Here is a 144179-nt window from a genome sequence, read left to right on the forward strand (position 1 = left end):
GCTTCCCATCTCTGGCGCAAACCGCCATTTCGGGCTCTCTGCATCGCGCGGGACCTCATCACCTATAGTCGCCATTTTTACTTTTTCTCTGCAATCGCACATGGTGCTCCTATGCTGGGCAGTCGCCATTTTGATGCAATAAAGTATGCTAGTGCACATCGACATGTATCGCAAGTGTGTCTTACTCAGTTGTGTTGCACTACCTCAGGCTAGGCTAAACTCTTTCTTGTGTATGCTGCACATGATATCAGTCCAGTATACGTGCTCTGTGGTTAGTACTGTAGTCTGGTTACTGGCTAGAAGTACCTTGGGCTTCTCCATGCAGTACTTAGGGCATCACCTACTGTTGGCTACACCTAGCGCAGATCCTCCCAGGAGTTCCTGACCCATGTTAACCAGGCTACCCCCTTAGGCATCCTACCACTAGCTGCCTCAAGGTGACTAGAACAGCAATAGCCCTGTCTCCAGATCTACTTCACACCATACCAGGGCATCTAGGGTGTGCTTTGCGAGCAGACATTCTACCCCTGACTACCCCTAGGCTCCCTTCTCTCCGCAGCACTTTCCTGGTAGCATACATGTTCCTACATCAGTTCGCCTAGCTACAAGCCTGTCCTGATGATCTCAGCAGCGCCTCCAAAAATGTAACAGTGTTTCCTCCCCCCAATCTCACATTGGCCCCTTACGTGAGGAAACTGCTCCATGTAATGTAGTGTGGTGCACCTGCTGGCTTGCAGAACTCCTGAGTGTTCCGCGGTGATATGGGGAAATACATCAGGACTGGCTCATGAGGTAATGCTGAGAACTACTCACTTCTGGTTCAGCGCCTCCATCTCTTCCAGGTCCCCACGACAGCAGGGAGGAGTCTCTGAAAGAGAACCTCTTGGTGCCGCTTATCCCTGAATGACTCCACTCTCAGGCAAGAAGGTTCTTTCATGTTGGACATTCTTTATTAACATCATTAGTGTCAGACTGCCCATCATTGTGGCCGGTCTCTAGCCGCTCATCATTAAGGTGGCCCACCTCAAGGAAGTCCCTGGACACCACTCCTAGTCAGGGCCCTAGAAGCTGTCCTTGCTCTTCCCTTACTCCCTAATAGATTAAGGGGAATAGTCTGCCCACCTCTCTCCTAGGGGAGGGCCACAATTCTTACCAGAGCCCTGGCAGTGTGTTGGGTCAGACAGTCTCATTCAGGTGGGATGAGACACTGACTAAATTCAGGAAGGGTCGCATACTATATAGCTTCAGTAGGCACCACCCCTGTGTCACTGTAAGTGGACACAGAGCATGCTGTCACTTCCTTCACTACACAATACACATCACAGGGGATGAGGGAAAACCTCATGATTACTCCTGGCAAACCTGCCCTTATCAGGGATTACTGCACAGGAGGAGAAAGACATATAACCCATAAACTACACAGGGTTACACTTATATACGCTTTAAAAAAAAATGTAATTAAAGGAACAAACTTAAATACAAAACGCACAAAAACAACCATGGTGAACAACGGAGGTTGGGCTTGGGCCACGAGGTTAGTGCCCCTCTCCTCTTCCTTCCTAGTCCTATCTTCCCCTCACAGCACACTCCCCTCCCCCCCCACCCTCATCCCTACCCCTGACCTAACACCTCTGCCCATGGGGATTAACCAATGCAGGTGCAAAAAGCAGGTGTCGGCCCACCTCATCATGTTACATAGTTGCCCCAGCCTTGTGTAGATTAGTGTGGTAATTTAAGCCTTTCAGTAATAAGAAGAAACAGGGGGGAAAAGTGAAATGTGGCTTTTCTTAACAAGTACAACAGTTAGTCACACTGGGTGTTGCTGTATATTCAGTCAGCTCCACCACCACCACCAGCAGCAGAGTGACTGGTATCAAAACGAGTAGCCAAGTCTGTTTCTCTTTTACGCAGCTGACCTATTATTTTCTGGGAGTATTGTAAGAAGCGTGAGTGTTCTACTGTTCAGAGTTCTAGATCACACGCAGGGCAAAGGCACAAAACGAACACACCATAAAACTCGGCTCATTTTATTTTCCTCAGAGTAATTTTAGGGACTGATTTTCTGTTCGTGACCTCAAGCTGCTAAATTTGAGAACGCTGCTAGCGTATTCGCATGAATTGTGCTGAACGCACAGATGATTCATATTAACTTTTCCCCTGCACCTGTGATCATATCCATGTGCTCTTTGAGGACTGGGGAATGAAGAAGTGATTGGAAACACATGCCACGGTTCACATAGACGTCAGGGGAGGTCAGCTAAGGTTTGGTTTTGTACCAGTTCTGTCTATTCTGCACACAAGTGGCATTAATAAGTGTGCACACAAAACACAGATACAAAAGCTAAGTGCTGGGGGGGAGGGAGGAATTAATGTTCATGTCTAAAAATAAAAAGTACATTTTCCAATGATTCTTGAGTGTGTAGTGGTTTAACCCTTTTGTGTTCCAAAGGGACCACGTCACGAGAGTGCCACGGCACTTGGTGATCACGGCGCCATTGATTACTTCCTGCCAATCAGATCGCTCTGTAGGAGTGCAGAGCGCTATTTCCACTAGAAACACAAGCTTAAAAGCCGTGATGTCACCACACTTGAAGTACCAGAGCCCATGGCATGTTGGTTACATTATGAGGCACTCAAGGGGTTACGATGCATAAACGTTCCCCTATTGATTTTTCTGGGAGAAAGTTTTGGGCTTTGAGGAATTCAATTTGCAGCACTTCAAAAATGGATTCCATTTGTGTAGATTTATTTTAATAAAAACAATGAATGTGCATATAATGGTGTACGTCAGCGGTGCGCAATCTTTCCAGCGTGCGCCCTTCCTGCTTCCCTCCCTGCTCGCACCCCCCCCTCCTCTCTTACCTCCTCTCCTACCTCCTCTCCAGCGTCAAATGACGCCGCGGGATTACGTTACGTGCCATGCCAACGTGATGTCACATGACCCCGCGGCGTCATTTGACGATGCGTCGCTGAAGAGGCCTCACACGATCCCCCGGCATTAATTTAAATGCCTTGGGGGAAGAGCGAGGGGCCTCAGCAACCGCCGCGCCCCCCCCCCTGAACAATCTTGCGCCCCTCAGTTTGCACACCGCTGGTATACGTATCCGCCAACGTGGAAAAAGAACAGGCACTCCAGGGGGGGGGGGAGGGGGGGGGAATGTGGTTTTATTCCACAAGCGTATACTTTTTTTGTTCAGATAAAGGCTAGTGTTGGTGACAAAAAAGATTAAAATCGCATTTTTTCCCCGAAAGGTCCCTGGAGTGCCGGCTCTGTCTCCAAGTTGAAGGATACACATATTCATCTCCCCGCTGTGGGCTGATTACTTCTGATTCCTTCTCCCCCTTACATGTGCTCCAGCCCACAAAGTGCCTTATAAAATAACACAGATGTGTAAATATGTCCCACTGGAGCACAGTAGATAAAAAAAAAAAGATATAATTATTCTTTATTTTGTTATAATTTAAAACTGATATTTTATTTGGGTCCTTTAAAGAATAACTGGAGAGTGAATTAATACCAAGGTCTATAGGCAGTGGCAGATTTCCCGTTAGGCCCGGGTCTAGGACGGTAAAATTTTGGGGCGGCTAAAAATGTCCGCCCCCATATACATTTGCCGCGCTCAGGTCTGATGGGACGGCACTTACTTATGCCGGGCGCCTCCTCGCTGTCACCTTTGTGCCGCCCTCCTCCTCCTTCCGGGTTCGCAGAGTCAAATGACATCACCACCGTGGCGTCACACGGTGTCTCATTGCCATGGCAAGGTGACTTCACGGCGGCGCATGATGCCGCGTTACCATGGCAACGAGACGTCTAGTGACGTCCGCGGCGTCATTTGACGCTGCGAATCGGAAGGAGGAGGAGGGCGGCAGAAAGGAGGCGGCCGGCATATGTAAGTGACAAGGGGCGGCGGATTTTGAAATCCGCTGCTGTGTATAGGATCATTTTCTGACTCTTGCAACATTGACTGTGTTAGTGGAAGGCACCAACCCTAAGTCTACGGCACCAGTCAGTGCGTACGCGCGCACATTGAAGTGCCTGACGGCGCGTCCGCCCGTTTCTGAAGCGATCAGTGGACTTCTGATTTGCTCATGGTGGGGTGGGGGCCATGATGTCACGTGGCTTGTTCGCCCTCATTGGCTGAACTGCCGCTGTGACGTAGACAAATTTCTTGTCTTTTGGCAATGCGGTCGTGCCATCGCGCTTTGAGCATGCACACGCACGGACTGACTGGGGCCGGTCCCATAGAGGGCTGTCTCTTGTTCGCGCTGTGCACGCCATCGCCCGCGCGTTCGCGATCACTGGGACCGAGGCCTAAGAAGTTGAAGCTTGAGTGCCAACCAGTAGCCAGAAAGAGGCAACAGGTGAGAGAGGCACCAATTAGAATCTTCAGCTCAGCCAATAACATTACTGCCTTCTATTTCATCTCCAGTCATTCCATAAATGAAGCCCCAGCCACTGTCCTTTTCTGAAATGCTGCGATATCATACACCAACATTATCACACTGAAAGGCCGCCATATATAGTTACACTGGCATACGTTTTTAACGTACAATTCCTACTTGGATTAAAATGAACTAAGGAGTGATGTTTATGGGGTTAAAAGTGTAGTAACGCTATCTCTCTGTGAGTTTCCTGCCGGCTCTGGGGATCCTTATCTCCTCTCTCACATTTACTGTGGGTTCTGGTGCCCGTGCTGTGGGACCTACTAGCTGTGGACACAGCTTTTTGGTGAGCCCGGAGTAGTGTCGCTGTGGAAATAATCCGCCAACCAGCAGAAGCATCATGCCTCAGAGATTACAGATTCTCGCTACAACGTCTGTCTTGTCTTCTAAAATGGATGATACGCGCACGCAGACCCGGGAGGGTGCAACAGGAAGCAACAACTACAATTGATGTTCCTTATTTACAACTGATAACCAGACGGGTGGTACCAGATATTAAACAAATTATTAATGAAAGCTTTGATACGCTGACAAGAGAACTTGTTGAAATAATGGGCACCTCCATTCAACAAGTGACCATGCCTGCAAAACATGGCCAAGAACAGCCCCTACCCAGAGTCCAACTCTCGTATGATTACCCCAGCATGGTAATGCCTACAAAACATGGCCAAAAACAGACACTGCCCAACTAACCCCTGAATACCCGAGGGTAGCAATGCTGCAGAAAGGAGACGTCAATGCACAGCCTCAGGACAAAGTCTTAGAGACAGGTCCTAGCAGCATGCGTATCCCGGGCTTACCTGATCGGTCAGCCAGCCATTGCTTAAAGGCCTGGCGGAAGAACTCCCTTACCGGCCACATCTGATCAATAAATTTACCTTACCGGCAGCGGGCTCAGACTACGACTTCCATCTTGAGCCACCACATATTGCTGCCGTATCACCGCACACCCAGCGCAGCCCTGGTCCAGTCATGACAAAGTAGGAACAATTGAAGAGGTTGGCAGAGCACTGCAGGATATATAAATGAAGAATTCGCTAGGTGAGTTTTCTTTTTTACTATGCTGGGGTCTGTCATGATCCAATAAAGAATTGATTTTTTTTTACATGTGAGCCCCCTCTGGATCTCTTCACTGCAGTCCTCTGCCAACCTCTTTAATTGTCCCTGCTGCTACTCTACTAGGCAGAATTTGCACGCTAACTGGAGACCAAGGACAGACAAGCTGCAACTAAGATCTACAAAGTGAGTTTCTCAAGTTTTTGTTATATCCTTTATATATTTTTAGCAGGCTTCCCCCTAGCCCCCTTACCACCGCGGTAGCCATTACAGGATCACGCGTGCGCAGTAAAGATAGTGCACGCGGTCCCAATGCTATTCCCAGAAGCCTCTGGGGATTGCCCTTTCACCCACATCACGTGCAGCCCGCCAGCAAATAAGGTTTTGCAGCTTCTCCTGTGGAGGAAGGATACAATGTTGTGGGGACCACGTTTGGCAGTTGGAGCTGGAAGCAGGAAGGGGGAGGCAGGGTGTAGGGAGCAAGTGGCTCCTACACCAGGTTAGGTATCCCCAGGTCCCAGGCAGGCTCCAATCCCTGTTAGGGTAGTGGGTAGGTACTGAGGGATGGCCCCTAAGGTAGGGACCCTGCCCTTAGGTGTGAGTGAGTGTGCAGTCTTGTCAGTGTCACGGCTAGCAGTGCTGTGAGCGCTGACAAGTAGGCACAGTGTGTGAGTGATTCAGTGAAAATTGCCTACTTTAAGCACAAAAAGGAGCGCTTCATTCACCATGTGGTGGACCGCGGGAAAGGTCAAGATCTCCTGGTCTACTGCATCCACACCGGGTAAAGGTCTGGCCAAGAGACACTGTGCGATTCCTTCCACCAGGGGGAGGAAGCAGTATGGAACCAGTGACTGTTGCACCTGACCCTGAGTTTGCGGAGGCTCGCAAAAGTCAAAGTGAGGTACTCCCACATTATCAGTTAGGGGCACCCCACAAAAGGTCTCAGCAAGCAGCTAACACTCAGCTGGCCTCGGTTATCTTATGTGAACTGAACTGTACGCTATTGTTTAGAGTCAAGTGTGATAAGTTGTACATATCATGCCCTGCATTTTTATTGTATAAACGTATGCTGAGTGACGTCATTCCCCAAGCGGGGACGTTGGATTTTTCACCAGGGGGAGAGTGTAGCAGCATCCCCCTAGCCCCCTTACCACCGCGGTATCCATTACAGGATCGCGCGTGCGCAGTAAAGATAGCGCACGCGGTCCCAATGCTACAGAGGTCCTGAGTGGACTACAATTCCCAGCAGCCTCTGGGGATTGCCCTTTCACCCACATCACGTGCAGCCAGCCAGCAAATAGGGTTTTGCAGCTTCTCCTGTGGAGGAAGGATACAATGTTGCGGGGACCACGTTTGGCAGTTGGAGCTGGAAGCAGGAAGGGGGAGGCAGGGTGTAGGGAGCAAGTGGCTCCTACACCAGGTAAGGTATCCCCAGGTCCCAGGCAGGCCCCAATCCCTGTTAGGGTAGTGGGTAGGTACTGAGGGACCTCCCCTAAAATAGGGACCCTGCCCTTAGGTGTGAGTGAGTGTGCAGTCTTGTCAGTGTCACGACTGGCAGTGCTGTGAGCGCTGACAAGAAGCCACAGTGTGTGAGTGCAGTGCGGTTGCTGCAGGTACCGGTTGAGTGCAGTGCGGTTGCTGCAGGTACTGTGTGAGTGCAGTGGGTTACTGCAGGTATTAGGGAGAAGTTAGTGAGAGGGGATCCGGGAGGTGAAGGGAGAGGTAGTGTGGGTGCAGGGGGTCAGGGACCCGCCCTGCATATGACAGTTCTTCCCCGCAGGCACATAGGAGAATCCCTGAAGTCACCGTAGGTTGCTGTGCTGCAGGGATGCCCTATAGTGGTAGCGAGCATCACCCTTACTGAGTACCAGATAGGGACAAAGCACAGAGTTGCGGTTGTGTGCGAGTCGTTTGGGACCAGACGGCTGGACTTTGAGACCCAGGAGGCAGGCCGCTGATTCGTCTGACCCTTTGCGAAGTTGTTGCCGGTCACCGCCGTGACTGGAAGGTATTATTACATCAAGTGCACCAACACCGGTCAACAGGCGCAGAACCCGCATTAGGCATAACTCTTTGGGGACACTAGCTAAGTGGCCAAAGGACTGAGCCTATACCAATATAGTACTATACATGGACACGGTGTGTGGGGCACGCGGTGAGGGGACGGAGACGTTATGTTCAGTAAAGCCTGTTGCTATTTCACATCCAGTGTATGTGTTCATTTGTATGTGTCCTGCGAGGAACAACTCCCGCTCTGCTGGAAGCCATCGCAGGTGGAGGCGCTGCACCATATAGTAGTAATAAGAGTAATTCACCCCAGGTTCCCCGTGGCGGAACCTCAGCCCTCCTGGTTGCCAAACAGGTACAGCACCACACTGATAAGTAGTCAGATACACCTACCCATCCCAATCTCACTTGGGGGTGGGGGGGAAAGAGGGCTACTGTACATATTACTTATTGGATGGTTATCTATAATTCTGGGGAGATGCTGTTTATGCCAATCTGTCTTTTTGTGTGATTGCCATAGGCTACACTCAGCACTAGTCTCCCCTGCATACATTGAACTGATACTACAATCAGCACTTAGGGAGGTCATATTTATGAACTTTCTCATATTATATGGATGACATTTTTTGGATGCACCGGATTCACCCTGTTACAGTCATGACAAAATCACTGAACCGGCAAATGACCACTTCAAAATCCTACAAGAGAAAGATTTCTTTCTTCCTCCTCGACCAGAAACGCTTACTTTTCAAAATGCCCCAGTGTTGCCCCCTGAGAGAGGATGCGCTGTACCCCCTATTACCGCCGGCAGCGTGGAAATGGCGACACATGAATGGCTGATTCCTGTATACAGAAAGGAGCAGCTCTTCAATGTGGATCTGCTCACTATGTACGCTCCTCTTTCCTTCAGGAATAATCTCCTGTATTATAGACAATCATTTAATCCCCCGCTGCTAAAGGGTTAAAGTTTAACTCTGCGTGAGCTGTCTGTATGTGGATATAACACATTTTTCCTTTGCAGGGTCCGAGACACAGTTGTGTTTGTTGTTTGCCTGCTCTATGCTGGTTTATGAAGTTATATTGATTCTGTTATAATATGTTTTTTTGATGACTCTCTCTGCTTGGCTGCTCACCTTCTTGTTGAAACATACAGTATGACTCTGGAAGAAGTTCCCTTGATCTGTTTATTGTTCTGTTAAATGAGCTATTAAGCCGCACTACATCCTACCGCTCTGGAAACTATTTAACTGTAAAGAATATTCTGAGCTATAAATACTGCGGATTTAATATGAGCTTTTATTGTCCTGACAGATCAGCTAACTCAGTATATGGGGCCTTTAAACATCTGGAAGCTTGTGAATCGTCTCACAAAATCTTTACAACTTCAGCTTGCAGTTATCCAATGCTGCCTCCAGTCTCCCTAACAATGGGATCCAGTCTTCCTAACGTGGGATCCAGTCTCCCTAATGATGGAATCCAGTCTCGCTAATGATGGGATCCAGTCATCCTAACGATGGGATCCAGTCACCCTAACGATGGGATTCAGTCTTCCTAACGATGGGATCCAGTCTCTGCTCAGATTATTATTATTATTATTATGAGGCTCGGGCTTGCTGGTGTTATAGTAGAAATCCCCCACACAATATTCTAATTCCAGCAGCGGCTAAAATTCAAGTTCTTCTCTTCTGTAGGTCATTTAGAACATTAATAATAAGTTGAAATAACTAGAGGGGGAAAGAAAGGTCTTTCTAGTTTACCTGATGTATGCACACGATAATATATACTGTACACCTAATATGCGCAGGGCCCAGGACTAGAGTTACTTCCGCCCCCCCACCTCCCCTCGTCGGCGGTATTGCGACCCCCCCCCCAATTTCACACCTTACAAGCCCCCTCTATTTCCCCCCCTCTTCCCATGTTTTCTCCCCCTTTCCATATTAAAAATACCCCCACTCCCCCCCCATTCCATATTAAAAAGACCCCCACTGCCCCCAACACATGTTAAAAGACCCCCACACCCCCCAATACATATAACGAGACCCCACTCCCCAATACATATAAAAAGACCCCCCCTCCCCCAATACATATAAAAAATAGGCTTACCTTGGGAATGGTCAGGCTGGGCCCGGTGGCTGCGGGTGTCCAGCGGATGGCGCTGCAAGTTGGAGCCGACCTCTGGTCAGGCCAGGCCCATGCCGAGCTTCCAAAGTCAGTGCGCACCGGAAGCTGATGCCCAGCTTACTTCCGCTGCGCTGACATCAGAGGATCCTGTCACGCGCCGCCAGAGGTTGGAAGCTCGGCCTTGGACACATAGTGAGGAAGAGGCCTGCATCTGATGGAGAGCCGGGGCCCGGCCACGACCAGCAGCCGGGCCTGGCCAGAGGTCAGGGCCAATTTGCAGCGCCGCTGCTGGGCCCCCGCAGTCACCGGGCCCGGGCCCCTATCCCTTCTGTCGCCTCCTTGTAGGCGGCCCTGGATATGCGCACATGATATGCATGTTATATTTGTATGTGGCTATCTTGCACTGCTCTGTTAATCGTGTATACAGTCTGTGAAAATGTGTCACCTTGTATTGTTATGCAACGGGTTTTCTGGACTAGCCTGACCCACCCAATCTCATATTGGCCCCTGTGGTCTAACCAGTCCCCATTACAGTGTGATGTCTGGTGGTGCACCTGTTGGCAACAGGACTCCTGAGTCTCCCGCATGATGTTGTGTGGGGATTGCCAACCCAGACAGGCAGCTGAGGTAGTGTGCTTGAGTCCTACCTATATCCAGTGCAGCGCCTCCACTTCATCAGGATCCCAGCTTGAGCTTGTGGATGGTCCTGGTGAGGAACTCCTCTGTGGTGCAGCCCCCTGCGTAATCACTCCACACTTACACACGGGGGTATCTTTCAACAGGAACATCTTTATTAGCACGGTGGGCCAGCTGCCCTCCACAATGGGTGAATTTAGCCCTCCATTGTTCACCGTACTTCCCTTTGAAAGGTATAGTCCTCCTAATGTAGGGATTCCCTATCCCCGCAGGGATATCTCCCTGTGACCAGGTCCCTGGTCACAGTTCCAAACACTGTCCTTCTAACAGCTTCTTAACTCCTCCTCCATAACTCAGCAAAACACACTCTTACTCTCTACTTCCAACTCGCTCCTTCCCTAACTTTTGATCAGTGCTGTGCCTTATGTATCCTCTGGGGGCTGACACAACTCTGACATCACTAACCGTGGAGTCAGGGCCTGTGACCACTCCCATCCATACATAGGGCACCTCACCAGGGTGTGAGGGCAAACCTCCATGATTACTGCTGGCATGCCCATAACTTACCAGGCCTTACTGTCAGCAAGAGAGATGACTGCAGCCATTTTACAGCATGGCTACAGTTACAAAGCCTGCTAATAAATAAAGGTTAAAACAAATAAAAAAGTGTAGTAACTATTTTTTGTGCTTGTTTGTAAACTAGGTTGTCTGAGATATGAAAGAGTTTTGATGTCTTCTAGCTACTCTTTTGTGTGATGTTACTGTACAGTATGTTGGGGGTGATGATTGAAGAGAAAAAAGTTACCTGTGCCTTCCCCTCGATCACTGACAGCGCAGGAGTATTCAGACAGTAGAAGAAACATTATACTGACATGTATCCCATTAAAAATAAATAAATAAGCATTTCTTTCATTTCCAAAGAGATTTGCTTTACCATCCAACACAGTGAAAAAAAGATAACCCGACTAGCACAGTGCTTAGCACTAATTACATGAAGAAACATTACACGTGTCAATGCTCCTGGCAGCAAAAATATCATGTGGTTTATTTATTTTTGAGTCATATTTTTGGTTTAATCAACAGCTAAAGTATTTGTGGAGCATGTTGAATATTTTATCAGATGTTTGACTCACCACTGTGGATATATATTGGTTTAAAGGGGCAGTCTCTCTTAGGAGGAAAATTAACTGAAGGGTAAAGCGCATGTTTAATAGGTTTCATTTAGCTCATTGCTACCTTAAGTATAAATATTTTTATTTCCTTGGTAAACAAAAAGCATTGACGGGTTTTAATCTTTACCTAATATATTTTGGTGATATGACTGTGTATAATTATGATGCCAACATGCCAGAGAGGCCACTCACAACCAACTGGCCTAGGAATGGGACAGCCCACACCCAAATATACACAGGGTCATAAAACCCATACACATACATGTGCATCAGATACATGCAAGGTATATACACCATGCACACACACAGCATATATCTCCTATTACGCTGCTATGGTGTTTCTTTTAGCTAAGAAGTGCTGCCCCTTTTAAATCAGCAGTTTATGTTTATTGGAAGTCCTTTTAATACATCCTCTAACAATTAAAAAAATATAGTGTCTATTGACGCTCGGTAACCCTCAATACTTCAACTCAATCGAATGTAACAAACTCTACACACCTTTGCAATAACTGCATTTATTTTTTTAAGAAAAAAAGGTCTGAGTCCATTCCTGGCCAGGCCCAATCACATCCCGAGAAGTGTAATGCACACTTCTAAGCAATATTATTGTTTATATGATGACGAGACATTTAAACAAGACGATCGCTGGTTCTTCGGTCCCAAGTGACACCTGTTTCAATTGGGGTCTTCTAGTTGTACGTGTGTATTTTTATTATGGTATTGTGATAAATGGTGTATTTCCATGGGGGATCCCTTTCTTTGTGCTTTGTCATTTGTTTAGGCCGAGCTTATAGTGCCAGTGACACGACCGGTGACGTCACCCGTCGCTGCTAGCGAAAGTTGTAGTTCGCTTTCCGGTGACGTCGCGGGCGACCAGGTCTTTGATTGGTTCAGAGGCATGTGGCAACAGCCTCTGAAAAATCAAATTTGACCGGCTTCAAAAATTTGCGCCGCCAGCAGCGCTCCGTCGCGTCGCGCTTACTATAAGCGCTTGTGATGGCGACAATGCGTTTGTTTTCGAGCAACGTCGCGTTGCCGGCACTATAAGCGCAGCCTTAGGCGTGCAATTTTTCCCATGCCAAGAATGGCTAACCCTCAGCTTCAATGGCTTACCGCCTCAAAATTGTTGAGCCTGTGTAATTACTGGGACAACATTTTTTTCAGATTACATTTCTCTAAATAGAAGTTTTAGACATCGGATGCCTACACATCACTATTGTTTTATCCTTCAGCCTGTTCATTTATGCTGGGAGAACTGCAAAGGAAATGCAGCTTGAAACAAAAAGACACGTTTCCTTTTGTTTTTACCAGTGCAAAGTTCTTCTGTTGCTGTAGCAAGCAAACCCACCTTTTCATTACATTGTGCAGTTGCATTCTGAAGATAACATTTGCTGGAAATTCGACTCCCAGGGAAGTTAAAATGGCTGCTGCCAATCACACTTGTAGCCCATTATCCCCACCCTCCCCCCCCCCCCAGACACAGATCGTGCCTCTAAGGTGTATTGAGGGCTGGCTACATGTGTATGGTGGTGCATACCTGCTTGTAACAGGAGGGCCTGAGTCTCCCGCGTTGGTGTGGGGGATAACAGGGCCAGGCTTCTGGGGTATATGCCTCCATTCTTTAGTGGTTGTGGTGCAGCGCCTCCATCTCCATAAGTCCCAGGGATGTGGGATAGGACCCTTACAGAGAAAACCCTGGTCCCAGGGCAAATGATCCAGCTCTCACACAGTCTCTTTGTGTAAAACAGCAATGTCTTTATTGTCTCTTAGCTCATACACAGCAGCAGTTCATTAGCAGCAGTACTTCCACATATGAACAAGGTCTCTTCCTCCCTCCTTCTCCTCCAGACTGTATCCCGGCAGGATGGTCAGGATGGGGCCTCAATACCCCTGCCTCCACCCCCAGGGTAGGCCCTATGGGTGAGGCTAGATATCCCCCCTCACCCCCTGCAGGGTGAGGGGCATTGGTCCACTTGTAGCTGTATCAGCTCTACTCAGATGGGGCTCTGAGCATCTCTTCCACGCATCGTTCTCACTCTACACGTGGTCTCTCAGTTCAGCCATTAGCTCTGCTGGGTCCTACTCCACTTCAGACCAGCACGTCACTCCTCAGCTCCCAGGACATAACTCCACAGACTCCCTCCAGACTCTTCCCAGACTGACAAGCTGAACGCTCAGCTCTCACAGGATCATCTCTCTCTGTCTCTGCTCCAACAGCACTCTCAGGCTGACGGTTCTCTCACTGCACAGAACAGACACACTGCTCTCCAGATTCTGACTGTCCAGCCAGACACTCCAACTCCACAGACCGAACTCTCACCGAACTCCTCAGACTCAACACCTTCCAGAACTGACACACACACAGGACAGCCCACTAAATAGATACAGCCCTGCCCCTTATGATGTCAGCAGGACCCCCCCCCCCCCCCCTGTGTCTATGTCTTCCACACAGTCAGGGGCCTACCTCTATCACTCAAAGCAGGGCATGGTGAGGGGGGGAAACCCATGGTTACTACTGGCGCCTGCCCTTACCAGGGCTTACTCCAGTAGGAGAAGGATAAGTAGCCCGCTCTTTCTTACAGGGGCTACACACTCATAAAGGCAAGAGAGATTGCCATGGTAACAGTGGATTTCAGACTGGTGAAAACTAATTACAAAAAGAATACAGATTAGAAAAAAAAGGAAAAGCATGCATTGGATTAGAACAATAGGAACTGTCAGGTTATTTATAAGACGAAATGTTGCTCTTTTGGGAGAGCGTGGCTTTAAACATTTATACAAAAAAAAATCTTCTTGCTGTACATATGACATTGTTCATCACACAGGAATAATTGAAGTTGAAAGCTGTAATGTTTGCACTTTCTCTTCTATGAATATTGCTCAACCTTTCCAGTTCTGGAGTGTTCCTAAACTAGGTATGCCTTTAGAATTGGTTTAACCCATTAACATATGAGACCAAAAATGTATTATTGTATTGACTCTAGACACTTAAGAGCTAATCTACATCCAGTGAAGGACGCCGTAAAGTTGTCTGTGCGCTGCACTAGATGTCACCAAATAGTTGGACTGACTAGGTGGGTCATGTAGTTACAGTTAGGTTCGGAAATAATTGCACACTGATACAAGTTTTGGTATTTTGGCTGTGTACCAAAATAAAGGAGTTACAGTTAAATAATGAATATGGGCTTAAAGTGCAGTCTATCAACTTTAATTTGAGGGTATTCATATCCAAATTGGAGGAAGGGTTTAGGAATTACATCACTTTTTCAAGGGACCAAAAGTAATTGGACAATTGACTCAAAAGCTGTTTCATGGACAGGTGTGGGCTATTTCTTCGTTATTTCATCATCAATTAAGCAGGTAAAAGGTCTGGAGTTGATTTCAGGTATGGCATTCGCATTTGGAAGCTGTTGCTGTGAACCCACAACATGCGGTCAAAGGAGCTCTCAATGCAAGTGAAACAGGGCATCCTTAGGCTGCAAAAAAAAAAAGAAAATCCATCAGAGAGATAGCAGGAACATTAGGAGTGGCCAAATCAACAGTTTGGTACATTTTTTTTTTTTTGTAACTTAAATTTTATTGGGTATTACAGTCATATAGTACAATATATATTGCATTTCGTTGTATAAATAATAAACTTTTTAACAAGTGAAGCAAACGACGTGAAATTGCGCAGCTTTTCGGGCCCTAATCGGCTGGGCGAGATTCCGTGTATCGCTTAATCTACATTTTCAAACCGATACATAGGAAAAATAATAATATAGTAACAACAACAACAAAAAAAAGGGCGGGGGTTGGGACGGCGGGGGGTAAGACTGTCGGCGTTGCTTCCAACTCAACGCGTGAGCCATTCGAGAGCTATCTCCTACTGTCTCCTCTCATCCTCATATTGTTGACTCTACAGTACTGCTGTACCGCGATGTGTTTATATGAAATAACGCAAACTGTCAGTTCCCAAAGAGAACGCACCTACATCTACCATAGCCAAATTGAGTTCCTCTCAATCCCCGGGATATCGGTCTGCGACAGCCAGGGCGTCCAGACTTTTAGAAAGTTGGTGCCAGTATCGTTAACTAAGCTCGTCAACTTTTCCATCTGGCATATAAACCAAATGCGTTTCCGAATCTTTGAGATGCTTGGAATATTGGGACGTTTCCATAATGCTGCGATCTCGCATCGCTTTGCTATTGCCAAATGTGCAATTAGTTTATTGTTTGCTTTGGTAAGGCCCGATAATGGTCTGTTCAGAAGGAACAGCCATGGGTCTGGAGGTATTGTAAGGTCAAAAATCCTCTGGATCCTATGTCTGATTTCTTCCCATATTGGGGAGATCCGCGGGCAGGACCACAGCATATGTAACAGGTCTGCCGATCCCCCGCACTGTCTAGGGCACAGCGGGGAGGATCCCGGCACGAACCTAGATAATTTCAGCGGGGTGAGGTACCATCTCATGAGGACTTTATATGCGTTCTCCTTGAGAGTGGTGCATATAGAGCTCTTTGCTGTTGCTAAGAATATAGCGTTCCACAACTCATCTTCAAGTGTCTCTCCTAAATCTGATTCCCAGTGGAATCTGAAAGAGGGAACATGCTACACCTGTTCAACTGAACCGATCACCTCTCCATATAACTGTGATGTAAGTCCCTTCGTGTCGGTCTCTGCCAGACAGAGCTTTTCAAAGGGGAGTAAGGGGCAAATTTGTTGTAAAATGCTCTGATCTGGAGGTATCTAAAAAATTCTGAGTGGGGTATATCTTTTTCTAACCTGATGTGGTCGAATGTTTTGACCTTTCTATTGTAACCCTCCAGATCTTTAATCCGTTTATATCCTTTCTGCTTCCAAATTGTAATATTACTGCCCGGTAGGCCTGGTGCGAACTCAGGATTATTCCATAGGGGTGTCATCACAGTATGTCTTGTCCAAGAGAGAGTGTCTCATTCTAGCAGCCTCCCAGATTGATAGCGAGTTGGTCATTGAGGAAAGCGGTATGTCAACATTATTTCGCGCTGTTTTAGGTAACCAAATCAAGCTGCTGAGTTCTAATGGAGAACAGGCCGCGCTTTCTAGCTCCACCCATCTTTTCACATGCGGGTTAGATTGCCATTGAACAATTTGACTTTATTGTGCCGCTTTGTAATATGATACCAGGCAGGGTACCGCTAGGCCTCCAGCCAGTACAGGTTGTCTCATATTCAATTTATTAACTCTCGGTTTTCTTCCTCCCCATATAAAATTAGAGATTTCAGACTGGAGTGAGAGCAAGTCCGTCATTCTGAGTGGCACTGGTAACGTCTGGAAAAGGTACAGGATATGGGGGAGTAAATTCATTTTGACGCTATGCCTTCCTATCCAGGTTATCCTCTGGGATGCCCACCTCTGCAGATCAGATTTCAGAATCCGAATCAGGTTGTGGTAATTTGCTTTATATATATCTTTGGCCTTTTTGGTAATGTGGACACCCAAGTATTTTATGTATTTCTGTTGCCAATTAAATTTGAAATTTAGTTTATGTAACTACTCGGTATTTCTGGGAAGATTGATATTGAGGGCCTCAGATTTGGACTGGTTTATTTTAAATCCCGAGATTCTCGAGAATCTGTCCGAAAGATCAAATATGTTTGGTAAGGAGGTGAGGGGCTTTGTGATAATCAAGAGGATGTCATCTGCGTACAGGGCCGCTTTATGAGATTGGGAATATGCGTTTAACCCAGGGATGTCTGGGTTGCCTCTGATTTGCGCCGTCAGTGGTTCGATACACAGGGCAAAGAGGAAAGGCGATAATGGGCACCCCTGTCTCGTGCCACTTTTTATTTGGAATGGTAGCGAAGGGTAGCCCTGATGTATAACCCTGGCGGTAGGGCCTGAGTACAGCGAGAGAATCGCCCCACTCATCCGATCTCCAAAGCCGAATGCCGCAAGCGTCTCCTTTAAGTAGGGCCAGTCTATCCTATCAAAAGCTTTTTCTGCGTCCAGACTTAACAACATACTTTGAGTATTATTTGTATTAGCCAATTCTACAGTAACAGATCAATGAATCGTCGGGTATTATCCGCTGCCTGCCTCCCCTTAATAAATCCGACTTGATCTGGGTGTATAAGTCTGGGTAGGATGAGACAAAGTCTATTGGCCAGTAATTTAGCGTATATTTTAATATCGGTGTTAATTAACGATATAGGTGTGTAACTTTTGCAGTCCAGCGGGTCCTTAGCAGGCTTGTGAATTAGGGATATAGACGCCTGCAGCATCTCTCTGGGGATGGGAGCTCCCGCTAAAATTGTGTTGAACATTTGGAGCAACCTCGGGGCGAGTGATTTGGCGAATTTCTTATAATATAGCCCCGAAAAGCCATCTGGCCCTGGGGCCTTTGATGGTTTAAGTTCCATGATGGCCTGTGACACCTCCTCGACAGAGAAGTCTGCGCCTAAGACCTCTCTATCTGTTTCGGCCAATCTCTCCAGCTTTGAGCTGGTTAAGAAATCTCTCAACGCCCCACTTGTTTTGGTATTATGTGCCACCTTCTCTCCATTGTACAGTGATTCATAAAATGAACCGAATTCTTCTACTATTTTCTTGGGGTTGGCTGTGGGGGTACTGGATTTTAAGCGTATAGCTTGGATGTTATACTTGGACTGTCTCTCGTAGCAGGCAAGCCAGCATTGTATCCGGCCTGTTCGCTTTCTCGTAAAACTTCCTCTTTGACCAACTCAATGAATTATCAGTCCTGGAGGTTAGCAACATGTTTAATTCAATTTTGGTGTCTTTTACCTCCTGTAGGGATTGAGGGTCTAGACTCGTTTTATGTTTTGAGGAGAGGGAATGTAATTTAGTTTGGAGTGTGACAATTTTGGCCTCTCTCTCCCTTTTCCTTCTAGCTGTGATACCAATTAATGTGCCCCGTAATGTCGCTTCATAAGCTTCCCATAGAACTAACTGTGATTCGACAGTACTGGAGTTTATATTAAAAAACTGGTCTATTTCATAACCAATAGCATCACAAATCTCAGGGATTTTTAGAATTGATTCATTAAGTTTCCAGTTCGCCCCTGGTCTATCGGCTCGAATATTATTGCACCTGAGCTCTATCGGTGCATGGTCAGACCATGAAATATCATGGATACTAGATCGGGTGACAATCGGAACCAGTTGACAGGAGACAAAGAAGTAATCGATTCTGCTGTAGGAGCCATGTGGATGGGAGAAGAACATATAGTCTCTATCAGCTGGGTGTAATTCTCTCCATATATCTGTAATTTGGTTGGCTTTGAGGCCCTTGCGTAGGGAGATTCCCGCTCCTTTGTTATCTGAACCTACTCCTCCTGATCTATCAAGGTGCGGCTTCATGACCATATTGATGTCCCCCGCAAGCACAACGCACCCCCTAGTCAGAGAACTCAGGATCCTGAAAAAATTATCTAAGAAGGCGGCGTCCTGCTCGCAAGGGGCATATACAGAGGCCAGCGTAATCCACTGCCCACGAATTGTGCCCACTATAATGATATAACGACCAACCATATCCCGTCTGGTTGTCTGAACGTCATATTGGATTTTATTTCTGAACAGAATGGCCACTACGCGTTTTTTAACAGCTACTGAAGACAGGAAAACCTGAGAGAAGTCTTTATCAAAGTATTTAGGGATGCTACTCTTGCTAAAATGTGTTTCTTGTAATAGTAAGACGTCTGCTTGTTTTCTTTTATAATCAGAGAAAGCTAACTTTCGTTTGACTGGGCTATTAAAGCCCTTCACATTGTGTGATATAAGCGTTAACGCCATCATTTGTTGTATGTATGGAGTAGCAACTTGATATTATTCAGCTTACCAGCGTCGTCTCTCGTCAATTTTGGCTGATCCATTCCAGTGATGTGCTCTTGCTCAACAGCTCCCAAGCCCCGCCAGGACCAGTATCTCTCCCTTTGTGGGAAGAAGGGGGAGGAGGAGGGACGGCAGGGGAAATCAGGAGGGGAAGACAAAACGTGGGAAAATACATGAGGAATAAAACTTAAAACAAAAAATAAAATATACCCAAACGCAAAATTGACCAAAAATAACAAAAAAAACAAGAGCCCGTCTCGGGAACACCCGAGTATGGCTCGTATGGCTCTTGCGCCCATGTGATTGGTCTCCTGGCCCAGTCTTAGGCCTTCACCCCGCAGCCTACTACAGCGTCCGCCATGGCGGACGCTGCAGGGACGAGAGCCCTCTCCTCAATGGCGAGGGGGGGCCGCAGCGCTGGGGCGAGAGCTGCTCCTGCTCTCAATAGAATTGAGAGCAGGACTCGCGTCGAGCGATACGGCACGCCCCTCGTCGGTTCAGCCAATGAGGGCGAACCTGCCGGGTGACATCATGGCCACGCCCCTGTCACTCCCCCGCCATGCCCCCCCCGGTCTCTCTTCCTGCAGTGAGCTGCAGACCAGGTAATCGGCTGCACGCGCCGCCAATCTCGCGGGCGCGCGTTGCAGCGGAGATACCGGGGCCTTAGCCTAATGAAGGGACCGCTCCCTCCTGCAGGGACCTGACTTCCCTGGGACTTGTCTGCGATCCCTTCTTTTTAGGGACCGAAATGTATTACGCATGCTCGCCGCCGTGGGTAATCCCACCGGCGCGCTTCTGTTAAGCACCTTGTATATTTACAGCAGAACTTATAGAACTTTTCAGCACTGCAAAACTGTAACAAAAACTACATATTTTAACCTTAATAGCACTCTCAACATTGCAGAGAGTCACCTCTTGATATTAGATAACAGAATTCGTAGTAATCAAACTTGACATGAGAGCTAACATTAATACGTGTAAGGCCTTATATATGTCCAGCGTTAATTTATGACGCAACGTTATATATGCGAACCCATCTGTCTAATGACGGAGGGCTATATATATCCCCACGTTCCTTCCCCTTACTATATACAATACTAATGATGATGAGGGGGGTATCAGCGGCTATCCACACCCCAGGTCGTGTGTCGCTCCGTATTGGCTACCCGTCGGTGTAGCCGCTCAGGTCTGTTTTGTTCAATGAATGTATGGCCAAATCAGTTAAGCCCTTGAATATATATATACCCTGAGGATATTACCACTCTGTTAGGAGTCCCCATTACCTATTTGACTGTTGAATCTATTAACTACTGATAAGCCACTAAGGACATTATATACCCCTATACTTTATATGATTGCATAAAATTCATATGACACATATAATTCATATAATATATGTTATAAATACAAATTCACAAATATTTCCCCCTCATTCATATATCACAAGATCTATACAAATATATAATTAACAATTATCCACCTATCAAAAGGAACTTTGGCTTCTCCTAGTTCATCCTTGTTAGTGAATGATTAACTAGCTACTAATTTGCCTTAGCTAAGCAAATGATTGATCAATTCATCATGTCAATACTTATCTCTTACTACCATTACTATTCCTTTGTACCATATTGGAATATACAGTACAATTCTCCACTTATTCTTTATATAGCCGAGACCCCTTACCTCCGACGAGGAGAGGGGGAGGCTACTGCCGAGCTGCGGGCGGACCCGGCGGGAGGTAGAGAGGCTGCGGCCAGTAGTGAGAGAACTCCGGAGCTCTGTGGCGTACCCGTAAAGCAATTAGCCGCGCATGCGCAATGTTTGCTTTACGCATGCACAGTGCACTCTTAGTTGCGGTGGCCATTACAGGGCTCTGCACGGGACTACATGTCCCAGCAGACCCAGGGGCTGATTACATGGTGCAGCACAGCCAATAGGACCGCGCGCTCAGTCAGCAGAGGGACACCAATGGAGCAGGTAGTGTCCAGGGAGCAGTGCTCCCCTGGACTAGGCCAGATTGCCCCGTAGGCCCAAGATAGGCCCCAGTCCCCTCAGATTGTGGCTGCTATAGGGAAGGCCTCTAGATAGGGACGCTTGCTTGCCCCAGTAGCTGAACACAGTGATAGAGTGCTGCATCCGTGACAGGACGCCACGCGGTGCCTGCGGTCTGGGACTAGACCTCAGGCACCTTACTAAAGACACTTACAGGGACACACTCCAGCGGGAGACCCCTCCACAGGCAGACGAAGAGGGTCCGGTAGACCGTGTCGTGGGATCACTCTGCAGTCCGGCGGATCATCATCTTCAGGTTATCCTGGTCTGGACCGGAGACCAGGAAAAGTATCTAACGTGCACCAACGGCTACACACACACACACACACGGAGGTAGCGCTACTCCTCACATTTGGGTGGGCCTGCTCTCGTGGACATCGGGTTACAGGTGCCATGGGCACCCTCAGTACTTTGGGGGACTCACTCTTGTGGTGTTGGGTTATTGTATTGTGGGGGATGTTGTGTTGCGGGTGTTAGTATATTATTCTGTCAGTAAACCAATTGTTATATACCTGTGTGTGCGTATTTCTAAATACTATATTGGTTCCTGTGAGGGGTTATCCTGCAGTGCGAGGATCCCTCCCAGGTGGAGGCGCTGTCACCAGGCCTCCTGTACGCCAGACAGGTATCCAGCAAACGTAGTTCCCTTTGTCACGGGGAAAGGGGACTACATTTAGATGAAAAGAATCAACATTTTTTATTTTAGCCAGAAATTAAATATTAGCCCATAACTAGCACCTAATAAAAATGATATGTAAATTAATATATAAAATGTAATATATATTTCGTATTTTACCTTTCTTATATTTTCAATATGTTTTCATAAATCGCAAGCCAAATTGAAAAGTAAATGGTCAGTCCCAAAATTAGTCGGTATACATGAACGGACATGTATACAGTAGATGTAGCAGACGTCAATGCCCCCTTTAACGCAGAATAACACACACACAAAAAATGGTTAAATATTGCATTAGTGTGAATGCAAAGCCTCATGGTAACAGCTGCAATAATCTGAATATCAATGCCGGGGGGATAATACTTTACGTGACACAATAAATAAATAATTGTAATAATAATGATGACCTATTTAACAGTGTTTACAAAATGAAATGGGAATAGGTGATGTTTTCTTAGTTCATACTCGAGATAGACGTTAGATCTTTTCTGGGATTCTCTACTTCAGGGCTTGGTATCTCAGACATGCAAAGGCAGCACAAAGATATAGAAAGCAGGATTCAAGAGCGTGGAAACAGCAGTTAAAGCAGCAATACTGCACCCCCTCCCCCCCCCCTTTTTTTTTTTTTTACTTATTTGTACATGTAAATCATGTGACAATGTATAACTATATTCTTACCCAAGATGGCATTCGTTTGGTGCTCCGGTTATAAATCTGTAAAAATCCTGATTGTGTGTCTAATGAAATGGTCGCCTTCTGACTTTGTGCTGCAGTCTGTGAAATGCTGCAGCTAATATGTAACATTATATTACTAAGTGCAACACATTACTGTTACAGCTTTCAGAGTAATGGGCAGTCTGCTTTTTGGAACACAGCAACAGATTAGTTTGTGATACTTTGTTGCCGAAGGGCCGAGCTCACAAAGGTCTGCGTGAGAGAGCCTGTTTCAAAAGAGGAAGTAGATGTGATTTTCTAAATGGTTGCAGTAACAACAAAAGAATGATCAGTACATTAAAAAAAAATAATTAAAAAAAAAATTGGGAGTTAAAAAAAAAAATGCAGACAGTACTATCCAATACTACAGAACTGATTAAAACAAAAACAAAAAACATATAGGATTGCTCACATTTTGCTGCTTTAATGCAGCCCTGTCAAGTCTCTCACATTAGGGCTCTGTCTCACGGACACACTCGTGGCGTAAATCTCACGCTGGTGGAAGACTCAGAAAAAAAGGACCTAACTCCGCCCCCATGTGTCATAACTAGGCCTGCTCATGTCATAACCCTGTTCCTGCACGTCCCACCCCACCCCTGGCAGACGCTGGGTCCCCTGCTCCAGAGGTGAGGGAGGGTCTTACGCAAATCGTACGCGCGTGAGGCCCCAGATATCACGCTCCAGAGGGGGGAATCTCGTGACTACTCTGATCATGGCCCTTATTCACTATGCTGTGAAGTTGCTTCCCTGTGCTGGGGAAGATTTGAATCTCCTTCATTTGAATGGAGTTGATCTCTTCTTTAAATCGGGGAAGTGTGACAGGGCAACCTCGCGGAGGGGTCAGTAAGTCGCTAGACATGATATGAAACTTTAAACTGTAGTGGTTTATTAGCCACAACCAAATAAAGTTCGGGTGCACTGTCCCTTTAAGAAAACCAAATCATAGAAAATAAATTCCTATTTCCGTTAGGGAAACTAACTCAACTTCTTGCTCCCTTTCTAACAGGGCAGCCAGCTAAGCTGGTTGTCACCCCAAAACATGCCCTGGTATATGGAACAAAGTAACAGTCCCTTACTTGGCGGCGTGGTGCGGCGGTGTCTCCCGGCATCCTGCTGCAACTCCCCCTTCAACTACAGTGAACATGGCTGCGCGGCAGCAAATGATGCCGCGTTGCCATGGCAACGGGACGCTAAGTGACGTCATGATGGGAAGAAAAGAGAGAGACATGAGGGGGAGAAAAGAGATACATGAGGGGGAGAAAAGAGAGAGACATGAGGGGGAGCAAAGAGAGAGACAGAGGGAAAGAAAAGAGAGAGAGAAACAAAGGGGAAAAGAGAGACAAGAGTGGGGGAAAAAGAAAGAGAGACATGAAGGGAAAAGAGACAGACATGAGGGGAGAAAAGAGAGAGAGACATGAGGGGAGAAAAGAGAAATATGAGGGAGAGAACAGAGACACAAGGGGGAAAGAGACAGACATGAATGGGAGAAGAGAGATGAAAGGGAGAAAAGAGAGAGATACATGGAGGGGAAACGAGGCATGAGGGAAGAAAAGAGACAGAGACATGCATGAGTGGGAGAAAAGAGAGAGAAAGACATGAGGGGGGGGGGGGGAGAGAGAGACATGAGTGGGAGAAAATAGAGAGACAATAGGGGGCCCTGATTTTTTTTTTACTTGGGGGCCCACACATCTTCAGCTACGCCATTGGGTTTGTTCCCCCACTGTCAGCCTTATGTTTTGCAAATAATCTTTACTGTCATTGGAAGATTCATAATGAATTTGGTCAGGCTGCTTCCTGAATAATACAAATATTAGTTGAGTGAAAGGCAAAGATGAGCTGGAGTAACCTCACTTATGGAATATTACAAGGATGTATATTATGGTTAGTGCTCCCAATAGCTTTTTCGTGGAGATATAGAAAAGAACGTTTAGAGGGGAAGGTTTGCTTCTCTGTCGATGGCACAAAGTTATGCGACAAGGTTGATTTGCCAAAGGAAGAGAAAAGGTAACGGAGATGAGTAGGTAAGAGCGTGGGAATTGCAATGAAACACTGCTATTACAGAAATATAAAAGAATGCATGTTGGTGAGATAACTGGGGGTGAAAGAGTTGGCTGTTGTGATGCGAAATTACCTAAAAGATGCCCCACAATGTAACGAGGCTGTTTGCACATGATGTGGGTGTTTGAGTGTGGAAGATGGGGGACCTTCATGTTATTTTACTCATCGTTGAATACCTGCCCCCCATCAGCAGCGCCGTGTCCTATTTCCTTTGGTAAATGCCAATATCTGATTAACCTAAATTTGCAGTGACTTTTGAATTATAGCCACAGGTTAGGCATTAAGTGAAGTCCATTAAGTGAAGGAACCGGACGCATCTCCAGCCCTAACCACAGTAAAACCAGAGTAAAGGAGTTATGCTTTAAAGTTCTATGTCACAACAGGAAAAATAGATATGAGGCTGCACAATGACTGAAATTGCAATAGTTCCTTTGAACGGTGCAATATAGTGCAATATTATGTCATTTCAGTGTGTGGTAATAACATTTTGAGAAACCGCCGTCTGTAGTGGCAATAGGGCACGGAGGGCCAGATCCACCGAGCTCTGTTAAATCAGGGCTCCTAATGGTCCGTCAAAATTGATAAAGGACAGTAGTTGCCTTGACCCTAACGGCGATCCACAGAGATAATTATATGGAGAAACAATGGCCTTTAGGATCCCCATTCGAATAGGGCTAATGCAGCAGGGTAGGCCACCGTGGCACGTTAGCCATATTCTAATGAAGATGCCAGGTATATATTGCAGTGTAATACAGTACATACCTAGCATCTGCCTTCAACATTTTTTTGTTTGCCCCCCTTGGAAGCCATAGTCTTAGATGCCTTCATGGTCCCACTCCCGGGGGAAACTGCCCCCATAACCATAGGTATGAAAGGTAGAAAGGCCATCCCTTTCTACCTGTTTCTAACTACAAATCACTACTACACACCACCCACAAGTGCTTGTATTTACTGCTGCTTTTCCAATAAAGTGAAAGAAATATTATAGGACTTGGAGTGATTTGGAAAGGGAGCTGAGTTAATGCTATCTGGGGCAATTCACACGTCACACGTGACCCTGGCTTCAGAATATTAACTATGTCTAAACCTTACTCCCATCAAGACCCAGAAAAAAGAACTGTGGGGGTGAGGAAGGAGGAGAACAACCACTTCCATTTTTCTGGGACTGGGAGGGAGTAACGCCAAGTTTAGGCATGACCACCAACCCAACGTTAACCTTAGCAGCCTTTAGTGGATATGCGATGTTAGGTGGCGTGCCTCTTTCACATTTAATTATCAATAAAAGCCATTTTACTGTAGTTAACGTAATGCTCTTTCCTGGAGGAAACATGACAACGTTATGTTATTAGCCTTTGAAGATATGCAGTAAGGCTTAATGTTAAATCACTTAATGGAGCTTTGTGGATTAGATGATCCCTTCCATGCAGGGACTGTACATAAAAAAAAAATATACAGCACCTCAAGCATAAAATAGTTACAGTTAACCATAAAGGAGTTAAAACAAATGTATTAACAACTGTACTACAAGAAAGCCGATTCCTCTTTGACACTCCATCTCACTATGTTTGCACCACTAATAAACCTCAGGACGCCAACAATATTAAATTTGCATTTTTTGAGTTGATCATGTAACCCCCCATTAATGGAGTTACCAATTTTTTCTGCAATGGGGTTAATAGCAGAACAGCATATGCTAGACCCTACCCTGTGTTGCCACAGGAATACTGATGTCACAGGGGAGGAAGCCCTGGAAGGCTAGGTTACTGGAGGACAAGAGGAGAGGAGCATTGTGGAGTAGAGATAGGGATTATGTTAGTGAAGTAATAGGAGAAATCAGACCCCCCCTTGTTTAAGTTACAGATAGGGACAGTACCCTTATAGTAGGAACCAAATTAGATAGCCAACGGAAACACGCAGGTATCAAAGTGGAGGGGAGACTGACATGCCACAGCGGGTCATATGCAGAGGGCTCCGGGTGTCAGAGGATCAGCTCTACAGGCGGATCCACCTATGTATTCTCCTCAACCAGTAGGAAAGTGGCAGTTCCCAATGAAGAATGGGGTATAGTCGTTACCTGCACAGAACCAGCCAGAATCCCAATAAGGGCCCAATATACTGTAGACTGGTTATAACGGATGAGACTCCAAATGGTGGCCTGGTCCAATACAAGTAACACAGCCAAGTATATGTACTTCGCTTTGAGTGTTAAGATCAAACACCTAGGGAAGCACCGTGTCAATGGATAACAAAAAGTATGTAAAGCAACATACACCTGTCAAGTATGTGAGTGAGGTGTCCCCGAGACTGGGGACCGGACTAAAGATTGACTTGTATTACAAAAGTTCCTGGCTCCCATCATTTTCATCATTGCTACCTCATCATCCAGCACCCTGAATTGAGGTAAACTATGCTGAGTCGCTAAATACTACACACGGATGTAAACTCCCTAGGAGCTGAGCAGGGAGTCTTACATACACATACACAGACAGGGGGAGCCAGAATAAGTGTTCCGGGTTTAGTAGCTCTGGGGGCACCAGTTCCCCTCCGTCACGGGGCCCTTCCTGACCGGAGGCCTCCCCCCAGGTAAGGAAAGAGTGAGGGGGGAGACTGAGAAGTAGGGAGTGAGAGAGAGTGGTGTGGTGGGGGAGGCAGGAGAGTGGCTGAAATACATAGGAGAGGGAATTGGGGGGGGGGGGAAATAATGGGAGGGAGAAATAACGAGGGGGAGGGGTAAGAAATATTTGGGCGAAGAGTAACTGTGGGGTAGAAATAATGGAGGGGGAAGAAATACAGGGGGGAGAGTGACTGGTAGGAGAAATATGGGGGGGGAGGGGAATACAGGGGAAGAGTGACTGGAGAGAAATACTGGAGGCGGGGAGAAATACTTGAAGGTAGAGCATCTGAGGGAGAAATACTGGAGGGAGAGTGAATGGGGCGAGAAATACAGGGGGAACAAATGACTGAGGGGGAGAAATATAGGGGGAAGAGTGACTAGGAGGGAAGGAGAAATACATGGGGAGAGTGACGGGGCAGAAATGCAGAGAGGGGAAAAATACAGGCGAGAGAGAGGGGGGACTCGCAGGGCCGTCGACAGGGGGGGCCCTGGTGGAGCCTCTAGTCCTGGGCCCACAGGAAAGCGGTCCCTGTACACACTGCGTATGTATATATATATATCAGTCCTTCCGTCTGTCACGTTCTGTCTCCTCGTTGCTAGCCTGTGATGTTTTACGTGATGGAAAGGTCTTCATGATCACTTTCAAGGTAAATTGTCAGATTAAAAATTACTTCAAAGCTTAAACTTTAAAACAGGTACTTCTAATAACTAATGAATGCTACAAACTGCAGGTCGTTTCTCTACCATTTAAACATGGCTTGCGATTCACTTGCATACACTAGTTACAGTAAACCTGTAAAGGAAATAAAACAAATGTTTTAGCAACTGCACTGCAAGACAGGGGATCCCTTTTTGACACATAGGGGCCTATGCAGAGAGCAGCGCTATTTCGAAATTCGCCATTTTTTGGAGAAAATCGCGCAGAAAGCAGCAGAAAATGGCGAGTTCCGAAAAACGCGCCAATTTTTCTTTTCTATTTGTAAAACTCGCCTCGCGGCTGGCGAGAACCTCAATCTCGCCAGTTTTAAAAATATCCGTATGCAGAGAGGCGCGAACGGCATCTAGCGGCTGTTCGCGCCAATAAAATGGCGCGGTTGTCTCCTTTTTGCCTCGCCAGAAAAAACTGGCAAGAAGCTGCCGCTCGCGGCCATTGCAAAGGGAAAAAAAAGGCGCGAATTTGTTTTTACACGTTTCTGAAGCGCGCATCTCGCCAATTTAAACTCGCCACACGCATCCATGTTAAACATAGCAGAATTCGCACTTTTCTGCATATGGAGAATAAAACTCTCCAAAAAAGCTACTTTTTAATAAATTCGCCAATTTTAAAATTCGCTGCTCTCTGCATAGGCCCCTTTATCTCTGTTTACACATACAGTAATTGGTCATGCCTTGATGTGGCTCGCAGGCTTATAACACTTTGGACAAAGCGTTTAACTAAATTACCCTTTTCAAGAGAATATATAGGTATTTCACTGTGTATTTTTGTCATGTTGGATGTAGCATTGGGCTTTTCTGACTTCTGTTGTATACATTTGGTCACGCCCAGCAGCACTCCTTTTGACACTTCTATACATATTTATATATATTATGTGGTATGTTTTGGGGTTTCTTGAGCTTGCTGGGGTTCTGTGTGTTTATTAACACCTCAGTAATGCAGGACTCCAGAACAATATTCAATTTGCATTTTTTTGTAGTTGTACAGTACACATACACACCCTGGGCCGCCGACAGGGGAAGGAGCCGGGATAGGTGTCCCGGCCTGGCTGGCCGATGCTGGGAGTTTGGCCCGACCACAAATCTGGCCCAACTTCCACATCAGGCTCCACATCAGGCCGCCGGGAGCCTCTGTGTCAAACGGGGCGACAGGCTCCTCAGCTGTGGGCCCTCTCTTGCCAATTCCCTCTCCCCAGGTGCATCCAACCAATGCTGGAAGTTCGTCCCACCAGGAAGTCGAGCCCAACTTCTGCATCCGGTCGCAGAGAGTCAGTTCTCCTCCATCATAGGGCTCTTCCTGATGGAGGCCTCCCCCCCCCCCCCAGGTAAGGAAAGAGTGAGGGGGAGAAAAAACAGGAGGGGAGTGAGAGACAAATGGGGAGACTGAGAAAGAGAGGGAGTGAGAGAGAGGAGGGGGAGGGAGTGAGACACAGAGAGAAGAGGGAGATAGGCAAGAGAGTGACTGAGAAATACAAGGAGAGAGTAACTGGGGGGTAGAGTGACTGGTGTGAGAAATACAGAGGAGAGTGATTGGGGGAAAAAATACTAGGGGGCTGGAAGAAATGCTGGTGGCGGGCGGAGAAATACTTGGAGGGGGAGCAACTGAGGGGGAAGTGACTGGGGGGAGAAATACAGGAGGGAGAGTGACTGGTGGGGGGGGGGGGGAACAGGGGAAAGGGGGACTGAGGGGGAGAGTGACAAGGAGGGGGAAATACAGAGGGAGAGAGTGAGCGAGAGAGGAAAGGGGGAGTGAGAGGGAGGCGGGAGAGAAAGGGGGGTGAAAGAACGGGTGGAGTGTGAGAGGGAGAGAGAGTGTGAGAGTGAGAGAGAGGTGGGAGAATGAGAGAGAGGGGTGGAAGTGGCAGGATGAGTGAAAGAGACGGGGGGAGGTGGGAGTGTGTGAGGAAGAGAGAGGGGGACTCGCAGGGCCGCTAACAGGGGGGACCAAAGTGGAGACTCCACACACACACACGTATATATAAATCTGTCCTTCCGTCTGTCACGTTCTGTCTCCTCGTTGCAAGCCGGTGATGTTTTACGTGATGGAAAGGTCTTCATGATCACTTTGAAGGAAAATTGTCAGATTAAAAATGACTTTAAAGCTTAAACTTTAAAACATGTACTTCTAGTAACAAATTAATGCTACAAACTACAGGTCGTTTGTCTGCCATTTTCCTGGGGAATAAAAAAAAATTAAATAATTGCATTTTTCTGGTTGCAGTCCTTTTATATCTAATTCCTCTTACAGATCTGCAAGAACTAATGGAATGTATGGGGTTAATGCGAAAAACGATTTCTATCATTTCTACTGTAGGGAAAGCAATGGAATTATTTAACATAAATCTGGTATTGTTTTTTTTTTTTTTGCTTTTGATTGTTCTACTATTGTCCCATTTATGCAGCAAAGAGGCTTCGATCAAAATGTCCCAGCTGCAAAATTGGAAAAACTCTAGTGTAAAACAAAAAATAACAAACAAACAAGATGTATTAAGGACAAATGATCCCCGTGATAACAATGGATTTTTTTGCTGCAGAATATTAGCTCCGGTTGTGAAGCCTGGAGATGTTGATAAACAGAAACCTATTTTGGGTATTTACCAAACCAGTGCAAAAAGCAGCACCAGATTTATCAAAAGTAATATCTATTGAAAGACAAATATTAGCTACCCTCTCCCCTTCACGTGCCAGGGGGTAGCGAGAGACCCAAAATTGGAATTCCTGGTGAGGCGACGGGGGATTTAAAGAGTCATAGGTAATGTGCAGGGAATTAACGATGATTCTGCCCAGGGGACCTGGATCATGAGTTAGCCTGCCCACTGCAGACAGAGGGGCTATCAGATTCATGTGACCTGTGCATGAGTGGCAGCTACATAGATTGAATAATTCAGTGCATACTTTAACAGTAAGGGAGGTGGTAAGGCGCTTTATGACAGGACCAATGGCAATAACAATAAAGTTCAAAGTATCAGAGGACAGTGGGTGAGACCCTACTCCCTTCGTTTTTGTTGTGCTCTGCCTCCCTTCTACATCTACTTCATTCTTTAACTATATATATATATATATATATATATATATATATATATATATATATATATATATATATATATAGTTAAAGAATGAAGTAGATGTAGAAGGGAGGCAGAGCACAACAAAATATATATATATATATCTCTTCTAACAGTAACCCATGGCAGAATTAGTGACCCAGGTTAGTGTGATAATAATTTGTGTTCTTCATCGTCTCAGCAGGCCAGTGACCTTACCAAAGAGTGCAATATACTGCACCCCACGACTTCTCAGCGAAGGGACGGCACAAGGCTGCAGTGTAATGAGACAAAGAAGGAGGTACTGGAGATGGGGCCTCAGACAGGGAGTAGCAAAAATTGTGACATTTTCTCAATGCGCGCTACATGACAGCTAGTTGTGCGTTTCTCCCCTTCCCAAAGTTGTCAAATATGTTGGTGTGGCTACAGATGAATTTTATGGCCTTGTTAAGGTCATCTATGCCAGGTCATAATAAAATATATTCAATAAATATAGCCAATTGTAAACCCATCATCGGTGTGGAGTAAGTTATTTTACCCGGGGGTGCATGAAGGGAAAACTAAGGATGGATGCTAAGGCCAGGGGGACAAGGCAAATGTTTGGTCACCTAGCTTAAGTAATTCAATGTCTTCCTTTGATAAATCTGGTGCAATTCTTTTGCAGCCAGGAGAATTTAGTAAATAACCCCCCTAAATGTTTAACTTGCTTAACTCAGGGCTTGACTATATAAGCTCCAAAAGTGATTTTTATCAGAATATTTTTTGGGTGGAGGATGTGTCACTGTTAATCTCTTCTCCCTCTAACACTTGCTTTCTTAACCCCATTCCCTCCCATCTCCTAAAACCTCTTGCTACTACTATAATCCCTACGCTCACACAGATTTTTAACTCCTCCCTCTACTCGGGTACCTTTCCCTCCTTCAAACATGCAACAGTTATACCATTACTCAAAAACAGCAAGCTTGACCCTACCTGTCTTTCTTACTATCGACCTGTCTCCCTCCTGCCTTTTGCCTCTAAACTCCTTGAACGCCTTATATTCTCTCGCCTGCTCCATTTTATCACCACCTATTCTCTCCTAGACCCTCTATAATCTGGCTTCTGCACTGCCCACTCCACTGAAACAGACCTCACTAAAATAACTAATGACCTCCATGCTGCCAAAGACATGGGTCATTACACTCGCCTCATATTACTTGACCTCTCTGCAGCATTTGATACCGTGGACCACCCTCTCTTCCTTCACATTTTCCATACTCTTGGTATTCGTAACAAAGCTCTATCCTGGATCTCCTCTTACCTCTCCCATCGTACTTTCAGTGTCTCCTGTTAACACCTCCTCTACCTCTATCGATCTCTCTGTGGGGGTACCCCAGGGCTCTGTCCTGGGACCTCTCCTCTTTTCTCTGTACACACTGTTTGTAGGTGATCTAATCACATCTCTTGGGTTCAAATATTACCTCTATGCTGATAACACACAAATTTACTTTACCCATGCTGTACAGACCAAAGTTTCTGAATGTCTCTGCAATATCATTCTGGATGGCCCTCCGCCGACTTAAACTCAACATGTCAATAACAGAGCTCCTCATATTTCATCCCAAACCTGGCCCCAATACTGTACCTCCTTCCACATTACTGTTGAAAGTTCTGTCATATAACCAGTAACGAAAGCACGCTGCCTAGGGGTCACACTCGACTCCTCTCTCAAATTCTCCTCCTACATTCGTATCTAAACGTATCTAAAACCTGTCTCTTTTTCCTCCGCAATATTACAAAGATACGCCCTTTCCTCTGTTGCTCGACTGCTACAACTCTGACACAGGCCCTCATTGTCTCCCATCTTGATTACTGTAACCTCCTGCTGTCCGGCCTTCCTGCCTGTCACATGTCTCCCCTACAAATCTATCCTAAACGCTGCTGCCAGAATCACTCTACTCTTTCCCAAATCTGTCTCAGCGTCTCCCCTGCTGAAATCACTCTCCTGGCTTCCTATCAAATCACACATTTCACACTCAATTCTCCTCCTCACTTTTAAAGCTTTACACTCTTCTGCCCCTCCTTACATCTCAGCCCTAATTTTTAGCTATGCACCATCCCGACTCTTCCATTCCACTCAAGGATGCCTTCTCTCTACCCCCTTTGTATCTAAAGCCCTCTCCCGCCTTAAACCTTTCTCACTTGCTGCCTCACACCTCTGGAATGCCTCAACATCCGACTAGCACCCTCTCTATCCACCTTTAAGACCCACCTTAAAACACACCTGCTTAACGAAGCATACGAGTATGTCTGTGGCTAATACTATACACATTTAACGGGTATTCCCTGTGAATACAGACGCTACTACCTGCTGTGTAACCTGTGTGGCTCTCAGGAGCCTAAGCCTCCACTGGGGGAGCCTGGGGAACATGCATATAATTCGATCTCGTGGTGCAACGCCTACGCCTGGGAGGAATCCCGACGGAGTGGGAGGAGGCCCTCACAGGAAAACAATCACATCGAGCAAACAGTGGCAAAACAGAACTGGCTTTACTGCATAGCATATGTTATAATAAATCAACAGGTGTCCCTCACTAGAGGAGACACTGACTAATGCGTCTCGCAGGACACTCCCACCTGCACCGGGTGATCCCACATCGTGTCCAAGAACCCCACACAATATGTCCACACCCTTAAGGGAGAAGATATGTGTGACTGTGCAGCCACTAGTCCCATAACAATAATAAGTAGGATCGTTGGTGCACTTGTTGATAAGAGTTACCTGCCGAGCACTCCAGTGCTCGGGCCTGCAACGGAGCTTCACAAAGGATCCGATGACAGAAGAACACCGGAACCACCATCCCGGGCGATCCCACCCGGAAGGCCTATGCAGCGGCAGCGGAGGTCTGAGCCAAACCTCTGGATGGACACACAGCGTCCGCGGTGTCTCTAACTGACTCTGTGTATTAAGGGGCGGTGTCCCTACCTGGGGCCTGTCCCTACAATACTCAGCTACTGGTAACTCAGGGCTATCTGGGGCCTAGGGGGGCTGCTGGCCTAGTGCAGGGAGTCACTGACTCCTGCACCCTACCTCCTTCCCCTAGCTGCTCCTGGCGCCGACTGACCAACATGCTCAGAGCCCGCGAAATGTATCAATCCCTCTGTGCAGGGAGATACTCCAGCCCTATTGGCTCCCTGGAGTCACATGGGGTGCGCAGAGTCCCTTCCAAGAGCCTTCCCTAGTAGGCTAGGGTTCGCGCGCTCCTTTCTGCGCATGCGCAACTCTTCCGGGCAATATGGCGGCGCCCTGCACTATGAGCCGCCGGGACCTTCACATCGCGACCCCGGCCTTAGCAACGGCCCACAAGCGTCCCCTGCAACCGGCCACATCCCTGCGATGGCGCGCTGTTAACTCACATGCCTCCCCCACCTCTCCGTGAACGGCAGTGAGTACAAGGAGTGGGGTCCACACAGAAGGGGGGGAACCTGGCTACATCCTCCCCCTGGTGAAAACATCAACGTTCCCGCTTGAACCAAAACATACATAACCATATTATATAATAAAAATGCAGTTCTCGAGTACAACTTAACGATTGCTCTACACGAGATTGTACAAACATATTTATAACTGAGGCTAGCTTGGCTTTAGCTTGCTGCTGAGATTCATAGTGAGGTGCCCCTAATGAATCATAAGCCACTCTAGTGAGAGGGCGTCTTACTCGCTGACTTTTGCGAGTTTCGGTCTCAACTTCTTCCTCTTGAGAGATATCATCGTAGGCTTGAGGCCTAGACTCTCTGGTAGCAGGTGAACCAGTTTGGAGAAAGTCTCTTTCTAACTGAACATTGTCTCTTTGCGGCACAAAACTCGGGGTGTTAGGATCTAACGATTGATTACGTGATGAACTCTCTGAAGATGGTGTTTGAAGCGCAGGCCCATTACCCATTGCTCCTTCGGGAGGTGCCCACCAATCTCTGTTGGATATTCCCTCCAAAGGGTCTTGAATTATTTCCTCTGTGGTCTCTGAATTCCCAGTAGACTCTTCAGGCTCCCTGTCATCTACTACTGTTTCTGGCTCACCTTCTCCCAGTTGCGGGATAGATAACAGATGATTTCGGTGCCAGACCTTGATCCTGCCATTTGCGTCACGTATGCGATAGACAGGAAGACCCGGCATTTGGGATTCTACGTGGAAGGGTCCCTCTCTCCAGCGATCGGCTAATTTGTGCTTGCCAGGGATCCCTAAGTTGCGTAACAGAACTGCGTCTCCCGGTTGAAGTTCTCTGTACCGAACTTTGTGATCGTACCTCCTTTTGTTACTGGCGTTCAGTCTGGCGGTAGCTCTTTCTGCTAACTGATAAGCATGGTGTAGACTGTCCTGAAGTCTTTGTACATATTTATAGTGAGCCATATTTGGTACCCCATCGGTAGATATCCGCATGCAAATGTCAATTGGCAATCAGGCTTCTCGTCCAAACATCATAAAGTATGGTGTGTAGCCGGTGGATTCGTGCTGAGTGCAATTGTAGGCATGTACCAAAGCCTCTACATGCTTGCTCCACTCCCCCTTTTGGGAATCCTTCAGTGTGCCCAGCATATCTAGCAATGTCCGATTAAATCTTTCCAGGAGTGCATCTCCCTCAGGATGATAAGGAGTCGTCCTTGATTTCTGAATGTTCAACAGTGCCAACAATACTTTGATCAACTTGCTCTCAAAGTCTCGTCCCTGATCCGAATGCATCCTGTTGGGCAGGCCATAATGCACAAAATATTTCTCCCACAGCACTTTAGCCACCGTGGTAGCTTTCTGATCTTTGGTGGGAAAAGCTTGCGCGTATCGCGTGTAATGATCTGTCACTACTAGTACATTCCCTATACCCTTTGAATCAGGCTCTATACACAGAAAGTCCATACATACTACATCCATAGGCCCGGAGCTCTTGAGATGGCCCATTGGGGCAGCACGGGTGGGCAGGGTCTTCCTATGAATGCATCGTAAACATTTCCGGCAATGTTGTTCAATGGACTCCCTCATTCTTGGCCAGAAAAACCTGTCTCTCACTAAACCCAGAGTCTTATCCACCCCCAAATGTCCATGATCATCATGTAGTGATCTTAAAACTAGGCCTTGCAATCGCCGGGGTAGGAAGAGTTGTCGACGATCAGGGTGATTGTGGAACTGAACAACCCGGTAGAGTAGCCCGTTATCAATCTCGAATTTGTCCCATTTTCGCATGAGGAGGCCTACCTCATTGGAAGGAGCTTGTTTCACTAAGGAGGGATCATTGTGGCGTAGCGCGTCTCGGACAGCCATAGCCGCAGGATCACAGGTCTGTGCTTTTACCAATTCCTGCCAAGTGAGGATAACGTTTTTGAGTTAGACCCATGCCATCAGGATGACAATAAGCTTTTGGAAGGCCTTGCGGTCGACACCCTAAAGAATCCACGACCCTTAGCTCTGAGATTGCCACTCGATCATTTACAATAGCCGCAGTGGAACACATGGCTCTCATTCCTGGTCCCGGGATTTCTTCCCAAGGCCCGTCATCCGAAATCTCGCCCAATCCCGATCTTCTAGAGAGAGCATCGGCACCTATATTGAGAGGTCCAGGTTTGTATCTTAGAGAAAAACGGTAATTGGCGAGGGTGGCCATCCATCTATGACCGGTCACATCTAATTTGGCGGTTGTTTGTACATAGGTCAGCGGGTTGTTATCCGTTCTGACTTCGAAGGTAACTCCGTAGAGATAGTCATATAGCTTTTCAGATATAGCCCATTTGAGGGCAAGAAACTCCAACTTGTGGACAGGATAGCTCTTTTCACTGGGGGTCAGACTTCTACTTGCATAGGCCACCAGTCACAGCCCAGTAGGATACTTCTGATGTAGTACCGCTCCCAATCCGTTAAGGCTGGCATCTACGTGCAGGATGTAAGGCTTCTCAGGGTCAGTATAAGCAAGGACTAGAGCTTCCGTTAAACTCTTTTTAAGCCTGTTAAACGCTTCTTCACATGCTGGTGTCCACCGATCCCCGAAAGGTGTTCTCGGAGTATTCTTCTTCTGTTTGGGTTCTTCTGGATATACTTTCAGCAAGTTGTTCTGCACGGCCGCTTGCTTTGAATATCCCTCTACAAACCGCCGATAGTACCCGCAAAACCCGAGAAAGGACCTCAGCTCCATCACATTCTCGGGCCTCGTCCAATTCACCACCGTCTCTACCTTGGCCGGGTCAGTAGCCACTCCCTCTGCCGATACAATATGACCCACATAAGTGACGAGGTCCGGCAGAAACGACACTTGTCTAGGGAGAGTTTCAATCCTTCTTGATCCAGTCGATCCAACACCTTCATCAACCGAGTCTCATGTTCTTCGAGAGTTGCCCCAAACACAATTATGTCGTCTAAGTATACCAAACACTCCCGGGGACACGTCGCCAATCGTCTTCTCCATAAGCCGTTGAAAGGTGGCGGGGGCACCACAAATACCTTGGGGCATCCGGGTGAACTGATAGAAGCCCAACGGACAGACGAATGCCGTCTTTTCTTGATCAGCCGTGCTCATGGGAACCTGGTAATATCCCGATCGAAGGTCCAACACGCTAAACCACTGGCTTCCGGACAATGCACTGAGGATCTCTTCGAAGGCGTGGTAGCGTGTATTGGTCAAGCACCGTACGTTTATTCAGAGTTCTATAGTCCACGCACAAGCGCACGGACCCATTCTTCTTACGGACCACCACAATCGGCGAGGCATAAGGGCTTTGAGATTCGGTCACTGTAACAGGGGAGTTATCCCTGTTCAGGTAATGTACCTCTAATCCAGCAGTGTGGTGATTAACTGCTGGTAGTCAATTAACAAACACCACCTGCCTGATTAGATGGCTTAGAAAAGCCTGTCTTTTGAGACAGGAAGTGAGACTCCTTAGCTCACACCTGAGCTGAACTTGGAGACACTTGTCTTGAGCCCTGCCAGAAGAAACAGCAGAGCTGCTTTCAAGACACAGGGGAAACTTCTAAACCTGAATGCTGACAAACCCTGAAGAAAAGGTAGCAACCAGGGACAGAGAAGATTTTCCCTCCAAACCACAAGGAACAGATAAGACTTTCATTTATGAGACTTTCTATATCTGCTTATTTCATGCTATATGTTTGGGGCTGGGAAACATGCTTATCTAAGGGAGTTGTGAACTGCATAGTATTTCACTAGAAATACTCCCAAGTGAATAGAAGCTTTGTTTACCCCTTGTTTGGATGGTTTCCTTGATGTTAAGGAAAAGGCGCAATAAAAGGCTTATTTAATTTCACTATAATCAGTCTCCCTTGCATACCTCTGTGAGCGTCCGCCTACAGTCACTATGCCAGCGGTTTCCATTTCTTTCAAGACACCTGGCACATCGTCTACGTCTCGAGGTGCTATATGCCGAGACCTTTCTCTAAACCAGGGTTTCCCAAACTTTTTTTTCCGTGACCCGGTTATTTTTGAACTTCTCCTTCGTGACCCACTAAAAAATTTATCGCCTATAGGGCCTGCACAGACACACACACAGCCACTGATATACACACACACACACACACACACACACACACAGCCACTGATACACACACACAGCCACTGATAAACACACACACACACAGCCACTGACAGACACGCAGCCACTGACACACACACTGATACATACACACAGCTTCTGATACACACACACACACAGCTTCTGATACACACACACACGCAGCCACTGACACACACGCAGCCACACAGAGACACTGGTACACACACACACACTGATACAGATACACACACACTCGCTCTCCCCTATACGCACACAGACACAAACAGTGAATTACAGGCAACGACGGATGTGAGTGACTGGAGAGGGGGCCAGGGACACTTGGGTGGGAGAGGGGGGGCCAGGGGCACTTGGGTGGGAGGGAGGGAGGGGGCCAGGGGCACTTGGGCGGGAGGGAGGGAGGGGGCCAGGGGCACTTGGGTGGGAGGGAGGGAGGGGGCCAGGGGCACTTGGGTGGGAGGGAGGGAGGGGGCCAGGGGCACTTGGGTGGGAGGGAGGGAGGGGGCAGGGGCACTTGGGAGGGAGGGAGGGGGCCAGGGGCACTTGGGTGGGAGGGAGGGGGCCAGGGGCACTTGGGTGGGAGGGAGGGAGGGGGCCAGCGGCACTTGGGTGGGAGGGAGGGGGCCAGGGGCACTTGGGTGGGAGGGAGGGGGCCAGGGGCACTTGGGTGGGAGGGAGGGAGGGTGCCAGAGGCACTTGGGTGGGAGGGAGGGAGGGGGCCAGGGGCACTTGGGTGGGAGGGAGGGGGCCAGGGGCACTTGAGTGGGAGGGAGGGAGGGGGCCAGGGGCACTTGGGTGGGAGGGAGGGGGCCAGGGGCACTTGGGTGGGAGGGAGGGGGCCAGGGGCACTTGGGTGGGAGGGAGGGAGCCAGGGGCACTTGGGTGGGAGGGAGGGGGCCAGGGGCACTTGGGTGGGAGGGAGGGTGCCAGGGGCACTTGGGTGGGAGGGAGGGGGCCAGGGGCACTTGGGTGGGAGGGAGGGGGGCAGGGGCACTTGGGTGGGAGGGAGGGGGCCAGTGGCACTTGGGTGGGAGGGAGGGGGCGGCAGGGGCACTTGGGTGGGAGGGATGGGGGGGGCAGGGGCACTTGGGTGGGAGGGAGGGGGGGCAGGGGCACTTGGGTGGGAGGGAGGGGGGGGCAGGGGCACGTGGGAGGGAGGGGGGGTGCAGGGGCACTTGGGTGGGAGGGAGGGGGGGGGGCAGGGGCACTTGGGTTTCCAGGGGCACTTGGGTGGGAGGCAGTGACTGGGTGGGGTGACTTACCTTGCCGCCGGACGCTTTCCCCTGCTGCCCCCGATATCCCCTGCTGCCCGGGACAGGAGGTGGGCTTGGGGGCACGGGAGGTGGGCTCGGGAGGGGGTGCCACGGGAAGCTGGCCGCGGGGGGGAAGCAGGCCGCAGTAGGAGCTGGTACTTCCTCCTCCATCCCACGTTGGGAGCGGGGGGAGGAAGGGAGCGGGCCCTGCTTGCCCTGCACAAGCGCGCGGGGCCGCGGGGGGAATCGGCGCCATTTTTTTTAAATTGAGCAGGGGGGACGGGAGACACCGCGCGGCCAGCCTCGCTGCGACCCGGCAATTTTGGTGCCGTGGCCCGGTGCCGGGTCGCGACCCACCATTTGGGAAACGCTGCTCTAAACGGAGTCTCGTCATTCAGACGGATGGTGTGCTGAGTGCTTCTACTGCATCCCACATCCATTTAGCTCGTAGAAAACACTCCTCGTCTCTCTCTCAACTGATCACGTAGCCTCTCCTTCCATTCCTCTTCCAGGGGAGACTCTCCGAAGTCAAATTGTAGGTCCTCAGTCTCCTTCCCCACGCAGACGGCATGGACGGTGGCTGTATCGTCTACAGGATCCACCGGGTACACTCTACCCAGCCGTTGTCCTCGTTCCAGTGACACCGTATGAAGCGACATGTTTTGGATAGTCACCTTAACCTTCCTGGGGACTTTAGATGACCACTCTCGAAATTCAGGTATCATACGATATCCCCAATGGAGTTCAGACTCGGGAAGGGTCTCTAACGAAAAGTATCGGTCCTGTTCATACCGTTGGGGGTACGCAATCAGTGCCGTCACACACTGTACTCCCCCTGGCGGAATCTTCAGTAACCCTGGTTCTAGATTAGAGATATCACCATACTCTTCTTCATATGCCACTCGATAACACTCTTCCCGTAGGCCAGGGGCTATGTCCAGGGATGCCAATGGTAGCTCACCGGCTTCTTGCAGGAAGGAGCGAATCACCGACCTCACTATATCTGCATGTGTGCCTAGTATGATGGGGGCACAGGGGTGTTCTCGAGCCTCCGGGCCGACCAGGGCTTCCACCAACATGGGATGTGACTTATTAGTGTTCAGCTGGAGGATGTCTAGCTTGACCGCCACTATTCCGTCGATGGGGTAATCATCTTTCCTCAGTCCCCACAGGGTCATCTTTTCGGCGGACAGCAAGGGCAGGTGGCTGAGGTGCTGATCATAAAATGGGCGATAGATAATGGTCACCTGTGACCCAGTATCCATCAATGCTGAAGAATAGATTCCCTCCACAACGATTCTGATTATGGAGGTGGGCCCTACTCGGCAGTAAACATTGGGTTGTGGAATTTTTGTTGCGACAGCTTCCCTTGAGTCTTGTTCGGTCCCGTCGGGTAATGCTGGGAAGGACGTGAGAGCTTGCTGTGCCCGTACCGTGTATGACTTGGCGACCGTATGGGGTTTGGGGATTGGAGCAGAACCTTGAGATATGTCCGTCTTCCCCACAGTTGTAACAGCGTACGTCCGGACACGATCTTGCCCGGCCTGAGGACCGAGGGGGCGATCGGGACACTTCTGTATCCTCCACATCTTTCTTGGTCCCCTTTTCTTTAGGTACTGGTGCTTCCTTGGTATCCTCCTTGCGGCTGTCCTTGCCTTTCTTACGGGTGTGAAAATGCAGTTGTACTTCATGCCTCCGGATATTCCACATTAACTCCACATAGTTGGGGGGGGGGTGGTAGTAACGGGAGCACCTCGCATCAATATAGCTGTAGGGTCCAGCGGCAGCGAACCTTTCAGTAGTTGCTTGTATCGATGTCGGTCCACTTCCGCAGCCACCACAATCTTTTTGGACAGGAGATTCCCTACGGACAGCTGGAGCTTGCAGGCGAATGCGGACAAGTCTTCTCCTTTCCCCTGCCGAAGAGCTTTAAATTTTGCCATCAGCTCATCTTCATCGTCTTCGCACGGAAAGGACTGGGTGAGCATTTCTACCAACTCAGAAGCCGTCACCTCTCCTTCTACTTCCCAATGCGTTCTGACCAGTAGTGCAGCTGGGGGTCAGAGGCTCTCCACTAGTCGCTGCCGCTTGACGGCCTCGGAACACGACCATTCAACTAACATATGGAGGGTATGTTCGTACCATGTTTCAAACCTCCGGTGGGTGTCGGCAGGGTTCCAGAAAAGAGCTTTAATTTCCTGCAATGCTGAGGTTGAGAGGCGAGAGTCACTGTTTCAATGAGTTGAGGCACATTCATGTTCAGGGAAAATCCTGCAGGGATGGGGCCACTGTCAACCCCGAAATTGCCAGTAGAGGGGGCCTGAGCATTAGTTGAGACAGGGACAGGGGACGACAGTGATTGTCTCTGAGCCCAGCTAGTGGCTCCCTCAAATGCACTTGGGGAAAAGGTCACTCGGAGTGGGCGAGAGGTACGGGCAGGGGTACTTGAGAGGGGTGCTGTCGTCTGCCAGTCCCTGGTAAAGGGTTCATCCGCAACCAGTTCAGTGGGTGGAAAGCGGGAAGAGGTGAATACCTCTCTGGTGTCGGGTAGAGCTGCAAATACTATCAAATAGCCTCCGGGCGGGGCCTCGGGGCCTTGTAAAGTCTGTGGCACATTATCCCGGCCTATCTCACGCCCTGCGTAAATAATATTGTGCTCCATTCAAAGTTGCAGTCATATTCCCGCGGCCCTGCGCGCTCCAAACTGTCAATACCCAGCAGTATACCTAGTGAGTCTCGTATTTTGCTCGCGGATGCTGTGACCGGAACGTTCCCTACAGCTACTACATGACTGGGGGGTTCGCTGACCTTGAAGGCCCACGCATAGACTTCCGGGCTGGATGGGGAGAACATGATGAGCAATTTGGGTAATTATACACAATTTTACTAGGCACCCCAGGTCTGAATCTCAGCAGCGCCTCCAAATGTAATGGGTATTCCCTGTGAATACAGACGCTACTACCGTGCTGTGTAACCTGTGTGGCTCTCAGGAGCCTAAGCCTCCGCTGGGGGAGCCTGGGGAACATGCATATAATTCGATCTCGTGGTGCAACGCCTCCACCTGGGAGGAATCCCGATGGAGCGGGAGGAGGCCCTCACAGGAAAACAATCACATCGAGCAAACAGTGGCAAAACAGAACTGGCTTTACTGCATAGCATATGTTATAATAAATCAACAGGTGTCCCTCACTAGAGGAGACACTGACTAATGCGTCTCGCAGGACGCTCCCACCTGCACCGGGTGATCCCACCCCGTGTCCAAGAACCCCACACAATATGTCCACACCCTTAAGGGAGAAGATATGTGTGACTGCGCAGCCACTAGTCCCATAACAATAATAAGTAGGATCGTTGGTGCACTTGTTGATAAGAGTTACCTGCCGAGCACTCCAGTGCTCGGGCCTGCAACGGAGCTTCACAAAGGATCTGATGACAGAAGAACACCGGAACCACTATCCGGGGCGATCCCACCCGGAAGGCCTATGCAGCGGCAGCGGAGGTCTGAACCAAACCTCTGGATGGACACACAGCATCCGTTGTGTCTCTAACTGACTCTGTGTATTAAGGGGCGGTGTCCCTACCTGGGGCCTGTCCCTACAATACTCAGCTACTGGTAACTCAGGGCTATCTGGGGCCTAGGGGGGCTGCTGGCCTAGTGCAGGGAGTCACTGACTCCTGCACCCTACCTCCTTCCCCTAGCTGCTCCTGGCGCCGACTGGCCAACGTGCTCAGAGCCCGCGAAATGTATCAATCCCTCTGTGCAGGGAGATACTCCAGCCCTATTGGCTCCCTGGCATCACATGGGGTGCGCAGAGGCTCATGGGACTTGTAGTCCCTTCCAAGAGCCTTCCCTGGTAGGCTAGGGTTCACGTGCTCCTTTCTGCGCATGCACAACTCTTCCGGGCAAGATGGCGGCGCCCTGCACTGCGAGTTGCCGGGACCTTCACAACGCGACCCCGGCCTTAGCAACGCTCCGCACGCGTCCCCGGCAACCGGCCGCATCCCTGCGATGGCGCGCTGTTCACTCACAAACCTCCCACACCTCTCCGTGAACGGCAGTGAGTACAAGGAGGGGGGTCCACACAGAAGGGGGGGAACCTGGCTACACACATGATACATAAAGCTTGGACCCTTGTAGAAGCACTTACCAGAATGCCTTCCTACTGTCTCTGTATGTCCTTCCTACCTACCAATTAGATTGTAAGTTCTTCTGAGCAGGGACTCCACTTCCGAAATGTTACTTTTATGTCTAAAGCACTTCTTCCCATGACCTGTTATTTGTATTATCTGTTATTTATATGATTGTCACGTGTATTACTACTGTGAAGCGCTATGTACATTAGTGGTGCTATATCAATAAAGACATACATACTAAAATCCACCTCTACTCCCCCTCTCCTTCACTCACAAATACTCCTATGTGCATTTCACCACCACTCCTCCACTTGACCACCTCTCTTTCATATGAACACTCCACTTCCTTTCCTCCACTCTACCAACATTCCAACACCCTTTGTTCCACTCCAGTTCACTTCTTGTCTCCACCCTAGCACTCATTTTCATCTGCTCCACTTTAGAACCATTTCTCCTCCACTCGACCGATCATCTGTTCCTCCATATTTTGACTCTCTCTTTCCCCTTGTGTACTCAAGGGCAGTTGTTTTGCAGGCAGCTCTCTGGAACTGAATTTATATATTGGTGTTTGTATTTCTTTTTATTGATACAATATATATATTATTTATTTATTTTTATTTATAAAATGTTTTACCAGGAAGTAATACATTGAGAGTTACCTCTCGTTTTCAAGTATGTCCTGGGCATAGTTAATATGACAAATAATACATGGTTACAAATACAGTTACATAAATGAACAGGGTATACATTATATACAATACATTGCATGCACAGTTAGAGAAGATGTATATTATAGGCTTATGTAACAGTTACAGACCAGATTAAAATGTGAGACAGCCTTAGTTTCGAAAGAACTTAAACCGGTGGTGGATGTGGGAGTCTCCGGTAGGTTGTTCCAGTTTTGGGGTGCATGGTAAGAGAAGGAGGAGCGGCCGGATACTTTGTTGAGCCTTGGGACCATGAACAGTCTTTTGGAGTCAGATCTCAGATGATAAGTGCTGCATGTGGTAGGGGTGAGGAGCTTTTTCAGGTAGCTGGGTAGTTTGCCCAGAAAGTATTTGAAGGCAAGACAGGAAAGGTGAACTTTGCGCCTAGACTCAAATGGTGACCAATCTAGTTCTTTGAGCATTTAGCAGTGATGTGTGTTGTATATAATATATAATAATTAAGTAGTTTTGTGGAACCGTGAAAGGTGGAAACCTATATATTGACTAGCTGCAGAAATAAATTTTTCTAGTTTGGTTTTTAGGCAGCATTTGAAGAAAAGATATATATATATATATATATATATATATTTATTTTTTTCCCTTCAAATGCTGCCTAAAAACCAAGCTAGAAAAATTTATTTCTGCAGCTAGTCAATATATAGGTTTCCACCTTTCACGGTTCCACAAAACTACTTAATTATTCACCAAATAACAGGCAGGACACCTTCACCATTATTCCCAAGGAGAGGTACTGTAGGAGGAAAACATAGCACTATTTGGCACTTTAAACAATTTATTTACATCTTCTTACATTCATCTCAATGTATCCATCCCTTTCTATCCGAGTCCTGTGACTAACTCCCTTTAAACTGACACTTCCAGCTTTAAATGTCTGGGTAGGGGGGCGCAAACTGGTGGGGGGTGCAACATTTTCTGGGGAGGGCACGGCGCTTACAGAGGCCCTGTGCTCTTCCCCAAAACATATGTCACTTACATTGTCTCCGACGGCTTCTGGCGACGCGGCATCAAACGACGGGGATCACATCGCCATGGCAACACGATGTCACAGACGAAAAAGTTTGCGCACCCCTGTTTAGGGCATTACAAATACCTTTATCTACATTACATTGGTAACATATGCATTAACATTCTATTTTCATCAGGAGAACCATCTTCAGTTTACTTGCTTTAAGTTTGCAATGAGTGACAATGTGGTGATGTAGTTGCATCACGTTGTGACAGATGGCTATTGGGGGAAACATGAAGGGAAAACAGCCACCATTGACAGGAAGCAATAGATTGGTAGTCAGGCATACTACACCAAACCACAAAGTACACATAACATGTCAGTGGCTCAAAACCTCTGAAACTTTCACAAATAGAAAGTGCTTATCAGTACTGCTCAGAGCTCTTTTTAATTTACTTCCTTCTCCATCCTGATTGCACGGTTCAATTTGAATTTGCCCAGCAATTTTCCATTGTGTACAAACAATGGTGATAGTATTGTTGGTTCTGTCTAATAATATACTGGAATAATGCATAATTATATATTGTATGTAGCCCCCACTCTCGGGGCTACTGTTATTGCAACCTATAAACATAATTGTGTGTTACGGTTATTAGGAGGATATAGGACCTGAGATAGAATTCATGGGAAAGAATGTATGTCTCTATTAATTCTCCCTGGCACAAGAGCTAATCATGGGTTTAGCTTAATATGTTATTTATTATTATTAATATAAGGTAGTGGAGCTCCCAACTGTGGGCTACAAAGGGTTAGCATGTGTCAACGATTGTCACTGTAAACAAGACTTTTACAGGGATTGCAAACACCAAGCAGAACCAGAGAGTTAAATAAACTGAGGTTATTCTGACCAAAGACAACAGGGAACTCAATGTACAAACACGGCAATTGCTCACCAGAACACAAGATTACGGTAGACTACTAGCTTGCTAGTTGCAGGGCGCTGCCGAAGCAAGCTTATCGTGGAAACCTCCTCGTTCCATCCGTTCCAGAGTATCCCAGTACCAGGGATCACCTGCTCCCGAACCAGATTACACTTTTCCAGTTGGCCTCTAGTCACAGAGACCAACCATGAACAACTGTAGATTCCTGATCAGCATGCATTTGTTGTAAGGAATCCGCTCCTCGGTTTACTGTTTGCCTTACCTTGCAGACTTGTGCAGTCCTGGAACACTTCCCCTGATATTTACTGCAGCCTGGATTCACTCACCAAAGCAATACTGCCACACGCCCCTTCTGCCATTGGTTCTCTGACCTTTAAGTACTGCTTTCCCACAATGCTCCCTGCCGAGCATAGTCCTTCCTGGATGTCTCTGTGTTCTGCCATAAGCCTTGTCTTGTCTGTCTCCTTGGTTCCTGAGACCGGCTGCTAGTGTCACGCAGCGGTCTGTTCCTGTGCTGAAGCAGAGTACTCTCCTTGTTGTCTTCAGCTCCCTGGTTCCTGTGACCGGCTGCTAGTCTCATGCAGCGGTCAGTTCCTGTTTCCTGTGCTGAAGCTGAGTACTCTCCTTGTTACTTCAGCTCCTTGTTTCCTGTGACCGGCTGCTATATTCACGCAGCGGTCTGTTCCTGTCACCTGTGCTGAAGCGGAGGTTTCCCCTGCGTCTTCAGCCTCCTGGTTTCCTGCACTGAAGCGGAGGTTTCCCCTGCGTCTTCAGCCTCCTGGTTTCCTGCACTGAAGCGGAGGTTTCTCTGTGTATCTTCAGCTTCCTGGTTCCTACTCTTTCCCTAATCTAGAGAGGCCGTGTCCTGGCTCCTGCGCTGAAACGGAGGATTCCCCAGCCCGCTCAGGACTCTTGCGCTGAAGCACTGGTTTACCAGTGCAGCTAGGCGGTGTGCTACTCTGGTCTGTCTACCACCTCCTGAGACCAGTACCATGGGCCATGGTCGCCGAACGCGCAGAAGCCCCTCCCGCGCTCCTAAGCTGAAGCGGGGCTCTACTGACTACCTGTTGCCGAACTCCTGCTTGAACAACATTTACCCTGATGTCTCCAGTCCTGACCCTGGCGTGTCCACCGACGATGCTGTCTTCTCCTATCCTGATCCTGCTACGTACGACTACGAACTGCGCAATCCAGATCCGCCTGCGCGGTCTAAGGTCGGTGCTTTTACAACCCCACCTCAGCCACGCGGTCCGACCCAGGTTTGTGGCGAGCACAGCCGTGACACTTGTATAGTTTCCCAGCCCGCCGTCTGAAAACATGGAGAACTAAGTGCCGATCAATCAGCGGAGACCTTTCTTCTGCGGAAACAATCAGGAGCAGGGGGCTTGACAGGACAGACCAACCGGGCCATGTGTGGTGACAGTGCCGAAAGACAGCCCATAGAGATGGTTACTTTGCGAGCGGGGAAGAGCTCAAAAAGGGTTGTACCAGAGCCTGTTTCAGAAGATGAAGGGGATGTGACTTTGTAAATGGTTGCTATAGAAACAGGCTCGGGCACACCCCATTTTGAGCCCTGCCCTCTCTCTAGCAGTGCACCAATTGTATCTAGTGACAACCTGGTTTACATGATCTTCCCCACAGAACTTTGCATATTTGGTCCTCTTCTGATGCACTTCTTCTGACAGCAATTTAGTGAACCACCGAGCTGAATCTTCACAGATCGATCACAGGAGAACGGATCGATCAGCAACTTTGCCAATTACTTATCATTGTGTGGATTGTATCGATGCACATATTAAAGGGGGGGGAATGTAAATTAAAAAAACAGTAGCTTGAGATGCTGCTTTAAATGTCTGAAAGCTTGGGGACAGTCTGATGGTGTTTGGTAGGGAATTCCAGAGAGAGTGTGCAGCACGGGAGAGAAGAGTAGAGGAGGAAGGTGGATGTCATGGGCAGAGCGTATTGGGCATTTAAGAATATATTAGGGGATGAGGGGGCAGAATTGTTGAGAGCTTTTCAAGTCAGAACTAGTTTTACATTTGATTGTAAAGGATATGAGAAGCCAATGAGACCATCCATCTGAGAAGAATGACATCTCTCTCTAATGGACTGATATGGCCTCACTGTCACCCACTTTTAGCAGTGGGACTTCCCTGAGTAAACTCTTGTGAACCCAGAGGGTGCCTGGTGATAAAGCAATTTGTTTCCACAGGACTTCCCCAATTCAGGTATTATAAAGGAAAAATATGTCTAATTGGGTGGACCACTGTTTTAAACAGCTGTAATATTTTAAAGCCTGTAGCTTCAGCGTCTCTATCCATAATTAAAAAAAAAAATAATAATCTCTGGATAACAGTCAGCAACAAAATACAAAAGATGATGGACAAGGATCCTAAATTGGATTGAGTGGATGCACATTAAAAAAGACAAATTGCAGTGCATCAAAGCAAAGCCGTTTCCTACTTTTAGTCTGGTCTAGAAGGGAACAAAGTCATGAAGGCAACTACCACAATTTTCTTTTCTTGCTTATATACAGTACAGTGCTTGACAAATCACCCAAAAATCTACTCGCCGAACCAAAAAATCTACTTGCCACCTAGTCCCGCCCACAACCCCGTCCCTAGTCCCGCCCTCAGCCCCGCTTTAAAAAAAATACATAAATAAAATAAATTGAATAAATTCCTAGTAAGAACATTAGTTTTTGACATAAGTTTATTTATTGTTTATTTATTGTATTAAATTATACTACAATTAGTCCTTGTTACGTGTGTGTGTGTGTTTGTATGTTGGATCTTGAAAAAAAAGCCAGGTGTGAATGACAAGTTTCCTGCACCCCTTAACCAGTGCCTGGATACCCCTGCTCCACAATATCTAAAGCAGCAATCCCGCCTGGGATCTTACCTGATCCACAGTCCCTCAATGTCCAGGTACCCTCATTCCAGCAATGTTATACATTGAAGGGGAGGTGTTCCCTACCTGTCTTCTGGGTTAGGGGGGATTCAATTGTCTCCCGTGTGAAGCTTGAGTCAGATCTTAAAGAAAGTGTGGATCATCAGGAAGCGAAAACATGTAAAAACAAGAACATAATCTGATGGTGCAGTATTGTAAAAATAACGTGAATAATGTGTTAGCAAAGTCTGTGATCAGAATACTCACAAACGTGAGATGAATAAAGACACGTAAGGGTATCTTTAGGTGGTGTGCTGCAAACGGTATCAGTCTGGTATACACACCGTCCTCGAACAGGTAGGTCACTCCAATGGGCCTTTAGTATAAAATAAAACCGGACATAGTGCAGACTGTACAAGGTAATTTATAAAAGTAGAAAAACTCCAATAAACTCACATGGTACAAGGTTTAAACAAGCATTTAGATCTCACGCAGTGGATCTCTGCAACCGGATGAGTGGTATCTCAGCTGTTCCTCTGTGCTGGCATGCATGTCACGGATGCGTCTCACCGAAGACCGGAAGTGACGACATCCGCTTCCAGAGGTTCCGGTTGGTTCAACAACATCACTCTACTCGTTTCACCTTCTCGGTTTCTCGATTTTTTGACTGGGTGATTGGGTGTTGTGATGGGGTGATTGGGTGGTGGGGTGATGTGGGTGTTGTGACGGGGTGATTGGGTGGTGGGGTGATGTGGGTGGGGTGACGGGGTGATGTAGGTGGGGTGTGACTGATTGGGGGGTACTTCTGGTGTCACACACACACACACACACACACTCTCTTACACACTCACACACACAGATCGATACACACACACACACACACACACATACACTCTCTCATACACTCATACACACACACACACACACTCATACACACACACTCTCTGTGGGGGGAGGGAGCTGAGAGGGGTGAAAAGCAGAGACAGCCACGGGGACTGGGGGGAACACCCCCGCTGCCACCTCCCACCCCACGTGAGCAGCCAAGGGGACCGGGGGAAGCGGGGACCGGACAGGAAGCGGAGACCGGGGGTGGACACCCCCACTGCCATCTCCCGCCCGAGCAGCCACGGAGACCGGAGGGGACCGGAGACCAGGGGGAACACCCCCGCTGCCACCTCCCGCCCTGCGCGAGCAGCCATGGGGAGGGGGGGGGGGGAAACGGAGACCAGGGGGGGAAAGCGAGGGCACCCAAGGGAGTGGACTGGGGGCAGGAGACGGGGACACCGCGTGAGCAGCAGCCGCCGCCATTACTTACCCCTGCAGAGAAGGAAGGGCTCCATTCCGCGTCACGCGCAATTGGCCAATCAGCCGGGGGATTTTTTATTTATTTTTTGCGCAGAGCAGGGAAAAAAAGTAGCTGGCCACCGGCCAATTTCCGTTCGCGCCTGGCGAGTGGGCGACCGGGTTTGTTGAGCACTGCTTATATATGTATGTGTATTTTTACTTATAGTATGTACTGCCAACAATGTATGCAAAATAAACATTAGAATACAAAGAATTACAATTCAATAGGAGCCTTAAACATACAGTACAAGCACATGTTAATAATAAATTTATTTCATATAGCGCTTTTCTCCCAATGGCACTCAAAGTGCTTCTCAATTACAATGTAGTGCGCAGTAAGCAGCATTGTACTTAGGATTTTTACAGACACAGTCCCTGCCCAGATAAACTTACACTCCTATGTTTTTGGTGCGGGGAGATAAAGTGACTTGCCAAGGAGCTGACCTGGGGGTTTGAACTAGGCTCCCCTAGTGCTTTCAGAGTTCGTGCCTTGACTTACTGAGCCATTCCTTCATGCCAGAACATTCCTGCCCTAGAAAGCTTATAGCTAAGTGATATGTTGGGACACATACAGGGGCAATTATTTTTTATGGAAAAAAAACTTGTATGCAGGATAGAAATTACCTGTTTCCTACATATGTTAAATATATTTCAAACATGACTAAACTACCTATCAGATCGTCATTTTAGCTTTAGGACATATGTTTCCTCTGCATAGACATATCTGAATTTTACTGAGGTAATTAGATTACCCTCTGGCTCACAAAAGTTGCTGAGAGCCAATATAGGACCCAAAACTCCCCCCCTTTAGTGGAGAAGGGCCCTATGACGCATGTATTAAAATGTGCTAATTGAAAAAATGTGTCCTATTCAAACATGTTACTATTTTAGTACAGTACATACACAATGAATTGCGCATGAAAACAAATCTTCACTACTTCAATCATTTGGGGCTAAAATTCCCTAAAGAGGTAACACATTTTGGAACGTGCAGGGGCATGAAACGTCCATAAACACATTATTTTTAGATTCTTGCTATTAGTATCATGACTATGCTAGTATTTACATAGTTACATAGTAGATGAGGTTGAAAAAAGACATAGGTCCATCAAGTTCAACCTATGCTAAATTTAGACAACAGATACTTTATCCTATATCTATACTTACTTATTGATCCAGAGGAAGGCAAACAAAAAACCCCATTAAGGGGAAAAATTAATTCCTTCCTGACTCCAAAAATTGGCAATCGGATGAATCCCTGGATCAACATCCTTCCCATGTATACTTATTTGGTATATCCCTGTATACCTTTCCCATCTAAAAAGATGTCCAACCTTTTTTTGAACAAATCTATTGTATCTGCCATCACAGTCTCAATGGGTAATGAATTCCACATTTTAACTGCCCTTACTGTAAAGAACCTTTTCCTTTGTTGCTGGTGAAATCTCCTTTCCTCCAACCTTAAGGGATGGCCCCGAGTCCTTTGTACTACCCGTGGGATGAATAGTTCTTTTGAAAGCTCCTTGTATTGTCCCTGAATATATTTGTATATAGTTATCATATCCCCTCTTAGACGCCTCTTTTCTAATGTAAATAAATCTAATTTAACTAGCCTCTCCTCATAAGTTAGATTGTCCATCCCCTTTATTAATTTTGTGGCTCTTCTCTGCACTCTCTCTAGTTCCATAATGTCTTTTCTTAGGATTGGTGCCCAAAATTGTACTCCATATTCAAGGTGTGGTCTTACTAATGCTTTGTAAAGGGGCATAATTATATTTACTTCCCTTCCATCCATTGCCCGTTTGATGCAAGATAAGATCTTGTTTGCCTTTGCAGCTACTGCATGACATTGGGCACTATTGCTAAGCCTGCTGTCTACAAGCACTCCTAAATCCTTCTCCATCAAGGATTCCCCCAATATATCTCCATTTAATTTGTAAGTCGCCTTTTTATTCTTGTATCCCAAATGCATAACCTTACATTTATCTGTATTAAACCTCATCTGCCATTTACCTGTCCACGTTTCCAGACTCTCCAAGTCCTTCTGAAGAGAAATTACATCCTGCTCTGATTCTATTACCTTACACAATTTAGTATCATCAGCAAAGATGGAGACTTTGCTCTCGATCCCAACCTCAAGGTCCTTAGTTAAAAAGCAGGGGTCCCAGTACCGATCCCTGAGGTACTCCACTCACGACTTTAGCCCAACCGGAAAAAGTTCAATTTATGACAACCCTCTGTTGTCTGTCCTTTAACTAGTTTTCAATCCAGGTGCATATATTATTACTGAGTCCAACTTTCTTTATTTTGTACTCCAACCTCTTGTATGAAACCGTATCAAAAGCTTTTGCAAAATCTAAGTAGACCACATCAACTGCATTACCCTGGTCTAAATCCCTACTTACCTCCTCAAAGAAACAAATAAGGTTAGTTTGGCAAGATCTATCCTTCATAAATCCATGCTGACTATTACTGATAATTTTGTTTTCCATTAGGTATTCCTGAATATTATCCCATATTAAACCTTCAAGTAGTTTCCCTACTATTGAAGTCAGGCTTACAGGTCTGTAATTTCCCGGTTGTGATCTAGCTCCCTTTTTAAATATAGGCACCACATCTGCTTTACGCCAATCTTGTGGTACTGAGCCTGTGGAAATTGAGTCATTGAATATTAAATATAATGGTTTTGCTATTTACTGAGCTTAACTCCTTGAGAACTCTTGGATGTATGCCATCGGGGCCAGGGGCCTTATTTACTTTAATTTGTTCATGTCGCTTATGAACTTCTTCCTCAGTTAACCAATTGTTCATTAATATGGAGGTTGTGGCTTCCTCCTGCGGCACTACTATTGAACTTGATTCTTCCCTGGTAAACACAGAGGCTAAGAATTTGTTTAATACCTCAGCTTTTTCCTTATCTCCAATAATCTGCCTGCCCATCTCACACTGAAAGGCTCCTATATTTTCTTTTCTCATTTTTTTGTTATTAAGGTACTTAAAGAACTTTTTAGGGTTGACCTTACTTTCTATTGCAATCCTTTTTTCATTATCCATTTTTGCTAATTTGATTGCCCTTCTCCAATTTTTGTTACATTCCTTATAATTCTGATACGATGTCTCTGTCCCTTCTGACTTAAAGAATCTAAACGCCTTCCTCTTCTTGTCCATTTCCTCCCCTACCTGTTTATTTAGCCACATTGGTTTTGACTTATTTCTTTTATACTTATTACCCATGGGTATACACTGATAAGTGTGCTTTTCTAACAATGTTTTAAATACTGCCCATTTATCTTCTACATTTTTCCCTGCAAAAACATCATCCCATTGTATTACTACTAGATTATACCTCAGTTTATTAAAATCTGCCTTTCTAAAGTTTAAAGTCTTTGTTGTACCCAAATAATCTGTTTTTTTGATAATTTATTTCAAATGAGACCATGTTATGATCACTGTTACCCAAATGTTCCAGGACTTGAATATTTGTTATTACTTCTACATTGTTTGATATGACCAAATCCAGAACTGCCCCTCTCCTGGTTGGTTCCTCAATAATTTGGGTCATATAATTGTCTTTAAGCACCCCCAAAAACCTGTTCCCTTTTGTTGTAACGCTAATCTCATTGCCCCAGTCTATGTCTGGTTAATTAAAATCCCCCATTATGCAAACATGACCCAGTTTTGATGCCTTCTACATTTTCAAAAGTATTTTAGCTTCCTCAATCTCACAGATATTTGGTGGTTTATAGCATATTCCCACAAACATTTTTTTTATACTCTCAATGAACCCCAGTGATTTTGCCCCTGCTTCCACTTCTAACTGTCACCCAGCTACCTACCTGCTCCTCACTAACAGAAACCAAGCTACCTACCTGCTCCTCACTAACAGCGCCACCATCTGCCTCACTAGTCGAAGCAAGGGCCTGCTCAGTGAGCTCTAATTCCCTTTCAAGATTGTCAATGTCCCTCAATATTGCAAGTTGCCTCTTCAGATCAGCAATCTCTGATTCTAAAGAGACCACCCGCTCACACCTCTCACAGCGGTATGCTCCTTGGAACAGCTGCTCCAAGTGCACATACATGTGGCAAGATGTGCATTGAGTGGCATTTTCAATCCTGCTCATTCTAGCAACTATGAAGTTTAGAAGTACTAACAGTAAACTGTACTTCAATAAACTATACCTTGTTTAACTGCTTCCTTGTTCAACCTGCTTATGGTTCTAACTGCACACACTTAAACAACCAGCACTTGAAATCAACCACACAGATCAGTCAGTACACGCAAGCTCAGGATTCGTTAGAAGCCTCTGTTTAAATAGGGACACCCACCAGGTGTGTTAGGTTATCAATTAACTAACCCCACCCACTGCAGGTGTGTTAGGCCAGTCAATTAACCAACCACACCCACTCTGCCTCAGGCAGGAGAAAGGGGAAAAAAAGTTACAGGCTTCAAATTACAGCACACTTTGAAAATAGATTAACCCACTGCACACTCCCCAAAAACAGCAACCCCTGCTAGTATACCCAGTACTTCTCTTTCCTTCTGGTTCTAACTGCACACACTTAAACAACCAGCACTTGAAATCAACCACACAGATCAGTCAGTACACGCAAGCTCTTGGCCTGACCATATTTTGCAAGCTCTTGGCCTTCCCATATTTTGCACCAGGGGTGGCCAACTACAGTCCTCAAGGGCCATCAACAGGTAAGGTTTTCAGGGTATCCCTATGTCATGGTTGCTAGTGATAGGTTATAATATACACAAAATATCTGGGTTGAATTGAACACGACTTAGATATAATAAATATAGTTTATTCCTTAAAGAAGGTGAACACACAAGATGGTACAAATAACAGACAAAATATAGCACTTACTTAGGGGTTGGACAATGAAGCAATCAGGTACAGGATTGGCAATTCATTCAGCAATACCAGATACAAATGAAGACATCACAAAAACAATGGGTATAGGGTTTACACTGGTTTGTATGGGATTCCAGCCCTATACATTCACAGAGGGTGTCAGGCATTGGACATCAATTACCTCCACCCAATGACCCTTTGCCAGCTAACGTGGGAAGCATTGTTAGATCATGCCCCCAGTTAGTTGGTACATGCGCACATCTGGCCCTTGGGGTCTCATTTCTTTAGCTCCACACAAAAGTCAGGGCGCCTAAAAGTCTACCAGACTTGGATCTGGTCAGGAAATCCTTTGTCTGTAAGTGTGAATTACAGCACTTACAGACCACTCAAGTCCTGCGTTTCTCCGCCCTAATGTATACAACCAGAGTGGTTGAGCCTTTGATCATGGGGTCTGTTGTAGACAATGGGTCACCCCCTGAGCATTAACATTAAACAAAGCCAGTGACTTTCGCGGGCTTTTATCCCCGCTTTGAAACACAGTACATTTCTTAATATCTATATATATTAAAATAATCCGTTCGGCTCGACCGAGCGGGCCGAAACTTGCCAGACCCTCATGCCGGAGGGGACTCTCCATGGTGGGCAAGTTTCAGCCCGCTGCGACCCACCGGACCGGAGTTACACAATTACAGTTTAAAAGCACTTTTGGAACACGAGGCTTTTTTTCGCCATGCAAGTCAATGGCAGAAACCCAAATTTTGCAATTACCTTGACTCCGTTCTGTTGCCCCGAGAGGGTCGGTATTTGCCATGCAATCCTGCCGGAACTAGGACTACATGGTGGCCGAATCTCAGCCCTCTCAGTTGAACAGAACCGGAGTTATGGGTTCTAGGTTTCTGCTCATTCCGACCTAGCCGTTTTTCCTCGCGGCTTTTACCTCCGCCATTAGAGTCAATGGCGCGACCCTCGTGGTGAGCGCGACCCTTTAATGGGGTCATTAACTCTCGGACCCGGTGGTGGTCAAGTGTGGGGGTTCCTAGGGTCTAGGGGCAACAAGAATTTTATTCCGGGGTGCCCTAGGACCTAAGTTTCCCAAACCAATTGAATGTGAACTTGACCTGGAGTGATCAAAGCTCTCTTTCAGATAATGTATCCGCTTTTGCGGTCTGCGATTTGGATGGCTGCCAACCCGTTCCTGGAGGTCGGCTTCGAGGAATCCCCATTGAAATGAATGGCTCCATTGACTTACAATGGGGAACCGCCGCTCCTCCTCTCGGGCGCCACCTGCAGGTCTTCTATGATATCGGGCCCAAATCGCCGGAATCTCCATAGGGTTATATGGAGCCCCAATGGCGACCTATGGAGACACTGCAAAATGGAGCCTGCAAATGCGGGAAAAGGGACAAAGGGCCATAAACACAAAATTAACATTAACCCTTTCCCTCCCACCTGGATCCCAGTGTATGTGGTTGCTGCATACACTGCAAAGGTACAAACACCATAATTGTACCAATATAAACACTTAGAAAATAAAACGGTTTGCCATGAGGCAGGGGAATAAAAATACATCAATTCCCTCTAAATTTGGGAATAGGATAACCAAGGGACATACATTTTGGTTATGAAGCAGGGGAACATATGTATTATACGTACATTTCGGGTTAACCCCGCACTTCCCAGACGGTGGAAGGGGGCGCCTAATGGGGGCAACCCCTTTATTACTCGCTTGGCACCCCTCCCCCCGTCACACCCTGCATCAGCACAGGTGGCTCAATCAGTGGCTCAGTCGAAGACTGCATCACCTGTGCTTAGTGGTGGATTTAAAATGTTGCTGCCCGACAGCCTTCTCCGGCAGCACCGTCCCCTCCTTCTGCAGAGGCCCATGACAACGTGACGCCATGTTGTCATGGAAATGCGTTACCATGTGATATCGCAGCGTCGTTGGACACCACAATGCTACAGAAGGAGGAGCCTCTCCAGCTCAGGCCCGGCCTCTTACCTTCTCCTGCGCGATCTCTTCCTGTCAGTGCGCTGCCTCATTATGTCGCGAGGTCACGTGGTGCTAGTGACTAGATCATGGTTTTGTTTCCTCTTTTTCCATGCAGTGGCGGAAATACAAAGGACACAGTATAACATTGGTAGTGTAGGTAACTGCTGAAACGCTCGACCTTCATATGCTTTGCCAAAAGATTGAACTGAATGACCCATACTTCTGAGAAGAAAAAACATACAGAAATGATTTGATGTGATCCATTTGATGTGATTTTGGGCTTCTTTGTTTACTGTTGTGTATTTGAGGTCACTTTCCCAATAGCACCTCAATTGTAGATATATCAATTATATATCTCCCTCTGAATCTATTCCTGAACCTAGATTGACATATCTGTGTATCTATATTGTAACTTTCTCTCGTCTCTTATTTCCACATACATTTGATACTATTATTCTAATAATCTGTTACATTTAATGGCTCTCTTTAATATGAGTATTCTATTTGTATTAATTACAATGTTGCTCTCCCTCTGAGATCGCTATACTGTGCTGTATTGTATATTATAAGCTGATCTTGGTTAAGAACTATATCTCTGTGCCATGTTATCATCTGTTAGATCTATTCATATAACTACAGTACTGTATGACATTGTGTTTGAAGTAACGATTGTTTACATAGTGAATTGCTATCCGTGCCATGCAATCAACCTATTACTGCACTTGATCACCTATATAGGGAGAAAGAGGGTCTTTGCCCCTGATTAAGCTTTTTGAAGCGAAACGCGTAGGTTTATGTGGGTTCCCTGCTGAGTGATCGCATAACTCATATCCCTATACCAAAGTGATTGAGTATCCAGCCGAAAGCTGCCAGCAAAAATACAGCTACGAGTTTAATTACGGACATTTCAACATTGTCACGTCCTCTGACATCATCTACCCGAGATGGATCGACGCGGGTCGACACAAGTCGGCAGATCGTGCTGCATACCTCTCACCCTTTGTCGGAGAGGTGTCTACCGAGCCTATGGATTATTCGGTGGTTTCTCGCAATGCTATCCTGCTAAATTGTAAGTGGTATTTTATTTTTTGCGTAGTAAACTCGTTTTTTTACAGTACTTCACCATATTGTGCCTCTTTTTAATCTTTTAGGACTTTCTACATTCACCACCCACTATTGGATTATTTCCTCCACCGATATCATTGCACTACTGTGTTTTCTTGTTTGTTAGTATTTGGTCACTATATATTTAGTTAGTATTCTCACTATAAGCTTGTTTCCTCATTGTTTGCGCCATTGTCCACTTTTCTCTATATTTCTCCGTGAGGATCTTGTGGGGGCCTTAGACAATTTAGCAGCATCTTCCAGGAACCATACCATCTATTTAGATATTTTTCGTTTATAGAGGCGATTTATTAGAGCGCTCTAATTTTCTAGTATATATATATATATATATATATATATATATATATATATATATATATATATATATATATATATATATATACATACATACACACACACAGTGTTCGACAAACCTATACATTTGCTCGCCCCGTGCAAGTGGATTTAACCCCCGGGCGAGTAAATATTGGCCCAAGCAGCACATGTTTGGTACTAGGTGGCGAGTAGATTTTTTTGTGTGGCGAGTAGATTTTTTGGTGATTTGTCAACCACTATATATATATATATATATATATATATATATATATATAGCTCAACCCCATTACAACGCGAATCCGCTTATAACGCGATGCAAGCGCGGCTCCCAATTTTCATATTTATGAATACTTTACAACACAATTATTGGTATCTTAAATACTTTATTGTACAATGCATACAATTGTACATTATTTCTAATACGATCCGCTTATAGCGCAATGTGATTCTTTGGACATTATAAGGGGAATGATATATATAAAGCAACTGTAAATATTCCTGTATATTCATTTGCATGTCTTAGACAGGTCTGCAACCCTGTCTTTCACCATTATCACCCAGCACTTCCACTACAGCAAGGGATTCTGGGAAATGACATGCAAATGAGCACACAGTGCCACCTTTTATCTCATGCTCACATTACATGAGCAACCCTTAGCCAATGCATGCTGCTTTAGACACAGCTTTTAAGCAAGGGCTTGGGAGATGCAAAGTCAGTAAACCCACTCACAGGCATGTTTCAACCTTGATGGGTATCATCAGTGTGAGGTTGGTTGCTGACATTTGCTCAGATGAGATTAAAGAGTAGGTAATCACCACATTTATTAAGGTTATGGTGGGTAAAAAAAAGTGACCAAAACCCTCCACAGTAAAGCATAAAGCAACTGTAAATATTCCTGTATATTCATTTGCATGTCTTAGACAGGTCTGCAACCCTGTCTTTCACCATTATCACCCAGCACACAGCACTTCCACTGCAGCAATGGATTCTGGGAAATGACATGCAAATGAGCACACAGTGCCACCTTTTATCTCATGCTCACATTACATGAGCAACCCTTAGCCAATGCATGCTGCTTTAGACACAGCTTTTAAGTAAGGGCTTGGGAGATGCAAAGTCAGTAAACCCACTATATATATATATATATATATATATATATATATATATATATACACACACATACAATGTGGGTCTGGGTTTTGAGCTTGCTAAGATTGTGTATGCCTATGAGTTATGAGGGCTGCCTCTCTTATCTGTTTTCTAATGCAATGTTAAAGAGTTTAAGTTATATATTTTTGTTAAAACATGATACCACGCCAAGGCAATTCCCAGGTGGCCAAGATCTACTCTATACAGTTGTAATTCTTACCATATGCTGTGGGCTGAATCAGTCCTGCTTCTCTATGCCATTATTATGGAAGGACCATTGGCTCACTGGAGACGTTCCCACGAACATGTCAAAACTTTGTCAGGGAGATGTGGGAGGAACACAGGGGGGGGTTGTTTCATTTTCCACTGACTCGCACTCGGGCAAGGGACATTATATGAGGGAGAACGTAGGATAATGAATACTTTTTTCAGTTAAATATCTGTTACATATTTTATAAATACAAAAGGTAGGGCAGTTTTCCCATAATATTGCATTTCCAAACTTTTGGCATGTTTCATTAGCCAACTCTCACTGATTTGGAGACCATCTAAATGATTTTTAGTATGACCAGTCTGATAGCCTTCAAGAGTCTATCTTAAAAAAAAAAAAAAAAAAGTGGGAGTATAGTACATATATTTGTTTTATTTATTTATTTTTTAAACATACATACACATATGACATACATACATATATATATATTTATACACACACACACACACACACACACACAAAGAAGATACAGTAGCGCCACTTGTGAAACAAGGTGATATAAACAATATTTAACTAAAAAAAAAAAACTATAAAGAACAATATATATATAAATGACAATATATTAATCTAAAAAACTATATTACGTGCCAACAATAGTGATAACATATAACAAACAAGAAAAAAGAAAAACAAAAACGTAGAAAGTCCAACCCTTAGTGCAAGTCCAGAAAATTTCAAAATGAGGAACAAGATGATTGCCAGGGATCCAAGGCTGCTCTCAGAAGGAATAACCAATTCCAACAGAAATCTATAGAAACAGAAGAACAGAGAGCGCACATCCCATAGTGTAAAAAAGTACATTTAATATTAAAAAGAGGACAAGGGGATTAAGGACACTCACAAAAGTAAAAGAATTATAAGCAGTTTGTGATATAATCACCACCAACAGGGGAACACCGTCCTGGAACACATCGTGGATCGATTGCCAATCAAGTTCACCTTCAGCAGTTTCTGATGAATGAGAACACCGTGTCTCTGCTTGGAATGCAATTTCAAGTTGTCAGCCTCAGATCAGCTCAATGCGCTCTCCGGCCGTTAAGTGTGCACTTGCGTGATGACGTACCCTGATGCGTTTCGTCACTGAAGTGACTTTTTCAAGTTAAAAAAAAATAGAAATATATATCTATCAAGCCTGTGAGGATCCCTAGAGTAGAGATCCAATATACTGGCACAGCACAAGAGATAATCACATAAAAGTGGTTTATTGGTTCCAACACATATGGCCGATGTGTCGTACCACCCGAAGAAGGTCCCCCTGGGGACTAAAACGTCTGGCATATGTGTGCATTTTTGAACCAATAAACCACTTTTATGTGATTATCTCTTATGCTGTGCCAGTATATTGGATCTCTAGGGATCACCATAGACTTCAACTATTACATGTGAGTATTTGTGTGTGTGTGTGTGTGTGTGTGTGTGTGTGTGTATATAGCCTGGGTCCTCCCTGGTCCTCCACCTCTGGCTGCAGTTGCATCATGAAACAGAGGTTGGGGGAGCAGGGGGAGGTTGCGGCAGGTGACACGTCGCCGGAGGCTACCGGTGGCTCCCCTTGCAGGGAATTGCCATTTTGGCTGCGATCGCGCATGCGCGAGATGCGGCACATGCGCCATGTACGTGCGCGAGGCGGCCATAGCAGGCATAGGTTCCGCAAGGACTACAGCCCCCAGTAGGCTATGGGGCTGCTTCATCACATGGGCCAGCCTAGCCAATAGGACTGTGATAAAATGGGGGGAAAACAAGCGCAAAAATACTGTGAGTTAAAAAGGATACTTATAGTTCCAATGTTGAAAATATATATAATTTCCCTCGATGGGTGCCGCACCGGATTGCAAGTGGGTTCGTTCTAAACCACTTGAATATTAGAAGGGAAGGATTCCAATGAATATAATCCGGATTGGAAATATATAAAGAGAAGAAAGAACGCAATAGTGTGATATTGTATAAATCAATGTAAGCAAAGAAGGTATTACACTCACATTTAGGGAAATCAAACGGGCATTTCGGTTACTGAGTTTAACCACACTGATGTTGCAGGCTGTCCGTTACCAGGACAACTCCGATGATGTATACTGTCTCCAGCAGCAGGACTCGCGATGTCGTGCAGGCTCACCGGTAGCAGGATATTCAAAAAAAGTTGCACTGAAACAGCTGTTTCCCCACTCTCAATAAACCCCAGTGATGGCCATACACCAGGGGATATCACATGGAGGGGGTACAGAGCTCCAGACAGCTCCAAGGGGTCTAATGCAGTCCTTGCAAGAGAGAAATAAGAGTCCCAACGCGTTTCGTCTAATAAGACTTCTTCCAGGGGTTTCCCCCTCCATATATATATCTCTTTATATATTTCCAATCTGGATGAGACTGTGCGCATTGGAATCCTTCCCTTCTAGCCAATAGGACTGCCAGGATTCCCTGCTTCCACAATAGATACATTGCGCGTGCTAGGAGCATGCCAGTCGGAGCTGCGACAAGGAAGGGGTAGGGTGTGTGGATGCAGGGCATCTGTGACCCCTGCACTAGGCCAGAGACCCCCTTAGGCCCCAACTCCTCTCAGTTTGTGGTCGCTGCAGGGACAGGCCCAGTAGTTCGGGACATTGTCCCTGTAGCACCAGTGTGAGGGACACCGCCAGGACACGGCTGCGAACTGGCGATACAGTGCTCTGGGACCAGATCACTCTACAAATCAGACACACAGGAGGTCACCCCACGTGGAGGCGGACGTTATCGTTGACAACAACCATCGCTGAATCAGAGGATCCTATCCTTCCGTTGTGGCGCTACCGAGGGCCGGAGTAACCGGCACGTATCAACAAGTGCACCAACTTTACACACGGTAGTTGGGGGCAGCGCTGTCTCACACATTTAGGTGGGTTGCTGCTTGTGGACACCAGGGTGGTTGGGTGCCCAAGGGCCTTCAGTACTTTGGGGGATAATCACATCTTTTGGGTTTAAATATCACCACACAAATTTACCTTTCAACCCCTGACCTTACACCTGCTATACTGACCAAAGTTTCTGAATGCCTCTCTGGAATATCATCCTGGATGGCCATCCGCCGACTGAAACTTAACATGACAAAAACAGAGCTCCTTATACTTCCTCCCAAACATGGCCCTACTACCTCCTTCCACATTGCTATTGGAAATACGATCATTCACCCAGTAGCCCACGCACGCTGCCTAGGGGTTACACTTGATTCCTCTCTCTCATTCTCCTCTCATATTCAAAACGTTTCTAAAACTTGTTGCTTTTTCCTCCGCAATATCACAAAGATACGCCCTTTCCTCTGTTACTCGACTGCTAAAACTCTGACTCAGGCCCTCATTCTCTCACGTCTCGATTACTGCAACCTCCTGCTTTCCGGCCTTCCTACCTCTCACCTGTCTCCCCTACAATCTATCCTAAACGCTGCTGCCAGAATCACTCTACTCTTTCCTAAATCTGTCTCCGCATCTCCCCTCCTGAAATCCCTCTCCTGGCTTCCGATTAAATCACGTATCTCACACTCAATTCTCCTGCTCACTTTTAAAGCTTGACATTCTTCTGCCCCTCCTTACATCTCAGCCCTAATTTCTCGCTATGCACCATCCCGACTCTTGCGTTCTGCTCAAGGATGTCTTCTTTCTACCCCCTTTTTATCTAAAGCCCTCTCCCGCCTTAAACCTTTTTCACTGACTGCCCCACACCTCTGGAATGCCCTTCCCCTCAATACCCGACTAGCCCCCTCGCTATCCACCTTTAAGACTCACCTTAAGACACATCTGCTTAAAGAAGCATATGAGTAGCACTGGATAATCATGGACACATGACATCTAAAGCTTGGCCCCCTGCAGACGCACTTACTAGTATTCCCTCCTACTGTCTCTGTATGTTCTCCCTACCTACCAATTAGATTGTAAGCTCCTCGGAGCAGGGACTCCTTCCTTAATGTTACTTTTACAGTATGTCTGAAGCACTTATTCCCATGATCTGTTATTTATATTATTTGTTATTTATATATGTATTACTACTGTGAAGCGCTATGTACATTTATGGCGCTATATAAATAAAGACATACAATACAATAGGTGGGAACATTTGAGTTGGAGGACACTGTGAGGGTATGGGCATGCGAGGCCTAGTTGGCGGGACGGTATATGGTTATTATTCTTATGCATACAGTAAACGGTTATTTTATTCAGTGGGTATCATTGTATGGGATCCAGTCACGGGGTTATCCAACATAGGATCCCGCGCAGGTGGAGGCGCTGTCACCAGATGGATCAGACACACCCCAGGCTCCCAGCAGCGGAGGCTCAGCTCTCCTGTGAGCCATAGGTAATGCACCACATACACCGTAGCTGCCATATTTCCCAGGGGGTGGGGGAAAGTGATATATATATATATATATATATATATATATATAAATATATATATATATATATATATATATATATATACACGTGTATATATATATATATATATATATATATATATTATATATACACATATATACACATATATACATACAGGTAGTCTTCGCTGTTCCGACACAATGCGTTCCGCAAACTCACGTTGGAGTCGGGACAGTCGGAAAGCGGGACCCATGTTAACTTGCGGCAGATAAGGAGTTTAGACGGACTGCATGATGCGACGTCGGAAAACACATCCGACGGAAAGCGAAACATCGTAAAGCGAGGACTACCTGTATATATTGTATTGTATGTCTTTATTTATATAGCGCCATTAATGTACATAGCGCTTCACAGTAGTAATACATGTGGTAATCAAATAAATAACAGATAATATAAATAACAGATCATGGGAATAAGTGCTTCAGACATAAAAGTAACATTAAGGAAAAGGAGTCCCTGCTCTGAGGAGCTTACAGTCTAATTGGTAGGTAGGGAGAACGTACAGAGACAGTAGGAGGGAGTTCTGGTAAGTGCGTCTGCAGGGGGCCAAGCTTTATGTATCATGTGTTCAGAATATATAAATGTGCACATGTTGTGTCTATATACATATGTAGCGGGTATTCTCCCCCTACCCAATCACATATAGTGTGTGTGTGCGGGGAACCTAATGTTACCTGGTGTGGTGCGTTATACCTGTCAGGCTCACAGGACGCCTAAGCCTCCGCTAGTGAGAGCCTGGGGTGAATCTCTGGAACGTTCTCGTCGGTCAGCGCCTCCACCTATGTAGGATTCTATAGGAATGTAGAATGGGCCTAGCATAGGAACCCACCCAGAAACCACATACATCAGGGTTATGGCTAAAAGGTTTACTGAACGAGCAAATAACACAATAACATCACATCACATTGTATAGCAACACAACACAGAGTATCATACTTTCACAGTGCAACATCATCAGTATGCACAACGATATATATGCCACCCTCTGCAACTAGCTGGCAGCTATAACCTTGCCCCTAACTGGGCTATAACCTCCTTACACAGTATCCCCAAAGTCCTTGTACCCAAAGTCCCAAGAGTCCCACAACCCAACCCACGTGTGGAACAGCGCTGCCCATTAAGATGAAGTGTATAGGTGGTGCACTTGGTGACTTGGATAATACCTGCCTGGTGCTCCTGCTACCGGGTGCACAGATGACCTTTGCTTGGAATCCCTTGCTCCAGGAGATGATCCAAGATGCCTCCGCCTCAACGGTGGGTGGCTCCCGCATGGAGTGATCCACCTTTATAATGTCTCTTATCTCTGCTAACGCAGAGGATGTATTACCTTCACAGCAATTTCCAGGATAGTCACGGTTCCTGGCTGGACCCTCACTTGTCTAGGTTCTACAGGACCCTGTCCCTAGTCTAAGTGGAGTCCCTGTAGTAACCACAAGCTGAGGTGAGTAGGGCCTAGCTGGGGGCTAAGGGCAGACTTCTGGCCTAGTGCAGGTGGCTACTTTCCTCACTGCACAAAAACACCCTCCCCTCTCTGTGTCCCAGCTCCTAACTGACAATCCCTGTCTTCACACAACATTGTTGCAACTTTGCAGCATGAGAATCTGTCAGCCTTATTGGCTGTCTGGCTGCCTGTGACCAGGGTGAAAGTGCAGTCCCCAGAGGCTGCTGAGAATTGTAGTCCTTTATGGCTCTCTTTAACATTGCGGCCTCGTGCGTGCTGTGTAATGGACTACCGCCGCTGCTAACTGCGTATGTGCGAACTGGGGGATGCCCCTGACTATGGAGCGCCTCTTCTCACACCCTGTAATGGCTGCCATATCGCATCGGAGGCTATACTGCACGCTCGCGAACTTCCGCGTAGGCGCAAACGCACAAAAGATGGCGGCGCCCTGTAGCTGATGTCGCCGGGAGCCCCCGGTGACACGATCACCCCTGCAACTGCCCTCACGCTGTCGCAGGTGAGAGCGAGAGAAACGAATGTCTGGGGAGCTAGAGGGGACCTGGCTACACATGTGTTTGCTATATATATCCCTTTTAACGCTTTTGAACTCGTCTCGCGCTTTTTCTCCGGTCCCTAACCGGTTTGTGTTCCCTTATTTTTTTTTTTTTTATTTTTTTTTTCCTCCCCTTAACTTTTCTCTTCCTCACAGCAACGTCAAGTTCAACGGCGCCCATTGGCCGCAGTGTCCGTGCTCATCAGCCACTGTCATAGGGAGGGCGGGGGGAGGAGGAGGAACACTTTACATTTATCCCCCCCCCTGGCCAATCCTCATCGGGCCCTCTACTTAACATGCACAAAACCGACCAATCCGCGGTCGAGGGGGCGTGGCCACGCGCACTGTTGCTAGGCTTCAGCATCTCAATCTTTGCCATCCCCTATCTTGCTGGTAAAGTTGATTGGGGATCTGTCAACATTCTCTCGGACCTCCCCCCCCCCCCACTTCCCCGCCCATCACACCGCACCGATTGGGCTGCGATTGGCTGGGGAAACAGCGTACGTCCCGCCTCTCCCCACATGCCGCCTTCCCATTGGCCGGCTACGGCCGTCCATCAGCCGTGCCTATTGAGGCTGCGCTGCCGTTTACATGGACTGAGAAGTCCCTGCAGCGCCTGAACTCCCTGTACTTCGGGTCCCACTTCAGCTTGTTTTGTTTTTTTTTTTTTCCTTCCTCCACACCAAAGGGGGACGAAGTTATCAGCTAGTTATTTTAATTTTACCAATATTCCGTGACATACAGAGAAAAAGCTGTGTATATTTGTATATAGAAGTATGGAGTTGAACTCTCTGTTAATCCTCCTGGAAGCAGCTGAATATTTGGAGAGAAGAGACCGAGGTATTTGTCCCTCATACCCCACCCCCCCTCCCAGCACAGATCTACCCCGAAACCCACTGCTCAGAGGGGATCATATACTCCCTAGGGGGGCATTTACACCCCCTTCCCCCCTTGTAAAGGTTGCCAAGAGAAGGGGGTTATAATAATAATGACAGCGCACGGCCAGGACGGACTATAAAACATATCCAGTTATGTCCTATAATTACTTCCAAAGTGTTTATAATCACAATTGCGTGCGTGTATATATAGATATATATTTATATACACACACACACTCACACACACACACTTGTCAGATTCTGCCTCACAGACTTGGGACACCTTCGTTGGCTGTTGGTGTGTGTTATAAATCAGAGGGGGGCGATCACCCTAAACAAGAACACACAGGGATCCCACACACATTTCTTCACGTAAACATGGCACTCTGACTTGGGAAGAGAGAGCCCCTGCAAACAGAGTTGGGATCAAATAACTACATGCTGCAGGGGAGATATATATATACTGTACATACATATATACACCTCTTCAGGTGCATGCACTGATTGTTGTTATCAGGGAGTATTTGTGTAACCCCTCCCCTCTATCTCTCTTGGCAGAAGCAGAACATGGCTATGCATCAGTTTTACCTTTCGACAGCGATTACTCCAGGAAGAAAAGCAAAGTAGCCTCACTATCTAGAAAATCCCAGAACAACAGGTAAGCAGAGGACCCCGGTGTGAGAAGGTCGGGGGCTGCTCCTGCTCCCCCTCATATACAGATATATTAGGGGGTGGGGCTGTGTGCAGTCGCCATTTTTTTCTGCCTGGGCTTGGCTCTGTTTTGATCTCATATAAACAGTGCCACGCGTACACCATGCACTCCCTGTGCATGCTGCAGCGCTGCTGTTACAGCCTCTTGCACTGTCTCCTGCACTCTGCCTCCGGGTGCATTACTGTTTCTGTATATTATACCCCTATGCAATGAGTTATTCCATCCATGCTGCATCTTATTTGTATTTCCTGCAGTGATCATGCACTTATCTAGTGATTTCTTTTTGATGTATTTATAATGTGCATTGACAAATTCGTTGCTGATGGGTTAACCCATTCCTGCACATGTTGCAGGGGTATTTATCACGTGTGCATTACATATTGATTCCCCCCCCCCCCCCTTTTTTTCTTCACCCTGTCCACATGCCCCCAGGTCTTATTCATTTCTCCCTTCTGCTGACTGTACATCTTATTGATTTTTTTTCTGGTGATGACCGTACACTGCTTGTTGTAAAGGTTCTCCCTGGGTCTTATTGCATAGTGACATTTCCTGGTGCTGGGATAGTAACAGATACCTTGGATTATCCTGTTCGGTGTCTGCAGCTCGTTTTGAGAATATGTCATGCTAAACAGAACTTAATCTGTGTTGCTTTATAGTGTCACCGATACCAAGTGGGCACATAATGAGTTAATCGTCAACATCGACAGACTCATTCTTTTCTTTGATTTTGTTTCGCAACATATTCCCTAGCGCAGTTCAATGTGGGAGGGGGCACAATAACACTGGATGACAACATTGCACCGCAAATGTCATACCACTTATTTTGGCCAAAAAAGGTATTGTTACATAGAATCAGCAATATAATATAATCATCAATCAGTACACGCATTCAAACGGTTACACGTGGGATTGCAAACCATTTGTTTACCATTACTAGAGACGGCTTTTGCTCGGTGCAATTATCATTGAGTTGGCGTTGACAATATATTGGGTTACATTACAACCACTTACATTTATTTTTTAAATTTTTATTACAACCACTTATATAATCATTGCTGCAAATATCTAATGCTTTGTGTACTCACACAGCCGGCAAGGTTAGGGTTAATGAGATCTGATCTGTGCATTTAAACCATGTTAACTTTTTGCTTCCTGGGGGTATTTAATGCTCTGTAGGATCACCAATCACTAACTAGCACTGAAGGGTTAAAATAAAATAGCATTTTTTATGGATGCTGATTATTATTTTTTTTTAGTAATACCCGTAAACTCTATAAAACTGCTGCTAAAGGAAATCTGCGAGACTCAGAAAATCAGCGAGAGTTTTACATAGTAGATGAGGTCGGGTGGGGGAAAAAAAGACATGTCCATGAAGTTCAAATGTAGTGGACTAAGATTTGTATTTTGATTGATCCAGAAGACAGCTGACATGTGTAGGGATTGCTGACTGTCGGTGTGACTTGTAGCTGTGCAGAGGAGATCACACTCGCCCATTGCAATGAGCTCAGGGCTCTCGGCGCAGGCTCTCTGCAGCTTGTTTGGCTGTCCAAGCTACTGCCCCGAGTGCTGTGTGTACGTGCAACAGCAGCCCTTAAAGAGACAGCACGTCTTGGTCGCCCTGTAGCCTCCATGGGGAGTTCCTATTACACCCACACTAGCAACTGCAGGCTTAACCAACCACAAGACCTGGAGAAAGGCAAACAATACGTAGACTGAACAGAGATGGACACTGTTTGACATGTTCTTTGACATCAGCCTTTTTCCTGATGATCCCTAAGTGACAGAACTAAATTGTTTCAGTGTTTATTAAATGGGCAACAATGCTTTTAGACAAGCAGCGTGTCAGTGTTTAAAAAAAAAAAAAAAACAATTCCCTTCAGAAATGATAGAACAAGGATTTACGAGTTAAACATGATTATGTTTTGTGGCAGATTTTTTTTCCTCCTGAAAAATGTAAAAAGTTGAATATATATCCAATGGATTCCACCAATCCCTATTTTATATTAAATATCAGGGATATATTTTGAATTTTATTTTTTCTTCACAATAATATAGGCATGCAAATGTGAAACACAAAAAAACAGTTGAGAAATAGTCGTTTGAAAATAAAGCTCCATAGATTATCTTGGGAGGAATTATTCTCTGAAAGCTCACTACTTAATAAAGGACAGCGTTTTTTTAATGCAACCAGCATGCAAATTATTGGTTCATATTGTACAGGATCTGTTGAAGCCATACAAGTAGAGGAATCGGGTTATGCCACCATTTGCTAAACCTGGTCACATTTTATTTCCATAACAATGTATCAAAATGCAGTTTCTTTAAACTGCGCTAAATAACTCCACGTTTGTATTGCAAACATTCTCCTCGGTCACATTTCAACAAACAATTTTATACTATGTAATATAAACAAGTTGCTAATATATGTATTTTAATACATGATTATATTTAATAATGTAGCACTCTGCCTGTATTTTTGTTGCTGTTAGGATAGCAAAAAAATACTTTGCTTTGTTATATATTTCTCAAACACATTTTGGGAGTGTGCACCTTTTTAACTGTACCGTGCATAATAATATCTGTCATGAGATATATTGCAGACTGCTTTTGTCAGGTGCTATGATTTTTACAGAGGAGCAAATATAGCGACACATATGGTTGCAGTGATCAGGGCTGACTGATAAGCCATTTTAAAATAAAATCACATAGCCGGTGTCCATTTTGAACCAGGGGGTTTGCAATGTGTTACTGGCTTCTCTGGTGGTTAAGAGTCTCCTAAAAAAAAATCTGTTTTTTTTTTATTTGATATATTTCTTTGAAATAGAACCGTATTGGAGGATTTCACATGATCTGATTAAGAGGCATATAGAAATTTGGATCAGGGCCTTCGATGTCAGGGCCCCCGTCATGAACTCCCAGAAAGCAAGTTTACTTCAGTGCGATTACTGTGTGTTGAAAATGTAAATAAGCACAAAGTTAGTCAAAAATAAATATAACTACAACAGTGCGTTTGTGAGTGCTTGAGGGCAGTGGTTCCCAACCTTTTTTACATTGTATACCCCAGCTAGAAAATATTTGTTGCACAAACCCCTGATTAAAAAAATCTTATTGCCCACTCCTCACTCTATTTTTAAAACAAAACTGTGTGACCCAATCCCAGGCAGTATAGTGGTAGTCCAAACTGCACCCCAGTGTGTACAGACAGAATGGGGGGAGCTGTCCATCACTGCTGGAGCTCCCAAAGTCACACCCCACTATGCCTTGCTGCTCTGTATGCAAAGCATTGTGGGGAGCTCCTAGTGTAATTGACAGCTCCTGTATACCACCCATGTTAAGGTGCAGTTTAAGGCCTTGCCGAGGGCAGTCTGCACAACTACTGCCTGAGATCTGCCATTACATTTTTTTTTTTTAAAAATTTCTGAACCCTTTTGGAGACACCTAACGTACCCTTAGGCGTTCCAGACCCCCTCTTGGGAACCACTGCTCTAAGGGTTTGCCCAAACCCTAAAAAATGCCTGTAAAGTAAAAAAAGAAAACCCAGTAAATCTGTGATCAAATTGATTATATTTGTTTTTGTATTTTTATTTGTACAGCTCCAGTCAGTGTACGCAGCGCTTTACAGACTTGTTTTACAAGACATAATGTGGGGAAGAAAAATACAATAAGTGTATAATACATAAAAGGAAAAATTGGGGGGGAATGGAGTCCCTGTCCCAAAGCGCTTACAATGTAACGGGTGTATTGAGAGACATTCAGAGATTAAAGGAGTACATGGAAGTGCAAATGTCATAGGGAAAGTAAAGCTGGTAAGTGCATATGCAGTGGCTCATATTATAAACATAGATATTACTTTGTTACGTTGGGGTTGAAACGGTGGTGGTAATTATTCCCCCGAACAAAACGCTGTATTAGCTATGTTTGTTACAACATCATTTTTATCCATGAGAGGGGGACATTCGCTATGTGCCAATGGGGAGGTATCACACCCCGATCCCACGTTAACTGCCATTCAAGTCGCTGGCATCAGCATTTGATGGATCCTGGCCCAAGAATCCTAATGACTTTACAGGCATACCCCGGTTTAAGGACAATCACTTTAAGTACACTCGCGAGTAAGGACATAATCACCCAATAGGCAAACGGCAGCTCACGAATGTGCCTGGCAGCACGTCCTGAACAGCAATATCGGCTCCCTACCTGTACCGAAGCTGTGCGCAAGCGGGGAGACTATAGAGCCTGTTACACATGCGTTATTTACATCAGTTATGCACGTATATGACGATTGCAGTACAGTACATGCATCGATAAGAGGAAAAAAGGGAGTGCTTCACTTTAAGTACATTTTCACTTTACATACATGCTCTGGTCCCATTGTGTACGTTAATGCGGGGTATGCCTGTATAACAAAATTCCTAAGAGTGCATTTCATTGCTAGACTAGCTCCTGGCTTCTGATCTGCTTTGTTTGTGACTTTTATTTGCAGCAAACATGAAATGATTGTTTGCATTTTAGGACAATCACACTGTTTTTAAATTGGGCAGTTGAACCTACTTTTATTTAATTAAAAGAATAGAAACATGTAGGTAAAAAAATCAAAAAAACATTTACCTGATCTTCCTTCTAGGTAATCTTCCCAGTAATCCCGGTTAAATTATGCTTTCTCCGTTCCGTGAAACCCCCGACAGAGAGACCCCCTTCCCCTGGGGACATCACATCCACTCAGACTGTAACTTCCTGGTTGCACTGCAATGCGAGGGGTTTCAGTGTCCCTGACGGAACGGAGAATAGCAGCGTTTACCAGAACTATCAGGACCAACAGAGGAATTCAGTTAAGTAGGTTTTTAAAAATATATATATATTTAAATTTACTGCTGTTCGTATTCTTTACATGAAATAAATGTGTTAAAAATAAAATAAAAAATTAAAATGCCCCTTTAACCACACCATCATCACATGACTGCTCACCGGAGCCATCATACGATTTGGGGCGTCACTGTTGACGCGAACGGCCAGAAAAATACCCATGCAGTTTCCACCAGTCATGGAGCTCCTGGAGGGCCAGAGCCCAGGACGTCGTGGCTAAAGGCTCCTGGTTAAAGATTTATTTCTAATATCGCTTCCTTGAATCCCTGGCTGTGTGTTAAAGCCGGCACTGTAGAAATAGTAACTTTGATGCCACCAAATTCAGATACTTAAAGAATATTTTTTTTATTTTGCAAATTGACTTTTTTTTCCTTTTCTTTTTTGTGTTTCTTTCTTATCACATAACTCGTTGCAGTAAAGCCTTTCGGGACTTTTATATTTCAGAGCCGCGTTGATGAACACTACTAACATTTGCAGGGAATGGTAAAAACTGCCGTAGTTGAGAGCTTTTTATTATTTGCTGAATAATTTGCTTACTGTAGATCCCTGTAATCTTGAAATCATGACAGTATTCTTTATTCAGTAAACTAGCCCCTACTGGGGAAAAAAGCATTCACATTCTGTGATAGTTAATACTGTTGAAAGTCTTAGGCCTAAATTTGAAAACCTATTAAACCTCAATTGTCCAAAATCAGGGATGGCCATCTCCAGTCATCAAGGGCCACCAATAGGTCAGATTTTCAGGGTATCCCTGCTTCAGCACAGGCGGCTCAATTGGTGCCTGAGTCAGAATGTGGAGAACTGACGTTGGCCACTCCTTTCCTAACTGCCGAAACAAACATTGAAAACAGGTATCTCTTGGATGAGTGCTTTTTCATATTTTTGCAATCCTAATCCATACACCTTTTTAAATGACCCATTTGGCCAAGGCAAGAAAAATCCACTCATCAAGTAATGAGTAGAAACTTGGAAGTGGTGAGGGGCGCTGAGGAGCTGTCAGTCACCACTCCGTTTCCAGAGCAAAAATAGTTGGGGATACTTCAGGAAGCAGAGCGGTGAGTGTTTCCTGCATTGGCCCCATGGAAATGGGTGTGTACCACAGGAAAATGAAGATGTTTTGGGTGCCAGTGACCAACTGAACAAGCTGCTGCCATTAGTTCACTTTGGTACTAGGAGGGACTGCCGCTTTCTTAAATAGATGACATGATTGTCTGTATCGATGGCTCTGGCAAAATCAAGACAATAGTAATAAGAAAATCCCTTGAGCCGTGTGATTGCTGTAATAAGCTTGTATTAAAGCAGCAATACCTCTCCCAAGAAAATGATATTTTAAATGCATGTGCCTGAAATGAGGAGTCCCTCGGAGCGGACTTCTGCTTTACTACCAAGTTCTTTCAAACTAACACTGGCTATCCACACCAGTTGTCTTGCGTTGGGTTTGATCTGCAGATTGCTTTTTGTTTTTTTCCACCAGCGAAAGTAAAACTATTGCTTAACTACATCTGTATCACTATTAGCTTGTTGTCCAGTTTGGGTTTATTAGGAAAAAGGGACTACACCTGGGCACAGTGCGCTGCTTCTTGTATAAATGCGGACACAAAAGTTGTTGCCTATTCTATATTTCTGTGGGAAGTAAATTGTATTCTGCCTTCCTACAGAATGAACACGGTGCTGCAGTAAACTGATACTGAGTGTTGCTACATAAGGCTGAGTCCATGCTCCCTGCTTGCTCGTTGAGGCTCAGGGAAAGCGGGTGCTTTCCCTGGCCTTGCGGTTGCTTACCGCACGCGCCGTCAGGGGGCGGGCTGGGGGCGGACGCGTCACTGGCCGGGGGCGGGCCAGTGATGTCACGGAGCTGGTTCACCCTCATTGGGCGAACCGCTCACGTGACCGGCCTGTCGCGCCGGCAAGCGGGGGAATTTTAAATTCCCCTAAGACCTGTGCTTCCGCAAGCGCGCGGAAGCGCAGGTGAGCCCCTACTAAAGCCGCTCTAATTGCGGCTGTAGGGGCTCAGTGCTGAGCGGGAGCGCGCGTCAGCACGCTTCCGCCAGCAAGCAGTAAACATGGCAGAGGCCTAAGAGGCACCTCCCCAGGGGCTGCGGCAGCAAGAGCACAATTGCAGAAATTAGAGGGGTGCTATAAAGCATTTATTAGAAAATTCACAATGGGGTCGATTTTTAAGAGCTTTGGAAAAAAATTCAAAGGAATTTCAATATAAAATATGTAACTGCGATGAAAATGCATAGGCTGTGACCCTTTATAAAATGATATATAAACCATTGGAAGTAGCAGTTCCAGCTCTAATTTTGCTTTAGTGCGTATGACAAAAGCACCTTATCCAACTGCTTTCTTCCTGGAAACGGAAAACAATGTATAACCTTTTATCTTGATTTTTGTTTAAATTTTTTTTTTATTAATTATTTTCCAACCGTGTAATTAGACTTTGAAGGTGCAGACTTCTATAGACTGACACCAATTTGCTTTCTCTTTCCACGTCCTCCTCCTTTTATTCCACCATACGGTAAATCCTTTAGTAACTTTCAGCATTGTGCAGCCTTTCCTCACGGCATAAGCTGCTGTGTGTTCCCCCCTAACAAATGCAGCCGTTAGCAATGCTTTTAGGTCTACATTGCAGGCTTTTAAGAGCATCTAGTATCACTAAAATGTTGATTTAATGTGGCTGAATTGTTTTTCACGTTATTAAACGTAAGGTATATGTTCTTATTCACCATATTTTTCCTAAACAATGTATTATTTTTAATGAAAGTACAAAGGGATATTACCACTCGAATCACACAAACTTAAAATGCAACAGTTACATGCTTTCTTGAACTAAATAAATATTACAAGTAGCGTGCATATTACTATTTATCAATTACAATGAATCTCGATTTGTCACCGGCTTTCCACACACAGTGCCACAGAGACACGAGTCGTCATGATACTGGCTATAATTGGTCTGTTTGCCTTCAGCCTCGTCCATGTTAAAGTTGTGTGCAGAACATCACCCTGCATTGGGTTTCTCAGTAGAGTGCAGTGCAGTATAACAAATCTCTAATACGGTACCTCTAACCTAAAAAGGAGCGGGGGGGGGGGGAAGAAAAAGAAAATAAGGAAAACCCGTGAATTTTACGTAAAAAAGGAACTGAAGCTGATATCTGAAAAAGAGGAGAAAAAATGTCTCTGTGAAAGGGGCAGGTTCTTGCAGATATAATCTTAAATTATTGTCATGAAAGAAGCCACTGTAGTGTGTCGTAGTATAACAAGCCCATGGTGTGATTCCAACCTTTCTCTTCTGTGGCCCCCACTGTTATTCGGGATTGTGCCCAGTTCTTTCTCAATAGGGTTCTTAATTATTTTTCCTATTTATGGCCATCAGCGCTGCCTCTGCTGAGCGGGATTTTTTTTTTTGTTTTTGTTTTTTAATTAAAGCCTCCATACTACATTTTTAGTGGTCAGGCCTGTATACCATTTGAAAAAGAAAAATTAGGAAATGTTTTAGAAAAGAAAACCACATCCAGAAATCTGTTATGTTTGAAAAGTGTCCTCATTTAAATCCCTTTAAAACAGATTGAATCAAGAGGCTGCAAACTAAATGCTCAGCATAAACTTATTTAGGAGTGAAACTGCAGGGTGTATTTTCGCACTCTTGACAATACTAAGAAAAACAGATATCTGAGTACTCCACAATATCAGTATAGGAGACACAATAACCTATATCACAAATCGCACCTGAACACCTCAAATGAATCCTGATTTAATTTTTTTCCCCTTTTTAGGTTTGTAGTTTAGTTGATTTATATCCCAATAAATGGTTTAGTTGTGTAGAATTTTGTGGCACATATACTGAGGTCCTATTGAGACCACTTGTTTAAAGATGACTGATTAGAAGTACTGTATATGTCATGATAAACTATTGGAAACTAGTATAGCTTTAAAATCCCCTCCAATTTCAAAGGGTTTCTTGAAGTACACCCAATCATTACCCCTAAACGATATAGTGCAAATTTACATTTATTATTATGAATAGACAATACATATTTTAATAACTGTGTGTGTGTGTGTGTGTATGTATATATGTGTATGAGTGTGTGTATATATATATATATATATATATATATATATATATATATATATATATATATATATTATTATTATTATTATTATTATTATTCTTTAAAACAACAATTATATATATTTTAAAGAATAATAACTATATACATACATACACAGATATGTATGTATGTGTGTATATATATATATATATATATATAAATTTAATTTATCGTACTGGCTTAAAGATAGCTATCAAACCATGTTTTGTATCGAGGGATGTTGATATTTCATTGTTTTCTGTACTGATTCAAGTAGGCAAAGATTTTGAACTGATGGATCCTTGAACTGTGACTAGTGCAGTTTAGATTTAGGGAGATTTGTTTACCCCTCTTTTTCCTTAGATAAGATTAGACTTAAAGCACAGCACATATTTCCTTGCATAAATAAAACTGTTCCCAAGTGAAGTCAGTAAGTGCATTCGTTAATTCTCCTGTCTAATTCTTTACAGGTTTGTTGAGCAGTGTTAAAATCCATTGTGTATGACACAAACAGGGACATTTTGTTCAACTTCTTTGTTGTGGAAATATTTAAAGCAGCACTGCATTCAAATGTTGCTTTCGCTTTTTCACAACAGCGGGTGGTACATACACGGTTTGTGACATTTCCAAGACTTTTGAACAAGCAAAGTTATTCTGGACTTGCTGAATTTAGCATGGTATTTGTAATCTGGGGGGGAAGTCATTTATGAAAGCACATCACAAAATGCATCTCAAAAGAACGTGTACAACATTGGTTATGTGCAAGCAAAGACAAACCGTCTCCTAACATTCATACATCAAATTAACATTTCTCAAGGGCCTGAACAAATACTAAAAACATGTGGTAGTACCTGAAAAAACTGTTCTTTTGTTTGTTACTGAAGCATTTTTTTTTTTTTTTAAATGTTTAAGTTGTATAATTTCTAACTAAAATAATAGCTCCTTAATATTCTTGTATTTTCTTTGGATACAAAGTATTAAAGCAGCAAAACGTGAAATCTTATATTTTTTTAATCATTACTATATTATTAATAGTAAAATACTTACAGCGTTAAAAAAATATTATTCAACTCTTATTGCAATTTTTAAGGAGTTTTAAAGCATCTTTTGATTTCTAAATTTGCCCACATCCCATGCAGTGCAAGGTTTTTGCAACACTCTCCGGTTTGGGATCATTTGTTGCCAATGTTCCCAGCAGTTTGAGCTCTAAGGCCCGGGCCATAGAGGTGTGGGGAGAGCGGAGGCGCGCTAACGCTGAGGCTCGCCTGCTTCAGTCAGTGCGATTGCATGGACTTGCAGGCAAGCCAGCGTGCGCGGGGGGAGCCGGGGGGAGGTGGTTGGAGGCGGGGCAGTGACGTCGCTGGGCAAATCGCCCGCGACGCACTGACGTCAATGTCACGGCGCCGTGACGTTGACGCTGCTGTGCTGTGATTGGAGGTTTTCAGCCGACAGCGCGCTGAAAAACAGCTTGGCGCTCGGCTGAAAACTCCAACTCGTCAGCACGCCTGCGGACGCTCGCGTGAGCCCCCTCTCAAGGCATCCTCATTGAGGATGCAGGGGCTCAGCGTGGAGCGTCCGCACGCCTCAGCACGGCTGGTCCATCTATGGACGCAGCCTAAACCATAACAATAGGTAAGCAGCCACTATGTTGATAACACCATTAAGGATTTTGACAGATTTATAACAGGACCACCAAATAATTGTCAGCTTAGGTAAGAATGTAGCATTATACAATGGCACATGCTTCACATATACAAATATGAAAACATTGGGAATGTAGTATTGCTGCTTTAAAGGAGCAGTTCGTACTTGTTTGTTTTTTTAAATAAATCCGTTCTGTAGTATTAGATAATACTTAATACTTTTTTTTTTATTATTCAACTCTTAATGCCGTTTTTAGTACACTGAGCATCCTATAGCAGGTTTTAGCACACCTCCCAAGCAGTGCAAGATCTTTGCAACACTTTCCTGTTTGTGATAATTTGTTGCCAATGTTTCCATCAGTTTCGGCTGCAAACTAACAATAGATAATGTTACCGTAGTAATATAAGGATACATTGTACCTGCTGAGTTACACTGACTGAGGGATTGATTTGAAACCGAAAGGCAGCAATTTAGTATACCCTGGGAAGCAGGGTCTTTGCTGATCGATCACGGAAGAACGAATCGATCGGCAGCTTAGGTAATCAGTTTTCAATAAAGGAAATCAAAGGACGCATATATTAAAACAAATACATATATATTTTTAAAAGTAACATTGATTTTTGCTTTTTTTACACAGGATTGAAGCAGTGGGTCCCCCAGAGCTGAACCTCGTTCATTTCAGCTCCGGGGACCCTCTGCTTCTGGAGATAATTACCTCTGTAGTAGGTGCCGGAAGCTGCATGGCTCAGCTAGCAGGGATCATGTAATGGCCGATTTTCAAAGCCCCGGAGCACTGCAGGCCAAGAGGAAGTCGTGACATCATCAGGTTGTTTTTTAAACTAGCTGGGATTCTCAAAATATAATGAATTTGAAGCCATGCATCTTGAAGCATAATTTATGCAAATCTGAACACGTTTTTAAATACAGCACTGATACCTACAGTATGTTCTGAGCCGCATCAATAGCACATAGCAGGTTATATCTCATCTGTTTTTATGCATCCAAAATACTGAACAAAGATACAATGCTACAGTAATGCAGAAATGAGGGACAAATCGCATAGCTGGCAACTAATCTATAAATATTATTTGACACCAATATATGTTGAAATTAAAAAGCTCTGAGCGCGAGTGTGTGTGTGTGTGTGTGTGTGTGGCTGCGGGGGTGGGGGGTGTCGCTGCAAGTTGGCCCCGACATCTGGCCAGGCCCGGCTGCTGATCGTGACCGGGCCCCGGCTCTCCATCAGCTGCATGCCTCTTCCTCACTCACACCGAGCTTCCAACGCTTGCGGTGCGCGACGGGCCTCTCTGGCATCAGTGCGCCGGAAGGAAGCTGGGACTCCGCTTCTGTTGCGCACTGACTTTGGAAGCTCGGTGTAGGACAGAGTGAGGAAGAGGCCTGCAGCTAGTGGAGAGCCGGGGCCTGGCTAGAGGTCGGGGGCCGGGCCCCCCGCAGCCCCCGGGCCCAGCCTGGCCATCCCCAAGGTAAGTCTATTTTTTTATATGCATTGGGGGGGAGTGGGGGACTTTTTATTTATATGTATTGGTGGGGTGTGGGCATCTTTTTAATATGTATTGGGGGTGTTTTGTTTGGTATGTATTTTGTGGGGGGGGGATTGAGTGAGAGTGGGGTAATTGACGGAAGATAGGGGCGAGAGAGGAGGTGAGGGAGGGAGTAAGAATGAGACGCAGGGGAGATAAATACATGGGATGGGGGTGAGTGAGGAAGAGGGAGGGAGTGAGATGGAGGGGAGAGAAATACATGGGAAGAGGGGGGGGGAAATAGCGGGGGCTCGTGAGGTGTGAAATGGGGGAGAGGGGTGCTCGGAATACCGCCAATGGGGGGAGGTGGTGGATGTAAATCTAGTCCTGGGCCCTGGGAAATCTGTGTGTGTGTGTATATACATATACAGTGTGTATATGTGTACAGTTTATGTGTATTCTTAGTTATTAGGCTAGATGGAGAGCCATGCTTTAAAAGCGGTGTAATTGTAGTGATTAGTTTATTCAGTAACAATCCTAACAATTACTGGTACCCTTAAGCCATTTTCTAACTTGGTTGTTTAAAGTTACAGTACGGTGAAAATTCTTGAGCATGTAATATTTATCATCTGTAATGTTTGTCTCATAGTTTAAATGGTTTTCTGACCTAAATTTGAAGTGCAAATTCCAAAGCCGCAAATAACCGCTTCCGCTTTATATTTAGTGGAGGAAACCATATTAAAAGATATTTCACAGAAGTAGCGATGGGTGCTAATTAAGCAGCTCTGAGAGCTCATAATTGTGGTCATTTGCAACTGACCCCTCTCTACATATATCCCAATATTTACAAGGAATAGAGAACAGTACTGGGGAATTTTACAGGGAACTGTATTCTCAAGTTGGTAAAAGGAAAGTAGCGTTAACTGCTTCAGTGCCCAATAGACGATCCGAGTAGGCCAGGGGTTCAACTCCAATCCTCAAGAACCCCCCAAAAAAGTCAGTTTTTGTTTTTTGTTTTTTAGGATATCCCTGCTTCAGCACAGTTTGCTCAATCAGTCATTTGACTGAGCCACTGTTCAAGGCACCTGTGCTGAAGCTGGAATATCCTTAAAACCTGACCTGTTGGGGGTCTTGAGGACTGGAATTGGGAAATCCCTGAAGTACTCCAAGAATGGTGGCATCCCAGAGGCCCATATTACGTATGCTGTATGTCATTGGGGTTTGCTTGTTTTCTAGCGGGCGTTCGCAATCTGGAGCGCTGACAGCAATCTAAGCAGACGTGGTGGGCACTCCATTTCTGTTTACATCACCAGAAAGAGGAAGCGATTAACGTGAGCGCTCAGGAGAGGGAGTGTGTGATCACAAATGCCGGAAGGGGCGTAATCACTGAGGTAGCTGGACCTTCCGGCATTGCAGGGGTTAAACGAAATAAAATATATCTGTTACGTTTTATTTTTGTACAAAGTTAGGGGGTCACAAGCTTTTAAATACAAGTCACTTACATGACAAGTCTGGCAAAGTGACTACTTAAGAAGCAGACGACGAACCGTCTGCTTCGTAGATAAGAGGTTGAGTGAATGTGCCGCCGTGCAGATAGAGAATGAAGTCCAGAGACGGCATCAGTGGTGCATTGATGTGTGAGCCCGATCACATCTCAAAGTGAAGCATGTACCAGAGCGATAATGATGCGTCCAATGACATTATCTGGACGGCTGAAGAGTGTACAGAGCTGTGCACAACCATGTATGGGATAAGACCTGACATTCCATATTTTGTAATGTATTGCAGGAATCAAATATTGCAAATCTTTAAGCCTTTCTGCTTCACGGGAAGTTTCTGTCCTCCCTAAATCGCCTGAGAATGACACATGTTACAGTTTGACATACAGTGGCGAGAAAAAGTTTGTGAACCCCAATGATAATTACGGGAATTCCATCATTTTTTCCATGATAACTTTCTTGAATGAAAACCAGGCTTTTCTTAAATATCCAAAAGGGTTTATATTAACCAATTCCATGTCTTTTGAAAACAAAATGATGTAGGAATTAGACAAACAATGAGTAATTAAGAGTCGGGGTATGTGCAAATTAAAGTGCAAACCTGGTTTTATCAGCTAAATTAAAGGGGATAATTAGAATCAGGTGTTTAAATAATTAGGTAGATCTTCAGGGATAAGTTTGGGAGGCCCCACCCTATATAAAGATCAGAAACTTTGTGAGTTTAGTCTTCACCATACAGGTGTGTGGAAACACGTCATGCCATGATCAAAATAAATCGCTGAGGACCTCAGAAAAGCAGATCTTGATCCTTGTCAGTCTAGAAAGGGTTACAAAACCATGTCTTAAGGATTTAGGGCTCCACCAATCCACTGTCCGAGCGAGAGTCTACAAATGGAGAAAGTTCAAGATCACAGTCACTCTACCCAGGAGTGGTCGTCCTACCACAATCTTTCCAAGAACAAACCGGCAAATCATCTAGGAAGTCACAAAGAATCCCAGAGTAACATCCAAGGATCTGCAGGCCACTTTCACCTTGGCTAATGTGAGTGTTCATGACTCAACTATCAGATAAAGACTGAACAAGAATGGGGTTCATGAAAGGATAGCCAGGAGGAAGCCACTGCTCTTTAAAACAGAACATTTCTGCCCGTCTGAAGTTCGACAAAAAGCACTTAGATAATCCACAAGACTTCTGGAATAATGTTCTCTGGACAGACGAGTCAAAGGTAGAACTTTTTGGGCTCAATGAGAAACGTTATGTTTGGCGAAAACCAAAACTGTATTCGAACAGAAGAACCTCATCCCAACCGTCAAGCATTGTGGTGGGAGTGTGATGGTTTGGGGCTGCTTTGCTGCCTCCAGGATCTGGACGGCTTGCCATTATTGACACAACCATGAAGTCTGCATTGTATCAGAAGATTCTAAAGGAAAATGTCAGGCCATCCGTCTGTGAGCTGAAACGAAGTGGGATATGCAGCAAGACAATTATCCTAAACATACAAGCAAATGAAAAAAGAATGGCCGCAGAAGAAGAAATTTCGCGTTTTATAATGGCCTAGTCAAAGTCCGGACCTAAACCCCATTGAAATGTTGTCGCAGGACATGAAACACGCTGGCCATGCAAGGAAGCCCTCAAATGTCACTGAGGAAGCAGTTCTGTAAGAAGGAATGGGCCAAAATTCCTCAAAACCGATGTGAGAGACTGACAGCAGTTACAGGAAACGCTTACTTGAAGTTATTACTGCTCAAGGGGGTGCCACCAGGTACTGAATCTAAAGGTTCACATATTTTTTCACACATGCATTTTGTAGATATTCATTTGTGGATAACAAATGTTGAAAAAGTATAATGTTTTTGTGTAATTTGTTTGATCAGGTTATCTTTATCTATTATTAGGACTTAGATTAAGACCTAATAAAATTTTAGGTTTGAATTATGTGAAAATCCTAAGTGGTTCACAAACTTTTTTTCTCGCCACTGTCTCTCCAAAGGGGATATTTCATTAAATTCGGTAGTGCCAATTGGTGTAGTATCGTACGGAAACTCCCATTAACTTCAAGTGCCCCAATCTGCACTATTGCAGTTCTAATGAGTAACGCTCACTGTTCATACCCTTAAAACTTTCGTGGAGAAAGGAATAAAAGTATTGATATTGCCAGCGATATGTCATACCAACATATCATCAACCTCGGCATCCATTTACAATAGGTCTATGTTATTATACCATATTTCAAACGCTATGTTAAAGCAGTTCTACTGTCTCTCTGGTCCCGTGTCTCTATAAGTCATATGGAAGCTTATCATGCTGCACTACCGACGAGAGACAGATATATGTGTATATATGTGTGTGTGTGTGTGTGTGTGTGTGTGTGTGTGTGTGTGTGTGTGTGTGTGTGTGTGTGTGTGTGTGTGTGTGTGTGTGTGTGTGTGTGTGTGTGTGTGTGTGTGTGTGTGTGTGTATATATATATATATATATATATATATATATATACACACACATATACTTGCCAATCTCAGTAAAGCGAGTGCATATGCACTGATGTATATGCATATGCACCCCCCCCCACACACACACACACCCCCCCCCCCCCCCCACACACACACACCTATACATCAGTGCATATGCACTCGCTTTACTGAGATTGGCAAGTATGTAAGAGAGCAATGGTATTGTCTACCAATATGCTCCTTAATCTATGCGCTTAATAGGACATATGGCTAATGATATTGTAATGATAAATACATGATAATAAATAAGTACAGTACATTAGTACTGCCCAGATCAGTGAGCTGGCACTTCATCCTTTCTAAGACTAAAGGCAGTGCAAGCAATAGATGCAATGAATTATGTGATGTATTTGACAGTCTGTATCCTATGCCTACTTGCGTTTATATCATTATACTAGTGTCATGAGAGACCAGAACTTAACTCAGGTATCAAGGCACCAGACAGGACAAAGCAGTTCAATAAAGAATTATTATTCCAGCTGGTGCGAGCAAGTACAGCACAAAAAACACAATCGGAGCTATACTCACAAAAAACGGTGCATACGAGGGGAATCCTAGCTGGCGAGATGCTCCGTGCAACATCTAAGGCCGCGGGCATGGTCAGTGCTTAGCCGCTGACCCGCGCTGAGGCAGCGGACTTACACCCGGCATCCTTTGAAGGCAGCTTTAGGGGGCTCTAGGAGGCGGAGGAGATATTTCAAATTAAGTTTTGGCGCTGAGGGGAGCGGAGGGCCAGTCACGTGAGCGGTTCCTCAGCCAAAGGCTTACCCAGGACTTGCCTCCACTATCCAATGCGGTAGCGTCCACCCAGACCTCTCTGATACAATTCTCGGAAAAGTCGTGCTCTCCACTTCTCCCGCTCATCCACAGTTCCTTAGCATAGAGCACTTTTGAATTTCCCACTGGCCTGACTCTCGGCCTCATTTTTGGGCGTCTCTGGCAAAGCCTTGGAGCACAACGCTTAAATCACCTACACGTTCGGATCCGAATGTGCTGTGCAGTGCTGATCGGGTTCCCCTTATCTTCCTCGCTACCTTAGGAAAGCATGGTAAAGGGGCTGGCGACCAATCAGGAGCTGAGGGCTCACCTGCAATAGCCAACCAGTGTTGTGGACTTGATTACCGTTTTGTTAAAGCACTTATGGAGGGAAGTTTAAACGGGCCAATGGGAGCAGCGCCTACCGGAGGCACTCTGCAATGGCTTCCCCTGGGCCAACAGGATATCTTCGGCTGGGCTGTCTCCGCTGTGGCTGGGGAGGCAACCAAATGCTCTGCTTTTCGGATACATGGCACCCTGACCCGATTTGCGCCCCGGGGCTCACTCTCTTTTTGTCCCTGCACCTATCCTCCCCCTCCAGACCCAGCAGATGCAATTTTCTCTGGACATGCGTGCGGCACAAAGGGTTTCTGAGCCCTGCATGTCCAGAGACATTGGATCAGCTTTATTGTAACACAAATCACATGTTTATACACACAGGGAGAAAGCGTACATTCTTACAAAAGATGCAAGGGGCTACCAGGCATGTAAGAGCAGGGTAGCCTAGGGGTTTGGTGGCCAGATCAGCCTCCGGGAAGTACAGCAGGTGCCAGGGACCGGGCTTAACCTTTATTTTACTGGTCCCTGGGCCCCTTGCTGTCACATCTAGTATCTGTATCATTGCAAGAGTAGTGGCACTGTGCACTTGGATATCTAGTGATGTACAGTAAGATATTCCATATACTCTGCACCAGATGTCCATGTATATGAGTTTCTGTACGAGGTTATTCAGTTTATTTGTGATGAATTACTAATGGTGTACCTACAATACCGATAGAAAAAATAACGGTGAAAACACTTAATATCTGAGCATAAAAAGCTTAAAGGCCAATTTTATTTAGCTTGGGGGGCTTGTCTAAAAAAAGTGTGGCAACAGTTAAGATAACAACAACAAAATAAAGGAACAGATAGCACACCGAGTGATACATGTACATGATGAAAGGCCACCTTTAGGCCTGCAACATATTTTGGATGTCTTGTTCTTTTAAATTTAAAAGGCATTTGAACTTCACCATAAGATGCCACAGCTGGAGTTAATGTTGTATCAAAACAGTGATGCTGTAAGCGTGAGTGCTCTTGGGTGTGCGTTTTTTCCCTCTGTTTTGTTGTACCTTCAATACCGAAACAACAAAAGTGTAAGACAGCCTGCTTTCACTAGATCCCTATCTTGTTGCACTTGTGGTATATAGTGTATCAACATGACTAGAATAGTCCGGGAATATCATAATTCCCATAGGTAGGGTAATTAATGAATCCCCTCAATATGACACTATAGGTACTGGGCAATCAACAAAAATAATAAAATGTTAAGGAATAATTGGAAACCGCGACGAGAGTGAAAAATACACATATACAGTGATATTAAAATCCCCAGAGCGGACGACTCAATAAGTTTAGTAGCTAAGTAGGTAGGATCTATGATAATCATATAGCATCCAAATTGGCCTACTTAATAAGCTATAGGATACGGTTTAATACAGGAGTCACAACACTGAGATTGTATATCATCAATTACTAGTAGACTGTATATCGTCACATGTAATAGAGTTGGCTTAAAAATACTAGTAAGGTCTAATAGTGCTCTTTGTTTTGGAAAGGAGCTAAATGAAAAAGAGGCTTAGATAGTTCCAATGCTCTTTGCAAGCGATGGGACTTTAAGACATTGTAAACTGGTATAGCAGCCTCTCGAATTAACCCAATCGGACTCATATGTCAGTGTTCATGGAGTCTATTGTATGTTCATAAAAAGATGACCTATAGGTGTAGTGAGTATGCATCTAACTTAAATATCTATCAGTCAACATAGTAGTTGTTTGCATGATCTTGATGTTGGTACACAGAACACCCACATAATACAGTCAGTCTTTGATTTGTCACGGGGTGCTGATCTGTGATCCAGCAAAAAGATGGTATCATTTAGCAGCCAATGAATGCATGTATAGGTGCCCGTGATTAGATTAAGATAAGTCCTTACTTAAACAAAGTATGACTCCATTACATATAGCTAAAGCAATGGTGTACATAAATCGCTATATGAGTTTAGTAAAGCGTTCAACGAGTACCCCCGGTTCACACAAGGTACAGCAAAAATGCACATCCACAATGGCAGACATAAAGTGAAGCTGTATGCACGCGTAGAAACGCTATACAACCGTATCTGTTGAAATCAAGCACAGGATGCTTTCAGGTGCTGAGCCGCCTCCTTCAATGACGCCACCGTCGTGGCGTTCTAAAACCCTACGCACGTTTCTTCAGGGGCCCTTCAATACCGTCCGGATAATCAAGTTTTCTATACATGAACGGCTTGTGAGACTTAAAAAGCAGCGAAACGTGAAATCTTATATGTTTTTTTTATTTTTATTTTTTGAATAAATCAGTTCTGTAGTATTAGATAAGTGACTTTTTAAAAAAAAATTAAATCGACTCTTAATGACCATTTTAATGAGTTTTAATATACTGATCATCCTTTTGATTTCCATAGCAGGATTTCCCCCTCTCTCCCATCTTGTTCACTCAGGTCCTCTCTCTCCCCTATCCTCTCTCCCTCTTCCCATTTCTCTCCCCCCATCCCCTATCTCTCCCCCCCCATCACCTATCTCTCTGCCGTCCCATATCTCACTTCCCCCCCCTAATCCTCTATCTCTCTGCCCTCCCATGTCCCATCTATCTCTTTCCCCCCCCCATGTCCCCTATCTCTCTCTCCCCCATCTTTTTAACTCATCTCTCCCTGTCCCCTCTATCTCTCTCTCCCCATCCCCTTTCTCTCTCTTTCCATCCCCTTTCCTCACCTAATCCCCCACCCCTCTCCCCCCTCATCCACTATCTCTCTCCCCCCCTGATCCCCTCTCTCTTCTACCCTCATCCTCTATCACTTTCCCGCTCCCCCCCTATATCTCCTATTTCTCTCTTCCCCCTAATCCCCTTCTCTCCCGTCCTTTCTCACTCATGGGCATGAGGTGTGATGAAGTGGGTGATTGTGGGGATAGGGATCGAGTGCGTGACTTGGGGGGATTGGGTGGCAATCGGGGGTGATCAGTCAGGCAAAATGCCTGACGTGCTTGCTGCCCACACTCTGCAGGGTTCCAGCGTCTGACATGGGGTCTGTCTGCACTCTGCAATATCTTGCTGTTTGGGGCCACAGGCCGCATGGCGACTCCATCTGGACCGCGTGTTTCACAGCCCTGCTCTAAATGTTGTAATCTAAAAAAAAAAAATTCTAATTGACCATATGCGCCATTTTATTTTCTGTTTTAGATTTTTCATAGCATGAGAAAGTAGGGAAACACATTGCTGCAATTTCTTCTGTTTTTCCTTCTAGGTTCTTTTTCAGCATAGCACATCAGATAAACACATTCTGGTCCTGTTTACGAGACAGACCATGTCATTTCTTGCGGTTCCATTTCCATTCAAGCTAGTTGTTTGTGTTTCGGCTAGCTGTTTTCACATAGAGAAATTCTTAAGTAGGCTTTGAATTGTAATTCAGAGCTCAGATGAATGGGAGACATTCACACATCAGTTAGCGGTATTGTTTTTAGTCTGGAGCGGACTCATTTAGAGAGCAGCGCTTTGACTGTTTAATGAAAGGCAGTTCCTTATTAAGGCGCAGGAATTAGAAAAAAGCATTGGAATCCATATAATCCATGCAAATAAATAGTATGCAGCTATGTCGACACGCCTCCCGCATGAAGAATTTTCTCAGTCTGAGACCATCTATTCAAAATATCCTATTATTTTCAGTGTTGGAAACACTGCTGCACTGTAGAAGAACTTGTATATTTGGAAGCATGTTTACGTAAGATTGGGTAAATGGATCCATTTTTTTTCCTTCGTGCTTCTAAATACAAAATAAAGGAAAGTCCTTTCTTTTTGGAATGAGTTTGCTACACGTTATTATGATGGGTTCTTAATCTTGTACCCGAAAAAACACAGGGAGCTTGGAACGGTCTTTTCTGACTACATACACTATTATATTGTATTGAATTTATCGCGTGTTGCATGCAATGATTGTTTGGGAAGCACATGCTCATTTTAGTTGAGTTGTAGTTTGCTCTTCCCCCCCAAAGCTGGTTTTGATTTATGATAATGATCAGTGTGAAGGGTCTGAAGAATTTTCCATGCAAACATTGATCTAAAATTAAGTAAAGTGGTTTTAAGTTTCCTTAAAGCAGAAGTTCCCCTCACCTTTCCGCCCCCAAAAAACATACATGACATTATTACATAACCTCATAGTTCATGTTATTCTGATCTCTATCTTGTGATTTGTTTTCAAGACCATTTTTTTTGTTTGCCACATTTTCACCTGATTTTAATTTCACTAGTATCGGCTGTTACCATAGCAACCTCCTGGGTGTGCACGACAGCGGACATTTTAACCTCCCAGGGCAGCCAGGGATCTCTCTAGAAATGAAAAGGGAAGGGATTGCTGAAAACCGCAGCAGAATGACACTGCAATGGAAAACATCATCTAATTAAAGCTTCCTCCTGAAAATATTTTGCCGTGTTGCTAGATCTCTTAAGTAAAAACAAACAAATTAAAAATGGTGATCAGCATTCTGCTTTACAGAAAATAAAACATTTCATTTAACAAGCCTTTTCTCATTTCTAAAATGGTGTCCTTGCATTTCAACAGGTAACATTTCAGAGATAGTGGTGTGATATCTGAGGGGCGTTCTAGGACGTTCGGCTGGCCGTCACCACTACAGCTCACTGCTAGGCAGGTCACAGCTTGACATTTAGCTGCACGCACTCCAGCCCATCTTTAAATCTCATTGTCCTGCGCGATCACCACTTCGCCACTCCGACGCGCCATCTTTAAATGTCCCGTGCGGACATAGTTTTTTTTGTTTTGTTTTTTTTCTTAAGAGCTTTTAATTCATTCTTCTTTTTTTTTTTTTAATAAATGGCGTTTGGACATTGATTATTTCAAATTGTATTTTTTTCGGTTGCAGAAAGAATATACAATGTTCCAGTTTTCAAATTTCTTTTATTTTATTTTCCAAATAACATAGTTTAGTTAAAGCATCAATACTACTTTACCCCCTCCCCCCCCCCCATTTCCCCCTTTTATTTATATGTAAAGCATGTGAAAATGTATAATTCTACATTCTTACCTAAGCTGGCAATCGTTTGATGCTCCTGTTATAAATCTGTAAAAATCCTGATTGTGTGCCTAACATAATGGCTGCCTTTCAGTTTCAATCAATCCTTCAGTCAGTGTAACTCGGCAAGCTCTATTACAGTTTGCAGCGCAAACTGCTGGGAACATTGGCAACAAATGATCACAAACCGGAAAGTGTTGCAAATATCTTGCACTGCTTGGGAGGTGGGTTAAAACATGCTATAGAAATCAAAGGATTCTTTCAAACGCATTAAAAATGACATTAAAAGGTGAATTTTAAAAAAAAACTATCTAATACTACAGAACTGATTTTACAAAATGTATGATTTCAAATGTTTTGCTGCTTTACCTTATTTACTTTTTATGTGTGTAATCATCTAATTGTGCTCTTGTTTAAAGTATTATATATAGCTCTTGTTTAAAGTTCTAACTTCATAGGAGTATATTTCTTGCATGTGGCTGTTATTTTTTATGAAAGACAGTCTGAAAAAGGAAACTCCCGTTATTACTAAAAAGGAACGGCAAAAAGAACGGCACAGTTATTTAGTGGCCTATCTAATAATTATTTCATCTAACATTACACGAAAACATGTGACTTGTTGTAAATCCCAGTGTCACGGATGCAAATCCTTTAATGGCCTATTTTATTGTACAAAGTGTAAAGCACACCTATTTATTGTAAAAGCCTAAAATTGTTGCCGTAAGTTCCTACCAGCATTAATCCCCTGTCTAGTAAAAAAAAAAAATGTAAGCCTATAACCTGGTTTTGAAGACTGTTTCTGTTTGACTAGACAAAGATGTAAGTTAAAAAAAATTATGGGAGAATTACAAATATTAGTTGCAGATGTAGGCTTTTTATTCCGCACCAATTAAATATACATGATGATTCTTAAGCTATTCCATTTTAAGCTATTTTGAGAGCAGTGAGTTGATTAGAGCATTATTATTATAATAATATGTTGAAGCTTCTTGTGTATATTAAAAAATATATATACTGTGTGTATGTGTGTGTGTGTGTGTGTGTATATATATATATATATATATATATATATATATATATATGTATATATATATATATATACACAGTATATTTTTTTTTTAATATACACAAGAAGCTTCAACATATTATAATAATAATAATGCTTTAAGGGGGTTAAGCTGTGCAAAGAAATTAATCAATTTTCCTTGACTATTGTGTATAGCAGGGGGTGCGCAAACTTGGGGGCGCGTCCCCTGAGATTATCTGTGGGGGGCGCAGGGTTTACAGAGGCCCCGTGCGCTTCCCGAAGGCGCTTAAATTAAATGCCAGGGAAGTGGCGAAGGCCTCTGTTAACTTCACTTACCTTGGTTCAGACAGCTTCTGCAGACGCGTCGCCATGGCAACGCATCGCCATGGCAATGCGGCGTCATGACGCCCAGAACACCGGAACCAAGGTAAGAGGGGGGTAGGGCGTGCTGGGAGGGGGACAGCCGACAGGGGGGCGCAGGAGAAAAAGATTGCACACCCCTGGTGTATAGTACAGCAGAGCTATGCCCTGCTTAAATATATATATTCGGGAAGCGCACGGGGCCTCTGTAAACCCTGCGCCCCCCACAGATAATCTCAGGGGACGCGCCCCCAAGTTTGCGCACCCCCTGCTATACACAATAGTCAAGGAAAATTGATTAATTTCTTTGCACAGCTTAACCCCCTTATAACGCTGTGCTTGGGGTCCAAAGAATCACATCGCGTTAGAAACAATGTACAATTGTATGCATTGTACAATAAAGTATTTAAGATACCAATAATCGTGTTGTAAAGTATTCAGAAATACGAAAATTGGGAGCCACCCTTGCATCGCGTTATAATCGGTTTCGCGTTGTAACGGATCGCATTATAACGGGGTTGAGCTGTATTCATATTTTCTTTCTGTACTGTACATAGAATTTTGCAGGCTCAGTAGTCCCTTCCACTTAGTCCTTATAACATGGGTAGCCAACTCCAATCCTCAAGAGCTACTAACAGGTCAGGTATTCACGATATCCCTGCTTCAGCACAGGTGGCTCAGTCTTCGACTGACTGTGATCCACCTGTGCTAAAGCAGGGATATCCTGAATACCTGACCTGTTGGACTGGAGTTGGCGACCCCTGGTTTATAATCTAATCTTTGATGGCGGATGCACAAGTAGATCAACTGAATTGTTCAAGGTTACTACAAGAGTGACCCTGATATCCGAACCAAGTATAGTCTTTTCAAAGGCATTGACATTATCACTGTACTCCTCCTCCCAAAATACAAGATCTATCGGCTGGGAATCGAATGCGTGCCTCCTGTGTGTTTTTTCTTTTTTCGCAGGTTGTGTGTTATCTGTTATTGGGCCCACATCAAAGCTTTTTCTACAGGTTATGCTTCCTTCTTTCTTTCTTTTATTTATTTTTTTTATTTTTTTTAAACCACAACACTTTTTTCATCTTATAGGGGAAGTTTTGTGGTTATATGAGAATGCAAAAGCTAATTTGTAAAAACATTCATGAAAGAGAGATTGGTGAACCAGTCAAACTCTATACTGTATGTTGTAAGGCAGGGTTGACCAACTCCAGTTCTCAAGGGCCACCAACAGGTCAGTTTTTCAAGATATCCCTGCTTCAGCACATTTATGACCGAGCCACTGATTGAGCCACTTGTGCTGAAGCAGCGATATTCTGACCTGCTGGTGGCCCTTGAGAACTGGAGTTGGCCGCCCCTGGTGCAAAGGATAACAAAGATTCCATAATTAAAGGTAAAATGTAATTTGACAGGTTTTTATCATTAAAAATACTGTATGTCCAATAACTTTTTTTTATTTAAGGAAGCAAAGTCTTTTCAGATGTATCAGAAATAGTGAAATATTATTTTCTAATGGAAGCAGTTATTGATGAAAAATATATCTAAACCATGAAAGCTACTGGAGGCTTTTGCAATATATTATGTGATTAGATTGGAAAAATTCATTTCTCCTCTTTCCCCTGCAAGTAATCATGATGTCATAATAAGACAAGCAAGTCGGGTTTAAGTGGCTGGTAAAATATGTAATACTTTATTCAAAATAAAAATTTATTTTTTCGCAGAACACACAAAAGTAATTTTATTTAAAGGGTTATATAAATGTAATTATTTTAAGGCTGACAATTAGGTTTTTCTTTGACAGTTTGTTGGATTTATGAGGAGGGGGGGGGGGTAGAGACACTCAGTCTTTGGGGCCTATTCTAGTACCTCTGAAGTGTGACACACTACTTCAAAAGTGTCCTTTGTGATCGGATTAGCATGCATTGCTATTCTGTAAACACTTCCCACATGTCCAATCTGTGTCTAAAAGGCTCTTTTAGAAGCGGTTTCACTCTGGCTCTGCCAATCCGATTGGTTTGTCAAAAAAGCCTCAAACGCACATTTTTTTTATTTTTTAACAAAACTCAAACTCTGTTATGCAAACCACTTCTAAAAATGCGCATTTTTTTCATGTGCGGCGAGATTTTTGTTGTGCAAGTTCCCTCCACACCCTGATATATGGGTTTGTCTGAGAGGGTAAACCCCATAAATCAGACTGGGGATGGAGTTAGTACCACCTCTGGTCACTCCGCTTCTAAAGCACGTACAAACAGGGCGTTTTGGCTGTTAAACCGGGCGCTTTGTCACTTTTTATAGAAGCGGTTTAGAAGATGCAATTTGCAATAGAGAATAGGGTTTAATCTCTCACATTTCATTTGGCTACTTCTGAACATGCCAAACTGCACGGTTTGGCACTGACAACTTCAGTGCTACAAGAATATGCCACATTGACTGTAGAAGCTGCACGTTGTTATGTGGTGTCCTTTATAATTTACAAATTGGTAGACATCTTAAAATGTCCCATTTGTGATTAGTGTGTCTACAGTGATTGTATTAATTAGGGAATGGATTAGAAGATTGTGTGATATTAAATCCAGCATAGATTGTCTGACATCGTTTTATGAGAGAATATCAACTACCAAGTCCCAGAATCCCATCTAGTGACTGGGAGAAATCATATGTAAATTTAGATGAAACCTGCATCATCATTATGTTTTCTTTACAATACTCTCCATACTTTTGATCTCATGAAGAGATGTCAGCATTGACCTTTCCAGCCCTGTCCCTAAGGACGATATGGGGTTGTGATCAATCTGATGGAAATATTAAATCATTTCATATGTATACTTTAGCACTGACTGGGAATAAGAATGGATTCTCCCTCTTCAAAGACAATAAGCAATATATACATGTTTCTAATCCTTGAGGAACCTTGCATCCCCTTTATTCGAATGGGTTACAAGATAAGCTTGGCACTGCTTAATAAATGTGCGCCAATGTCTTTAGCTTTAGGCTTATCCTTTTAGCTGTGCTGCTGACGGCAAGCCCATTCTTTCAGTAGACTTTTCATTTAAAAAGAAAAATGGGAATGCCTTCTGCCTCTGTGTCTCTAAAGAGAAGATGGTATAGCAGTTTGAAACTTCCAATGGCAATGCCCTGGCAAAACTCATAAATTGTTTAGGAATAAGCCAACCATTAAAGGAGCAATCCAAGCCGCCGATTTTTTTTTTTTTTTTTTTTAACAGAGGATTGAAGCAGGGGGTCTCCGGACGGAAGCCCATTAATTTCAGCTCTGGGACCCCTGATTCCAGGAATACTTAGGTGCCATTATCCCTCTGCTTTTTAAAGCTCCCACATCCTGTGAGCCAATAGGAAGCTGCACCGGATGGCGTTACGGCTTCCCAATGGCTCACAGGACACAGCAGCCTGAAAAGCGGCCTTTACGTGATCCCTGTAATCCAAGCAGAGCGACTACTGGCACCTACAACAGAGGTAAGTATCTCCAGAAGCAGGGGGTCCCTGGAGCTGAAATTCATAGGGTTCAGCTCCGGAGACCCCCTGCTTCAACCCTTTTGTAAAAATAAATAAAAATTCGACCACTTTCGCTTGCCGGTTTAAACTGGTATTGTAGTTAACATTGGTATACTGTTCCTACAGTATATGTGTCTGAACTGAATCCACCTTACAAGAGATAATCAGACTGTTATGAATCAGTTATAATACCTTGTAAGTACACCGCTGTTCTGCATCCACCCACTGATTATCCTCACGCACACCCAACCCCCACCTTCCCTGAGAGGCGGTAATAAGATCTGCTATGTTTTCATAAACTGGTCTGAATTTGTTTTTTCAGAAACCTTGTATTGCTAGTAGTTCGGACGCCCACCAGAAACTACTCTGCTGTGTCTTTTGTATATTATTGCGCGCTGCATTTTCCAGATCTGCATTAAAGCAGGGGACCCAGGAAACATCACTGAACCCAAATAAATACTGCTTCTTACCCTACAGTGTTTCCTGATATTCACTTTCTGGCTCCAAATACCGATATGGAATTTGCTGCGAGGAAATGCTTTTGTATTGGTAGTTACTGTAACCTAAACCCGTGGTGTGCAAACTGGGGGCTGGGGGCGAGAGATTTTCTGGGGGGTAAGAGGGGGAGCAGTGGTTAGTGGTCCCACAATCTCCCTCAAGGCATTTAAATTAAATACCGGGGGACTGCGCAAGGCCTCTGTAACTAACCTACCTTGGCTTCCAGCGATGCGTCAAATCACGAAGCAGGGTCACGTGATGACGTGTTGCCATGGCAAGGAGGGGGGGAAAGGGGCGAGAGCCGGTAGGGGGCTCAGGGGGAAAAGACATACGCTGTGTACAAAGACATGTACCCAGCCAGCTATATGTAGGCATTCATTTTTTATTTTATTTTGTCTTGATCAATATATTTGTTACAGCGGGCACTGGTCTAGGAAACGCTCCCATCTTTGTAACACCAGCTTTTTTTTTAAGAGCAGAGGATCACACGTGGTAAATATTTTGCCAGATTCATGTAACTAGTCTTTCCTTCTGAACGCGGGAGGGAGCTAGAATGTACAGAGTAAGCAGAAAGGTTAACGTCAAATCTAATCCAAATATTCAGCTTCTCGGGACTTGCATCTCTGGAGGTTGTAGTTTAAAATGTTGGCAGAGACGCGATTACTGCTAGAAAAAAAAAGAAAAATGGCATGGTGCTGATGTGTTCATTATTTTGGAATTGCCTTTTAATAGGGAAAAATACTGAATAGGCAGAAATCTTCTTTGGACATCTGCCAGAAATGTGTGTTTGTCAGTGCATCTTTCATTGGTAATACTGTACATGTTGAATGTTGAAGTGGAAATCAAGGAGGTTGCTTGCAGTTTCTAGAGAAGGAAAAAAAGATATCGTCATTTATTTTTGATTTGATTAGTAGAAGCCCAGTATTATCGTGGGACTTTTTGGTTTAGGATTGAACCTATAATTTAAAATGTGCAGCCTGTCCTGAAGGAATAATGCAATGGATCTGTGTTGCCATCAAAGTATTAAAGTGGCAATCCAAGCCGGCGATTTCTTTTGCAAAGTTTTTTTTTTTTTTTTACATTGTATTGAAGCAGGCGGTCTCCTGAGCGGAACCACGTTAATTTCAGCTGCAGGGATCCCCTGCTTCCGGAGGTACATCCATAGTAGGCGCCGGTATCCATCTGCTTTTTAAAACTCCAGCGTCACATGAGCCAATAGGAAGCTGAACCGGCTTTGAAAAGCGGCGATTATGTGAACCCTGCTTGCTGAGTAGAGCCGCTACTGGCACTTGCTATGGAGGTAAGTATTTCTGGAAGCAGGGAGTCCCCTGAGCTGAAATTAATGGGGTTCAGCTCCAAAGACCCCTTGCTTTTAATCCTGTGTAAAAAAAAAAAAAAAAAAAAAAAAACATGCTTTGGATTACTTCTTTAAGACACCAGTTTATGGACTCTGAATAGGATGGTCTCGGTGCAATTTTCAATAGGTTTAAGTTGGTTTATTAACCCAGAAGGAAACACAAGGTGAGTTGTGTCCTTGGGAATATAGGAAGGGGAGGTGACCGGTAAAATATTATTGTAGAGAACAATTCTTGCCCTTCTGATCTTTATTTATAGTTCGGGCTAAACTTTATGGGAACAGAGTGGCTTGTGTATACTGTCTTCATGTTGCATTTTGAGTTGACGTGATTATTGCATTTCACAAGTGGGAAAATAATAACGCAGAAACATTGGCATCTAGGAGCTCCCTAATTTTAGGCATTTTTCACAAAAGCAGTTGTAAGTGTAGCCCTGGTAAGAAATGGGGCTATAGTTCTATCCTCCTCCTGTGTGTAAACTCTGCTAAGGGCAGATTGCCAGGAGTTGACATGGGTTTCCCCCGCTTATGACACTGGGTTGTGTGAGTGAAGGTAGGTCACGTGACCCTGTGTCCAATCAAGAGACGCTGGGGCGGTGCCTACTGGAGGTTACATAAAGCAGTGTCACTTCCTATTTAGGGCACAAGGTTGGAGTGTGTAGTGTTAGTGAGTTAGGAAGAAGAGGAGTGATCAACTCATGAGTAGAGCTGATCTAACTATAGTTAGTAAGGTGGACCAAGTACCTCTCACCCTGCTTAGGGGGTGAGGGAAGAGCTAGCCCCACTCTGGATGCCCTTATTATCCAGAGTGGAGGCAGGACCATCACAAGGGAGAACAGTTAGTGGACTGTGCATCATGGTACCTGTCGGCTGCTGCCCTGCTGTGAATAAATAGACTGCTGCTTTTAAAGATAACCCTGTGTGAGACTGGAATCTCTCATCCCTGGAGGGGAAACTCTGTGGTAAGGATTCCACCCCACATTCCTGGGGCTTACTATAGATGGAGCCGCTGCACCATTGAACCAGAACGAAGGCATCCACCCCAGTAACCTGTTCCTGTTATCCCCCATGTCATCGCGGGAGACTCAGGCCCTCCTGTTTCCAGCTGGTATGCACCACACAGAGACACCTAGCCAGACCCCAGAACACCTTAGGGGACCCGATCTGCGATTGGGAGGGGGAAGAGGGGCTAGATAAGATTTTTAGGGAGGGATTTCCTTTCCATGTTTACTTGCACGTTTAACACTTTTTTTCCCCCACTGTATTGTGCCTGCAATACATTGCATTTTTAATTTATGCTTTTCAACATGTCTTAAATTATTTGGTTCTATATAACAAACAATTTTGTTGTTTTTTTACGGCTCCATCTCCTGGCTAAAGACATATTTTCTTAACTTTTACAGTCAATGTTTAATGAAGCTGTGTAAAAATACTGTGCATGCAAACAAGCGCAATGCCTTCTTGATTTGTTGCTGTTACCAAGCATATTAAGTTAACGTGTTGAGGCAATTGGGGGATATAGTCAACCGAGCAGAAGGGTAATGTCAATCTTTACAGCGACCACATAACAAAGCTCGTCAAATGCACATACAGTAAGTCATTCTCACCTTGAGGCATATGGGTTTTGTTTCTGCTACATATAAAAGTGTTTACATGGCAAATGGAGCCTGCTGTAACTTGTCTGAAGTGGTGGGATGATCGTTGTAAGAAATGTACCCTTTTTCCGTGGAATTATTATAACTGCTCCTAATTAGTTCCTTAGCACGTGCAGTAAACATACAAGATAGGAGTATATATGGTAATTAAATGACGGAATGCCTACAGGGACATTTTTAAACGTCATGCAAACTGTGCCTTGCTATGCTTGCAGCACACAGAACAAGGAAAGGCAGCCCGACACCTAACTGTTTTAGCCTGGCTGGAAGTCATTGTGTAATGTCTTCCCAGTGAGGGCCACCAACAGATTTCCCGGGGCCCAGGAATAGAGTTTCAACCGCCCCAGCCCCGTGTCAGTGGCCTTGGTTATGCCCTGTTCCCCACCCCCCTTTCACACCTGTATTTCTCTCCCCACTCTGTCTCTCTTCCTCCCTCTCTCTCTCACACCCCTTCTAGGCATAAGATTATAAAGCATAGGATTATAAAACGATGATTTAAAAAAAAAAAAAATATTAAAGTTACGTTGAAAAATCTATACTTTGAATCGGACCCGCCCACTTTGCGAGCCAATCAGCAGTCGGATGTATGAGGTAGGAGAGTAAAATGGAGGAAACTCCACCTTGGGGGCCCAAGGCAGCCATGTTGTTTGTGACAGGACGGACACAGATAGATGGACACTGTGTGTGTGTGTGTGTGTGTGTGTGTGTGTGTGTGTGTGTGTATGTGTGTGTGTGTGTATGTGTGTGTGTGTGTGTGTTGTGTGGTGTGTAAACTGTTTTCTTTCCAGCTGCTTTTAAAATTAGAGGCTCGCTTTATTTTTGGCGTCAGCTATAATTGGGCAAATACGGTACTTTAGGATTGGGTGCCGGAAATGCCTGAAAGAATAAACGTGCAGCGACCCTTTCTCCTCGCTCACATTGGTTATATTTGCATCATAATCATAAAGAACTTGGGGAGGAAAGTGACATAAATTCGTTCTGTGTTTACAGTACTTTTTATTTATTTTTTTGAATTGTAGAATAGAATTTAAAGCTAATTATTACATTTTTAATTCTCATATCATGGCGCCATTTGAGAGATTTATGAAAGCCTTTGGCCAATAATTAGCTAGCAACTGTATAATATTTTAGCATATCCATAAGCTATTCAATGGCTTATTCAGTTCTCTTGCTTTATAACTGTTTTGTACATTTCCATCACACGTGCCAATGGGATGATTTCCATATATTCCCTTTTGAGCATTCCAAGATAGTGATCCTTTCTGGGAAACAAGCCATCATTGTTGACATCACAGTAGAATATGGTGCGTGCGTGAGCAAACCCTCCAATACTATTTCTGGGTGTGTTTGATTTTTTTTTTGCAATTATAATGGTCACTGGGTGTAAACACTGAACATATTGCAGTATCTGCATATACACAAGCAATTGGTAGCCGTTATAGAAACAATTCTTACCCCTGCTCGGTATGTCAGGAAGCAGGTAACACAGAATTGGCAATGCCTTTACTTCAATGAACTTGAATACATATAAATGCATATTTAACTGTGTGACTGTTACCTCAGATATAAACATTGAAATTGACAGCAGATAAGAACCAATAGAGCAGGTTTGGCCAACTCCAGTCAAAGACTGAGCCACTGATTGAGCCACGTGTGCTGAAGCAGTGATATCCAGAAAACTTGGCCTGTTGGTGGCCCTTGAGGTTTGGAGTTGGCCACTCCTGCTGTAGCCCCACCTTGTAGCACATTTTATTATCGGTTGTGAAACCACCGATCCTATTAGATCTTCTGGTTTCCTTAATCTATGGGATAGCCTTGTGTATATCTCACGCATTTGTGAATTCTCTTACTACTGTATTGACTTCTAGCACTTTCCTTTCCACGAAGAAGCGTCTCTCACCCTCCAGTTTCAAAGCATGGCCTATTGTTCTAGCATTTTCCTCTTTTAAATATGCTTCTTTGCTGAATCCATTAATGTATGTGACCGTTTCTATCATGTCCCCTTCTCACTGCTCTCCTCCAAAGTGTACACATTGTAAGTTTCATGATGCAGACCACACCTAGCACAAGATGTACATGCATACAGGCATACCCCGGTTTAAGGACACTCACTTTAAGTACACTCGCGAGTAAGGACATATACTGTCGGTAGGCAAACAGCAGCTCACGCATGCGCCTGTCAGCACATCCTGAACAGCAATACCAGCTCCCTACCTGTACCGAAGCTGTGCGCAAGCGGGGAGACTATAGAGCCTGTTACAAATGCGTTATTTACATCACTTATGCACGTATATGACGATTGCAGTACAGTATATGCATCGATAAGTGGAAAAAAGGTAGTGCTTCACTTTAAGTACATTTTTGCTTTACATACATGCTCCGGTCCCATTGTGTAAGTTAATGTGGGGTATGAATGTATAGGACTCCTATCCATGGAGACTGTGATGGCAGATACAATAGATATCTTGTATGCATGTATGTCTTTATTTATATAGCGCCATTAATGTACGTAGCGTTTCACATTAGTAATACACTTGACAATCATATAACTACAAATAACACATCATGGGAATAAGTGCATCAGACATAAAAGTAACATTGTGGAAGAGGAGTCCCTGCTCCAAAGAGCTTACAATCTAATTGGTAGGGAAATTCTCTTCAAAGGTATATGATAGACAAGTGCTTGTGTTCTAGAGTAAGGGTGCGCAAACTGGGGGGGGCTGGAAGCACGAGATTTTCTGGGGAGCGTGGCGCTTGCAGAGGCCCCGTGCTCTTCCCCACATCATTTAACTTAATTGCCGGGGGAGCGTGCAAGACCTCTAACTCGCTTACCTGCTCTCCGGCCATGCGCGGCGTCAAGTTACGTCATATGTCGCCGCCCATGCCGGCAGGTAAAGGGGGGGGGGTGCGTGAGCAAAAGGGGAGAGTAGGCAGGGGGCGCAAACAGAAAAGTTTGCCTACTCCTGTTCTAGATGGTGGTAGGGCTGCCCGACCGAAACCGAAAGGGAGCCCCTTCCACGTCCGCCAGCCTGGGGGCAGCAGTAGTCATGTGATCGCGGTGGAAGAGATCACATGACTGGACACGCTGGAGGTCTGGTGCCCCATGACCTCCGATACTGTAAAAGTGAAGACACTCTTTCGGCTTTTCTTTTTGCCTTGCAAATAACTCTAGTGCTTTGCTGATTATTGTATTTTTTATACTACACATTTCTGAACATCTATATAAGAAGGGAACAATAAACATTTGTTTTGAGTAAGTTATATTTACAGAAAAGTAGACTTCCTCAAACGTTAAACAAAGCATAGCAGAAAAGAAGATCTAACTGTTAATTAGTTGATATAGTTATGGGTTAAGTCATGTTCTCCTTACTTTAAATAGCTCCATGTCTCCACTACTGGACTGCAGCATGTTTTCCATGAAGGTAGCAATTTAATTGTGTCTGTGTCAAAGAAAACCAGTTTCTGACTATAGATGTAGCGTGGCTGCAGATCTCACTGCCGGCCCACAGTCATTCCCCTCATTAAAGGGAGCGCGCTGTGGTTTGGGGTTGCACTCTGGTCGCCTGTAAGGATCATTAAAGGGAGCGCGGGATTCTAGTAAAAGGAGACCATTACCTCTCAAATGTGTGTCAATGTTAGATTATGTTGGTCAATTAAAACGCAGATATTAATACATTTTCTTACATGGGTTAGCATTGTGAATAAAACTTTTCTTTTTTCCCCCAATAGGTCATCACACAATGAGCTAGAAAAACACAGGTAAGCTCACATAATCTAAACATGCAACCTTGTTTGTTTCTACTGGTGAACTTTAAATGTGCATTAACTCTCAGTAGAGTTGTAAATCACCCTATCGTCCAGCTTGGATTAGAACAGATTTAAAGATGACTTTTTTTGGTCTTCAAGAATTCAGGTTTATTGAAAATGTTACTTTGGTCCTACCCAGATCTTCATTGGGGCTAATTCAGCTAGTACTGAAGATTTTTCTCAAGATTATATTTGTTTCTAGTGTCTACGCATCCACTTAACCAGTGGTTCTCAAACTGTGTTCCCCAAATACCTTTAATAGGGGTCCCTGAAGCTTTTCAGCTCCCCCCTGTAGTCTGCAAGGAAGGTTTTTGTTTTAGATATATTTTTTTAATGTAGTTAGAAATACATTTTTAAGAATTGAATGAAAATTGTGACATAGTCACAAGATCATTCACAGAAGGTACATTTGTGGTGCACCACAAATGTACCTTCTGTGAATGATCTTGTGACTCTGTCACAATTTTCATTCAATTCTTAAAAATATTAACTATCGTACATAGGTAGCACCCATTTGTGTCAAAATTAAGACACATGAAAGGAATATTATAAGAAGTGAAATTATCTATTATAAAAATTGTGAGCGGTGTGCTATGTCTCCTGTTTTCTATGGTTAGAAATAAATGAATGAACAGAACTAACTATAATAGTACTCCAAACGGTTATCGACATTGAAGTGGTCCACAATATGGAAACGTTTGAGAACTCCTGCTCGAAACATGCACACAACTTAATAATAGGGTGACTATATGTCCCGGTTTATCTGTGACAGTCCCGGATTTAAATGCAACCTCCCAGTGTAGTGACAATTTTCTCAAAATTGTTCAAATGTCACAGTTTGAAGCTTTTCCCTGATTTGACTCAAAACTGTAAAAATAGAACGTGCATGTTTTTATGTGATTTGATTATATTAAAGAGTAAATATTTTAAATATATTGGTAAACTCTAATTAAACGATTTATTAATACAGTATAAACCAAATTGTCATTTTGCTACACTCAAGAGTTTGTGCTATGTTAGGAAACGGACATACATCAACAATGCAGCGTAAACGGGGACTCAGAGACAAATACCATTATAATATTTATTTTGAAATTATATCATTTGTTTTTATAAATCATTTTTGTTCATGTGTCCCCAGTTTCTACTTTTGAAAATCAGGTTGCGCTTGTTAAAGGGTCTCCGGGGTCACTCTATTGAATACTTGATATCTAGGTGTCTTTATAACCTATGAACATCAGTAAATGGATTTCTCCCATGCAGTTTTTCAGACGTGCACTACCCGCACAGCATTTCCTGCTCTCAGATCTATTTTAAGTCTGACTCCTGCCATGTAACGGGTGACTCATCTGCCCTTTGCAGTACAGGTTGAAGCTTGTGCTGCTCATTATAAAGAGAAGAAAGAAACTCATTGAATGTGCCCGGAGTGGACCTTAACCCAAGCTTATCCATTAGTAAATTGCATCCCCCGTAAGGCTGTAGTGTCTCCCCCTTAGGAGAAGTGGCTTTCACTCCATTTTTAAAAAGTGCCTAAGTAGGTAGCTAGGTCAAATCATGACATGACAACACTTCTGTTCCTTCTGAGATGGTAGACTAAAACAAGTAGTTAAAATTATTTAAAAAAAATTATCATCTTGTTAAACACAGGGGCATAGCTACCTAATTTTAGAAAGGTTCAGATCGGGGGGGGGGGGCAGCTCCAGTCCTCAAGGGCCACCAACAGGTCAGGTTTTAAGGATATCCCTGCTTCAGCACAGGTGGCTCAGTCACTGAGCCACTTGTGCTGAAGCAGGGATATCCTTCAATTCTGACTTGTTGTGGCCCTTGAGGACTGTAGTTGGCCACCCTTGGTTTAGATGATATATTTGCATCTATAACAGAAAGAAGAGCGCTTGTATCATGTATGTTTTCAATTAAAAGAGAAAGTGAAACTCTTATGTTTGTAAGTACAGGCATACCCCAGTTTAAGGACACTCACTTTAAGTACACTCGCGAGTAAGGACATATCGCCCAATAGGCAAACGGCAGCTCACGAATGCGCCTGTCAGCACGTCCTGAACAGCAATACCGGCTCCTTACCTGTACCCAAGCTGTGCGCAAGAGGGGAGACTATAGAGCCTGTTACACATGCGTTATTTACATCAGTTACGCACGTATATGACGATTGCAGTACAGTACATGCATCAATAAGTGGGGAAAAGGCAGTGCTTCACTTTAAGTACATTTTCGCTTTACATACATGCTCTGTACCCATTGCGTACGTTAATGCGGGGTATGCCTTGTACAAAATGTCGTTGTATATGTATTGGAAAATAGAAAAATTTGTGACTTCTAGTACCATCAAACTTCAACCTCTGTGCAAAGCTCTAAGCCGTATGTAATAGGGGTTCAATTGCACTGCATTAAGGAAACCAGGTTAGAATTTGAAAAACACTTTGGATTTTTATCATATAATGCTGACACACAGCGCATTTATTTAATGATCATGAAGACTGACATTGCATAGTGCATTTCGTATTGATTTGTTAGCAGGCTAAAGAGGAGTAGGTATGTGTTAGTAGGTCTGCACCAATTAAACATATTCATTGAGAAATGTGTAGAAGCGCATTAAAGATGTTACCCATCACTAATTCTTTGGTACCATATATTCTTACATTATGTATCTCTGTATACAGTGCTCGCATTTGTCTGTCTTTTTTTCCCAACGTATTACTCTTAGGCCCAGATCCACAAAAGGGGGCTAAGGTTTAGCACACCTGTACTCCCATGCATATGTATAGGAGTAAAAGTGTGCTAAAGCGTAGCCACCTTTCTGTTTATCTGGGCCTGTTCTTTTAACTCCACAAACCTGCCAGTGCCACTGGCCCAATTTAGTGTTGTGTGTGTGACTGCACCTTAGGACATTTGCCAAGTTTTTACAAATGAATGACAATCTGTCATTTTCAAAGCTAAGAGAAGAAAAGGATTTCCTAAAAAGTAACTTGGCTCCATCTGTTATTCACGTAACAGTGGCACTTTCCATTGTATGAAACCTTGTTGTGGTGTGTTAGGAATCCCCTCTCCCTTCCTGGATTGTACGCATGAATATGGTGTCAACCTTTCTCAAATATGGTCCAAGTAGCTTTCCCCCAATGTTTAATACATTCTGAATATTTTGATGTCGGGGACATTACAATTTCTTTTAAAAAGACTATAGCAATGAAGTTACACATTAATTGTGTTTTAAAGCAGCGTTTCTCAACAATTTTGAACCCATGGAAATCCCAATTGATATGATGCAATTACAGAGACTGTCAATAATTAAGTGCAATAAAACGGGTTAGAAATGAAATACCTAATCATCACTAAGTTATCCTTTTTGTATTTGCATTTATACATTTACAATGACGGCATCACCTGAATGACGTTATTTGTAAATACTGTACAATTTTTTTTAGTATAAATAATGTAATGTATATTCTTTTAGCAATAATGCACTAAAATGTTTTTTTAAGGGATTTTTTCATACAAGTCTGATTTGAGAAACCCGGCTTTAACCCCACGAGTGTAAGAGGAACCTGCAATATATTGCATGTCCATGCATTGCAGGCCCTCTTGCTTATAAGGGGTTATGGACATGTTGCATAAATCCTCACTCCGTTCTCTTTATCATTTTTTTCAGGCGGGCAAAACTACGACTATATTTGGAGCAGCTAAAGCAGCTTGTGCCACTTGGACCGGACAGCACAAGACACACCACTCTAAGCCTCTTAAAAAGAGCAAAGATGCACATTAAGGTAACACCAGCTGCTCTCTGCTTTATGAACTCTTTTCAGTGTCAGCCCTGTCTCTTCTCATGACCTGTGTGTATCGTTGTCATTATGTCTGGCTAACCTGTCTCTCTCCCCTCACCCCTCTCGCCTCTCTCTGTATTTCTGCTTTTACTATCCCTTCTACCCGCGAATGTTCCCATTTCTTTATTTTTTCACTTCTCCCTGTTCCATGCTAAGTTATAAACTGCAGCAAACGTCTCTAATTCTAGTAATCCTGCTTCCACATGTTGTTCTGTGTTTTTATATGCGCTTTTTTTTTTATTAATCATTTATCTACTGCATCTTTCATTCTTCTTTTCTTCTTCTAGAAACTAGAAGAACAGGACCGTAAAGCTCTCAACATTAAGGAACAACTTCAGAGGGAACATCGCTACCTCAAGCGTCGCTTAGAGCAGCTCTCTGTGCATGGCATAGAACGCATGCGCACCGACAGCATGGGCTCAATCATATCCACTGACTCTGAGCAAGGTGAGTGAGGGCTGGCTTCTTTCAATGGGATGAGAAGGAAACTTCATTTTCCTAAATACAATAATGGATGTATGCATAACCTAAAATTAAACTTGCGCTGATCAATTTGATGTCCTGGTTTACCTGGGGCAGTCCTAGTTTGCAGGAAAAGGTGTGTGTAGAGAGGGTACAGCGGTGAAAAGGTTCTTTTTACAATATCCTACTGCATTTCCTAGTTAGGCTGCGTTTAAAAATGACGCGCACGAGATGGAGCGGATGGCGTCCCGCGCACCTGTCGCTCGAGCGATCTCTGCACTGTGATACGAGGCGCGGCCATGACATCACCAGGCTGGTTCGCCATCATTGGCTGAACCGCTCACGTGACCCGGCTGTCGTGCGTAACAAATTCTGCCGCATGGTTGCTCTTCATCGCGTGTGCTCACTATGGCCGGCCCTATAGAGCTGCTACACTTTATTCGTGTGCGCACTATAAACGGAGCCTTACATATCATATAAACCAAACGGTATCAGGTATTTATTTATTATATTTTTATTCCTGAATGCTTTACTTTTGCCCATTTGACTGTAACTGTACAGTCGTATATAGTCACGGTGTTCTGCTCAAATCTACGTAGTACCTTATTTACCGTGAGGTGGGCACTAAAGCATTTAAACATGGTTTTGATAACATGAATTTCACTAACCATAATTTCTTGTATGTGTATGCACTAAAGGTACAGAACATATTCACTACATATATACACTACACAATCAATTGTTCATGATGTCCGTTTATTCATATGATAAACCTTTATGCTTCCAGGGTGGCTAACAATGTCCTTATACCAATAAAGAGAAAATGTTTAACCGTGCACCATTTTCACTACGGTTCCAGTATTTAATATGAAATATTATAAAATTAAGCGTCAGCCTAATGCCACACATCACAGTGACAAATAACAACAGAAGAGACAATATGGATGGGGTTTGTTGTTCCACTGTTGCAGAAAAGATGGCTGAGGTATAAATTACTTCTATTTACCATGGAGGCTATATTACATTTGCTCTGAAAATGTATCTAAGCCAACACTCTATTCTTGTTTGTCCTGATCACACATACTTTACTGTGTATGTACAGTATATTTTAATTTATATAACACGAACAATGTTGGCAGTGCTTTACTTTCTGCAGTAGTTTTCCACTTTGCAGAAATATTGATTTAAAACGTGCAGCCACAATGATCTAAAAAGTTCAGGCTTTAGAAGTCAGGCCTAGTCACTGTAGCCAGGCAGGGCATTCAATGAAATGTTATGTCTTGTATGTTTCATGGTCATTGGGCTGTTTGAAGTTAATAAACATACCTAAAGTTATAAGACGTTTGAATATGTTACATATATTGTTGGTTTCCAGGGGGCTGTGCATGTTTCACCCCCAGTTGAAAGACCATTGCAGTCTGTAACATGTATTACACTCTTTTAGCATAACAACATGTAATCTACTCTAATGCAAGGGTTTGACAATGTTTCTAAGCAATAATACACAGTTGCATATGAATTTCACTACTAAAACTGTGTTTTCTGTCTCATTCAGAAGTGGATATTGAAGGCATGGAGTTTACACCTGGTGAAATGGACAGTATCGGAAGCGTTAGTGATGTGGAAGACCACTACAGTTTGCAAAGCGGCTCAAGTGATGGCTATACACATTCCCTGATACTGAATTCCAGGCTCTCATAGTAGCCAAATTACTGGACCAACTCAGGACCATCTAGCTGAAGGCACTTATAATTGGGGGGGAAGAACCTTTAAAAAAAAAAAAAAAAAAAAAAAGAAATAACGTTACAGAGATGTCTACTGCCACTCAGCCAGGACTGCCCATTCTGAGTCCTGAAAAGGTGCTTCCTTGCTGAGGGCCCCTAGCATTGTAACCACAGCACTAGAGATTGCGACTTGTGGTTCTATTGCAGAGAGCTGTGGTGTGATATAGTGGGGACTTATAAATAGAATTAAAAAAAACTTTGCTGTCCGAGGGGTGTACAGCAGAATGCTACTGCAAGCTCCAAAAGGATGTGTTGGCGCCTCTGACAGCAAAGGAATTCTAGCTCGATAAAGCCTAATTTTACAATCATATCATTCCATTATAAAGTATTACATCGAATCACAGAAAGACGCAGGTCGAATATTTTTTAATTACCAGAGAACATTTTAAAAGTTAAGAATGAAGTAGAATTTGTACATGTTGGATGAATTTCATCGCTAGATTTATAATGATCTATATATATCTATATATATATATATATCTATATATATATATATATAGATATATATATCTATATATATATATATATAGATATATATAAAATGACGGCATTAAGAACAGGCAAGGAACTTGATAAGCGTCAGTATTTGAAGCATTTGGGGTTTGAGAGCAGGAGAAATAAGTTTCTACGAATTTTGTATCTCAAGTTAACCTTCGGGAGGAGAGTGAATTTCACAAGTCACTACTGTATGTTAAAATGTGAGCCGGCTATAACGATGACTGCATTAGGAATTCCGTTTGCCTCCCTTTGCTGTTGAAAGGCCCAGCACTGTATCGCTCTGCAATGCATTGCTGGTCACTCAGGCAGCAAAGGTGCTGGACATCATTTCATGTTCTGAGAAGATCCCTACTTGAAAGTGCACATGCTGCTATATAGAGTGATGCTGAGAATGACTACACATTTCCAACAAACCTCAGCATTTCTACTGGGAGAACAAAGACATAGTATGTGTGCCTCCCAGTTACCTAGTGCATCGAATGCCCTCTAGCCCATGAATCAGCAACTGAGAAACCAACAGGTGGGAACGGGCTCGCCTGTTGGTCATTACTGGGTGTTGGAAGGCCGCCGGCCACATGATCGGCATGGCAAGGCTTAGTTTGGGTTGTTTTGAAGGTGTATTCCAATATAGCAACACATAGAAGAGATACACTAAAGTGAAAGCCAAGTAAACATTGTCTTTATCATTTATTGAAAACATGCTAAATGTAGGCCTCCGACTAAAAAAAGCACAACCAGGCGTATCCCAGAATGCAGAACTGCTTTTGTTAGCATAGAGTATCCGTGCTACAGCCATTTTAAAGTTGCTGTATGAAGCATTTTTTAGCAAAGTCTCAATGGTCGGGATGTTTAGAGGGAAAAAATATTGTCATATGTCTCCAAAGTACAAATACAACTGGAGAATTTCACACAAAAAAAGCACATAATCCCGATGCAAAATGAAATGAGGTCTTCAAACAAAAAATATGCTTATATCATTTACTCAGCTGAGCTCTCTTTCCAGTTATTCTCTCTGAAGAACACGCCTTGGGAGTTTGAAAGCTCGTCGTGATTACCGGCATCATTATATACTGCAGCATAGAGGCTCTCCAGAACATGCCCGTCTGCTTTGAGGGAACATCCAGGGGGAAATAAATATGAAGTCTTTCGATCAGTTCAGATAGCTCACAATCTCTTAACTCCCTGAACACGAGTAAGGTGACATTCATATTTGCTTGTTTTGGTTTTTACTATTTCACTGAAGGCATGGCTTACAATTGCAGCAATCATTTAGAGCAGGTGGTGGGCTCCCGACCTCTGGGGCCCCCAACAGGTCAGGTTGGCAGGAGATCCCTGCTTCAGCACAGGTAGCTCAATCAGTGGCTCGTCTTCGATTTGACCCACTTGTGCTGAAGGTGGGATCTCCCGACAACCTGACCTGTCGGTGGCCCTTGAGGACTGGAGTCGCCCACCCCTGATTTAGAGCATATTTCATTGTGTTTCCGCAGCACACTAGAACTGCGTTTTGACGTCTAGAAACAATACGAAAGGAAAAAAAAGTAGAAAAAAAGATTCATGCTGTGAAACGGCACTGTTTATTTTGTATACTTTAAATATGTATCTATGAGAATTGTAGCAATACTATGAAGTTGTAGTTTAGCTTATTTGGGTAACACAACCTCATTTCCCTTGAGGAGTCTATTAGAGCAAGGCTTGCTGGGTAAGAATACAACTACCTGCTGACACTTTTGTTGCTGTAGGGGGTCTGGAGGCGCATCTCAGGCCGGCTCCGCAGCAAAATGGTTAATCCTTCCTCTAACAGAGGGCCCTGCTGCTGGCCACTTTGGCAGGGAAGAGGTTAAAAGTCTTGGTTTAAAGAAAAAAGAAAAGGGTAAAAAGAAGCTATTAACACTTTTCTGACAAGTGAGTTTAGCTAGTGTAGTCTATATTTCCTGTAAAAGATTTTGTATTATATTTTCCTAAATGTTCTCATTTTACTTGGGGTGGGAGGGGTACGGTACAGACCCAAACCAGAGTCTCGGGGACTCTTTTCCTTTGTCATATTGTGCCTTGGTAACCATTTCCGTATGCCTCTCCAGCTGTTTAGCTGTTTTGACTCATTGATTTTTGCTGTGGCTGTTTTAAAACATTTTTTATGGGGTAGTTTTTAACACAGGTCATACCAAAGTCCTATGAGCTATCTTTCAGTATGTTATGCTTCCTTCTGACTCATTGATTTGGTGTCTATGGGTTGGAATATTTCCTTCCCCCTTAACCTCCCCCACAAAAAAAAAAACAAGCAAGTGAAATAGGTATTTCTACGGAGTCCAAAAGAAGTTGCATCACAACATATATTACATCTTAGTACATACGTACTTCATTGCACTGTGACCTTATATTAAGATAATAACAACATACATCCAATGCACATCCTTAAAATGATGTTTGGCATTTCTGTTTTGTGTTGATCCCGACACCATTATTTTCCATAAGTGCTCACACTTTGTTGCCTATTAAAGTGCTAGCGGCACTTTCCCCGACCCGTTAGTGTGCGAGAAAGTAGTGCAGTTGTTGGTCATCTGAACTGCATTAGCCTGGCAGCCTCTAGTTCTAGCTGGTTCCTCTCATTCACTCAACTTGGCTGCCAATTAGAAGCCTCCTATTGGTTGTCTTTCTGAGAGCAGTTGTAAAATGCGTGCCGGCCTCCGACGTGTCATTTCCAAGCTGTTGTATCTTTATATTGTTGTTGCAGTTTGTGGTCCAAGTCAACCCTTACTTCTTGACCTCTTACTGTATCTTGAGTTGGACCATTAACTCCGTGGCTGCAACTTGAAAAGCAATGAGTTGATGGCCTCTCCAGTAGTGAAGGCGTTAACGCGACACTACCTCCTTTTAAGGCTTTTGGGTAGCTGGGAAAGAGCTTTGACTGGTCGGCTCGGGACATTATCAGCCATTCACTAATAGCCTCCTCTACCCCCTCAATGGAAGTTTTCCAGCAGGCTCAATTCAAATGGATTCGGAATCAAAAATACACTTATTTTGTATTTTTGTTTCGTTTGTTTAACTTCAGTGCCATGTTTAGCTGATACAAAATGCACAATGTATTATGGCCCTTCATATTACAACAAATGTGCAGGTGCTTGTCAACATTAACATACTGTATGTCTTTTAGCTCATAAAACCAGTAAATATAAGAATATGAATACATTTTGTGGCAGCAAAAGATCCTTGTTTGCACTCACTTTTTGCTTGGACCTTGCCATGTGTATATATATACAGTGTATATATATGTTTCTCTTAGTCACATGACCGTGTTTCTGGCTCACCTCTTACCTATGTTGGAGAGGTGCGTGGTCATTACGTCTGGCAGCTGAAAAACCCCGTTAGTGTCTGCTCTAAAGGGGTTGGTAACCTTCTTTGATACAGGTCCTGGTATTCTGTTCAATACATCTTGCTTAGAACTAAAATATCCTCCTTGGGGGGGGGGGGGTATAGCAATATTTATGTCGTGTCTATTTGACAAGCGGAAATCACTAGTTCATTTGGTGCATACAGCATGTTACTTCTTTCCAGATCATGGGAGAATTACGTTTACGTCCAGTAACACGACTGTTAACAGAAACACATTCTTGATTTAATGGACAAAAAAAAACCTGATCAACCGTTGTGTTTTATTTTGTTGTCCAAAGCACAGAACTGTCTGAAAGTGAACTGGCGATTCACTAGGGCAGGGGTGGGCGGCTCCAGTCCTGAAGGGCCACCAACAGGTCAGGTTTTCAGGATATCCCAGCTTCAGCACAGGTGGCTCAGTCATTATGACTGAGCTGTCTGTGCTGAAGCAGGGATATCCTGAAAACCTGACCTGTTGTTGTTGGCCTTTCAGGACTGGAGTTGGTCACCCCTGCCCCAGGAGATCAATAAACTACTGCACTATTGCAAGTAAAAATGTATTCTTTCTGATGAGAAAAGAGTCCGTTTGGAGTTCTTCCAGGCTGGGTAGCCCTTGTATTGCATATTTTATATTGTAATATCCACTTTACAAAAAAAGGATTAAGAAAACATTTTTGCAATGGTATAGCTATCTGTACAAAACACAGCAAGACATTCCATTGATAATAGCAGCATTTCATAATCCCTACATTGATATTTCTATGCAAGTTCTTTGTTGAGTTTATTTTTGCTCAAATTGATATGCCCCCAGTCATACTTATAAAATACATTTACTGTAGTTTGATAATTGCAGTATAGCACTGTTTAAACTGACATTACTGCAGCAGATTAGTCAAGAATAATTTACAATATAGTATATATTTCAGTGACCAATATAGACAACACTATATAACACTAGCGTTTTTTTTTTTGTTTTGGGACAACTTTAAATGTTTTGTAAAGCAATTATGCACCTTTTTAATATTTTTAGAATATTTTTCTCTCTAATCTGTTGCCATCGTGAAGTGCCCAATTGATCATTTCTGCAGGAAGTTTGCTTATACTTTTAGCTTTGTGTTATGCGCATGTCAAATTCTGCAGTGACCATACAATGCAAAGCAGTTCATCTTACGAAAATGTAAAATGGCAGGACGGCTTCTTCAGTTGTGATGTGCCCGTGCGCTGTTTCTAAAACACATATTGTCAATGTGATCACAATAATTATACTAAGCCCTGTACTATCACTGGACCCGCAACACACTAAAATAGTGCATGTCATTTTGGCACTTAAAGGGTGGTGAAATGTGGACACCACTGACTAAAAGCAATATGGTTTGGGCATGAATATGTTGTATTTGTGCATGAAATCAAACTAATGCAGTAAAGCCATGTTAATGACATGCAGTAATGGCCTTTGACCCATCTACCACTAGCAAGACATTTTAGTTCAATGCCTAGCTGGACTATCCAACCGATGGGACATATATATATATATTATATATGTTTGAGAATGTCCTTTGTGAATAAACTCCCTGTTTTTTTTGTTTTTGTTATTTCCAAGCTTTTATACCACAAAATAGACCTCACTTACAGTACAACATGACAACACGCTGGACCGGTCTCAGCACGTAACAATCCAATTACTGTAACAACTACTTTCTATTTCATACGGTAGTCTTGTACTGTGTGTGCACTGCGTCAGTGCTGGAGGGTCCTGCCCAGCCTGAGATTCAAACGTATCGAGGGGCAATGCATTATTTTGGTCATTTTTTTCCCCCCGTATGTAAAGTTATGGAAAGAAAAATAGATCTCGCAACCACTTGTTGAGGGGTCATGTACCTGAGACATTCTGAAAGCTCATTAGGACATTAGAGAGACATTTGTTGTCTTGTCTCTTCTTGTTATACACCGATCATCTCTGTGAAGGTGACACTTCTAACACAATACTGGTTTGGAACTAGAATGGTGTCTCGTAGAAGTCCAGATATGATATATCTGCAATAAAGGAGGTGTGTTTTGTGGTATCACTGCAGTGCGTATCAATTTGATTTAGTTGATGTTTCTGTAAGGCCATATGTTGTAAACATGTTTGCGAGATTTAACTTGGTGTGTTTCACACGCTACAGATTACTTTAATGCCAACTACTACTTGATTTTATATTGGTGAAAGAAACGAAAAGTGCAAGCGGATTTATGTGTAACAGATCAGTGTATTCATGTGTGTACTATATTCCCGAACTTCTTTTTCCATGTTTAAATCCTATCAAAGTATAGTATCTCAGTATTGTTGCATTACCAATGAGACTTGTCTTCCGTGTACATGGCCTAAAGCTAGCTACAGTATTTAATCAAATAGACTCATTTTCAGTTGTACCTTTTTTTCTGTAACTCATTCATTGCTGGAGTTAAATACAATGTGTGTTTTTTCAGCACACAATAGGTTTCTGTGAGCCATTACATAGGACTAAAATGTTCAATTTGCAGTACAACCGTAAGCCTAGGGATCCATAGATTTGAGTAAAGCCTCTGCTTTTTAAGCTATTAGTATTGTGCCATACTTTCATTTCCATCAGGTATGATGTATAATTATAACTGCAGCTTGGTCATCTGATCCGGGTATTAGATATCACTTAAATGAAACAGGGAGGAAATATTCAACAAACCATAAATAATCTCATGGGGTGAAAGACAAAAATGGTGTCCTTAAATGCAGGAGAGTACAATCCTTTTTTTACTTAATCGATGAGGCAAAAGTCTTTAGACTTCCAGCTATATATATATATGCGATGAGAACAGAAATATAGAGCCTCTTAAAAAATAAAAAAAAGTACAAGGTTTTTTTTTTTAATTAAAGTGTATGTTTTGACTTTTAAATAAAAAATAAAATAAAAAAAGTGGTATTGAGTACAAGAAAGTACCATGGCTTTTTGACCACTGAGACAGACAAACAGAATTTAGCTGGAGTTCAGGAAGACTAGCATTGTCTTGGTAATAAATGAATGTATACTGAAGACATGTCTTGAAAACTACATTCTTTCCAACTGGGTATGGTAGAAGGTGTATGTTTTTAAAGAAGCGTTTACCTGTTAACGTGTGCTAGTTGTGTCAGAGCACACGAGTCCTGTACATTCTCTGGGCTCACTTCAGACAATGAAAGATGGCCATCGCGGCTTGTGAAAATTTAGAGGTGCACTGGGCGGGTTCTGTGCCAGAGATAATTGAAAAAAAATATATATATATGAAAAAAAAAATGCTTTATAGCTTGTAAGATGTATAATATTGTAAAGTTTCATTTTGAACACACGTACAGTACATGGTGCTTGCTACAGCTTGTAGCACACGGAAGGTATTGTGCTGTATCATCCTTTCATTGTAATATAAATACAAATTTTTATACAGTACCCGAGTTTGTCTTTTTTGGGGGGGTTTCTTATGCATCTTCCCCCACCTACACCCACCCCCATCCCTGCAACCTCCCTGAGCGTTTCCCATTGCCAAGTGCTTTGCTCTTGCAAATTCAACAACATTTAAAACAATACGGGGGGTGGGGAAGGGGAGGGAGTTGTAGCAATTTAGTTTTGAATTCTCAAATATTAGCTTCACATGTGCAAGATAAAAATTGACCCCTACAATCTCACAATTTAAGATGGCGAGAATGATCGTTAACCTATTTACACCATGCGGGGCAGTCTTACATAGGAATACATTGAGCAAATGTCAGTGGTTTAAGTTAAAGCCAGGTGATTTTTGAAAAAAAATAATTTTGTATATATTTTTTTTAATTGGCAACGAGGTCTGTAATACAGTAGTAATATTTAACTCGCAATTTAGTTGCGTCTATAATTTGTAACGAGATTTGCAGGTTAAATTATATATAGAAACATTGTTTTATATTTTATATATGAAAAATAGAGAATCAGGTCCAGCTGCTTGGGATGCCCATGTAAGGGGCCTAAAGTAATGCAAAAATATCAAAGGACCAAAAATCCAGTCTAGGAGTTGTAATCATGAAATAATAAAGTCAAACTCACCAAAAATAAGGAGAATTCAATAAGTAACAAAAAAGGTAATTTAATGACTTGAAAAAGTAATGGTAGTATCCAACGTATCAGTGCAAACAAGCCACCTTCATCATGGATTTTTAGATTTAGTGACAAAGGTGCTTGTTCGAACCGAAACGGTGGATGCTACCATGAATTTTTGAAGTCATTAAATTACCTTTTTTGTTAATTATTGAATTCTCCTTATTTTTGGTGAGCTTGACTTTATTTTTTTTATATATATATAAAATTCTTTTTTTTTTTTTTTTTTTTTTTAATTAGTTGTGTTACGGGCATTGGCTCAATTTGTATGGGCTGCATCTTTTTTTACTGTGATTTTTTTCCCCTAGCTATGGATGTTACAAATCACGAAGTATGTTAATATTCTGTCTTTCTTTTGTCACGAAAATTAGATGCAAATGAACACAAAAACAGATGTAGACAGCGCTCCCAAGATATTGACTGCTTAGACTCCAGGCGTTCAGCAATTCAGTCATCACACATATTAGAGCACAGCGAATAACACCCTGCGGAACTAAATCTTAGTCCTCCAAATAATAGTCCTTCCAGACACTTCAGTGAGTTAATAAACGCTTGTGGGTGCCGACCAGTCACACATTTATCAGTAGTAATCTAAGAAGAAGAAAGCGCCGGTGCACACTGATTTCTTATCCAATCCACTTATTTTATTCTGCATTCATTTAAAAAAAATGAAAAGCAAAAAAAAAGGGTAATAGCTAAAATTGTGCAACATTATTACAATCTCATAGTGATTCATTGAGGGATATATGCAGTACAACTGTTGCTGGCAAGAGAAGACCCCATATACTCAGACACAAGGCAGCTGTTTCGCGCCTTGCGGCATTTTCTGAAGGCAGTGAATAATGACGTATGTATGTCTTTATATAACGCCATTAATGTACATAGCGCTTCACAGCAGTAATACACGTGACAATCATATAAATAACAAATACAAATAACACATAATGGGAAGAAGTGCTTCAGACAAAAGTGACATTTAGGAAAAGGCGTCCCTGCTCCGAAGAGCTTACAGTCTAATTGGTAGGTAGGAAGAACGTACAGAGACAGTAAGAGGGTGTGCTGGTAAGTGCGTTTGCAAAGGGCCAAGGTTTATGTATGAGGTATAAAGTATCGGCCATGGAGCTACTCGTATGCTTCGTTAAGGAGGTGTGTTTTAAGATAGGTCTTAAAGGTGGATAGAGAGGGTGCTACTCGGATATTGAGGGGAAAGGCAATCCAGAGGTGTGGGGAAGTCAGTGAGAAAGGTTTAAGGCGGGAGAGGGCATTATATACAAAAGGGGAAGAGAGAAGACTTCTTTGAGCAGAACGCAAGAGTCAGGATGGTGCATAGCGAGAAATTAGAGCTGAGATGCAAGAAGGGGCAGAAGAGTGTAAAGCTTTAAAAGTGAGGAGGAGAATTGAGTGTGTGATATGGGATTTGATAGGAGGGATTTCAGCAGGGGAGGCGCTGGGACAGATTTAGGAAAGAGTAGACATTACTTCCGTCAAATCTTTATAGTAATCACTTACTGTAAATACTCTACTTATTGTGCAAATGCGAATGTAACTAATACAAAAAATATATGCATTAGATCAAAATACAAGAAGTACAAACTTCATTATTAAAAAATATATATATATATATATACAATTTTTTTTATGGTCTTTGCAATATATACCTAAAAATGAAATTAGGATGGAGAGATAAATTATAAATCAAAATCCTATATACAGTAATATACAGTAGTACTTGGAGAGGACTGTCATAACCACTATAGAAATGAGGCCAAATCATTCATATCATTAAAGCCTCCGTTACCTATAGCATCATGTCTGTATCCATCAACATTCCCTCTAGAGAAGAAGTCATTCTTTATCGCCCCCTCTGGTTTTATCCCGAACTACTTCCAAACCTATAAATGATAATAGATCAGGATTTCCCTTTTGATTATTCCTAATATGTTGAACAATTCGTAATTTGGCGTTCTCCTTTCCCAATCAATCAACATTGTTCCATTACTCGGCTTCTCAAGGGTCTTACAGTTTTACCAATGTAAATCATCTTACGTGGACAACAAAGTAAGTACACAACAAAGGGGGGCTTTACAGTTAATAAAGCTATTGATTCTATATTCTACTCCTGAATGTGTACATAATATTTTGACACAGAGACTACAAGAGCCACATCTGAAATTGCCTACCTGTCTTTGTCGTAACCAACATTCATTAAGCTAGATTTTAAATTCACTCAACCAATTTGTCTCTCATATCTTTTAAAAATGTGTTGCTGGGACATTGCCTAAAAATAACCTTGGTAACACGTTCACAGGAGGATAGAGTCAGATCTTTTGTAAAATACTGTTTTTTTTTCCAATCTCCTCGGCCATAGGAGAGAGAGATCCAAGACTAAATGAAACCTGTCATCAGTTACATTGTTACATATGTCTTTTTTCAACCTCATCTACTATGTAACTATGTCCATCAAGATCAATCCACGCTAAATTTAGATGACCGTTACTTATCCTATATTTGTACTTAGAGTATATTGATCCAGAGGAAGGCAAACAAAAAACCCCAGTGAGACATTATTCAATGATGTCTCATTAGGAGGAAACCTTCCTGACTCTAAATTTACCCTCGTTGTAAAAGAAAAGACTGGTCGGCATTTCTAGCTTCACCCAAAGTCCTTTACAACAAATTTGGTCTATATCAGATTATTCGCTTGTTCATCAAAGATTTCAATCTGAAAAATCTTATTGAATATGGCGAGTAATTACTTTTAGATTGCTACTTATTGCCTGTGTAAAACAAGCAGTTGGTTACCTACATATTTGCAGTTTAATGAGTCGCCTACTAAAAGAGGGAAAATGACCCCATTATCTGAAATTGTTATGTATCTGTAGTGAGCAAACAAAAATATTTAGACAGTTTTTTTTATCTTTGGCTTGAGCACCTGGGGCTGTTTTCCAGCCTCAGGTGCTCAAGACGTATGGCGGTCTCATAGCCAAACACTTCTTTCCCTAATAAGAGAAGGCATGTCAATCATGAAAAAGTAGTACATATTTCAGGGGTGTAGGGGGTCATTTTTTTTAAAGTCTCCTAGCTGCAAACCTGGTGCAAAAACACTACCAGATTTATCACCGAAGAAAATGCTTTAAGGAGTAATCCAAGAAGGCAAATTTTTTTTTTAAATATAGGATTTAAGCAAGGGGTCTCCAGAGCTGAACCCCATTAATTTCGGCTCTGGGGACACCCTGCGCCGCTTGGCCAGCAGGGTTAATGTAATAGGGGGGTTTGAAAGCTCCTTTGCCCCGTAGGCCAATAGTAAGCCGTAACAGTCACGGTAGGGCTGCCCGCAGACCAGACCCGTCCCTGTACTGAGGTGGGACATTAGTAACACGCACCCGCAGCAGAGGAAGCGTGTCCGGAATGTGGTAGTTTGCGTAGACAGGCCAGGAGACTTAGTATGGTATTAGAGGTACCTGTCGTAACCAGAGAGAGAGAGAACTCGTAGTGGGAGCCAGAGCCGAAGGTTGAGGAGAGGTCCGGATAGTAGAAGGCCAAGCCGAGATCGAGGAATGAGAGAAGCAGCGTAGTGATGAGGATGCCAGGGTCTAGAGCCAGGAGAAGAGTCGTAAGCCAAGCCTGGTCAAAACCTAAGAAGCACAAACACAAGCAAGAGAGAATCCACACCAGGTAAGCTGAGGCTATGCAGAGCAATGACTCCAAGGACGGACTGGGGTAATAAAGGTGGGAGAGCCAATCGGAGAGGTAGGTGGCGCAAAGGTGTGCCGTGGAGCATAAGCTGATAGGTGCGCTCTGTGATCTTGAAGCGGCATCAGCTGGGAAGCAGGGGGGCGTGAGTATGGCTGGAGCGAGTGCTGGGGGCGTGACTGAGCTGCCTGTGCAGTGAATAAATTATGGCCGGGAGCGCGCGCTGTGTAAGACCGTCCCGCGCGTCCCGGCCAAGATGGCGGCAGCGTGTGTGAGCTTTGGCTGACACGGAGCCTGGCAGTGGAGGGAATAACGCTGGGAGGAGGAAGGGGGAGCAGACACAGGTAAGGAGTGGGTGTGAGAACCCTGCTTCCTTACAGTAACATCATCAGGTTCGGCTTCTTATTGGCGGCCTGCATGATGTGGGAGCTTTAAACTTTGCAGAGGTACTGAAACCTGAAATGGAGGGAAGTATGTCAGGAAGCAGGGGGTCCATGGAGCTGAAACTGATGGAGTTCACCTCCGGAAAAACCCTGCTTCAATCCCATGTTAAAAATTATAATAATAAAAAAAAGGCACACGAATTGCTCCTTGAAATGTGAATGTTTTTCCTCAATAAATCTGGTGCAGGTTTTTTTTTTGCACGAGTTCTGCCGCTGGGAAACCTTGATAAATAATCCCCCATGTATGTAGGCAAAGAGAAGTTTGGGATGATGCTGTACGAGAAATGTTTTAATCGAGAATTTTGCGTGTGAAACAGATTGTTCAAGTAGTTTACACCAAGAGAAGGCGACGAAAGGAAGATTTTGACAAAGGACCAGATACACTAAGCTCTGTGAGGCTATTTAACATTTATTTATTCAGTTATTTATTAAATGTTTTACCAGGAAGTAACACATTGAGAGTTGCCTCTCGTTTTCAAGTATGTCCTGGGCAGGGCCGCCGACAGGGGGGGGACAGCCGGTATTGCTGTCCCAGGCCCGCCTAGTCAAGGGGCCTGGCCTCGACAACACTATTGTTTCCATTCTGTGCAGGCAAGCCGGGTCCTCCCCTTTCTTGGCTGCCGCCCCCCTGCAGTACTGCAGGGCACTCCCCATATCCCAGCACCGCCATCCCCTTCCCTCAGCACCGCCCCCTCCCTTCTTTCCTGCTGGGCCCTCCCCTTCACTCGACACCGCCCCTCTGTCCCTCCCTCCTTAGGCCTCTGCGGGCCTGCTGGGCTCTCCTGTGCACAAGCGATGCGGCTCCAGCAGGCCCATCCATGGGCCCGAGGTAAGTCCACATGCCACAGGCCCCCCTTATACCACCCTCCCAGGCACCTTACCCACCTCAAGTGGGGTGAGGGCTTATTTTTATGTGTGTGTTTGGGGAGGGGGGCTTAGTGTGTGTGTCACTGTCACTGTGTGTGTCACGGTCTGTGTTTGCGTCACTGCCTGTGTGTGTCACTGTGTGTATTTGCGTATATTGGAGAGGGAAGTTATTGAGGGTGGGGAGGGGAGAAAAATACATGGCAGTGGGAGAGGTGGGGGTGTAAGAGAGAAAGGGGGGAAGGAAAGGGTGACGGGGAGTGTAAGAAGGGGGGTGAGAGTGAGGTGTGTGAGAAGGGGGGAGTGTAAGAGAAAATGGGGGCGGGGGGTTCTCACAAGACCGCTAACACGTGGGTAGGGGGGTTGGAGGGGTGGGGGTGGGGGCCTGGGTGGAAACGTTAGTCCTGGGCCGTGGGAAAGCTGTCAGCGGCCCTGGTCCATGGTACATGTAAAAGGTAGCTATAGAAACAAAAAAAGTTTGTTACATTATAATACATATAAAAAATGTGACTCAGACTTGTTTAAAAAAAAAAATGCTACAAGTATTTTCTCATAGTACAGAACTGATTTATTAAAAAAACACACGTAGGATATTGCTTGGACTGCAGCTTTAATACTGCATCTACATATTCGGCAGATACTTTAAGAATAATAGTTTAACCCATACTCATACTGAGCATATTGTATACAACACTTTTTCTTGTCTCACACACTTGGCACACGCACAGCCTTTACATGCTGTAATAATTAAGCACACATCTCTCATGCTGATTGCTTACAGTACAGTACATCCTGTACACATTCCATTCAATTTAGAAAAACATTAAATAGTCTTGATTAGATAGTGTCACTATATTGTGAGTAATACTAGAATACTCTACTGCTACCATTGTACAGTATATACACAATGCACTTGTAACTCTGTTCTGTCTGTCCCCATGACTTTAGGTACCGTATACATCTCTTGGATAACCTACTCTTTGGTTATACAAAGTCATATCTGTGACTTTACTCATAGGCCCACATCCTATAACTATTGGCTCAATAGCCATACGTTACACAGTATTTAACAGCATAAATTTAGAGTAGTGCTAAAGTACTCAACTGTCTATCTGTACTGACACTGCGGTCTGTCACTCCTTCTTAAGAGGAGAACATACCCAGGGAACATCATCATCCTAGGACCTACACTGAACTTAGGACGCCTATTCCTCTCCACTACTTCTACGTAGTCTCTATCTATACGTAACAAGGTCACTATTCTTTACAAAACAGCCACAACTTGTGTGGAACCGTAACTTAGAAAATGGAAAGTTAACATGTAAATGCATCAATACAATGCATATCTTCTTTTTCAATATAACAGTGGTGTGTTATGGAGCCATTGCCATGTGTCAAAGTATATACATCGCTGAAATACAGCCTGTCGTCCATGACCTCCGCTCATCCTGCTCATAGGTAAGTCGACCGGACTTCCACCAGCCATCACATCGCCGAGCTCGGCAGCTGACCACACGGGTAAGGTTCAAATGGGGTACACACCCATAGAATCCTTTGTCATACCACAGCAAGGCCAAAGGATCATCTGGTTTTGGCTCTGGGGACCTTGTATGGGATGAACTTAGACAGAAAAGAATCCCTATAGTGTGGCACGAAGAGAAACACCCTAATTAAAACATAATTTTTATTAAGTATCTTAAAATAAAACTGTTCGGAAACCACACATACAGAACACAAATGCTAATAAAAACAATTAAAAAGAACCGAAGAGGTGTGGGGTTGGAGTGCTAGTAATGCAGTGTTATATATATATATATATATATATATATATATATATATATATATATATATATATATATATATATATATATATCTGTTACTAGACTTAGTATATCACATAAATAGTGCGGGTATTGCCTATATAATATATATCCTAAACAGACAAAGTGTAGTCTAAATAGAAACCTGCATAAACACCCTTTAGCTAAATGGTGGGTGGGGATGAGCACTCAGAGTGCTGCCCGAATGAGCAATATCACTGCGGCAGACACAGAGGTGCTAATAGAACCAAAGGAGCCTAACCCCGCTATACAAGGTAAGGTACCAAAGGTAACTAGAAAACCTCTCTGCAGGGAAAGAGAATCAGCGGGCACTGCACGCAAAAAAAAGCCCGCTCATTCTCTTTTCCTGCCCCATAGGGGTGAAACGCGTTCGAGCGCACAGGGGACTTATTCACCTCTTTTATTCTATTTTTTGCTCACGGATTAATAAAGGTAATTTTGTTTAGCACAGTCCAGCCTCCACACACTTTTTTGCTTGCAGTGCCCGCTGATTCTCTTTCCTTGCAGAGAGGTTTTCTCGTTTGTCCACGTTCATAGCTTGGAGCATGCTCACCCGGACCGAGGAATACACGGAGTAAGTGATCTCTTTATTTTGTTCAAATCCCCAGGGGAAATAGCCATTCATGCAGAGTTTACAACTACAGGGCTCAATTGCTGGTTGATCACAAGGCTTATCCCTGGACTAGGGGTCAAGTCATGTTGACTTTATGTGATATACACTTACTAACTTAACTCCCTGTTGTCCGGAGCTGAATGCATTAAGTACATGGACTGTATACTTCTGGATTTATACTCTGCAGCACACGTCAGTTTGTTTGGGGGGGGCTCATCCTCCCTAATCGTTTGTTCCACCAAAGGTAACTAATTGCTAATCCAAATGAGCATATACTGTATGAGTCCCCACCTATGAGCTGCAAGTGTAGTAACTGCAGCACTTTAGCTGAGGGAGCTGCTCTGGTAAGTATCTCTCTGGCAGCTTCACTAAAGCTAAATGTTGCTAGCAAAGCAGGTTGTAAATGACAGGATAGGCATACCCTAAAGGTTTGAGTGCTGTTGCTGCCCACGGATGCAGTCTACGAAGCACTCAGACGGAACACAGGCCCACACCTCTCCGATGAGCCGACGTCACGTGGTGGTGACATCAGACGTACCCTACGTACGTTTCACCGTAACTGGCTTCATCAGGGACCTTTAGGGTATGCCTATCCTGTCATTTATGTAACGGGTATTCCCCCCCCCCCACCCAATCGCATATAGTGTGTGTGCGGGGAACCTAATGTTACCTGGTGTGGTGCGTTATACCTGTCAGGCTCACAGGAGGCCTGAGCCTCCGCTAGTGAGAGCCTGGGGTGAATCTCTGGAACGTTCTCGTCGGTCAGCGCCTCCACCTATGTAGGATTCTATAGGAATGTAGAATGGGCCTAGCATAGGAACCCACTCAGAAACCACATACACCAGGGTTATGGCTAAAAGGTTTACTGAACGAGCAAATAACACAATAACATCATATTGTATAGCAACACAACACAGAGTATCATACTTTCACAGTGCAACATCATCAGTATGCACAACGATATATATGCCACCCTCTGCCACTAGCTGGCAGCTATAACCTTGCCCCTAACTGGGCTATAACCTCCTTACACAGTATCCCCAAAGTCCTTGTACCCAAAGTCCCAAGAGTCCCACAACCCCACCCACGTGTGGAACAGCGCTGCCCACTAAGATGAAGTGTATAGGTGGTGCACTTGGTGACTTGGATAATACCTGCTCCTGCTACCGGGTGCGCAGATGACCTTTGCTTGGAATCCCTTGCTCCAGGAGATGATCCAAGATGCCTTCGCCTCAACAGTGGGTGGCTCCCGCATGGAGTGATCCACCTTTATAACGTCTCTTATCTCTGCTAACGCAGAGGATGTATTACCTTCACAGCACTTGCCAGGATAGTCACGGGTCCTGGCTGGACCCTCACTTGTCTAGGTTCTACAGGACTCTGTCCCTAGTCTAAGGGGAGTCCCTGTAGTAACCACAAGCTGAGGTGAGTAGGGCCTAGCTGGGGGCTAAGGGGAGATTTCTGGCCTAGTGCAGGAGGCTACTTTCCTCCCTGCACAAACACACCCTCCCCTCTCTGTGTCCCAGCTCCTAACTGACACTCCCTGTCTGCACACAACATTGTTGCAACTTTGCAGCATGAGAATCTGTCAGCCTTATTGGCTGTCTGGCTGCCTGTGACCAGGGTGAAAGTGCAGCCCCCAGAGGCTGCTGGGAATTGTAGTCCTTGGTGGCTCTTTTTAACATTGGGACCGTGTGCGCGCTGTGTAATGGCCGCCGCCGCTGCCAACTGCGCATGTGCGAACTGGGGGATGTCCCTGACTATGGAGCGTCTCTTCTCACTCCCTATAATGGCTGCCGTATCGCATCTGGGGCTATACTGCGCGTGCGCGAGCTTCCCCACATGTGCGAACGCACACAAGATGGCGGCGCCCTGTAGCTGATGTCGCCGGGAGCCCCCGATGACGCGATCACCCCTGCAACTGCCCTCACACTGTCGCAGGTAAGAGAGAGAGAACCGAATGTCTGGGGAGCCAGAGGGGACCTGGCTACATTTACAACCTGCTTTGCTAACTACATTTAGCTTTAGTGAGGCTGCCAGAGAGATACTTACCAGAGCAGCTCCCTCAGCTAAAGTGCTGCAGTTACTACACTTGCAGCTCTTAGGACTTGGCTCCCAATCTGGAAGGGTTTTAGCAATGGCTATCTCACGAGCATGGGTGCAGCTTCAGTCCTTCCCACTATTCCACATGATAGGAGGGCTGGAGACATTGGTCACTTCCCTAACTAACCCATAAGCACTCAGATTGATCCTCTCTGAATCAGACGGCCATTGGTGCATCTGTGAATTATGGCTACTGTTTCTTTAGCATGCTTCTGCATGGGCTTTGCAATTAGCTGCATCCTTTCATGGTTGCCACTGTCCTGGCAGGGACTTCAATCCCATATGATATCAGACAAAATTCTCGTAGTGGTGGTGAGTTAGAGCCCACCACAATTTTACCACTCCATATTTTTGCATATGCTGGGTGCACGACATCATTACTCAGTGTTTGTGCCCCAAATGTAACTATTATTTAGCCGGTTGCTCACAGCTTCTATTTCATTTAGCCGGGTTGCTCACGGCATATATTTCACATAGCCAGGTTGCTCACGACACACTCTTTACTGGCTGATGGCCCACAGCACATACATCCACTTGTTTCTGTAAACATTTTCATTTTTTATTTTCGGCACCGGGAAATTTCGGCACTTCAGCTCCCTCTCGCTGGATTCTATACAGTTAAATCACTTGCAAGTACAAACAACGCTCCTTCTTAAACAAGGGCTATGTTTGTTTCAAATAGTCCAGCAAACACGCGGCAGTTACTAGCCGCCATTTGAAAAATGTTCCTATGTTGCAGTTGCGAATATTCCTTGGGAGGTGAGATTTTGTTTAGATGGGAAACTTGGGCAACTGCCCATTGACGGCCGCCATCTTAAATGTAATTTTTGTTTACAAAAACGGACAAGTATATTACAGTTCACAACAGACGACAGAGAAGCCCAATGCTACATCCAACATGACAGAAATACACAGTAAAATACTTATATATTCTCTTGAAAAAGGGTAATTTAGTTGAACCCTTTGGCCAAAGCGTTGTAAGCTTGCGAGCCACGAGGTATATTAGTATTTTATCTGGTAGTGTTAGGACTTGTGAACGAGTGTCTGCCTTGTCGTGGCTCGCAAGCATACAACGCTTTGGCCAAAGGGTTAAACTAAATTACCCTTTTTCAAGAGAATATATAAGTATTTTACTGTGTATTTCTGTCATGTTGGATGTAGCATTGGGCTTCTCTGTCGCTTGTTGTATACATATGCCACGCTCAATAGCACTCCTTTTTGACACTTATATACATATATATATATATATATTTTGTGGGGGCTCAGGGGTTCCCAAAAAGAGCTTGCTGGGGTTTTTTGTTTTTTATTACAGTTCACAAAAGACAAACTCTTAACTCTAAAAGCTTCAGAATTAGCTAAACATATTTGCCCGGCCCCACATTGCAAATGTAACTCTCCCTGCCCAGCTCCCAGGGAGTTTACATAAGTGCATGGTGTCAACAACAGCCTTGATTTACCTTGTTTCAGGGTGCTGAAGGTGGTCGGCTGGGTGGTGATACATATGGGCGCCAGAAGCTTTTATGGCAAAACGGCAATCTTTATGCATGTTCCCAGGCATGGGAACACTTCATTCGCATATATAATCAGATTGGCTTAATTGTACTTAATTTCATCCATACCGCTATGACTCTTGATACAGGTTTTTCCTGGTTGCCCACTCTCAACACTCATGGGAGGTGCATTCACTTGTTACGGTACTGACTTCATGTTGTGAACCAGGCCCCTCTTTTTAAAAACATTCTTATAGTCCTTTTACTGCAGGTCCCTGTTGAGATCCTGGCCTGTTCTGTGTACGTTACTATTAGTCTCCAGCCCTGTTGTGGAACTGCCACTTCCTCAGGAGAATGAATACTGCTGATGGGATCCACTGATTCCCTCACATCCTGTGGCCTTCTCTGCTTTGCCCACTGTGACATGTCTGCATGCCCTCTCTGGGACATGCTCTTCTCTTATGATCATACTATGGGATCCTAACAGATAGGGCACTCTCCCTAACTGAAACACAATAAAAAGGGACCCTCATCTATACTATAACTGTGGAACATATCACCTACCTCTACTCCCCGAGGCTCCTCTCCTCCTGCCATGTTGGAACCTCCTTCAGGAACTCTCTTTTTTTACCTTCTGTGACACAGTACCTCTGTGTCATCACAGTGTGGAGATTAACATCCATTGCTCATCATTAACCCCTTGTATTACTCTAGTAAACCGACAGAGGGGTGTTACAAAAGTATATTGGAACATTTGTTACAAACATTACATCCTGTTTTTGGTAAAAATGTGTTCGGCCGTCCCATCATAGTGAACAACCACAAGTTTCAATTAATCGCTTTAATTCTGTTACAACTTTTGAGCACATACATGAACCTATGCACTATTATTATTTTTTACATTTCTCTGTATGCCAAAATTTCAGTGCTAAAAGGTATGGCTGGTCACGTTCGCAGGTCAGAAATCCGACACCCGCAAACATTTGATTTGACTGTATTCCCCAAATTCGAGTCCTGTTTCCATTTGATTTCCGGGATGTTATTGTGACGGTGAAGGGGTACCCAGGCCAGTAAATAAAGGTATTTGGCCCGGCTGGGTGTCCCTGAGCCATACTGGGGAATTGTGACTGTCAGCTCTGCAACCCAATCATGGCAGAAACATTGTGGTTTGTGATAAAACTGTATATTTATGTCTTATTATTCCAGGAGTGTTAAGCAGCGGACATTTCCCTGCTTCAGCACAGACCAGAATAGTAAGACCGGGCAGGGGAATGGATTACATTCAGGTCCCCCATTATATGTCCGTGAACCCCAGAACCAGGGGGGGTTCAGAGTAAAGTCATTTTTAAGAATATGTGTATAACTGTGGCAGTGTTTTCGTGTAAGTGCGTGAAAGGAAAAATTGTTTTAAAACCCAGCAGCTAGCAGCATAGCAGGAAGCTTTTTGCTAACATTCGCTAGGAAGCTCCTAGCGCCGCGAGATTTGCTGTGAGCACTGTTCGGGTAAAATCAGGAACTATCAAGTCGCGCAATTTTTATAGAGTTATATAAAAAAATGGATGAATTAAAGTCCCCCTATTTTAATTGGGAAATCTTGATCCCGTGGGGTCCGGTGGCAGAGCACAGCTACACAAAGTAAAGGGGGCTGCAACCAGTATGGAGGCTAAAAAAGTTTATTTGGTGGTCATAGGAAACAAGTGAACTCTAACGCGTTTCGGGACCTGTGTCCCTTTGTCAAAGAGTGAATCCGCGTTCAACAGGCTCCCTCGTTATACACTGCAATCCCCGCCCCCAGCGGTGACGTCACGGGGCCGAAATCTCGCGCGAGTAGAACAGGGAGACCTAGCCATTGGAGAACTGAATCCCCAATGGGTGATCTAGCTGAGTGCTCGCCCCCTATGGGAACTGTAACCACGGACGCTGTGTGTTGCGTGGGGGCCTGTGTTAGTACAAAACTCATAGTAGTGAATTAAAATAACATTTATATACAATGTAAATAATTAAAAACACGAATATTGACCTGAATGGAAGTAATGAAACTGTATCATGCAAAATAGAGGCATACTGTAGAAAAGACACGGAATAGTATAGTATGATCGGAAGGTAAGCGGACAAAGTGATAGTTTTATCATTGAATCAGGCCCATCTTAACCCTTTAACCTGGCACAACATAACTCATGTATTAATGGCTATGTGCCACTGGAGGTTATAAACATGAACAATGATCTATGAAAAGGTTGTTTGTATAATGAACAGATATGCCAAGGAAAGAGAAGAGGGGAGGGGGGGGAGGGGAAGGGGGGGGTTGTATACGGGGGGTGGGAGGGGAGGGGGGGGGGAGAGGGAAGGGGGGGGGAAACACAAAACATAAACCTCGCTCACAAGGTGATGGGTGTAGGTAAATCTACCCAAAGGGAGATATAGTAATTTCTACATGAAAATTGAATAACCTACATGACAATATAACATTGTAAATATATTCGATATTGTACATTAATGTAGTTGTTCAGAAACCTCTAGACCATCAATTAATTATATGTACATAGACATTAATTAAAATTGTAAAATCGCTCTATATAACATTTGAATGGCTGAATATGGTGCTTATGCGAGGAAATGCTTAAGTTCCCAATCTAGATTCATGCCCCTGGGTGCCAATGTCCCAAGGGCATAAATCCAGTACATCTCCCTTTGGTTGAGAAGAGACTCTCTGTCTCCTCCTCGTATATTGGGACGAATGTGCTCAATCGCACTGAAGGTAAAATTCTGAATGGACCCTTGCTGACATGTAGAAAAATGACGTGCTACAGGATATCTTTCATCTCTATTTTTTATCGTTCTGACGTGTTCTGAGATTCTCTCTCTAAGTGGCCTAATTGTCCTGCCCACATATAAGCTACCGCAGTTGCATTTAAGTACATATACTACGTATTTTGTATTACACGTCATAAATGAGCACAAACTGTGGTTCTTTTTTGTATGTATGTTTTTTGTATTTTTCATGGGGGAGGCGTACTTACACATGTTGCAAGTGCCACATCTGAAGAAGCCTTTAGTCTTAGGTTTGTTCCTTTCTTTATTTGGATCAAAAAGACTCAGTGAGATCTTATTGCCAATTGTTTTGGCCCTTCTAAAGACCATTCTAGGATGATCTTGAATCACTCTATCCAAATCTTTGTCGAGTTTTAACACTCCCCAATGTTTGGTTAGAATAGTGCGGATTTGTTGTGCCTGTCTAGAGAAGGTTGTAATGAATAAAGGGGAATCTTCAGTGGGTTTGTTGCCTTGATAATCATTTTTTGTTTTCTTGGACTTAGTCTGTTTGAGAAGTGTAGTCCTATCTGTGTGTAGTGCATAATTGTACGCACTTTGTATGTCTGTCTCTCTATAACCCCTGAGCTTGAACCTGTCGGATAGTTCTTCTGCCTGAGTACGAAACGCTTGATCTGTTGAACAGAGTCTCCGAAGCCTGAGAAATTGACCCTTAGGAATGCCTCTAATAAGTGGCCGTGGGTGTGCACTATTGGCCCTGAGCAGGGAATTTCTGGAGTTCTCTTTTCTATACATTTTGGTTTGAATTCTAAGATCCGCATCTATATAGAGGTGCAGGTCCAGAAAATCCATCTCAGTTGGATGTGTTTTAGATGTAAATTTGAGGTTAAACAAATTATTGTTCAGATATACAAAAAACTCATGTAGTGTGGAAATATTACCGGACCAAATAATCAACAGGTCGTCTATATAGCGACGATAGAAAAATATGTGCTGTCTAAAGGGATTAGCATCACCAAAAATATAAGTGGATTCCCAAAAGCCCATAAATAAATTGGCATATGAGGGTGCAAAGGATGTCCCCATAGCCGTACCACGTGTTTGTAGATAATAAGTGTTATTGAATAGAAAATAATTGTGTTGTAACAGAAATATAATTGAATCAAGAATAAAAGTGCTCTGTGCCAGGTGAATATTGGAGTGATTTAAATAATAACTAATGGCTTTGATACCTAGTGTGTGATTAATAATAGTGTATAACGAGGTCACATCTAATGTGACCCAAGAAAAAGAATGTGCCCATGTAATCTTTTGTATATCTGTCAACAAGTCAATGGAGTCTCTTAAAAAAGATGGAAGTGTCCTAACCATGGGTTGTAAGAATTGGTCCACGTACCTAGATAGACCATCTCCCAAAGATCCAATGCTCGATATAATTGGTCTACCAGGTGGGTTGACCAGAGACTTATGGATCTTTGGGAGATGGTGAAAAATAGGTACAGTGGGGAATTGATTGTATATAAACTGGTATTCACGTTGTGTGAGAACCCCTAGTTCCCTGCCCATTTCCAAAAGCTCTTTGATTTCAACAAGGTATGGAGCTGTGGGGTTTCTGTCAAGTTTGCAATAAGCCTCTGTATCATTAAGTTGTCTAAGGGCTTCATTTAGATATGCATCTGCATGCATTACCACCACAGCTCCACCCTTATCGGCATTCTTAATGACAATGTCCCCTCTCTTAGCAAGTGAACTAAGAAATGTTCGTTCATATTTGGAGACATTTTAATTGTACCTACATGTTAGGCATATGGACACTTTCATCTACCACACCAGATACAGAGTGGCTACTCCAAGCTTCAAAGGCAGTCCAGGATATGGAAGTGTTAAACCTTTTGTTAGCAACAGCTTTAAGGGCAATCCAGGATCGCTTTTGTTAGCAAGGAAGATAATTTCAAAGCCACCCTGGCATATGGCTGCTCTGCCCAGACTGAGCGGCGCCAGGTAGAGGGGACGGGCCATATATGCTAAGCGGCTAAGGTGCAAAGTTGGCTCATGCCCAGAGCAGACTGAGAAGCCCCTCGTCCAGGTTTATAAAGTAGTGGCAAGTCCGTGATAGGGTTAAGGAATTATTCTCCCACAGAGTAGATTGGCTGCATGGGTTAAGTATAGGCCTGTTTAGTGCATAAAAAACCCTGCAGCCCATGGGGAACGAGTTCTATCATGTAACAAGATTCATCATGCAGTGAAAGATCCATCCTGTAACCAGACTAAACATCGTAACTAGTAAGTGTATTTTTCGTTGTAATTGTAAATCAAGCTGTGTATTTTCATTCTGTAAATAAATTAAAATGTATTTTATCTCTTGCTTTGCTCAATCAAAGGATTCGGGTATTTTGGTGTTAAAAGCATTGGTCTCCCGTGGACCACTTGATCATACCTACATAGTCCTGGGGTTCTCAACTCCAGTCCTCAAGACCCACCAACAGGTCAGGTTTTGTGGATATTCCTGCTTCAGCACAGGGGGATCAATGAGAGGCTCAGTCTCCAACTGTGCGACTGATTGAGCCCCCTGTAGTGAAGCTAGGATATCCTTAAAACCTGACCTGTTCAGGGGTCTTGAGGACAGTTGAGAACTCCTGAGACAAAACCATAAAATAATTTCCCGTTTTTGCTTAGATCGGATCTCATCTAGCGTTATTTTCTACTTATTACATAGAACAGAAGGGAAGCTGAGCACACCAAAAGAAATGCAATAATTTATAAAAAGTTCATATAATTGACTGATTACAGTCACAAACCATCCGACGTTTCGGTGTACAAACACCTTCTTCAGGGTTGGTGTTTGTACACCGAAACGTCGGATGGTTTGTGACTGTAATCAGTCAATTATATGAACTTTTTATAAATAATTGCATTTCTTTTGTTGTGCTCTGCTTCCCTTCTGTTCTATATGCAGTTACCCTGACTAGTTTTTTTTCTGCTTGCAGCACCCACTACTATTCCTGTTTGTTGCTCCTGTTCCCATAGAGTTGGGGCACCCCAAGTTACATTTATCTTGACTCTTGTGTGTTTAGCTTTAACTACTTATTACTGTATATACACACGCCCTTTCCTTCACTGCTGCCATTAGGCTTCTACATGGGCAGGGGTTTAAATGGGGGGAGTAGTAGGCAGACGTAACAGCACAGGGCAGTAAGAAACAGTGATTGAAGGAAAGCATTAGCAATAATATTAAGCACAGGAATTAGGAAATATATAATCATCTTTAATTGTATAGCTGGAGGGGGGGGGGGGAGAATAACTGGTGGTTTAACCTCACCGTCACATCCACCATTGGCATTTTTTGTTTAAACTTAAAATCAAGTTTTGCAATTGGCTCAGATAATAGCAGCTCTGTTTTGTCTTTCTTTAATTGTCCCAACCAAACATTGACTGGGGGGTTTAGAAGTACTTTGCAGTCACATTCACCAGTTTTGGAGAAAATCCAGTTCCGCAATTCCTTTGGCACACAGATAATAGCAGCGCTACTGTTCTCTTTCTTTCATTATATCAGCCAAAAACTGACTAGAGGGTTAGAAGATATAGCAGGCATTATTATACCTGCGGTCAGCTAATGGAAAGACAATGGTGCCTGCTGGCGAGATGAGTGGCAACATCTGCTACATCTGTACATCACATTCACCAGTTTCGGTTAAAATGAAGTTTGGCCATTTATTAGGCACGCAGATAATAGCAGCTCTATTTTATATCTCTTTGATTGTATCAGCCAAAAAACTGATTGGAGGTTTAGAAGTATACCACTATCACATTCATCAGTTTTGGTTAAAAATAATAATACATTTTGGAGAAATTTAAAAGCATTCCCTTCTTTCTTTACTCCTATGACCACTACCTATAGCTCTGAATAATTCTACATCTGGCTGCTCCCTACAACTACATAACTTCTCCTTTACAAACTCTACAATCCGCTCAGTGAAGCAAAAGAAGCGAAGTTTCATACGCTGCGGCAAGCAGAAGCAGCAGGAAAATAACTTGTCAACTAAAGTCATAAAAAAGGCCATGTGTGGCCCGGAAAACATATATCCCAAAGTAACGATGCATCAAGGAAAGTAACAAAATGTGCTAGACTTAAGCCGTGTGTCTCATCAGGCCTGAGTTACTGAGAATCCCTATTCCTGGACACTGAAGGGGCGACTTCAAAGCCTGAAAGGGACCCATTAGAACAAAAACTCAACTAAGTTCCCACACTCAAAGTTTAATACTGAGTAAATGTCAAATGGATATGCCAAAAATTGTCTACATAAATACAAAATCATAACAAAAAACACTAGTGAATGAACAGTGTAGGCACTGTGTAGAAATACAAAAAACACGGATAGAGATTAAACAGAGCACACTGTGTGAACACAATGACTAGGAACAAAAATCAGTCCAAAAACGGAGCACAGTGTGCAAATGGAAATTCTACAAGGAAGAACAAATGACAAAAAGGAGAGGGAGGGGGGGGGGAGGAATAGGGAAGGGAAAAAAGAACACAACGTGAATCTAGGGGGCTTCTTCTGGCCCGTTTCCACACACCAGGAGGGTCTGTGGTACTTCCCTTAAGACCCTCAGTTAGGACCTTGTTAGTGAAAAACAAAGATATAAAATTAGTGTAGTCCCAAAAATGGGAAACCAAAGGACACAATGTCTGGCCTTTTTAATAGCCCAAGAGCCAAGCATGCACTAAAGGGCAAAAAAGTGCTCCGCAAAGCTAGAGAGCTTATGCACAAAGTGCAAACAAACTGCAAACAAATGCTCCGCAAGCTGGAGAGCTAAAATGATAAATGTCCTTGTTGCAGGGTACATGCAACCGCACACGCGGGTTCTCTTGATAAGGCTTATTTATTGAGCCTTAAAAAATACAGCACACAAAAACAAAACAGCTTCTCTTCAGCATGCAGGACATAGACAGTTCATCAAACATGTACTTTGAAAACAGACCTTATAGCAGTAATCTTACTTCAGCATTTCAGTCCTATCTCTTGACCAGCTAGCCTGCATGTGTGTACAGCCTGGGGGTTTTAAAACACCTTGATTATGCAGCTGGGACCACTCTAATAGTCAGGAGCTTCCCAGCTGAAAATTAACCTCGTCACTGCTGCACTGGATACCTACACATACGTCTGCCAGGCATATAGCTGGTGACGTTCATTCACCCTGTCACATTCCTCCCCTGTTAGTGTGTGGCTGGGGCAACGCACGGCTGAAGCCCGACCATCCACCCCTTCTCTAGAAAATAAATCAGCATTGGCATTTTCTTTTCTAGGCCTGTGCTGAATCTCAAACGAGAAGGGTTAGAGGGCCATATACCACCTGGTCAACCTAGCATTGGAGTCTTTCATAGTATTTAACCATTTTAATGGAGCATGGTCTGTTACCAATGTAAAATGGACTCCCGCCAGGTAGTGCCTCAAGGCCTCGATTGCCCACTTTACTGCGAGACACTCCTTCTCAATTACTGAGTAGTTTTTTTCCCTTGGGAACAATTTCCTACTCAGAAAAAGGATCGGATGTTCCACTCCCTCAAACTGTTGCGAGAGCACTGCCCCTAGCCCTATCTCTGAGGCATCGGTTTGTACAATAAAAGGCTTATCGAAGTCTGGGCTTCTAAGGACGGGACCCTCTGATAGACACCTTTTTACCTCCTCAAAGGGTCTCTGGCACTCCCTTGACCATGTATTGTGAAATAAGTGATATAAGGTGCAAACAACTATAACTATTAACAATAGTGAATATATATTAGAAAAGTGATGTATGATGATAATAATCCAACCACCCAGCTCAAACCTCACTGGTGGGACCTGTTTCACGGGTTCCAAAGATTCAAGTAATTTTCTCAAACATCCAGGGGGAGCATAAGGGGAAAAAAACACAAATTTAAGTGCAGACGTTTCTATAAAGTGGGATGATAGTGTCTTGGCTCGTATAAATTTATTACTCACAAGATATATGAGTTATTCAGGCAATTGGCAAATTGGGTTGCCACCCATATAGATGGCTGCGATCTGGACCCCCCTTACATACATCATCCTGCTGACGGTATCTCTAACAAGGGGGGTCCAGATCGCAGCCATCTATATGGGTGGCAACCCAATTTGCCAATTGCCTGAATAACTCATATATCTTGTGAGTAATACATTTATACGAGCCAAGACACTATCATCCCACTTTATAGAAACGTCTGCACTTAAATTTGTGTTTTTTTCCCCTTATGCTCCCCCTGGATGTTTGAGAAAACTCCCTTGACCATACCACTTGTGTAGGGGCACACTTTTTTTGTGAGGTCTGTTAGGGGGGCTGCAACTTCTGAGTAATTGGGGATGAACCTTCGATAGTACCCTGCTAAACCCAACAGGGAGCGTACCTGCGTTTTTGTTCGGGGGGTCTGAACTTCTTTCAGGGCAGCTACCTTATCGGCTAGTGGCCTTACTTTTCCACCACCCACTGTGTACCCCAGGTACTTGGTTTCCACCTTACCTATGGCACATTTCTTAGGGTTGGCTGTGAGCCCTGCCTCTCTTAGCGACTTGAGGACCGCTTTCAGCCTATTTAGATGGGCCCGCCAGTGTTTACTATAAATGACAATGTCATCTAGATAGGCCGCGGCATAAGCCCGATGAGGTCTTAGTACTTTATCCATGAGCCTCTGAAATGTGGCTGGAGCTACATGCCGTCCAAATGGCATTGTCACAAACTGGTATAAACCCATGGGAGTGACAAAGGCTGTTTTGCACTTGGACTTTTCCTCTAAAGGTATTTGCCAGTATCCTTTTGTTAAGTCCAGCGTGGATATATATTCTGCGTTACCAAGGGCGTCAATTAACTCGTCCACCCTTGGCATCGGATATGTGTCAAACTTGGATACCGCATTGACCTTTCGGAGGTCCACACAAAATCTTACCTTCCCATTGGGTTTAGGGACCATAACTAGTGGACTACACCATTCACTGCATGATTCCTCAATCACGCCTAAATGTAACATTTCTTGTATCTCCTTCTCTACCAGGGCCTTCCGGCTTTCAGGCAACCTGTAAGGACGGGAACGTACTTTTTCCCCAGGTGCTGTCTCTGTCACATGGGAAACTAAATTAGTTGGCCCTGGTAAATCAGAAAAAACATCATTTAATTGTGTAATTATTTCTAACAAGTCCCCTTTTTGTTCAGAGGACAATTGTCTACCCATTGGGATTTTATCGTCACCCACAATGTTCTCCCGTGGGGGCTGAGGACCGAGGTCCGTTTCCTCCTCCACCGGGTGGATGAATAGAGACCGCTGCACCTTCCAGGGTTTCAGCAAGTTTACGTGGTAAATTTGTTTACCCTTCCTGGACCCTGGTTGAGCGATCTCGTAATCCACATCACCCGTGCGGCGGAGTACTTCAATTGGGCCCTGCCATTTGGCTAGGAGTTTGCTCTCACAACTGGGTAATAATAACATCACCTGGTCCCCCGGGTGAAACACTCTCATGCAAGCATTCTGATTTTAATGTCTCCACTGACTGTCCTAGGCTGATCTAAGATTCTCCCTAGCAAAATGGCCGACCACATCTAGGCGCTTCCTAAGGTCTAGTACATATTGCAGGGTATTCTTAGAAGGGGACCGCTGTTCCTCCCAGGAATCCTTTAGGAGGTCTAGGATTCCCCGGGGTTGGCGGCAATACAATAATTCAAATGGAGAGAACCCCGTGGAGGCCTGGGGAACTTTCCGCACTGCGAATAGCAGAAAAGGGAGCAGTTCATCCCAGGCTCTCTTCTCTGAATCTACAAATTTTCTCAGCATACCTTTTAGAGTTCGGTTAAATCTTTCCACCAATCCGTCAGTCTGTGGATGGTAGACCGATGTCCGAACAGACTTGACCTCTAGTAATTTTAAGACATCCTGCATCAGTTTAGCCATAAAATTTGTACCTTGGTCTGTTAGCTGGCACTCAGGACAAGCCGCACATAACTTAGCAATGTCACTATGCATCCCTGGCCAATAGAAGCGGAACGAAATACAGTCCAAGGTTTTATCTCTACCCAGGTGACTACCCCAAGGGACAGTATGGGCTAGGGTGAAGACAGTTTTAACAAACGCCTTGGGAATCAATATTTGTCTGGTGACCTACCCTGTTTGTGTCTGCTTGTTCACCCTATACAGGATATCATTCGACAATTCAAAATGAGGGAACACCATTACCCCTTGTGCATTCAATATCTGGTCATCAATCTTTACCACTTTATCATATTGTTTGGCCAGGACTGGGTCTTCCCTTTGCCTCTGGCGAAATCAGGGAGACAGAGCTCTGGTAAATCCCCAGGGCCTATCTCTCCCTATTTCTGGCCATCCCCAGTCATGACTTATGCCTATTAGTATGGCCACCTTGAGTCCCAGATTTCTGCAACCAGTCCTGTTTGTCACAGCGTCTTTGCCTCCGAGTCTTTGGAACCCGGTGTCTACTGGGGAACAGGTCGGCCGAAAAGGTGAACAGTTTACCAGGTTTCTCCTGAGTCAGAGAATGAGGCTCCTCCTGAAAGACTGGAGCCATTAGGTTTGAAAAGAAAGGCCAGTCACGGCCGAGCAAAACGGGGGCAGGGAGCCAAGGAGCGACTCCTACTTCGATCCTGGCCTCCTGACCTTTCACCTGTAGCAGGATTTTGGCTGTCGGATACCATTTTACATCGCCGTGTATACACTCTATACTCCATGGGGAGTCAAAGGAAAGCACGTCAGGCGGTAACAGTTCCCGGAAGACCAGCGTTTTTCCAGAGCCTGAATCTATAAGGGCCTGGACAGTTTTACCACCAATCTGGACTGGAAGTAGCCAGGGCTTGCCACTTTCTCTGGGGAAGGCCGAGGCTACTGTCCTGCTGAAGAAGCATTCCATCTGTGGACAGTCCACATGACGGTGGCCTTGTTCTCCGCAGGCTGAACATGGAGAGGGTTCCCTTGCTGGAGGGTGCCATGGATACCGCTCAGCGGGACCGGATACTGGAGACCAGGCCTCCGATGGGTCCTGTGTGCGACGTCCTCTGAAGTTTCTCTCATTTGGCGATGAGCCGACATCAGGAAGTAGATGAGGGTCTCAGCGGGGACCAGTATTTGAACCACTCCCTTGCTGGAACAACTGCTCCTTCCGTGGGACTTGGCGGTTGCGTATGGATGGGCCGTAGGTTCCCCGTTGGTCCGACCTCCCTCTTTGGGCATCCACAAGTGCCGGTGGAGTCGGATCCATCGGGTCCAGGACAGTCGCCTGCTCCTTGGCCTCAAGGAAGTTCTCAACGAGTCGGACCGTCAAAGTTAGGGTTTCAGCAGCATGGCGTTTTACCCAAGAGCGTGCGGAAGGGGGTATTACCTGTAGGAATTGTTCCAAAACAACTTGCTCAAGAATTGCCTCCTTAGTGCACTCCTCGGGTTGTATCTAGCGAGTACACAAGTCCAATAACCGCTGAGCGAGGACCCGGGGTCTCATCTTAGCGGTGTACTTCAGGCTCCAGAACTGCTGCCGGTAGGTCTCTGGGGTCAGATCTAATCAGGGAGACAGAGCTCTGGTAAATCCCCAGGGCCTATCTCTCCCTATTTCTGGCCATCCCCAGTCATGACTTATGCCTATTAGTATGGCCACCTTGAGTCCCAGATTTCTGCAACCAGTCCTGTTTGTCACAGCGTCTTTGCCTCTGAGTCTTTGGAACCCGGTGTCTACTGGGGAACAGGTCGGCCGAAAAGGTGAACAGTTTACCAGGTTTCTCCTGAGTCAGAGAATGAGGCTCCTCCTGAAAGACTGGAGCCATTAGGTTTGAAAAGAAAGGCCAGTCACGGCCGAGCAAAACGGGGGCAGGGAGCCAAGGAGCGACTCCTACTTCGATCCTGGCCTCCTGACCTTTCACCTGTAGCAGGATTTTGGCTGTCGGATACCATTTTACATCGCCGTGTATACACTCTATACTCCATGGGGAGTCAAAGGAAAGCACGTCAGGCGGTAACAGTTCCCGGAAGACCAGCGTTTTTCCAGAGCCTGAATCTATAAGGGCCTGGACGGTTTTACCACCAATCTGGACTGGAAGTAGCCAGGGCTTGCCACTTTCTCTGGGGAAGGCCGAGGCTACTGTCCTGCTGAAGAAGCATTCCATCTGTGGACAGTCCACATGACGGTGGCCTTGTTCTCCGCAGGCTGAACATGGAGAGGGTTCCCTTGCTGGAGGGTGCCATGGATACCGCTCAGCGGGACCGGATACTGGAGACCAGGCCTCCGATGGGTCCTGTGTGCGACGTCCTCTGAAGTTTCTCTCATTTGGCGACGAGCCGACATCAGGAAGTAGATGAGGGTCTCAGCGGGGACCAGTATTTGAACCACTCCCTTGCTGGAACAACTGCTCCTTCCGTGGGACTTGGCGGTTGCGTATGGATGGGCCGTAGGTTCCCCGTTGGTCCGACCTCCCTCTTTGGGCATCCACAAGTGCCGGTGGAGTCGGATCCATCGGGTCCAGGACAGTCGCCTGCTCCTTGGCCTCAAGGAAGTTCTCAACGAGTCGGACCGTCAAAGTTAGGGTTTCAGCAGCATGGCGTTTTACCCAAGAGCGTGCGGAAGGGGGTATTACCTGTAGGAATTGTTCCAAAACAACTTGCTCAAGAATTGCCTCCTTAGTGCACTCCTCGGGTTGTATCTAGCGAGTACACAAGTCCAATAACCGCTGAGCGAGGACCCGGGGTCTCATCTTAGCGGTGTACTTCAGGCTCCGGAACTGCTGCCGGTAGGTCTCTGGGGTCAGATCTAAGTGATCCAGTATGGCGGATTTTACTTGTTTGTAATCCATTGCCTGGCCCGCTGGGAGGCCCTGATATGAGGCCTGGGCTTCTCCTATGAGGAGCGGGGCCAAAGCGGTTGCCCAGCGATCTGCAGACCAGCCCTGGGTTTCGGCAACTCTTTCAAACGTCAGTAGAAAAGCCTCTGGATCCTCGTTCGGAGCAATTTTCCTCAGGAGGACCGGCGTTTGTTCGCAAGTTCTGAACTGTCAGACCCCTGGGATTGAGTCAGCAACCTGGCATTCCGCTCATCCTGTGTTTCCTGCTGCTGGATTAGGAGCTGGGTTTGCTGCTGCAATAGTCTTTCATCTCTCTCTGCCTGTAGTTGGGCCTGCTTGCACAGAAACGCTTAAAAAAATTCTTCCATTTTTTTTTTGTGTATGGCCCTTCAACTGCAGGGGCCCCTCAAAATCCCGGCACTTCTGACACCATATGTTGCAGGGTACATGCAACCACACACGGGGGTTCCCTTGATAAGGCTTATTTATTGAGCCTTAAAAAATACAGCACACAAAAACAAAACAGCTTCTTTTCAGCATACAAAAAACAAAACAGCTTCTCTTCAGCATGCAGGACACAGACAGTTCATCAAACATGTACTTTGAAAACAGACCTTATAGCAGTAATCTTACTTCAGCATTTCAGTCCTATCTCTTGACCAGCTAGCCTGCATGTGTGTACAGCCTGGGGGTTTTAAAACACCTTGATTATGCAGCTGGGACCACTCTAATTGTCAGGAGCTTCCCAGCTGAAAATTAACCTCGTCACTGTGGCACTGCATACCTACACATACGTCTGCCAGGCATATAGCTGGTGATGTTCATTCACCCTGTCACAGTCCTCAATACAGAATTTCCCCCAGAAGGGATAACGTTACGTGAGGCAGGAACTGATGCGTATTGCAGCAAATGCAGAGAGATCTGGAGTACGGGACATACTGTGCTCTGTCTTATCTCTATCCGTGTGTTTTGTATTTATACAGTCTGCCTGCACTGTTCATTCACTAGTGTTTTTTCTTATGATTTTGTGTTTACGTAAACACTTTTTTGGCATATCCATTTACTCATTATTAATCTTTGAGTGGTGGGAACTTAGTTGGGTTTTTGTGTGGATACTTTTGAGGGTTTTAGGGCCCCCTCGCTTGTTCCCGCTGCACCACCATTGCTCATGTGCATAGATGTATTATCTTTGATAGTGCTGCCTATATCCTATACTCTCTGGACCCATTAGAACAGTCTAGTACATTTGGGTGCGGCCATTCTGCTGGCTTTTTACCAGCCTCAGTATGTCTCTAACTCTATTCATATATCTCCATCTCTCCTTCCTTCCCCATTCTCAGCTCACATGAACTCCTTTCTTACCTGCGTCCTCTGACACCACACAGCTATATCCCCTACACTAAAACACACCCCTACAAATCATCCTCACACATCCTCTTCCTATCCATGCTTCTCCTCCTTGCTTCTGGGGATATCTCTCCCAATCCTGGTCCCTGCCTTATTTCTACTTGCTCTCGTCCTCGCCTGCCAAATGCAATCTCTACTCCTTCTGGTGTTAACCCCTCCAACCTCATACCCATCCCCTGCCACCCTCCCTCCTCTCTCCCTTTCTCCTGTGCCCTTTGGAATGCTCGCTCCCTTTCTAACAAGTTCCTCTCTTTGCATGACTTCTTTCTCTCTCACTCCCTGCTTCTCTTTGCTATAACTGAGACCTGGGTCACTCAGTCTGACTCTGCTCTGGAAGCTGCCCTCTCCTACGGTGGCCTTTCCTTCTCCCACACTCCGCGCCCTGATGGCAGGGGTGGAGGCGTGGGGCTCCTGCTCTCCTCTCTCTGCCGTTACCGAACCCTTCCTATTCCCCCCTCTCTTGCTTTTCCGTCCTTTGAGGCTCACACTGTCCAGATCTTCTCTCCTCTCCCGGTCCATGTGGCGGTCATCTATCGCCCACCTACCTCTACTCATTCCCCTTCTGCCTTTCTCTCTCACTTTGAATCCTGGCTCTCTTTCTTTCTCTCCTCAGACTCCCCTGTTCTTCTCCTTGGGGACTTCAATTGCCACATTGATGACCCCTCTCTCCCTTGGGCTTCCCGCTTTCTTTCTCTAACCTCTTCTTTTGGCCTTCAACAGTGGACTGCAGCCAGCACCCACAAGGATGGCCACTACTTAGACCTAGTTTTCACTAAAAACTTTTCTCTCTCTGATTTCTCCATTTCCCCTTTTCCTCTCTCTGACCATCACCTCATCTCATTCTCTCTATCTCGCTTCTCCCCTTCGCCACCTCCATCTACCCCCCGGTTCTGCAGAAACCTGCGCTCTATTCACTTACCTGACTTTGAGTCCACTTTAAGCTCCACCCTCTCCTCTCTCAGCTCTGCTACAGACCCTGACAACCTGGTCAGGAACTACAACTCTGCCTTGTCCTCGTCTCTTGATCTACATGTCCCGCTTT

General features: G+C 44.4%; 1 protein-coding gene and 2 long non-coding RNA genes across 3 annotated transcripts; 2 read left to right on the forward strand and 1 right to left on the reverse strand.

Annotated features, from left to right (window-relative positions):
* Positions 1 to 14157: 14157 nt before the first annotated feature.
* Positions 14158 to 67154, reverse strand: LOC142472146 (uncharacterized). The gene is made up of 3 exons (XR_012789613.1): positions 66165 to 67154; positions 19255 to 19346; positions 14158 to 14911 (listed from the first exon to the last, which is right to left on the reverse strand). It is a non-coding gene; the product is annotated as an uncharacterized LOC142472146 (long non-coding RNA).
* Positions 67155 to 67523: 369 nt separating this feature from the next.
* On the forward strand, positions 67524 to 116406 carry MXD4 (MAX dimerization protein 4). The gene is made up of 6 exons (XM_075570843.1): positions 67524 to 67835; positions 68432 to 68531; positions 102943 to 102972; positions 106682 to 106796; positions 107141 to 107300; positions 108871 to 116406. The coding sequence occupies exons 1-6, from the start codon at positions 67772 to 67774 to the stop codon at positions 109014 to 109016; spliced, it is 615 nt and encodes a 204-aa protein (XP_075426958.1). The 5' UTR covers positions 67524 to 67771; the 3' UTR covers positions 109017 to 116406.
* LOC142466108 (uncharacterized) lies at positions 71432 to 90628 on the forward strand. Its single transcript, XR_012788057.1, has 3 exons — positions 71432 to 71545; positions 72179 to 72391; positions 90341 to 90628. It is a non-coding gene; the product is annotated as an uncharacterized LOC142466108 (long non-coding RNA).
* Positions 116407 to 144179: the final 27773 nt, after the last annotated feature.

Source organism: Ascaphus truei, chromosome 1 (assembly GCF_040206685.1).
Source record: "Ascaphus truei isolate aAscTru1 chromosome 1, aAscTru1.hap1, whole genome shotgun sequence".
Taxonomy (NCBI): domain Eukaryota; kingdom Metazoa; phylum Chordata; class Amphibia; order Anura; family Ascaphidae; genus Ascaphus; species Ascaphus truei.

What these genes read in the sequence shown, in the direction of transcription:
- MXD4 (XM_075570843.1), top strand. Translation starts at nt 67,772, where the DNA reads ATGGAGTTGAACTCTCTGTTAATCCTCCTGGAAGCAGCTGAATATTTG. An exon ending in AGAAAATCCCAGAACAACAG is followed by an intron (nt 68,532 to 102,942) that starts GTAAGCAGAGGA and finishes TTCCCCCAATAG; the next exon opens with GTCATCACACAATGAGCTAG. An exon ending in AATGAGCTAGAAAAACACAG is followed by an intron (nt 102,973 to 106,681) that starts GTAAGCTCACAT and finishes CATTTTTTTCAG; the next exon opens with GCGGGCAAAACTACGACTAT.